The following is a 113,362-nucleotide window of genomic DNA, read 5'->3' on the forward strand; positions in this document are numbered from 1 at the left end:
GTCCAGCCCGGTCAGATCAGGTGATCATCTTTTCCTTTAAAACTTAATTTCTGGGGACAGATTTTCTTACTGTTCCCCACCTATTTCTAGGGCTGCCGTCCACCGCAGAATGACCCTCAAGGCTTCCTCGGACCTGGGTCACTCGCCTCCCTCAGCCTGTTCCCTCCTCCAGGTCAAGCTCAAGCGTAGGTTAGCACCTCGCCCAAAGCTCAGCCAGCGGGGAGGGACTGACCGAGGGGCCGCTGCCGGAAGCGTGGGTGCAGAGGAAAGACTCAGCGATCTGGAATCGGGCCAGCTGGGGTCTGGATCCCACCTCTGCCTCGCGGCAGCAGCCGTGTGGCGGAGAACTGTGTGGCGCGACCTCCCTGCAGCTGCCTCAGGAGAGCGTCGTGAAGACGAGAGGAGAGAAGAGCCTGGAAGACCCGCCCCGGCGGAGTCCCCTCCTCCGCAGGGCCAGGCAGGAACTGGGTCTCTCTGGCCCTGCCTCGTCGGTGCGGGGCGCACCAGAAGACCCTTCGGTAACATGGGAACTGCCAGCAAATTGTTTCGTGAACACAGGACTTGTTTTCTGCCAACCCGATGGTAAAGTTATTTGAGAGGGCCACCAAGTCCCCAACGTCCCACTCTCCACTTAAATAACAGGTCGAATAGTATCCACCACTCCCCCCCGCCCCCCCAAAAAAACAAACCAGTATGTTGATATCGTAATCCCTGGACCCTGTGAATGTGAACTTTTTTAGGAAAAGGGTTTTTGCAGATGTCATTAAGGATCTCAGGATGAGGTCATCTTGGGTCACGTGGCTGGTCCCTAAATCCAACGGCAAGTGTCATACCAGAGAGGAGGAGACACACACAGGGAGGCGAGGAGGCCACGTGAGGACCGAGGCTGGGCTTAGAGCGACGCGGCCCCGAGGCGAGGGTTGCCCGGAGCTATGAGCAGCCGGGAGATGCGAAGGCGCCCTCCGCCCTGGGACCTTCAGCAGGAGCACAGCCCTGCGGACACCTTGACGGGGGACTCCGGCCTTCGGAAAGGGGACGGCATACGTTTCTGTTAAGTCGCCAGGCTTGCGGGAATTCCCTACAGCAGCAATAGGGCACTAATGTGAGACCCTATAGGACTGTTCCCACGGTGAATGGTGACTATTACACCCTCCCTCGTGCAGCTGGACCTACAGTGCTTAACTCAGGGCTGGCTGGTTTGGTGGAGAGTGGCGGAATGAGCCTAGGTATTGTCCCAGAGGTCACCCCCTGACGAAGCGACAGGCTCGAACAGACATTTCTGAAGGTGCCATCCCCCTTTCCTCTCACCCAATGCCCACTCTACCCAGATAGCCACTCTTTCCCTGGAGACAGGGTGTGGCCACACATTTCTAGAATGCACGGTGACCCTGGCCTCTGCCAAGTGTGGAAAAACCTGCCTCCTGGGAACTGAGTTAAAGCCTCGGCCGGAGCCTCTCTTGGCGCAAACTCCGACTGTGCTTTGGCTTTGCAGGCTGAAGGTGCTCCGTGTTCGTCCCGTGGGTTTCCATCCAGGAGCCGAGGCTGCGGGCAGCCTTGCGAGGCACGGCCTCTGGAGGGAGGGGAGGGGGTGCTGTGTGTTCCCTCCTCCCTGTGAGGGTGCGGAGCAGGGCTGGGCAGGAGTGGTTAGACCCTCGGTCTGGTGCACAGCTGGGGAGAAGGGCTTAGAAATGAAATTGCTCAGGCTAATTAGACCTCTGGGTAGCGGCGGGCCAGGGTGGGGTGGCCCGGGGAGTTTTCGATGCGCCCTGTCCAGTCTCCGGCCCCTCAAATGCAACAGCAGCAACAATCCCATTTGACAGAGAAGCAGCGTGCTCGCGCCGCGAAGGCAGCTCGAAGTCCGTTCCTCCATCTCCATCCACACCGCCTTCCGTGCCAACTGCAGCCCCTCGACCCGCGCTAGGAAGAAATTCTGCAACTATCCATGCCCAGCCCCCTCCTTTCTGAGTAGCTGGTGTATTCCTCTTTAGATGTGAAGCTGATCAAACTCTCCTTGTAAGATGCACTCGGTTGTGGAACCCACTAGAGGAATTCTGAACATTCTTACTGTTCCGAAAAGCTGTGAGAGCCTCATCGACCATGAGGTGTGTATGCACACACACTCGCACACACTCACACGTGCAACCACAAATAGCCGCCCGGCCGCTGCCCAGGGCCCCTGCTCAGGTTCTCCGTGGGTCCACAGGTGCCATGGAAATCAGGCCAGGCCGACAATGTGTATCTTTCAAGGGACACCACTTCCATCCTTGGCCTTTCTCTCGCACCCGCCCTGGGCTTTGAAAAGAGTCTAGGCTTTCACCCTGGGGAGCTGCCAGAGCTCGGCTTCCCCAAAGCAGCTACGCACACCCAGGTTTCTTTCCCAGGGGTCCCCTTCAGCTCACATCTTCTGCACTTGACTAAACTCACCTGCTTTCAGGTCAGAAAAATATGGGCTTAGCGCTTGATTTGATTTACACCTCCTTTAGCAGACAAGGGAAAAGCTGAAACCAGATCCAAGCATTCTTATTATCCATCTGTATTACCTGTTCGCATTTATTGCTTATGTAGATTTTTTTTTTTTTCCGGATCCATTTACCTGGGGGAGTTGTATGCTGATTTATGGAGCAAGTGGCTCTGTCATTTCAAGCCTTCAGCGATCTGACCTTTAGAGATGATTTTAACTCCAGTTACTGGGGAGCAAATAGAAGTCATGCTGGGTTAAGCGTCCAGGTGAACTAAGGCAGCAGCTCCAACGAGCTCTGTCCTGGGATTGCCTTTGTGTTCCGAGAAGGGTTTGGACAGGGATGTGTGCCTACCATCTCTTCCATGAAAACCTTCATGCATGCAAGCTCACCGGAGCGATGGAAAATAAAATCCAGCCAATCAGATGGTGAAGAGGGCCACCTTGCCCCTGAACGCGGTGTCCCGGCCCTGCCGAGAAATACGGCGTGGCAGTACAAAGGTGCCCCTCGGCTGGAAGAGATCGGATTTACTTCCTGCCAAACAAGCATCATTCAAAACCGAATGTCAACCTCTCACCTTCCCTCCTTCTGGAAGAACCACAGTGTTTACTTAGCCTTTGGTTTGTGGATCTCTGTGGCAACCTTGTTTGGAAGAGCACAGAGCATGTTGCTACATGGCGTTCCGGGGGAGAAACGGTGCCAGCGAGGCCCGTTTAGACCCATCGGCTTGGCCACTGGCTCCGAGGGATCTTCGAACATCCCACTTGGCCAAAGGTTGTTATTTTTCATGACTTTCATCTCCACCTCCACGCCTCTCTTTCAAGTGGACCCCATTCTTAAAAGCATCACTCAATTTCAGGACCTCATTATCAGCTACTGTCCTTGCCCACAAGTCGCCTGCATGACAGTGTCTGACTGGCCCGTCATTATCTAAACCAGGGGTCGGCAAACATTCCCGCGAAGAGCAGCAGAGGGTAAACACGGGCAGCTTTCTCGAGCCACCTGGTCTGTCGCAACTGCTCCACTCTGCCACTGTGGCCCTGCTCACAACGCGGAACACATAACGGTGCGTGATGAAGGAGCGCACTGTGCTCCCGTGCGGCGACATTCATGGGCACGGAGAGTCGAGTTTTATGTATAATTTTCACATGCCCCAAGAGGCACCTTTCTGAGTTTCTCTCCACTGTTTAAAAATGCCCAAACCTTTCTCGGCTCGCAGGCGGCACAGAAGCGGGCGGTGGGCCAGATTTTGTCCGTGGGCCGTTTGTCCATCCCTGATCCACGTACGCGAGTGCAGGACGAGCTCTCTCACTGACCACACCTCCGGCCCCAGCGCGGTCACTGCCCTTTTTTGTGGTTTAACGTCCTGACTTTGCCTTTTTCGTTCATAGCTCTGGCTGCTACTGGGTGACGGCCAGCAACGAACCAGGACCTTCTGCATTTTGGTTAAATATAAATCCAGTACAAAGCAACCAAAGGGCTAGTCTCACGGGGAATAGAGACGATGCCAGGAAGGGGTCCAGGTTTCTGGTTTCCTCTCCCGCTGTGTGAGTGTACGCAAAGACGCACTCAGCCTTTTTCCAGAAAGGGCACGGAGTCAAGTCACAGAACAACGCGGAAGGGCAGCGGGCGGACCGCGGGAATTCTCCGGCCGTCTCCTCCCGGCTGGACCTCTGCAGTACGCATGGCAGCAATGAGAGGCGCCCAGACGCACCGGGACCCCTCGTGACCCTCCTCACGGAGGGGACAGAGCTCACTTCAACCTCTCCACCTCATTGGGTAACTTGGGCTAATTTCACAGTTTCCAAACCTGTGAACAATTTCGGCCCCCCGAACCACCTGCAACCGGAACCCTTAAAAACTCCGCCTCAGGCCTCCTTAAAGTTTTCCCTGTGATATCCCTTTTGGTCACAGTACCCATTTTGATTTGCTTGGAAAAACGTCACACGCAGAGCCAGAGAGGAGCTTCTTCTGCAAACACCCTCCCGAGCTTCTGCTTCAGGCCTGGTCTGCATTTCTGACCATGGCACGGCGACCATTCACCAGCTGGTCGGTACCAGCCTCACGGTGTGGAAAAGCTCACTTAGGGCAGTGCCTGGCAGTGTTCAGAGAGCAAAGCTTTGTTTAAAAGGGGGAAACATAACAGGTTGAACGTCGTAAACGTATCATGATTTTTAGGCATTTCGATCGTTATTTTCACTGACTTAAAATGTATCGTTTTTGTTTACAACAAAATGTGTTTCATGCCCCTAGAAGAGTTCACAACTGACTAGTAACTTCACAAATAAACTTTAGTAATAATGAGAATTTTAAAGATACACACACTCATATTTTTCTTTATATCTGTCTCTATATCCACATCTATGCATATGTCTATATATCGACACATAGATGACAGATAGATAGAGAAAACAACAGCTAACATTTGAATGCTGTGCACCAGGCATTGCATCCAGGGCTCCCCAGGTAAAAATCTCACTTAATCCAACAATCGTTTGAGACAGCAATCGTTGGTCACCCCATTTACACACCAAGAAAACATTTCCTCGCTTATTCTTAATTTACAAATCTGTAAAGGTTCTCTGCCCCTTTCCAAGTACATCGTGCTGAGTCTTTTGACTTGGGACACAGCCAAGGTCCAGTTAAGTGCCTTCGACTAAGGAGTTAAGAGAAAGAGACTAAAAAGATAACAGCTTCCAAGGAGACAGTGTTCTGAGCCCCAGGAGAAAAAAAAATCACTTATCTGCATACATACTTTATTTAAGCCTAATTCTGTCACTAAACTGCTACCTACTCTAGGAGTCAGCTTTGCAAATAAGAAGACGGCCACCACCTTTTATTTCAAAGGATCCGAGAGGATGGCAAGGCCTCTAAGTGGTCAGCACTGATCATCTCATATCTCCTGTCCTCTGCAGCACCTCGTGCGACCTCTGAGACAGGACCTGGAGGCACATTTTAAGGAGCCCATCGAAATCCCCGAAAACCCTCAGGAAAAGAGGACACCAAACGGGCCCTATTCCAGAAAGTCACTTAAGACTGGAAGGCTCCCACGGTCGCTGCCAGCCAAGTCATCTCAAAGCTTCCTGGGGATAAAACGTGAGAGAAGATAAACTTCGCATTCAACTTTAAAAAACATCAAAAAATAAATAACATCAAAACGCAGTCCGGAGAAGCAGGACTTCGATGCGCATACATAAGCAATGGTGCCTTAACCAGCCGGGTGGATTGCTCGTGCTCACTAGACTTTATTCGGTATAAAGCTGGGGACGTGGGCATCCAAGGATTCCAGCCCGAAAGCTCAAGGATTCTAGCCCCCTGCCTCACGTGGCAAGCGCTTTCTTCTCCTCTCAGCCAAGAGGAAAGAGATGGAACTGATCCATTTCACGGCCCCTGCACTCGATGAGGCCCCACGGAGGTCTCGGAGCTATCTCGGCCGTTTTAAAAGCGCAAAAGCCAGGCCAGCTAATTGAAGTTAAGGATCTCATTCGGGAAAACCCAGTAAGGTATTCAGTATCTTTGATCCATGATCTGAATGGCATCACAGCTATCAAATTCTTAGAAAGACATTTTGCACCCACTAGAATGGCTGTAATGCAAAAACATGGACACGTAACAAAGCATCGGCGAGGACGTGGAGAAACCGGACGCCTCCTACATTGCTACGGGGAGTGAAAAATGGGGCGACTTCTCTGGCCATTTCTCAAAAGGTTAAACACAGAGTTAACACATGACCCAGCCAATTTCGCTGCTAGATATACACCCAAGAGGAATGAAAACAGATGAGCACCCAAAAACTGGTGCACGAATGTTCACAGCAGCACCGATCCTAACAGACAAAAGGTGGACACACCCCAAACGTCCGTCGATGAGAAAAAAAATAAAACGTGCCTATATCCACACGATGAAATACAATGTAGCAATAACAAAGGAATGAGGTACTGGTACATGGTACCACATGAAGAAACCTTGAAAATGACGCTAAGTGAAAGAAGCCAGATGCAAAAGGCCACACGTCGTGCAATTCCATTTATGTGAAATGGCGAGAACAGGCAAATCCATAGACGGGAAGCAGACCGGTGGTGGCCAGGGCTGAGGGAGGGGGAAATGGGGAGTGATGGCTAATTAGTACAGGGCTTCTTCTCGGAGTGATGCAATGTTCCTGAATTAGACGGTGGTGATGGTTGCACCTTATGAATCTATTTTTTTTTTTTTTTTTGAAATTCACAAATGTACGAAAATAAATTCTTAGGACGACGACTGTTTATGGAGTACCATCTGCCAGAGCTGAGCTGAGCTCCCACGGGCAGCCCTTATGGTAAGCCCACGAGGCTGGTGATAACCAGCCACACAGTTAAGGAAACGAAGGTCCGGATAGAATCCAGGACTTGTGCAGCATCACCCAGCTGCAAGACAAAAACAAACCCAATTCTGTCCCACTGAACCATCGTCTTTCTCCTATACCGTGTAAGGCTGCAGATTTATTTATTTAGACCATTACCAAGCCACGCGATCCCCAGGAACCTCAGTGCCAGCTCGCAGATCAACTTCTCGTTTCCAGAATTGGTGGCTGGATCCCCGATCCACAGCTATGCAAGCCTGCCAGATGCTTTACTAATTGCATGTTCCCACTGCCCATATGTGGGATCAAAGACCTTCCCACAGGGTCTGGTGGGAGGATGGAGAGGCTGATAAGGGTACCTGGTCCCCAGGGAATCCGGACTCGCCTGAATGCTCTACTTCTCTGGCCTGCTCCCCATCTTGCCTGAGACCTCCAGCAGGTGAACTTTCTGAGGTGGCCTCTTGAATTACGCCCCTCCCAGCTGGAGACAGCAGGCCAGGCATGAACTACCCCTTCCTCATCAAGATGCCCCCGACTCTTGTGTCCTTCACAGATGAACCGGTCTCCTGTCCTGATGACAATCATACTGCGATTCAGCTAATGCTCCCTTAGCCCTGGTGGTGGAGAGAGGGCCACAAGCTCCAGCATTCCTGTCATGTCCTGCCCATTTCCTGTGGGTCTCAAAAAAATAAGTATTTCCCATCCCGCTCAGGGACCACACTGCCTTCTTTTCCTTGAAGGCAAATCTCTCAATTCTGAAACTAAACTGGCCAACGGCTAGGATACGATTATAATCGACATGGTCTACTAACAAGCCGTAACCTACCCTTCCAGTATCAAAAGCAAATATGTACCATTGACCTGCAGAGAGGAACTGACAGATGTGAAGCCTCGCTTTAAGTGCACCTGCAGGACCAGCCAGGTCCTTCCTCACCCTGACCCAGGAGGTCCGCGGGTGAAAATGCCCAGGGCCTGTAGAACCACCATCCTGTACACAGGCGATTAAAGGCTTTCGCTTCTGTTTTTAAAATCACGTTCTTTGGCGTGGGATTCTAAAAACCCTGCTCCGCTGAAAATTGACGGTAGGCAGCACGGGAGTTTGGCGAACGTGGAACCAGGACTGCAGATGACTTTTCTAATGGCCGGTGACGCCTTCACGCCACTACGAACAGCCTCCAACACAAGACACCAGAGACGGCACGTGTCAAGCGCTGATGACCCCGCCCGGTCCTGAGGCCATGAAGGAAGTTCGGGAGAAGTCGGGTGTTTCTGACTCTCCCGGCGTGGCGGCCGGCAGGCAGACACGATGCTGAGCCACAGACTCGCATTCGACAGGCAAAATGCCGTCTCCCTCCAGATTCTTGGTGCCGTGGAAATAAGTAAAAATTTTTTTACTATTTGTTCAAGTTGTCTTTTTGAAATTTTGAAGCAAATTCTACTCTGCACATCGCACGGAAGCCAGACTAAAAAAATTTTAAGGTCGCCAGTATCTGGACCTTCTGAACAATATCCCCTCAACGCCTCCCCATCTGTAAAGCTCTCCCCACAACCCCATGTCACCCCGCATCTGTTCCTCAGGGAGAAGCTGGGACCCAGAAAGGTACGATGACTCCCCCACGGCCCGGCAAGCAACAGGGCCAGAGCCTGACCCGACCTCCTGTGATTTCCCACGGGAGCCACACGTCCCAGAGACCCCCGACTCGGCCGACCCCTCTCGCAAGTCACCGTCTGAAGCAAACGACGCCCATTCCTGCAATCACGCCAGTCAGCGCCGAATCGCCACCTCCGAGCACGGGAAACCATTCGGTGAGACACGAGCATTACGAAAATAAGCTGCGTGACATTTATTTCGTCTTGTTAACATTAATATCTGTAGAAACATTTTTATTGTCAGTATAAAAATTAACAGGTTTTAATTAAATACTTTCTCCAATTTGGTAACACGTACAATCAGTGTAATCTGCATTCGCGTTGTGTGGCTACAGCAAAGTGAGTAGGTGTTTCGAAAGCAAAACACAATACTTTAATACAGAATGAATAACACGGCAACGTTTTGTCTGACACTGGTATCGGGCCGGACCTGTTGGTGAGGTCCTGCCAGAATCAGACGGAAGCAATCCCTTAAAAAGATGGAAGTAACCCCAAAACCATCAGCAGAACAATTCAGTGTTTCGATTTTCGGTGATGAGACGTTAAGATCCTAAAAAGCTTCTCTAACGCCAATAAACCTGGAAGCCATTATCAAGATTCACTGGCGAACACACAGGCTAATCTGATTAATGTGAAACTGCAGGGCAGGAGGCCAGCTGCCGGACAGAGAACGGCCCATCACTCCGACGAAGGTCCGTCCTGCAGGAACGGGTTAAGGCATCTTTTTAAGCGAACGCTGGTCCCATCTGTCTTGGGAAGTCCAGTTACATGCGCCCAGGTGACAAAGCTGCACATCAAAACACTTCTCATGAACCGGTTCTTTTACTACGGGCATGTAGGTGGTTGAAGAACAATCGTCTGACAGCAGAGTTTAAACACAAATAAATCAAAACCTCATTTTCCCCAAATTAGTCATTTTCTGTAAATATTTCTCTTTTCAAAAGATCTGATAACTAGTTAAGTCTAAGAAATAGATTAACTAGTCTGACGCACTGCCTGCATAGAAATGCCACTTAAATTACAACAACAACAAAAAAAGGTATAAATGATTAATTCTTTTGTATATTACCAATTCGTTAATAAATTAATGTTATACCATTTTCCCTGAAAGCAAAAGTATTTTTCCACCCCTGCTCGGTGAAAATTAAGAAATTCTGTGTAAGAACAGCGTTTAGCAAATAGTTATTTAAAAAAAAAAAAAAAAAAAAAGACCAATTTTCTAGGTGCATTGGGACATCCATTTAAAATCAATACAAAAAATAATTCCTTGTAAATATATAATATATATTTATACATAATTTGAATATATTTACATACATCCAGCACCCCTATACTGCAATTGTGCTCTGTAAGTGTGCGCTGACATATATTTTCTCCAATTATTACAAAATTCACAAGCTAGGCAAAACGCCACGTCTGCCTCGAGTCCGGCTGCTCCACAGCCAGCACCCACAGCGGGCCACGGGCGCGTGGTGGCCCCTGGCAAGTCCACTGCCCAGAAACATTCCTCTTCTCCTGGTGAAGATTACAAGATTCCAACCGTATAAATTCTTTACACCGTGTGCCGATTGCTTTTCCAATTATTTACTCCTCTGATCCATATATACAAGCAGAGACAAGGCCGCCCTGCTCAGCGGAGCCAGGTGTCTGGCGCTGCTCTGTCTGGGGATGGGGAGGCAAGCTCACTCATGTTTTAACACTGCCGTTTATGTGTGGATACTGAGGAAGGCATGGTTCGTAAGGCATAGGGTCCGGAGAGAAAACAGAGTCATCTCCCGAAGAACAAGAGCTCCTTGTGTCGGGGTAACTAGGTGAGTACTGTTCGAGGGGCTGACTGAGGTCCAAGTATTCCTGAAAGAAGGGAGAGAGACGTTTTATTTCATCTCGGGTCAGGATAACAAGGTGAGTACGGTTCGAGAGGCTGACTGAGGTCCAGGTATTCCTGAAGGAAGGGAGAAAAGACTTTTATTTTCGGTGCAGGCCCACGACACGTGGCTGAGGGAGTGGGGGCGGGGCAGGGCAGGGGCACCCCTTGGAGGTTCGGAGACCCGGCCCACCCTGGCTCCCGCGAAGCCCGCCTCGAGACCCCGACCCCATTTCCTCTGGGCTGCCCTTCGCTTTTCTCTGACAACAGCGAACGCCAGAACCTCGCTGGACTGCTAGTGGTCACGCTGCTTTGCAGACCCAAACGACCTGCTGGAGCACAGGGTTCATGTTCGGGCCCCGGCACAATGAAAAAGCATGAGCTGCAGATTCCTGAGGATCCTTCGAATAGTTGAGACCATGAATATTTATTTTGTGAATTACATCTGACTATATTGCAGCTTCTAGGATAATTTAAGGGGAATATGTCTTCATTTGGCGGGTAATTTCGCAGATGTGATTCATTACTCTCAGAAGCTCTCCGAGTTGGAAATGTAAACAGGTTCACAGAAGCCTTGGATGTGCTCATGTATATTAAATCCATAATGGAACGTTAAAGGAACGTTGAGGAAAATGGAGGTTACGTTTCAATTTCAAAGGTTTGAAATTCAAAAAGGGCTCTGGCCCTGACATCATTCCCTGGTGCTGCCCGGGACAATCCCGCCTCTGACTTAACGACAGGGTGAGAGGCCCCAGCCTGTGCCTGATGGCCTGGGAGCTAAGAATGGTGTTTTTTTTTTTGTTTTTTTGTTTGTTTGTTTTTTTTTTTAACATTTTTAAGTGCTTGAGGGGAAAAAAAATCAAAAGAATACCTCATGGCCATTTTTTAAAAATTATATAAAATGACATGAAGTTCACACAAAACATAAACGTTCGGGTCCGTCAAGTTCTCTCGAGGACGCAGACACATTCATTTACGCGCTGTCTGTGGTGGCTCTCTCGGTATGAGGCACAGACCGTTGTTGCGACAGAGACCACGTGGCCCCCAAAGCTGAAAGTAAGCTCTGCCCGGCCCTTCACAGGGAAGGTCTGCAGACCCCGCTCCGAAACGAGGAGATTTCTAAACTGGGGAGCTTCGGGGCCCACTGCCGCACCCGGGCGAGCGCACGGGGGTGGTTCCGCTCGCACCCCCGCAGCCCGTTACTGCGCTGTGACACGCGGCTTTGGCCGGGAGGCGGCGGAAAGTGCAGAGCCAGCCTCCCGCGTTATCAGCGAAGGGCCCGCAGAATGCTGGCAACCAGACACGTCCAAAGACCAAAAAACCCGCTCCAGCTCCTCGCCAGGGCTGGCGGGCGACGGGGGCCCCGTCCGAGAACGGGGGATGTGTCCTTCCAACGTCAGCATTAACCGCACCGCTGGAAGCAAACATGCCCGCCACATCAAAAGGGAACTTTCTGCTTACGATGATAAAAATGAAATTTTGTCCTAAATGGAACCATTTTCCTCGAGCATATGGGAATGATTTTCGGAAGGAAAAGAAACTCCGATTTTTATATCTGTTAGACAATACAGCATTATGCTTTTTTTTTTATTTTAGAATGCTAGATGTAAATTTAAGTATGAACGGGCCCGCTTTAAATGTAAACATGTAAATATATAGCATTGAGCATGGGATAAGATCATTAAGATGGAACCTCAGTGTTTCCCAGTTTCTATATGAGGCCGTATATGCTCAGCTCTGATAGGCAAAAAAGAGGAATATCAGTGGATTCTGAGTCTAGGGTTAAAGGAACTTATATTAAAAACAACAATTTTGGCAGGAGAAGAAAGTTGGGGTTTTTTTTTTTCCCCCTTGAACTGTTCCTTTCAACTTCTGAAGGTCAGCTGTATTCATTTAAATGCAATCTCTCCCTTTATCAGCCACAGTCAGACTCAGAAGATAATGTTGCTGGCTTAAGGCTTCATATCACAACATCTGATTTTTTTTTTTAAATCACTCTACAACTATTAAATGTATTATTTAAAAATAAATTAAATGTATTGTTTTCTAAAACATTTAGGCAAGTTTAGACTGTTTGCTGTTGTTAAGACAACTGTGGGTTTGCTTGTTTTTTTTTTTCCCCATTTGAAGGGACACTGCTCTGCATCCTCATCGAATGCCCCAAATTCATTCTCTGCTGAGACCACAGTCTTTCTGCAGCCACAGAGTCCACTATCTGCACACTGAAGTGGCCGCTGACATGGCTGAGCTCGGAGAGTGAGTGACAGAACAGTGCATTGTTTCGTTGGCACAAAATGTACACTACTTTATAGGAAATATTTTACCAAGAGAGACAATTTCGTATAAGTCACTTGTCACAGGAAACTGGACATCTGCGTACCCTTAGATGGAGACCACGAGCCACAAGCCACTCCCAGACGGGGTCACAGAGGACCGGGCCACGTGTTATAGGAAAGCTGGAGGGAAGGGATCTCCCTGCATCTGAGCTCATTGGTAAGGGGACACTGGCAGCTGTCACACTAATTACCAGGGCACAGAGTCCTGTCCCATTGGCACGCAAGCACCCCCCACAAGCATCTTCCCACACAGACCCAAACGCTGCACTGGGCCATTTCGTTGGCCTTCCCACTAGCCTAGGCGCACGGCCCCCCGGACCTACCGCCCCAAAGCCACAGAGAGGGGCGGCCTCACGTAGGGCCCCTCGGTCTCTGGTTTCGTGATGCAGAACTCTCAAAGTGCAGTTCTGAGAAAAATCAGGATCTGGGAGGAACACGTAGTTTAACTCTGTCTGACCCCGGTGGGAAAATGAGAAGCTACACCCCAGACTGCAACGGAGGAGGCCGCACTCACGGAGTGAGGCTGGTCCCCCGGCGAGGACCGCGCACGGGCCTCCGGAAGGGGCTCCTTACCTCGTTGGCTGTGAGAGTGAGGACCCGATCCAGGTCTTCCACCAGCTGCTTGAACGTCGGTCTCTGCGAGGGCACCGCGTGCCAGCAGTCCCGCATCATCATGTACCTGGGGACAACGGGTGTCCTGGTGAGTGGGCACCGGAAGGGCGAGGTGCACAGCCACGCGCCAGATTCGTTTACCAGGCGAGACGGAGGGAGGCCCGGAGTTACGAAAACGCATCTGAACGTCCCGAGCACCGCGATCGGAGGGTGGGGTTAGTCCCTTTCCCAAAACATGCACTGCTTCGTTCCTCTACAAGGACGCACAGAGCCGTCTCTCCCTGACACGTCTGAGAAGGGGGCCTCTGCCACCAAGAAGAGACATACTATGTTTTCAGTGTCACGGGGATTTCTCACGTCTGTCCCTGATACTTTGGGGTGTTCTTTCAATGATCTGAGTGGACAAAAGTTCCTCAGTTTAAAAAAAAAAAAAATGAAGTTTGAAAACCGCAACTTCAAGGTAAGGTTCTTAAGAATTAATCTGCTGTCACTGGGCTACACTTTAACTTCCTGAGTAAAGCTTGGAGAGGCCCGGGTTCCTAGGCCTTATCTTGGTGATGGGTTTCGACAGGCCTCCTATAATATTAGAAAGAAAGCAATAGGAATAGCAAGGCCCACAATACATGCCTTTATATAACATGCTATAAAACGTGGCCATTCATCAGACGTCCACTGTACACCAAAAAGCACTCACGAGATTACAGACAGAAAATCCCCAGGAAACGATATACAACAGACTGCCGTCCCTGGGACAATCCCTCTTCTTAGTTAATCCTGGGGGGAGGGAGGAGAGACCCCTTTTCAAAGCACTAATTTTGATTGTACTGCACAAGACACGACCACAACGTGATTCCACTTACGGCGTGGGGTAGGTTTTTCTAGAAACCAGCTCGCTGTTTTTAGTCAGCTCTGGTCCTCTAAAGATGGCACCTGGACAAATTTTTAATTCTCTGCACTAAAATGTGAGTCAAAACATAGGTGACCAGACACTAGTTCATTCGCTCTGAGGAAATGTAGTCACTGTCAAACGACGCTGGCGTTCTCGGTGGTCGCAGGGAGCTGCGGCAGCACCCCCTCTCTGCTCGCTGCGCCAGGGCCGGGCCCGGCCAGCGGGGACAGGTGGCGTTGGTTCCTGGACCCCGCGCCCTGAGGTGGCTCTCTAGCCTGCGTGTGAGGGATGGCCTGATGGCTCTTCCTGTCGCTCTGAGGAGAGCCGACAGCAAGGCGCAGCACAGTGGCTCGGCGAGAGCACCCGTCTCGCCCTCTCTGATTTAAAGCTCCCTCCATACACCTCAGAGAGATGCTCTTTCTTCTGCACAGGCCGCCAGTGCAGCTATCTATCTCGGTCCTGGGGTTGAGCCCAGAAAGCTTCAGCAGTTCCTCTTCTTAGAGCAAGTTTAGGAAACAGAAATAAGTCAGGGGTGTTACTGGCATGGCGCATCCACCACGGTTCAGGAGAGACAGTGGCCCTTACAGCTCGTTGGTGCAGTTGGCTGGCTTATCCATCCTGTGTCCTTCCTTAAGCAGCTTAAAAAGTTCCTCCACGGGAATCCCTGGGTAGGGCGAGCCGCCGAGAGTGAAGATCTCCCACATCAACACCCCGAAGGACCAGCTGCAAAGAAGGGGTAAAACAGTGTTACCGCCCGCAGAACGCCAGGCCTGCCCACTCAGGCAGTAACTGCCCGCTCACGTCTTATGTTCGAAGACAAACCACCTGCGCCCTCCTGCCGTTCATCCTATATGCCCCTTCCTGCCCCCAAGGGGGATCCCCAAATGAGGACAACCTGGGATGTCCCAATGAAATTTTCCATCAACGGACAACAGACAAGTGATGGTAAACCATCGCTCTTATTTTTTTTTGGTGGAGACTTAGGCTTATTGGCGTTTTTTTCCTCCCGTCGCTCTAAAATTATTCGTCTTAAATGTGGTGTGGACAATGTGTAGACCTCGACACTTAAGCTGCACAGCTCTTCGTGCCCCTGTCCACCGCCTCTACCGGCCTATGTGCCTGGCCCCAGGGCTGTGACCTCCCAGGATGCGCAGCTGACAGAACAGGGCCAGCAAGTTAATTCTGCAAGTTACAGCTGCCCGAGGTGGCCAGGGGAGAATCTGAGGGCACAGAGGTTCATGACTCGCTCACGTCGTGAAGGACGCTGGCACCAGGCTGGCATTGGTTAGGATGGACGAGCCCTGTGCCCCGGGCGAGTTTCACACGACAGAAACTGAAAACGTCCCTCAGGGCACAATTTGTACGTGACCCGGCAGAGACCTACAGCGGGACGTTCTGAGCCTCGTTCAGAGGCTCAATGTGTGCCAAGACCCCTGCCTCTCCCGACGCGCTGTGGCGCCGGACACAGCCTTCCTGACGCTCTCAGAGCAAGTTTCGGAAATGACCCCGCGCCGTGTGTGCAGGGCCAGAGTGGCAGCGTGACCCAGGTGGGGCTGCAACATGGGAGCTGTCACGCCACCCCGCCAGGCCTGAGGGGGCTGCCCCGCAACGGCCCGGCACCGGCACCCACGCCGGAAACCCTCCCGCGCACTCACAACACAGCTCCGCTGTTTTTTGTTTTTGTTTTTGTTTTGTGACTTTTTATTTTGGAATAATTAAGAGACTCGTGAAAATCTGGAAAAACAGTAGAGATTTTCTGTACTTTTCACCCAATCTTCTTACAACAGTGTAAATTCTTTCAACCAAATCTCCAATTCTAAAATACCAGTTGGAGCCTGACTTTGAGTGTATTTTTAAGTGTTTCATAACAGAGAGAAATAGTATACGGTTTTCACTATATTTCTATAATCATCAAGGGTGCCAAGATCAGAATTTTTTCAGAGGATAAACAGAGTAAGTGGGCCCTGCAGAGATGACCTGAGCAGGACTGTGTCCCACTCAGCCTCACCCCGCTAAGGACGAACCTGAGATGACCAGGAGCAAAGTGTCAGGGCCCCTTCATTAAGACAGTGAAGAACATGCCAACGGCCTGGCAAATTAGACAGCAGCTCTGCTGGGGGAGGGGGTGAGGCTTCTGCCCTGACAAGAGGAGCTGAGCGGACCCATGTCCTGTGACTTTGAAGCCAGGCAGATTAGTAACAGAGCATTGGTTGCCAGCCTACCATAAAATCCGTCCTTTCTAAGGCTAGCTCCTGCACCCTCTACGCATGTGTGAAACGCGGCAGGCGCCAACGAATGAAGAAGGGCGAAGAACGGGCCCTATTTCTGCAATTCGATCCCATGCAGAAGCCAGAGAAAAGGGCGTTACTTACACATCGCTCTGATGGGTGTAGACGCGATCAAAAAGGGCTTCTGGAGCCATCCACTTGACCGGAAGTCGCCCCTGCGCGTGTGAGAGAAATGAAAAAATATACTGAAACCAGTTTACGGGCTCAGCCGGGCTCTGCCCTATTTTAAGAGCTGATGCCCTAATGATTTTCACTGGTCAGGCCCAACTGGGACTACACATATGTGTGAGATGCATAGATTTGGGCACATTAAAAAGGGACATGTGTTTCCTTGGATTCTCGTTATCATCAATCTCCCTAGCACGCAGATGCACGCTGACCAACATCTAGGCAAAACTGACCCAGACATTCCCAAACCCTAATATTTTTGCTAAGAAAGTTCTTGACAAAAAGCCTTATGAAGATCCTAGAGGCAGCAGATTATTCTGTATCTGTGTGTCTCATATATATTAAAAGTTTCTTAAATACGGCCTAAATTTGCTCACTGAGAAGTCTGTGAAGAGTTAGGGCACAAGAACAGACGTGGAGGGCAGAGAAATGAGCCTTCGTCAGGGCTTCCAGCTCTGAACGCCCATCGTCTTTCTTCTGGAACATTCCGCACCACCCTTCCCGCTCCCCGCCATATCCCTGCCATAGACTTACGTTTGTGGTCTTTTTGTAATAGTCTATGTTGTTGATATCTCGGGCCAGTCCAAAGTCTGCTATCTTCATCACATTGTTTTCTGTTACCAAAACATTTCTGGCCGCTAAATCCCGATGAATACACTGAAATCGAGAAAAGAAAAAAAAAAACAAACTCGTTTTAAAATGCTTCGAGAATAAAAAATGCACTCACGTCTTATAACACAGAAAATACATCTTAACTCGAAAACTGGTATCTCTTTTCTAGTTAAAAATAAAAAACCAAGGCCCCAATGTTTTCAAAGAGCACAGCCTAAGTCGCCATCCTCCTTTATTCGCAGCTGACCAACATCCATGGCCTGCCTCCTACGAGATCTGTGGTCGATTTTATCCTAACATCTTTTATCTCAACACCCGATCTTCTGTCCTTTACAGCCAAACTTTCACAAGAGCTGGATAGACTCCAACATCGCACGGTCTTCGCCTCTTGGTCCCTCCTCAAACATTGCAACCTGCTCCCATCTCGTTCCTCCTAACGACTGCGAAGAACTTGTCAGACCCAAATGTCCTCTTCTGCCACCCCGATGTTCCCCTCTCTGCTGTTCCAGACGCCGTTCATTTCTTGCTCGTTTGTGAAAACAGTCCCCCCCACCGGGTTCCAACCCGTGCCTTCTCTTAGCTCACACAGTTCCTCTCTCCCCAACCCGTCTTCTCATTTGCCACGGGCTGTGGGACATTTCCACTTGGATGGCCCTTTGGCACCTCAAATTTGAGGTCCCTACTCCTGCTCTTATCCTCTTGGTCTCTCTCGGTCAGCGAGGCACATGCCAGAATTCTTTACACACTCCTCCCAAGTTCTGCTGATTTCAAGCCCCAAATGCCTCTCTAATTTGTCCACCCCACTCCATTCCCACTGTTACCTGCTAATGCCAGACCGTCATCACCGCCCATCCCCCAAACCCACACACAGCCACACTGCCTACCTGACAGGTCCCCACGCTCCCAAACTCAGCCCTATCTGTGCCTTCTGTGCTTCCTGCACATTGTGTTTCTGAAAGAACTGATCATGTCCTTTCTTGCCTTGTATCATGGCCAATAACTGTCTATCCATATTCTCAGTCCAGTCCTAGCACAACTCCTAGGCCCAAGCCTATGTCTGCCCCGTACATGGGGGCAAAAAACGCTGGTGTGTGGTCCTGATGCCGACTCTTCAGTTTCATAGTTCTAGTGACTATAAGTTCTAGTTTTCCTTTCTACAAACGACACACTTTGTAAGCTGCGGTGTTTTAGCTGTATTTTAGTTAGTATACCAAGATTTCATCACGATTCATGGTGATTAGGGCCCCAAATCATCACCCCGTTTTTGGAAAAGGTATAAAGCAGCCAACAAATATCCCTGTCAAACGCTTTTACACAGGTCCCCAGCATAGGTTAGCAATCGTACGGAGCCTCATCCATCCACGTGACGGGGTGAAGTGGGGCCCATTTCACACGGGCACTCTGCGAAATGAACAAATGAAAACGGAGCAAGCCAAACACTCTGAAGAATAAATGAGGACTTCTTCTGCCTGCGCCCGCCCCCTTCTCGGTCCTCGTTCTCATACACATCTGTGGCCCCCGGATGGGCTAAGATCAGAAAAGAGAAAGCAGGAAACCCCATGACTGTGCCTGAGTCCGGCCAGGGCGGAAGCGGGAACCGTGAGAGCTCCCAGGGCCGGCTGGGGAGCCGGCTGGGGTGCGCAGTGCACTGTGCTCCTGGTTTTGGAGGCCTCTTCAGACTGAACTTCCGAACCCTGGGCCCAACTCCTCCGGCAGCTCCCTGCCGACACCGTCTCTGTGCGTGTGGCCGGCGTGTGGTCAGCAGAACCTGGCTTCCCATGCGCTGGGCTCCAGCCACGCGGGGCTCAACTCAGAGACACCACGACAGCGGCCTCCACCATCTTCTCCGTAAGAGCCGGATCCGGCACCCACCCCCTGCCTCCCAGGGTACCAGGGAACGCCAGAGCCCACCCTCTGGACTAAGCAAGAAGAGACTTGGAACCAAAGCCAAGAAAAAGAAAATTAAGTCAAGCCTAATTCCCATCACGTGCAGAAATCCGAGTGGTTCTCCAGCGCGGAGAGCTGGCCACTCTGCAGAACGAGGCTCCCCTGCCTGGTCCTCCATTTCCTTAATAAGTGAGGGTCGATGAGTCGCTAAGGGAAGGAAGGCTAGCCCCCCCCCCCCCCGTGACCCAGACAGACAGTGCGCTGGGGGCCTCTGCACGCCTAGTCGCATTCGGTCACGTGGCAAGCTATGGGACGGAAAAGCTGGAGTTTGTTTTAGTGCCCTTTCCTCCAGACCCAGGTCCCTCACGAGCTCGTGGCCACCCACTGCGAGGGCAAGGGCGAGACTCCTTCGGCTTCTTCACAGATGAGCCCCCCAGCCCTGGAAGCGGGCTCCAGCGGGGGGGCCACTCTCAAGGTCTTCATCCGCCACTTCGAACCTGCTCTAAATCCTTACTTGCGGGTGCCATGAGCAAGGTGTCCTGGAACCCTGCAAAGCCCCAAGGACACACGACTCTGTCCCGTCTACGCTCTGCCTCCCCCCACCGCCCTCCACCCCACACCCGTCAGTGAACAGAGCCCTGACACGGGCCGTCCTGCTGGTCCTCCCCTCGGTTCGGAGAGGGGCGGGCATTACCTGATAGCAGGGGGTAAGTGGGTGGGTGGAGGACCAAGGGTCAGGGCTGGACCAGCCCCTTTACTCTGTAGACCTACAAGTCCCCATCTCGGAAATGAGGGCAGAGACTCACACACACCTGGCTCAAAGCTTTCCAGTGTTTCCTAGCAGTCCTCAGCATCCTTATCCACAGAATGGGGATTTACTCATACCTATTTCAGAGCTGTTCCGAGGTCATGGACGATGTCGTATGTAACATGCTCGCCCTGTTGCTGGCAGACGTCAAGGTCTCAAAAAGTGGCAGTGATTAATACCAATGCCAGGTTCTATTAGCGTACCACCAGTAACAGGGGATTTTCAGTCTGTCACTCTAGAACGCAATTTATTTGCTGTGTTTCGCAAAGTTCATCCGACTCCTAGCTCTCTCAGCTCTAACAAAGGAGGGACCTCAGAGTCCTCGGGGCCGGGGTGCAACGGGGGGACCGCCCCTGGCTCCGTCAGCCAGATCAACGCCCATTCTTCTCTCATTCTGAGCAGAAGGACCCACAGCTGACCGCCCGCCTTCCCGAAACTCTACCGTGGCCTCTGGGAACCCCGTCCTGGGCTCCTTCCTGCTTCTGAGTCTCCTCAGCCTCCACTGCCATATCCTGCTCTTTTAGACAATCTCCAGATTTGAGCTTTTGGGAGGTTTGACTCCAGCTTCTAGACCCCCTCCTCTCAGCCTCACGCGCACCACTAACCCCCACCCCCAGCAAATGACCTCATCCGTTCCCATGGCTGGAAACTATACCTTCATTTTCTGGCTCCAAATGCACAACCCAACACTCAGAGCCAAGCTTCAGCCTGTAGCTTCCTGGTCAACATCTGCCCTCATGATCCTCAAGACGTATTCTAAACACGCATTGAAACGTCCAACAACACCTATGCCTGCCATCTTCCCCCGACCGCCACCCAGCCATCCCCATCCTGGGACGCTGCGCCAGCTCGCGGCTTCTCATGCTGGAAACCCAGGCGTCCTCTCCCTCCTGTACCTAGTCAACCCAGCCACTATCCCGAGAGCAAAAGACGTCCTAAGTCAATCCACTTCTCCACTGTCTTTGGAGCTAATAACCTTTGTCCAAACCACCATCACCTTTCACGGGACTCAGAGCTTCCAATCAGCTGTGCACACGACCCAAGAAGGAGCTTCCCAGCACAGACCTGCTCACGCCCCTCTCCCCGACCCCCGGTGGCTCCCCACGGCGCCGAGGGCATGGCCCAGGGTCCTTGCCTGGGTCTGCAGACGGGAATGAGCTGGCCTGACTCCAGCCGCATCTCGCCCCCTCCTCTCCCCCCTAGAGTCTCCGACAGCGTGTCCCTCTGCGGGAGTGCTCACCAGCCACCTTCCTCCCTAACCACCCGAGTCCCCACTGTTCCTGACCCCCCGTCGTCTGCTTCCTCCACAGCATTCTTCTCAGCTTCTTACACTTATTTTTATTCCCACATTTACAGGTGATCCCTCCTACTGCCACGCATAGTTCACGCTCCGAGAGGTGAAGGACTATGTCCATTCTGGTGACCTCATGTGAGAGCCCAACCACAGGGCACAAGACATCGGAATCAGGAAGGCGCAGAAATCTTCATTCAGGATCAAAAAAATTGACCAGACCAGCCTTCCTACCCATTTTGTATTAGTAGCAGTGCCCCACTGAGTCCAAAAAAAATGCTTCCGCGGTCCCGCCACGTGGGGAGGGCCCGGGGCAACTGAGAGCAGCGGGCCAGAGTGGGCCGCGGGCTGCCCTCACCAGGGTTTCCTCAGGGACGCTTCTCGGCCACAGGAAAGGCGAAAGAGAGCACTGGATGGCCACGTTTGCCACGCACTGCTTATGCTTACCTGCGCTCTCTCTCCACGCCCAGCCTCCCCACACGCAGGTGTGCAAACACACACATTTTATGGTGAAGCATTGAAAAGTGAGTTGCAGACCTCGCTGTCACTTCACATCTAAACACCTGAGCGTGTGACTCCTACCTTTACAGGAGGCGAAGGCCACCATCGCCACGCCCCGGATTTGACCCTGAGGCAGTCTCACTATCTAACACACAGTCCCTGTACAAGTTCCGACTGCTCGGCCACATCCTTTGTCAAAGCTGTCCCCCGCCCACATCCCACCCCAAACGGGGCCCCGTCTGGATCCCCCATGTACACATAGGAGTCGCACCCCTCAGGCCTCCTTTAACCTGGGACTGTCTCCCCAGCATTTTCTATCTTTCGTGACGCTGACGCTTTGGAGCAGTGTCTTGTCAAATGTCCCACTTTCTCGATCCAATTGTCTCCTCGTGCCAAAGCCTTTTCAGCTGGCAGACTCCCCCTGTGTGTGCGCACGCAAAAGTGTGCTTTTCTAAAATCTATACAGTGGGAGACTTTACAAGGCGGGGAGAAAGTCTGAAAAAGTCTTCAACACTGGACACCCTCGAAAACAAAAAACAAAACAAAACAAACAACACAAACCAGAGGGTGTGGCAGGTCTGGCCCTGCTCCTGGGTGGCCGCTGTGACGCGGCCGCCCCCACCCACCCACGCTGCGTGACCTGACCGGGGAAGCCTCGCTCACCCGTGGAACTGGCACGGCCGTGACCCAGCCCGGCCCCCAGGTGACAGCGGGTCCCTGGCAGCCAGATGCTCTCTCTTCTTTGGGGACCCAAGGAATGAATTCCTGTGGCTGCATCGAGGTCCAGGGCAGGTAGGCTCTGATCCCCAAAACCTCTGCCCAACAAGGTACCTGTGCAAACTCCACCCCAGCCACCACCACCACCCATGTGTGGGAGTCTTGAGTCATCCTAAATGCCCCAGAGGACATCTGGGCACCTATCTGACTGCCTTTGGAATAACTCAAATGTTTAAAGTTCCACTGCAAGTGGCATTCTCGGAATGCAGGGGCTTCACCTCAGGAGACCTGGCCCACGTCTAACTGCAGAAGCTCATCCCGCTAAATGAGACACAATAAACCCAAATAATATCCAGGACTCAGTTAACAAAATACCACCCCCTTGACCTTTATTCTTAGCATATTTCAAAGTCTAAAATGTAAACACACCACCAAAAGTCTATGTCCAAAAACTCAATAACTATCAAACAAATAAAGCCCCCAGATCATCAGAATCGATGGCAGTGTGCCCTAAACCAGCTCTTCTCAACCTGGAGGGCTGCATCCTGGGATGGTCACACTCAAACTTGTCTCAGAGAGGGGACGTCTTTTCTGCTCACCTCTGCAGTGCCACCAAAGGTTTATTAAGGTGCGTCGGTTTTTAACCCTAATGTGAATAATGCGATAAACATTTTCCAGGTTGCGCAAGACAGGCGAGGGCTTGATGTGGCAAATGAACACATCCAATGACCTGTTTTCTTCAAAGACATTTTTAACTGGCATCCACCCAATCGAGAACGTGAAGGACTCACTTTTTGGGAAGCCAGGTACTCCATGCCTCTGGCCAGCTGGTAGGTGCACGACACCAAATCCTTGAAGGTCATCTGCTCTTCGGGAACACGGTTTATGTCGTAGGAGTACTCCATCCCAGGGGGCCTCCGGGCTCGGAGGTACTCACGGAGGTTGCCTTTCGAGGCGTACTCAACTATGACGTAGAGCGGCCCTGTGGGTAGAGGAGACATGCTCCCTAAGGCAGCGAACCCAGGATCTGCCCTGGGTTCTATGATTTAGTGATCACAACCCAGGACTGTTGTTTGATGGTTTTAATTTAAACACACAGAAAAGCACACACAAAACTAGAACGCCTGCTTTCTAATCACCCCAAAATGACAGTCGACACTTGGTCAAGACAGCCTCAACAGTCTTCGAGTCACATGAGCATCCTTCCCCTGTCACCCTGGGTCTCTCGCCTGTACCCTCTTGGGAAGCAATGGATATCACGAATTTGCTTCTTCCAGTTCAACTTTTCCATACACATATGTATCGATAAACAGTGTGTTATTCTTAATCACATAAGTGAATGATAAAGATATACGACTCTGCGACATTTTCCTATTATATGATATCCTTGTGAAATCCACTCAGGTTGATAAAAAATCTAGATGCTTCCTTTCAACAGCTACACACAGGCATACCTCATTATTGAGCTTTACTTTACTGTACTTCACATATATTGTGTGTGTGTGTGTGTGTTTTAACAAATAAAAGATTTGTGTGACCCTGTGTGGATCATGTCGGAGCCATTTTCCAACAGCTCTCGCTCACTTTGTGTCATTCTGGTAATTCTCATATTTCAAACTTTTCATTATTATATTTGTTATGGAAATCTGTGATCTTTGATGCTGCAAATGTAATTGTTTTGGGGTGTTGCAAACCACACCCACATAAGATCACAAAAGTAATCCATAAATGTTGTGTGTGTCCGACTGGCCATCCCTCCCAACTCTCCTCCCTCCTTGGGCCTCTCTATTCCTTAGGACAATATCGAAATTAGGCCAACTAATACCTCTAAAATGGCTCAGAAGTGTTCAAGAGAAAGGAAGACTCAGTTGACAATGGCAAACTTCCTTGTTGTCTTATTTTAAGAATTTGCCATTTGCCCCAACCTTTAGCCACCTCCACCCTGATCAGTCGAAAGCCACCACCATCGAAGTAAGACCCTCCACCAGCAAAAGGATCATGACTCGCTGCAGGCTCAGATGATGGTCAGCATTTTTTAGCAATAAAACGGTTTTTAGTTAGAGTATGTACATTATTTTTTTAGACATAATGTTATTTTACTACACACTTAACAGACTACAGTATAGTGTGAACATAACATTTATATGTACTGGGAAACCAAAAAATTGGTATGATTTGCTTTATTGCAGTGGTCTGAAACCAAACCCACAGTGTCTACAAGGTAAGCCTATATATTCCACCACAGAAATGGACCGCTGTGTTTATCCATTCCTATAGAATGCTTCCAGATTCTGACCATCACAAACAGTGCACAATGAACATTCTTGTGCATTCCTCATACGCATGTGCAATCATTTCTCCACAGATGAGGGGCTGGCAAACTACAGCCCACGGGCTAAATCCTGCCCATGGTCTGTTTTTATGTAAGTAACTTTTTTTTTTTTTTTTTTTTTGGCATGCAGCCAGGCCCATTCGTTTCTGTATTGGCTGTGGCAGAAATTCACACGATGACAGCAGAAGTTAGTAGTCGCCACAAAGCTGAAAGGATTTGCAATCGCCCTTGACAGAAAAAGTCTTCCAACTCGTGGTCTAGACCTACGAGACAACTTGTTGAGACAAAGGCAGGCATTTTCAGTTTATTATTGTCCAGCTGGTTCCCAAAGTGCCAGCTAGCTCTGATGAGAGGGGCAAGGGTCTTTCTCCTCCAAAGGTCAGTACTGTGTCCCTTCACACCTCACTCCTCTCTTAAGCCCATCTTGGAAGCCCAGCCATCTGTTGCCCAGAGTAAGACCTGGCTTCCTCAAACTCCATTTTAAGAGAACTTGTCAACCAAAACACAGAACCTTATTTTGAGAAATTTCTCTCAGCACTCATAAATCAAAAACATGAGGAGACTGCCTTTCCCAAACACCCTCCAAACCAAGTGCCCCACAAACGGCAGGATATTCCGGGCCCTCCTGTCCAAAGTCGCCCAGCACCCACCCTTGCCTTCCCCGGTCCCCCAGCTACAGCCACAGAGTCCCCTTTGTATTCAGGGCCAGCAACAGCTTCCTAGGGGATTTTAAAGAGAACTTGAAACATGCACTTGAGGTGCCCCAGGAGCAAATCCAAAACTCCAACCATTTCCCAAATGACGCTAACGCTGACCCACGGAGAATCTGGATGAAAGCATTTTTCCTCCTACTCACCATCCTGAGTACAGGCTCCGAGGAGATTTATGATGTTTTTGTGTTTTCCAATCATCTTCATCATCTCCATCTCTGACACTAGATCAGACAAGTCCTTCTCCGTGGCATCATCTACGAACGTTAGGCAAAATTAAAAATCCGTTAGTTTCTTCTAACCCGCCGACTGTTGCTGTTAATTGCCAAAAAAAACGTAGGTGAAACAGCATGAAATTAAAGGACCAGAGACGACTTTTTCCAAATCATCTCCCTCATTTTACTGGTGAGGGGGCAAAGGCCCAGACAGGGAACTGCCCTGCTCCATGTCAAATAGTTAATTCGAGGTCAACCGGGTCAAAAGTCAGACCTAGAATGTAAGGCCTCTGACGCTAAAGCCAATTATTTGCCAGCGAACTTCACAAACGTGGGGTGTCTAACTCTTTCGTGAAATCATCTCGTCCTCTGGCAGATCTAAGGCGCCTCAGAAAACCACAATGAATGCCACAGGGACTGCGAGTGATGGTGAGGACATCTGGAGAGGAAAAGGAAGACGGGGCATCTCAAACCACTGCAGACCAAGCGCTGCCACCCCGCGCCCTCGCCGCCCTGAGCGCGCTCACGGATGGGTCCGACGGGCTCCCCATGATTATGCGCAAACGTGTGAGTGTGTGCACACGTATTTTGAATGAGTGGAGACCCAATGTCTTCCACGGACCTCACAAAAGAAGCTGTGATCGCCATCTTGAAAAAAAAAAAAGTAGTTTTCTGAACCTCTGCTCCACCTCCGTAAGCAAGCAAGGATGGCTTAGGTCCTGCACCCGTGGACTCATCATTAGCTCCTAAAAAGTGGCAAGACTTTTTCCATATGCTCCCCTCCCCCTGGCCTTTGAGCTAATTCAATATGGGAAAATCTGGGCTGACGAGGAGCCGTGTTGCAAAAAGCTTTTGAGATTCACAAAAGGAAGTGCAACACAGTCGACTGAAGTGTAAAATCCACACTGACATGTACAAAGGAAGGGGCCACACCTGTGTTCTCTCCTCCAGTCTCTGAGCGCCACTGGCTATAAAAAAAGAAAAGGCCCCATCACAAAGCTCTGAGGCTCATGTCCTCCTCCATCCTAATAGGGAAGGCCTGCCTGGGTGTAACCAGACAAACAGAACCCACTTTCTGCAATATCCCAAGTACTTCTGAGTGACAGAACTGAAATCGAGGTCCTGCAGAGACAGGAAGCCTGGGCCTTTCTCCCCACTCACCCCTGGTTTGTGGCCAGAGGCTGCCAAGGCCAGTTTGTGCGAGGCACACAGCCCACCACACCTGGCATGCAGAAAGGCAAGGGTCCGCAATGCCCAGGCTACACAGGATGCAAGCAGGTGGCAGCCTCCACTGATGGAGCCAACACATGGGGGGTTAGCACACACACCCAAGGTGGGGAGCAGCTCAAAACACCCTGGTCCTCCTTGGAAGCCACCCCGATCAAGAGCTTTAAAAAAATCAACATCTTTTTGACTATTTCCAGCCCGCTATGTATGTGATGACTCGCCCAGGAGAAATCACCAAAAGTCCAAATCCCTACAAGACCTCCGGTACCCCATATCCGGTATCCCAAGAGCAGCCCTCTCTGCCCGGATCCACGAGAAAAACTCAGCTGGGGCTGTGCTTTCTGAGATCCCCACAACGGTATTTATCATGTGACCGTTCCCCTAACTCCTCGTACAAAGGAAGGCCACGGAAGGAAGCACTTAACAGTTATAAGTTCTTCATGCGCCTGCACCCAGGCGCGGTGCAGGGCGGGAAGGTTCACGCAGAAACGTTCAGCTTCTGGGAACATCGCTCGGCGTTTTCATCTCGCTATAACTGTTTACATCTCGCGGTAACTGTTAACACGTCCCGGGAGGTCCCGCACCAGCGCCAATCCTGTTAGGACTCTTCCCGCTTTCCACCTGATGCTCCCAGACCAGTGTCATTTCCCCTTCGTTCCTCTCACAAAAGAAGTGTGGCCTCCTCTCCCTGAGCCCTCTTGCTCCCTCCAACAGTGCCAATTTTCCTTAACTTGTAAATTAAGGTTTGGGTTCAGACACCAGTGTACCAACACTCATCTAAATTAACCAAGTATGTGTCACTTGGTACTTTCAAAGCACTGGCCTCTACGAGGAGTCGAAGAATAACTTAGGAGGCTACCAGTTTCTGACAAAACTGGCTCTTTCTTTTTTATAAGTGCACACAGCTCAAGATAAATAGTCTGTCCAAGATGCTGATTTATACTGAAAACTCCTCAACCCCCTAGGTCAACTATGTGCTCTCTGACCCCCTGCCACGATAGAGTTCACATGCCACAAAAGGAACATTCTTGATAAGCCTTTGCCCTTGCCCCACCCCCACCTACCCCCACCCCCGACCAACCCCCTCCCCACTCACCTTTCAACATCTTCACTGCCACAGTGACCGCTTCCTTGGGCTTCTCTTTGTCGATTCCCACTGCTTCAGCCATGACCACTTGCCCAAAGCAACCTTCCCCCAGGGGTTTGCCCAGCGTCAGCCTAAATGTGTAAATAGGGGATTAGCACACGGCATCTGGTGAAGGGGTGCAGCGAGGGAAATTCCAGAACTAAATATAAAAATCTTTCAGCAGCTTGCAAAAGCGTAGGGCGTTTATCATATGGAACTAATGAGACACGGGGTACACACGCGCTTAAGTATTTTCTTAGTGACGTTTTGGAGAATGTCAATTACTGCGGAACAGCTATTCAATTTCACATTTGTATTCTGGATTTATTTTCTTTACGGAGGGTATCCATGCTAGTGAGGTGGTCAGCTTTCCTAAGTGCTAACAAGGTGGGACTTCTGATCCTGAGCCAAGAGAATATTCATAATTCAGAATGTCTCAAAGAAAACCTTAAAGCTGTTCTTATGTTATTTTTTTTGTCTCAGTGAAGTGATGTCTTTAAAATCCTTGTACATCATTCAAATACCAGTGGATTTTACGGTCACATTCTAGGGCCAAGTTACATGATATGAAACTTAAACGCATTTCAAGGGATCTCTCCTTTTTCACTAAAGGCAAAAAAAAGTTTTTTAAAAATTAGGGGGGATTTTTTTTGGACGTGACAATTTAAAAACCCTTACGAATACCCAAAATTAATAATGAAGAAAATCCAAAGTGAACACAATAAACTACATTCTAAGGTCAGAAGCTCTATACACACATTACTAATAGACATATATTATCCTTGGGCATTCCAGAAAACAACAGAATGAAGTCGTCTTTGGAATATGTGTGAATGTGATTTTTTCACGTAAGCATAACACAGCAAAGTACTGAGCTGACCTCAGTAAACAGTATTTCTGGTAAGCACACAAGGTTTGCAAAAGCTAAGCAAAGACTGAGGGCAACGTTTGCTATGCTGAGGTCACTCCATTTCTATGCTGAACTAAAATTAAATTTAATATCTTGGTAGAAAATAAACATTTGCATTGGAAAAATGGCTAATTTATGTCCTATCGCCCAGCTACGACAAGCATAACAATCCTTCCTTTGTGTAACTTCTGCCTCCCATCTAATAAACGGCTTCTAAATAGCCTTCATTCATTGGAAATCTGCTCCACCTACGTTTGTGCAAAATGCTGTTTTGAAACGCTCAGCACTCAGATTTTCCACACTGGGGGTGTCCCGGGGTGGGAGCTAACCGGCCAGCACAGACAGACTCCCACGGTTGGCTGCGGAGTCACGAATGGCAAAAACTATGGACTGAACCTAAGGGCTGCCATTGCTTACAATACGATTGCAGCTCCCCAACTCAGCCCTATATACACAGGACGGTGCACACCCATCCGCCCACTTGTATAATCGAACTGTGGAGCTGAAAGGGCTCTCACTAGAAGCACCCTCTCCACTTTCCACAGGTAAAGAACCCATTCTTTGTGTTTTCTCTGGTGCCTCACCAGTAAACAAGCCCTGAATGAATAAATGAATGAGTAAATGAATGAATGAATGGTCTCACTATAGTACACAAATAAACTGGAAACTACTTTTCCTTGACACTAACAGGATAATATCTGTACAATTATTTGCTTCTAACTTATGGTGCATGGTAATCTCTCTAAACTGGCCGCTAGGAAACGAAACGTGAAAGCTACCTCTCCTCCCAAACAGCTCATCACATTGTCTCTGGAAAAGCTCACCACTGTAGAACTTCCAAATTTGCATATGAGCTCCTTCTAGAGTAATGAAACACTTCTCTGACAATCTCAGGGTGACGCTGCAAATGCCGAGACAAACAGGGAGGCAAGTCAAGGGCTCCTTCCGACTGATCGGATGCAGATATGGGATCAGCGCCCTTCACCTTCCTCTACTCTCAGGTTCTTTGGACTCTATCACAAGAGATACCCAGGAGAGAGGCGACGGCCTTTCAATGACCATCATACTTCATTCAAAAGGTGGGTCTGGGAGTTGGTTCCTGCCTGGCAGACTGAGGGCTGGTGGCCCAAGATCTGTCCCACGTACTCTATGGCCAGCGCCACCATCTCGCTGTGGTTTGTGGTTGGGACCTCCCGGATCACCAGCACGCAAAGGGAAATGACAGGAGGTAAGCGCGCATGAGCCGGCAACTGCGCTCGGTCAGTCTTAGGAGGTCTGACCTTCGTTTTACAGGCGGGACGTTCAGAGCATTAGGTAACTCACACGAGGGGGCCCAGCCACTGGCTGACAGAGCAAGGATTCAAACCCAGCCCAACACAGCCCCAAGTACATGGACTTGAAGCCCAAGCAAGAAACACAGCTCCCAACAATGCCTCCCAATAGAGCCCTGTGATCCTGGCCACACTTTGACTCAATATCCGAATGGAACATATCTATGACATCTAATAAGGAAAATAATATGGACCACAGGAAATTTGAGGTCAGGTGCCATATCTGAAGTGCTTCAGCCGATATTTATTACATTAATAATGACTAAAAACAGCAACACTGAGTAGAAATTCTTAAGACGACTTATATCCTATACCTAATTTCTCAAAAGAAATAAATAACAGAACAGTCATATTCCAGTAACCAGAGTATGAAATGTCAGTTCTGTTTTATAAATGGGATGATTCCACTTTTATTCCATTTGACTGTGTTTGAATTGTCTGGAAAGTTTTTTTAAAATGCTAACAAGGTTCCATCTTATTTGGGGACCAGCCATGGATGGCTTAGTAGCTGTTTTAAAAGAACTATATTTTTTTAGAGAGAAAGAATCCCTTCCTTTATTTTCCAGGAGTTAGATATCTAGAAATGCCATGTCGCTCACTCCCGCTGACATCATCAAAGCAAGACCTTTGCAGTTAAGGGTCATAACAAGAAAATGTCTCTCCAAGATCCCCATTCATACCTAAGTCTCCATTCGGGGCCATGCCCGACAGAAGTACTCACTTATCTCTTGGAAACTCCCATTTGGGGTCTTCCGGTAGTTCATACTCAGACACCCCTGCCAGCATGGGGGTGTCTGCTGTTGAGGACAGGCGTGTTGTTATCCGCACCAGTGGTGTGTTGGAGTTCATGGAAGAGCTGGACTCAGCAGAAACCTGGATACAAAATGCAAAGACACAGATGTGATCCTGGCTCCACCTGAAAAGGCTGGAAGCCGGCCAGAGCCCAGCCAGATGGTCAGCTCTCAGGAAGGAAAAAAAGTGGGGGTTGGCTGAAGTCGCGACTTAAGTACCCAAACCACCCGGTTCCACGTCCTCTGTCTTCCTGTCTATGCAGTACTAGACTTCGCCCAAATTACCTGTTCCTGAGACCAGGTTTTCATACATTTGTAGACAGTGCCTGGTCAAACTATGAGTCTTCTTTCTGTCCTAACTCCTCACCACAGTTACTTGCGGACAGAGAGACAGATTCCACGGGCTTCTCTGCTGCCTAAGGTATTACCTGTTCTGGATCCCCAAATAATCAATCTCTGTGCAAACCAGCTCAGATCACGAAACAATGTGCTTATTATGACATGAAGACTTTGGGACAATCAGCTCTTCGACAGTTTTTGTCTTCTGAAATGGAAAGATTATATCTCCAGGAACCGGCTCTAGGGTTTGAGTGTGAGAAGCATTCCAACAGCGACGAGCGCCTTTCGCCCGAGACCCAGGCACGGGGGGCCACGCCTGCTTCTCCCCAGTCCTGCTGGGAACCGGTCAATGCCCAGGCCATGCGGTGAAAATCGACTGCCTCTTGTCAAGTTCAGTTTCAGAAGCCAGGGGATTGAATACGTGGGACAAAGAGTCAAGGGAAAGAAAAATACACCTTTCTTCATTGTCACACGGGCAGGGAGGGCAGCACATTGGGGCTTTGCTGACGCTTCCCACTGACCCCGACCCGCTTCGGCCTGTGTCTGACACCATGGTCGTTTCTTAAATAGAACATCTTCCTCGTGCTGAACTCTACGAAGGAAAGCACATGCAGAGCCCACCTGAAGGCCACCTTGAGATTACTGCACAACCCGGTCCACACACGGCATGGCCGACCACCGCCTCACCTGTGAGCCACGAACAAGACTCTGGCCTAAGGCAGTTGGAACAGGGGTTCGACGTGACCCAGCAAAGCAGCCCGCCAGCCCACCTCGGTCCTGTTCCCTGTGTGACTGCACAAGTCAACCCGCATCCCCCGCTGCAATTACAAAGACTGGGTACAGACGAACCATCAGGATGAACTTTCAGAAGGCGGAGGCTGGCCCCTCCCCACGGGGACCTGCAGACCTGCGCTTCCTCGAAACCATCCTAGTCAGAAATCCTTGGTTCTCTCCTTCATAAGCCCAGGCTGCCCTTCCCTGAAAACCTTGAGAAGGTGACCGAGAACGGATGGGAGGAAAATTGCTTTACAAATAGGAAACTGGTTCTGGTATTAAAATCAAGAAGTAGGCAATTTTGAAGGCAAAATGTCTACTATCTTTTAAAATGAATACATTTCTGAGCCTCTGAGAAGCCTTTTTGGCAGAGTGAGTTACTCTTATATTTTATTTATGTAGAAAATATGAGCAATGTTCACCATGAGTAACATAATTAAAAAAAAAAAAAAAAAAACTGAAGAATCTAATTTTGGAGCTGAGAGAGGCCTCATGGAGAGGTTAGGCTCCAAGAAGCTGGGGTCTCACACCAAACTGTCTGGGCCACACAGACAAATGGCGGCAGCAAGGACGAAAAGACAAAAAGGTGACTGTGGTCCCCTGCCTCCCCACTAGTGACATGGACTAGGCAGGGACCCCGCCCTCCACAGACCCCAACGGGCCTGCTCTCACTGGGGTCGCTGACCTCGGCTGCCAGGCCCACCAGAGGCCTGCAGTCTCCACCGACCACACAAGTGCCCAAAGGTCCAGACACAGAGAAGCGCTCAGAGTCAGGAACAGGTTGGGCTGAAGATACTTCCCCAAACCCTAATGCCCAGTGTCAGGGCCATGCGCTATATGCATGCAAAAGGAGTCTGGTGTTCTCAAAGGCCAAAAAATCTTCTGGAAAGTTCTCCCACGTGAAGAGGCAAAAATCCCCGCTCATTGCTTTGGGACCGTAGTGCTTGACGATCACAGGCAAGAAGATCTAGAAAGTCAGCAATGAGACAAGGCAGGCCCCATGAGACTGAGGTCTGGCAGGTTCCAAAGCCAGGACATCCTCAAGGCCAGCAGCGTGGCCGCCAGCACTGGGCCCGCAGAATTCCCAGAACATCAGGGCATGGTGCACAGTGGTCAACGGAGAGGAAAAACCCCGTGGGGAAAAAAACGGGGGTCACGGTTCTTCCTGAAGAGCCGTGTCTGGCTTTCGAGCCTTGTCCTCAAAAAACGCCCTCCCCTCAGCAAGGCGTGCAGGATACACCGGAGGACAGCAGCCTCCCACGGCGCGGCGGGAGAACACGGGCCCTTCAGAGTTTTTCAGGAAGGATGCACAGGAGACTGAACGCTTTTGGATAGAGAGATTAGGAGTTGAAGGAGGGGGTAGACTATGCCCCTTACTTCAGAACTTTCCAGACCATCTGAATTTTATAACCAATGCTTACGTATCTCTTTCACATTAAGAAAAAAAAAAAAGTGAATTCTTTAACATTAAAAATATTTTTTTAGAAGAATGAGGATCTGAACGGAGGCACGTCTTGGGGAAAAGGAAATGAAGAGCACGTGCCTGAAATACACTGACTTCTCAACAAGTTAAAAAAACACGAGACCCCGGCTTCTGCCCCTCCCCGCCGCTGCCAGGCGGAGCTTTGTGGCATCTCTGCTAATCATTTATGGGGTGGGACCCCATAAATGTGTCGGTGGCAGCATCCTGACCAACTGCACCCGTGCCACGGTCTGACTGTCGGGGTCCCCACCCCGGTTCCAACACTCACTGACTGTGGGAAACTGAATCGGTTCCCACTGCACAGTCACCTTACTATGAGGATGAAATGAGGTCACACACCCGCACAGCGTTTAGTGCTGAGTCTGGCACTTGCCAAGCGTTCATTTGCTACCAACACCACGATCGTTTTTCTTAGCACCTTTTTAGAATGATTTGCTGCCCAGGTCCAAGGGAGCTTAAGACGGCACCTCCCTCTGCAGAACCTGGAGCACGTGGAGCCTAGGGGTTGTTTTATATGTGAGATGCTGTCATACTGTGCGCCATGGGAAAGGAAAAACACCCGCCGGCCCTAAAGCCTGACTGCAGAACAGGATCTGCCTTCCTGGCTTGGATGATGAGACCTGCTCACAGCCAGAATGGCCTGAGGCTCCAGCGAACAAAAGAACAAACCCAAGAAATAAAGCATCCAAAGATCAGGGGACAGAGGACCTGGGGACTATGACAAATATGGCTCAGAGGCAGCTTAAGAACAGAAAAACTAAAGAGTCAGAAGTTAAGTGCTCTGCAGCTAACCTATGACCCAAAAGAAATCTTCACCCACAAACCTGTGCAAAAGTTCACACACACATACATCTTCTGCCAGTGTCTAAGACTCTCATGTGAAAGCTTTTAAAATGGAAAACCTTTACCAGCTTTGTTCTGTCATTATTATTAAAATTTTTAAATCGTGTTTACAAAAAGGATCACTTATGGAAATTTGGTTCAGATTACGTGTAAAGGCTTTAGATTCAATATAAAAAAAAATCTGGAAAATATTTTTGTGAAAAACAAGAAAGGGGAAAAAAAGGTAAGAAAATGTCAAAAGTGTAAGAAACTACAGAATTCGATTGCTCTGTCTACGGAGGTATATCTTAATTTTACCTACATGCATTTTTACTATGCTTTTAAAATCCCCTCTGGGACTGTAAAGTATGACTGGCTTTCTCTTCACTCCATTTTGCTCTGAGAGCTCACACGTTTCCAGGGCTTGGCTGGACATCTTGCAGGCGATTCTTGCATGTTTCGAATGCCATGTGCCGCTGGGACATCCTTCCTCCAGACCACGCCCATGGAGGGAGCCCACTGCCCACCTTCAAACTCGGGGACGTACTCAGCACTCTCAGATGATCACTTAATTCTTTTTTTTTTTTTTTTTTTTTTTTTTGCACAAAATCATCATCTTCTCTATCAGCTACGTTTTTTCAATTCCAGGGTTTCCTGTTTACCTAATTTAAAAATATTCCGTGGATGGTGATAATTAAGTTATTTATAAACAATAAATGCTTGCACACTCGTAAGCCGTCCTCCCGCCCCAGGGCGGTGGCAGGGGCACTTCCTTAGTGTGTATTTTCAGTCTCGATTCGGCTTCCTCACCTTCCAGAATCGATTTACCATGCGCCGTAAACCAAACTTTTAACTAACTGTGCTTTTTGTCTATGTCCACAGTACCTGTGGGAGATGAAGCAAAGGAAGTGTTCCCCCCCCCCCATTTCTTTTAAAGGGCCACCATGACATCGTGTTCTCTCTTTCTACTAGATTAGACTGAACAACGGCCAGGGACTTCGCAGAGAACGGAGCAGGCAAAAGCAAAGGTGCCACGCCAGGGGCGACGAATGTTGTGTGTTGACTCCTGAGCACGGACAAACACCCCTAGACCACAGCTAGACTCTGAGAGACTGTGACTCCACGTTCCCAACCCCGAAGAGAAGGCTCTGGACCTGCCCGCCACTGCCCTCCAGCCAAACGAAATGTTCTCACCACCTCAAGCCGTGGCTGAGATAAAGGTCTAAGGGCTTGCTCGGGTTTCCCCTCAATAATGCAATGTAGGTAGGTAATGAGGTAGTTTACCAGACCCTCACTTGTCTCCGTTAGCAACGGTCTGCCTCCCCCAAACATCCTCCCAAGGCTTGGAGAAAACCCATCAGAACGATGGCTCGCCAGTCCTGGAGGGGCTGGTTCTTCTTAGAAAATCACATCAGCCAAAAGCCAAGTCGGACCACAGTCAAACTGTCGTATCTCTCGAAGGCTGAGAACCACCAGATGGGGACCAGGGAGGACGAGGTGCCCCCACAAAGGGCCCGGCTCCAATTAAGCCATCCATGACCGTTCTAATTACCCGAATGTTTTCTGGAACCGGTGAGCTTTCATTAGGCCATGTGACTGACCGACCAAACTACGGAAAATGTTCCCAGATCATGACGTTCAGCTGCCAGGCGGCAGAGGAGCGTCTAGCTGTGGCCTGAGGCTCCAGCGAACAGAATTCAGTGTGTTTAATCTCCATGAACGCACGGACCCCAGACCTGGCTCCTGAATTGCACACGCCCCCACGCCCCCCTCATCTTGTTCCTGTGAATGACATCCTTGGGGACGTGCCGCTTGCCTCGAAGATATTGTCATGAAACGTGACCTTGACTGGCCTTGATTTTCCTCTGGTTTTCCATCTACCTGTACCGGCAACCAGGAGGGTGAAACTAAAGTGAGCAAAAGAATCCCTGCAGCCCCCTCTGAGACGCCGGCGGCGGCGGGAGGGTGTGCACTGCACACGTGTGTGTCTGCCCACCTGGGAGACGGGCACGCCCTTCTGTGGAGCTGTGCCACCTCGTGGATGTGCTTCCGGCCCCAGAAAGAACCATCCGGATGTACGCACTGAAAAACTGATTCGACGAGCCCAGCAATGATGCATGCCTCCTGAACCAAATCCCTCTGCAGCCCCTCCTCCGCCCTGCTGATCCGTGCAAAACACAGAGACCGAAGCCCTCTCTGTAACTCACGGATGTGCAAAGGCTGCTTCGCAACGGCCACTCTGTCCACTCACAGCCCCAGAGATGCATGCGAGAGCCGACGAGCTCGCAAAGATGCCCCACCCTGGCAAAGGAGTGCGAGCAGATGGGCAAGCGGCCAGCACAGGGTCTGAGCCCCGGCCCTGAATGGGGTGCACTCCTGCCAAGGGACAGAGGGAGGCGCCACCAAGCACCACCCACCTCCCCACCAAGAGTGGCTCCCTACCCTCCAAGTCTCAAAGCCCATCGAGGGTCTCAAAAAACCTCAGGGTTCCTGGGAAAAGATCACAAGGAGCTTCTTCCTAGGCACCGAAGAAAAAATTTTTCAGCCAAAATAAATAAATAAACAAACTGAAATGTCTGTCTTGCACCGGTAAGTCCAGCACAGATTAATAAATGTCAAGAAGGAAAAACTCACAATGGGATCAAGGGAAAAAAAAAAAAAAACAACAACTTCTCTTGTTCTGAAAACGAGAATCGACTAAGCTGCGTGAAATGCTGTATGATGCGTGTCGGGGGAAGGTCAGGGCCAACGAGGTCACATTCAGACTCCGCCACGAAGCTGCTGAGGGCCACCTGTGCCCTGGAGGACGCTGTGTAAGTGCAGCATGAGGAGCGGCCTCACAAACGCCTAGGGACAAGCCAACCTCAAGGCATCTGATTACAGGCTCACCTGTCCCCCAGTCAAGGCATCCCTGGCATCCCTGAGGAATTTTCTCTTTCGTCGGCATGCCTGCCGGCCTTTCTGGCGATGTCATTCCAGCGACAGCCCAATAACCCACTCTCATCCAGACACCTGATAGGCATCTCCTCCGCCAAAGGGACGGGGCTTTCTGGCCCGGTGCTCCTCGTGCAGAAGCGCACACCCCGTTGTGACACACGCGAGGGGCTGGGGTGTACCGGCGCTCCCCTGAACGAGTCACTCTCTCAGATTCATTTCTGCAGGGGGCCGGTTGGTTATTTGCCCGCTTGCCTCTGTGTCGCTCTCAAACTACCTGACCCTACAGAAACACAAAGCGGCTACACGTCGCGCGAGGCCTCCCACTCAGTAACACCGGTCACGGTGACAGGCCGCGCCTTACCTGGAGCCTAGGTGAGACCGAGCGCTCGGAAGATCACCACGAACAAAGGAAGGGAGGAGGGAGAACGCGGGAGGAGGAATCCTAACGTCCTTTTCCGCTGCACTTGGCAGTGTGGGAAAAGTGACCGACCTAGGTGGAGATGAGAAAGGCCGGTCGGCCGACGGCAAACAAGAACGAGATGACGAGGGTTGAGTCGAGAGGATTTTGAAGGCATCTGCCTCCTTTATAGTGAGTAAAAAGAAGAGCATTGTAACAGCTACAGAAAAAAAAAAGATGGAGAAATAATTACGGACAATGATCTAGCTAGACCAAATTACAGGTTTCCTCCAGAAGGTAGCATTTTTCCCCTATTAGAGAAAAGGAAAAAAAAAAAAAAGAAATGGTAGCACTACCCTCTCTCTCAGTTCCCTAAGGCCAGGTTTGTCAAGATGGTGGCTATAAGAAGCACCCAGAGGTTACTGGAAAGGAGGGGACTGGGGGGTGTCTAGACCAACCAGAGGTCACTGGCTAGGTCAGAGAGTCGACCTTAGGACTGGCGGGCCCATCGTTGCCTCTACAACAGAATTCCTGGTGGTGGGAGCAACCCAGTAGACATCTTTACTCGCTCACTCCAAATACAATGTGAGCATTCACCTGCCCGCGACGCGCATGCCAAACGCTGGCCCTCGCCCCCCACGGAGAAAGCCCCGCTTGGAACGTGGCTTCAAAGAAATCAGCGAGGATCTCCTCAGCCCAGAGTTTGGAGCTGGGCTGGAAACAGCCAGATCCGTGCCAAAACGGCTGCTGACCGGCTGGTTCCCAACCCTCCCTAGCGCCTCGTGCGGAGAATGCTACGGCCGCCTCACGTCACAGGAGGGGCGAGGCTGGGATCAACCCAGCGTTTCTCAAAGTGCACTTCGAATCACCCGAGGGCTTGTTTGAAAAGCAGACTCCCGGCCCCACTCAAGACCTACCGAACCACAGCCTCTGGGACTGAGATGAAGAAATCTGCCATTTTAACGAGTGTCCTGTAAGTTCTACAAGTTCCAAATAGCCTTGTAAACATCTTGCATTCACATCTGCCTTCTCCTTCCATCTTCATGATCAGAAAATAAAAAGAGACAACAACACATTTCCTGTCCCATTCAACTTTGCAGGGCTTTGATTTAAGGCAGAGGTGTAGGCCCTGTCTCGCCCCATACCCCCCAAAGCAAAATTAAGCCAATCAGGAGGCGCAGACAAACCACAAGGAACCACCGAAGACCAAGTGCAAGGTTAACAAAAATCTGTTGCCTGTTCAATAGAGAAATCATTCTAGGACCGGCCCCATGGCCACACTTGAGAATGACTAACAATAACATGATGTGTGCATGTAATTCTATTTTAAGAATCAAGAGAGGTCGAGCCAAAATCCAGCTTGGAAAGACATCCTGGGCCAGTTTAAATCAAGTCATAGCTCAGATTTACCTCCAGGGCATAGGTTTTTGAGCTTGATTTTGAAAAATAAATCAAAGAGAACTAGAGTCCCTTTCCAACTAGTGGCAAAAGCCTGCCTCGAAAAAAAAGCTTTAAATCACAGGGGACAAAAGTGGCCTGTGCTTCAAAGAGACCGCTGCGCCTGAGTCTCATGAAAACCACCAGGGCTCCGCCTCCCTGCGTTACATCCGTCATGCTGATTGGCTGAGCCTCACACCCTTGTGCTTTCTTGACCTGGAACTTGACTTGATTGACCCCATCAATGCACCAGGACTTGACTCTCCAAGCCCCAAACACTAGCTGGACGGCCACTAAGAGGCACGTCGGTACTGCCAGCCCCGTGACAGTCACAGAAGTAGCATCGGAGCAGAGGGAGAGAGACCCGAGAGCTGGCTGGGGCACGAGCGACGAGTAAGTTTCTTCAAACTCTTTATCTACTTTCTGTTACCTGTCTCCGCAAAGGGATGCGCTTGGTCAGCTTGTGCACGGCCGGCTGGCTGCTGAAGTCTGGCTTCTTGGTCGTGGTCTTCATTCTGCACACGATGACTGTCACCACCATGCAGGCAATTAAGAAGACCCCTATGCAGTAAATGGCTATCTCCAGGTAGTCTGGGGAAGTCGTAATCTCCTTTTCTCTTACGGGAGCTGGGTTGTAGATCACAGGGGAGGAACAGATAAGCAGGCCACAGAGTTAGGACACGAGACTGAGGAATCAAAAGGCGATAACCATTCACAAGGATGGGCTTCCCGATGACTCAAAGCAGCAGGGTGGCGTGGGCCACGGGCCTGCCATGCCCCTCTCCCAAAGGAAGGGGAAGGCCCGAGGGCTCCTCGCTTTACTGCCAGGGCCCAGGCGGTCCCTATCGCTAGCCTCAGTGGACCTCTGCAAGCCGGTGACCGTGATGGATCGGCTGCCGCCGAGTCACAGAGGGCAGGCTCCGAGTCCACATTCTGTTAGCCATGGGGGCAGAATAGGACAGGCAACCATACCCGTGACAAAAGGGCTGTCTTCCTATATGGTCTTTTGTTTCTGAAGGGACGGTGCCTCAGTCTTATCTGAGTAAGCTCTTCCAAAGGAAGATACGACAGGGTGATTTACCCCAGAGGAACACAGTTCCCACATGACAGGAAATAAATATTCATCGAGTAGGCTGGCCCGAAAAAGGGTCACATTTCTTAATATGGTCCAGCATATCATCCAACTAAATAAACGAATGCTTTTACTATAAAGACTGAGTTGTTTGTCATATAGGATCATTATGTCCATACCACAAAACATTTATAATATTCTTTAATCAATATCCATTTAAATTGGTATGCATCTGGTTATACTGATACATCATTACGACTTTTAAAGAAAAAATAGAAGTGGTATGGCATGTGAGGATACATAAAATTACTTAAGTTAGCACGTTCTTGCATCAACTTCCAATAATGTCTGCTTTAGTCCTCAACAGTCAATCTATAGGCAGTGTATTTCCAAATCGTATTTTTCTCAAAACGCATTCTTAGTTAATGGGCTAGTACTGTCAGGCAAATCGGTTACGAAGTGCCAGTTAGGCACTTGCAGAAGGCAGTACCGCAGGTAAAAGCAAGCTCAACGTAACAAGCATCTCATCATTTCAAAGCAAATACTCGTAGAGCAGACTCGCAACAAAAGGAAAATGGATGCAATGCTGGTATTTAAGGCTTAGACATTTTCATCGGAAAAATACTTGCAAGACAGTCAAAACTCTCAGCAGCACAGCACAAAATGAAATGATCCATTTATTTTTACTAGAGAATAAAATAAGCATGCAGGTAGGCACCATCGTCTAAAAATAAGGAATTAATGACTGGCGTGGAACATCATGAGCTAGCAAACCACAGTCTACGCAGTTTCCAAGGACATGGCACAGCGGCAGATACATCAAGGCAGACAGTGATTTTCAAGAAAGTGTGAGCAGGATAGAGAGACCGGTTAAAGATGCAGACGGCGGCCATCTTTAAGCAACAGGGCTTCCCTGATGTTGATTTCTCTGCAGAGCAGAAAGAACATCAAGGCCACGATGGCGAGAGCATGCATTGCAGGAAAAGTCAACGGACAGTCCATTCTACCGCCACATGCAGCAAGCCACCGATTCCCAAGGGAGGTGCCACACGGCTTCTGTACACGCTGCATGCAGAGGTATCCTCCCCGGGCACCTCGATGCACGGTGATCTATTTACCCCTCGGTAAAAACAGAGCCTTGGAGACGAGAACGTGTGGGACTTTGGCAAAATGGAATTTGGAAGGAGCAAAAATTACTTTGAATTTTACAAAGTAATTTCGGCTTCGAGAGAAATAGGAGTGGGTGAACTGATACACTGACTCCATGACTCGCTAAAAACGTTAAGATCTGTTTGGGTTTTAAGGATGACATTCCACTTGATCGTAAATGCGAGTGGGCGAATCTCATTGTAAGCGAATTTCCAATGCAACTTTCTTACCCCCTCGGGGATGATTTTAAACATGTTTTAAAATCTCTATGCAAGGATAAAAGGGGCCATTTCTGAGAACAGAAGCTGTGTTAATTTTATAGCAATCAACCACGAAAAGGGAAAAAAAAAAAAAAAAAAACCACGGAGAGAAAGAGCAGTATATACCTGGCAGCACTGTCAACCATGCAGAGTGAAAGGATATCCCAATAGAATTACCCGCCAAGCACGTATATTCCCCAGCATCCTCAAAAGTTACATTCCGAATATAGAGAACCTCAATCTCTTTGTCCGTGGTGTTAACACCGGCGGCCTAGAAAACAAGGGAAGCAAGAGAAAAGGCTAGACGACACAGGATGGTTGTGGAGGGGGCCACGGAACCACGAGGCGTCCGCCGGGGGCCCCGGCGGGTGCCGGCCACCGGGAGATTCCGACGGCGGCCCATCCACGAAAGCCCACAACCGAGACACTGAATGACACCGAGCAGCTCACCTCCACAGGCCCGCCACCACACCAGCTTCACCACCTAGACATGCATGCGATCGAACACATGGAAAAATCAGCCCACAGAGGTCCGGTCTCTCGGCCGTGGCGGGGCTAGGCTCTGGGTTTGGGGTGCTCTTCCGAAAGCAGAGCACCCAAAAGTCCAAGCCGGCTTCTGGCTCTGTTGGCTGCAGACCCCCACCTTGAGGAAAGCTAAGTTCTGTCTCAATGACTGTGCTGCACACCACAACACTGCAGATGAGCCCAAGCGGACATCTCGCACATCCTTCTGGCCCTGTGGGAACCAGCTCGGAGGGAGGGCCAGCTTGGTCGCCGGGCTCTGGTGATTGTCACTCCCGCATGACCATCCTGACTTACATTGGACGAAACAAAATGGAAGAAAGCATGATCTTGGGAGCAAAGAAACTGGGCTTTTTTTCTTTTTTCTTTTTTTAATACAAACATTTGAATGTGAACCATGACAAACTAAGAAAGTCAACCGGCTGCCTTCGATAGCTTCCGGCAGTACATTCGTTAAATAGACTACCCCCAAATTCGGGATAGCGAGGTCAAGGGCAGTATCGCGTAAGTTGCAGTTACACAACCAAGGAAATGATGCTTTGTTGGACAAATTAATGCCATGCCAACATCTCTCTAGATATTTGGGGCAGAAGGAGGTGTGAGTTCTGCCGATGTGCAATGCCCCAAATTCAACAGGCATGCACACGTGTGTTTAAGATGGTGTTTATGTGCCATAAGGATGGGAAATGTGCAGCCCAAACAAGATAAACCAGAAGGAATGACTTAAAAACTAGGTTGGGGGGCGAGGGGGGTGGATAATCTCTAGAAGAAATTAGAGCAAGCGCTCTGAACATTGTGGGCATTTTTCCATGGCTGCTGGCATCGCACCAGCTGCATCACCAAAGAAAGATCATTATGAATATACCGAGGCCACAGAGTCACCCTATAAAGCTGCCTGCAGTCTCCCAAAGCACCAAGTTTTTTCAGCTTCTATATCCAGCCTTCTTTAAAAAAACAAAACAAAACAAAACAAAACAAAAAAACGAAAACAAAAAAAAAAACAAAACAAAAAACAAAAACATTGTTACCTTGCTGTTTTGGCAGAACTGTGAGCCAGGCAGACTGGTTGGCCTGCCCTATATAATTGGAGACCTTACATATATACTCCCCAGCATCCGCCTCAGTCACATTGAATAGAGCCAGCACTTCTGCATTGGAACTATTTATCCCCGAGTGCTGGAACAGACACAGGAGAACAATATAACGGCCAACCAGGAAGGACTTTGCACTGTCGAGGGTCCCACCACCAACACGCCGCAAGAGAACCACCTCCGTTACGTGTACACAGCACTGCTAAGGGGCTACGGGTTTAGGAAGAACACAGTAAGACAACTGGTGGACAGTGGACGTGACCTGGTGGACGGGCTGAAAGGGTCCGATCGATACCTAACAGGATGGTTAGTAGTTCCCCAGGTTAGGCACCTTCCTCCAGCTTCTCCGAGCCTTGGTGTCAGCTGGAGAGGACGCCTCACGGGTTGAGAGTTCTTAGTTCAGCTACCTATGGCTCTACCGGAAGGCTGTTCTTTTTAAGGACACTCTCTATCAGCAACTCGATATGGGAGATACGGCAGGGGGTAGGCTAACGAGTCGTATGGATTTAGCTTCCGCTTGCTAGCACCATCTCGAACAGCAAGTGAGATCTAAAAGATAAAGAGGCTGATGCTGTTAAAACGGGGACTCGCAAGGACCCAGGTGAAAAATCCAAGGAGAAAGTAGGTTTCCTTGTTCAACATTTCACCAGCAGAGCCCATTTTCTAAAGTTTATTGTCTAAATTACATGTGAATGAATGTCAACTGGTTAAGGGCTTTCTTTTAAAAGGAAAATCTAAATTGTTTCTAAAAGGTGGCTACTCAATTTGATCCTAATGTCACATTCAGAGAAAACATTGGCATGACAGTAAACATTGGTACAACGCCTAGAGTTTACAAAATTCTTCCTGTCTGTTCCATCCTGCTAACTGGCCTGTTGGGGAGATGGTATCATGGTCCCCACTTCTACAGATGTGCAGCTAAGCCCGGACATGTCGCTTGAGGTCTCAGGGTGGATAAACGGCTGAACTATTGTGACTCCAACTCTAATAGCCTCGTTACCACCCCAAAGTTCCCTTCGGAAATTTTACTAACAAGCTTCATATTCTAATTCCCGAACACGCTCTGTACTGGCCAATCAAATAAGAGAATCATCTTCTCCCAAATTCAACAGGACCTGTGGCCAAACCCATTAAGGAGACCAGAGTCGGGGGTGCCTTCAGATCCAGAAAGTCCTCACCTTCAGAACCTTGAGATAGGGCAGCCCGTCGGGCCCATATTTACTGCCATTCTTCTCCACGTGTTTGATCCACTGGATGTGGGGCTGAGCATCGCTGTAAACTTTGCAGACAAACTCCACGTCGCCCCCGACCACGGTGGAGGCGTTGGCGGGCAGTCCAGCTTGGAGGATAGGCCGGTGTGGCGACCTCTCTGGTGGAGAGAAGGATAGAACGGGGCAGTGGGGGTGGGAGGGGGAGAGACAGATACATAAGTTGTGTCGTCCAGAAGGCTGTTTGTGAACTCTAGCCAAAAAGGTCTCGAGTCTGCTGGCTGACTTCTTTGAAATAACACGCCACCCAATGGAGAACAAAAACGACTTCAAAGCAGACTGTTGGTGCACGGCCCTCATAAAAAGGATACTGATTTAGAAAACTGGAAACAAAACTTATCGTATCTCAAGTTATTGGTCGTCCATGGCCACCTAATGAGCAAGGGAAAAGATTTTATTTTGACGAACTGCAAGACAAATGGCAGGGAGATGGGCAACTCTTCACTTAATTCCACTTGGGGTGATACTGAAATTCACCTTGACCATAAGCTCGACATCATAGGCAAGTGACAAGACCAACTTTATGGTCACCCCGAATACCAAAAATGACTCCTACACACAGTGTCTCCCAATACGTTTCTTAGATGCTCTGAAAAGACTTTCATTCCTTGTTTTTAAAAGAAAATAAACTAAAAGCTTCAAAGACCAAAGTTATCAACGGACTGAATGAACAATGGTTTTATCTCTTTACCGTGGAATTCACTCCATTCGCTCATTTTTAATCCGCCCATTTGTTTCCTTGATAAATATTAACTGCCACTGTGTGCTCGCTGCACAAGTAAACATCCCTTGGCTTGTTCAGATGTGACAGTGAAAGAAACATAAAGAGACACCAGTTCCCAAATCCTGATGACATTTCAGACAGCCTTAAAGGAGGCCCTGTACCAGGCAGGCTACCAATGACTTCCCGCCGCCATTTGCCTTGCCTCTCTCTCTAGGGAAAAAGTTCTCGACAAAGGATACCCTCTCCTGCCTCGTGCCTGAAAGGTTCCTCTCCAGTTTAGAGGTGGTCTCTGCAGAAATCTCGAAGGGGCGACCGCATCAAGGTGTGTTAAGTAACTACGCACGAGGGTCCTCAGGGATCAAGTGACAGAGCAGCCTGCTGTGCGACCTTGTCCACATGGCGCTATAATGACAAGCTAACTGGAACCTTCCTACATGGCAGCTCGGTCAAGATCCACACACATCCAATCATCCTTCCATTCACCAATAGCACGGCGTCCCCACAGGCCTGCATGTACCAGACCGTCCTCCCTGTCACCCTCCCCACACAGTGGGTCCTGCCGCCTTTAACCTCCAGCTTAAAATACGGCCGAGGGAAATGAGGAAATCCCAAACGGCCCACACACAGATGACGTCTCCCACAGCTCCGCGGCAACCCCACGCACTGGGGCTGGGACCGCCACATTCGAGGGATAGATATCCAAGCCTTTCTACATGTGAGCCTTTCAGATTAAAATATCGTTGAGTGGAATTTGCTGGACAAGAGCCAGCCCATGTGCAAATTGATTTTACTGCATAAGCCTGTTGCTGGTCTTTAAAAACTTTAAAAAAAAAAAAAGAGTCAGAAAAAGTGCTAGTGGTTACTCTGAGCCCATTTCATTCCAGAATCTCCCATCATATCACAGACACCCACATTTTCACATTAAAAAGATAAGCATTCTAGAGCCTCCAAAGAAGTCATTCATTTGCCCCAATATATTATACCCAGATAGGCTGAGCAAAGGACGCAGAAGTGAAGCCTTCTGGTTTCTGTGGGCAGAAAAATCTCAAAGCTGGGGTCAGCTCCTTCAAATATCATCAAGAAACCCTCACGCTGTGGCTGACCTCCTGGTCAGACCTGACAGCCAGCTGGACGCCACAGGGACCTGCTTAACGCTGGCAGGGGTGGTCCCGGCTAGAACCATCCATGTGAGAACACAGTTAAGTCCTCACACACTCTCCCGCTCCCGAGAGACGTAACAGTGCCAGGGAAGCCGTCCTCTGGGCTGGATACTGACAGCCGTGCTCACTAAATACGCCTCTTTGAACCTATCAAACCTTGAGGTGGTTTAGTCCATCCCCTAGAAAAGCGAATTTTTGGTGTCAATTCGTCCCCTGGCTCGCTTTTCAAGTTTTGCACGCCCGTTTGTGTGCTCGAAGATAAATATTTACAGTGGGCCTAAATATTTATTCTTAGAAACAAAGGTACTCTAAAATCTGAAATGTCACGAGCCAGATCGACTGAGTTTCGAACCACGTTCTCTTTCTTAAACGTACTTGTTTCCAATAAATCTTTCCACAAGCAAACATTGTGCACATGATACCAAATCACAATGCCCCTCACACAATGGGCACTTTCAGACGGCCTCCAGCGGGGAATTTAGACACTGGGCAACCCTGGCAGGGCCCACTGCAGGACTGCAGTCTTGTTCTACTTGTGGTCAATGGGCTGCTGGAGCCCCAGTTAGTTATTAAGTTATTCCATTGTGATCAGACTATTAAAAAACAAACAAACAAACAAACAAAACTTCGCAATAGGTCACAATGTTACTGCATTGGCAAATTACGGCCCACCAAATGTCACCTGCTCGCAGTCTCGAATTCATCCTTTCAAATTTTCTCACCTTATACAAAATAACCTCTTAACCACTCCATTCCCCCTCGGCCCTTTCTCACGTTTGGTACAGAAACTGCAGGCGGATCGCTCCGTAATCGAAACCTTACACCATCTTCCAAAACTTATTACAGCTGCCTTCGGTATAAAATGAAACCTTAGAGAATGTTATTTAAAATGTTTTTAAAAAGTCAGTAGGCCTCATGTTTCGTTTCTCCACATCAGGCTTTGATTTCCTTCCCAACCCTACTCTCTGCCCTGAAACGAGTCAGCAAACGAAGCCTGAAACATCCTGGAAAGGGTCCCGGATGCCGGCACCTGCAAAGCGTGGCCCTCCTCTCCTCAAATCCTCCAGTGGTCACTCTTCCTGGGTGTCCACCAGGCCCCCGAGAACGGGGATCAGTTGTAGGGGATGACAGCGCCTGAGCTCCCGTGCTGACTTCTGAAAACCTGGGGTGAAAGCGGGGTGCGGCCGGGGGAGGAGGCTGGGTGGCAGGTCCTGCAAAGACGGGAAGAGCCGGTGGCCCCTGAGGCGGGGCCCAGGGGGAACGGGGCCGTGATGGTGGGCACGAAGACCCTGGCAACGGCTCACGTGCTCCCCAAGAACCTCACCGGGCCCTGGGCAGAGCGAACCCCTCGGGTTTGCCACGCTTTGGGCAGCAAGCTAATAGAAAAAGAATCAGTCAGAGAATTATCTCCGGATGAGAATAAAGCCCAGAGCTTGCTCATCTCCTATTCTCCTACGCGATAACAGAAATCACATCTTCTCCACCAGAAAGGACTTGAGTTTTAGGCAAGATTCTCTTGCAACATGTTGAACGCTCTGACATTACACAAAACAGATTTTTTCTTTTTAAAGGAGATAAATACATGGGGAACGGCAAAGCTGATGAGCATCTCACCTGTGCGTTCACTGCAATTTTAAAAGTACACACTCTGAGTTCAGCAGGCTGCAGATGTACAGTGTGCGTGGGCCTCGAAGGGGCTGGGAACCTTTAAAATCAGCACTCGAAGGTCCCAGTGTGAATTCCAAATTAAGACAGAATGGGAAGCCGCCCAAAGGGCGCGGTCGCTGCCGACGGGACAGCTGGCTGCACTGCTGGAATGAGGTTCCACCGAATAAATGCGTAGGGAACACAGACTGAAGTGCTGTAAAAAATATTCTCTCCCGGCTTTCTCTCTCTCTCTCCCCCCCTTGTCAAGTGCTCCAGATGAGTCTACTTTACCGAGGCAGAAGGCCCAGCTGCCCAGAGTCTGACTACCGAGACCGACTTTCTCCCCGAAGCTGGAAGCCATGCAGGACGGTGGGAAGAAAAGAGTCTGCTTCATTCCAAGAAGTTAATTGGAGAGAGAGAGAGAGAATACCTGAGTGACAAACAATAACTCTTTCTTAATTGACCACTGAAACTTTATCGCATGCCAGTCCTCCTCTGGACGTAATGATATGTTTGCTCATGAGAGATCTACGACTTCTGCGAAGGCCATAAAAAACGTCCGCGGAGCAGAGAGGCCCCACATCTGCTGGCTCGGTAACTACACGTCCCCAGGATCAGCAGGAGAACCAGGTTCTTAAGTGACACCTATAAATCACTCAAGCCCGGAGCGGCCGCCTGCCCAGCACACACAGGTCCTTCTATGGATTTCTCCCCCAAAAGCGAAGCAGTGCTCGCCACAAGGCACCATGTCAAAGCTACTGCCTCTGGCAGCAAACACCAAGAGGCTCACATCACACCGAGCGGCCAGTACTGCCCTGGTCACAGCCAGTGTCCCGCCCTCGAGCACCTCAGTCACATAAGGAGCACAGAGAACCCTGCCTGCCCTGTCTTTAAATTAAAATCAAATTTTAACTACCCTTCCTCTAAAATGGCAGTTTCTTAGCAACTCTAAAGGGGCTGAATAGAGAAAGAACACTGAGATGTGGAGAAGTGAGAACGACCGAGAATTCTTTTTTTTTCTTAAAAGCCCATCCACGCTTTTTTTTCTCTTTCTCTCTCTCTCAAGAGTAGGCGGTGGCTGCTTTTGTTGCGCTAAACCAGTTAGCATGAGGCACAGTCATTAGGGGCAGGCCGATTAAAGCCCTCTGAAGTTTGAGGAGCCCAAGAACCTGCTAAAGACCTCACGCTAATGACAATTAGTAGAATGAGTTCATTGCCTTGTCAAGCGAGACTCTGCCTAATGCACTCAAGCCAGATGGGCTCGGTCTAGCCGGGCTCTGGGTCGTGCTTTCCCTTAAGCTCTCTCCGGCCTCTTGGAGGCTGGCACAAAAGGAGGTCAGACCCAAAAATCATAGGCAGAAAAAGGTACGGTTAGGATGCAGAAGAAGGAGGAGTGGACACACACTTTCCGAGAGTGTCAAAGCGCCCACCATCGATACGTTGGTTTGTCATCTTCTAGAACAGACAAATGGACTGGGATGCTGGGACCCTGGATCGATTGATCGATCTATCGATCTATCGATCTATCTATCTAATCTATCTATCTATCTATCTATCTAATCAATCAATCTATCTATCTAATCTATCTATCTATCTATCTATCTTTTAGGGAGAAAACACATTTTTGTTGAAGGTGACTAGTCTGCTGCTCTTTCACCGTCCGAGGCTTAGCCTTCTTTTCCCCCTGCCTGGACCTATGATTCTGGAAAGTCTCGTGGAACTGAGCTGGGAACCCGGCTTTTTCCAAAACATATCTGTTTCTCGGCAGAGAGCGCAAAGTCTGCGGAACGAGCTTGTTTGGGGCGAGCCAAAGGGCCTCCCCTCCAGCGCGGAAGTCCCTCAGTGACTTTCGGAGGCTGCGCCATGTGAAATGCTAGAAGCAAAACACGACTAACTCCTTTGTGCTTGCTCGATGAGGTGGAGAAGCAGAGTTAAGGGCCGGCCGAGGCCGGGCGGCCCAGGAAGACCAAGGCAGGTGGAAGCAAAGTGCCTTCCCTAATTAATGTCGCAGACTATTACTCGGCTGGGGGTTGAGTGGCTTCCACTGGCTGCGTGTCAATTTAGGTCTCCTTGGGCGAATTACAGGAGCAGGGCTGTGTGCTATTTACACCCCGACTGTTGGCGATACCCTGAGCTCTGCGCCCTCAAAAAGTTGAACCGGAACTGAAGACTCTTTGGTGACCACAACGTTATGCTAAACTTAGGTTCGAAAAAAGCCTCTCCTTTTGTGAAAAGGAGACATGGATGGCTTCAGGACGATGCAAACTTCATCTGGGATGGACAGTAGTGACAGTCACGCAACCATGTGACTAGACTGTACCGAATGCCACTGAACCAGCACACTCGAAAATGGCTAAAATGCTACATTTCATAATATGTATATTTTTTTATGTAGTACGTATTAAAAAAAGGGAGCCATGGCAAAGGTGACAATATCACAGAGTAAATGAGATGTATAACTAGGGTCACGGAAGCCCTGCCTTCCCAGTTAGTTAAGTATATTTATCTTGCCCAAGTTTAGTAAGTGAGAGCTCTTCTCTCTCCCGACATAAAGGCTCTGCACAAGGTCCCTCCCTACGCTGTGCTTGGTTTTCACTGATGTAAAACTCAGACGTCAGTCTCCCCGCCAGGCTCCCCACCCCAGGCGATGGGGTAAACACAGCTGAGGGCGGTCATGCTGGGGAGCTCCGTCCCAGGGCTCAGCACGGGGGGCGCGACATCTTCCAGGAATGCAAGGCTATCAGCTGGTGTCTGCATAAATGAGTGTCCTTCATGGAAAGAATATACTGGAAAGGTTAAAAAAAAAAAAAAAAAGGTCCAGGAATCAAACACACCCTTTTGTTACAAAGGCTGAACTCCGAATTAGGAGTATCTTCTCTCAAACGATTTGCAAAAAAGGCTAAAAACCAAACTACTGGGGTGTCCCTAAAGACAGTAGCCTCGGAAAGAAACTCTTTAGATTGAAAATGTTTCGCTGACATCTATAGAAAATGGGACCCGGTTAGTCCCCCTCTAGAAATTTATCCTAGAAATATATTCACCTAGATGCCCAGCAAATAGGTATGTATTAAGCTTGTCACTGTAGCCTCTTTGTAATTGGAAAATGAAAGCTGTACAACAGAGGAATGACTAAATTATACTATATCCATGACGGACGGGCACAGGGGCCACTAACAAGAATGAAGTAGATCGCGATGGAGAGATGGCCACGTAGAAACGCTGACAGGTTCCATCAACTTTCGCTGTTAAACAGCCTCACTTCTGGAGGCAGTCTAGAAAAATCTATCACGCTAATCTCGCAGATGTTTTATTTTGCTGCTGGGGTGGTTCACGCAGAAGCAAAAGCATTCAGCCCATCTGAGCAAACAACAACAACAAAAAATGCCTCCCTTTGGTTCCAACCACATGAGAAGCTGTAACAATAAAAGCTCATTTGTTTTCTCAGAGGCAAACTCAGACGCTGCAACTAAGTGAATCTAGATATTCCCAGCTAGAAGCATCATCTAAAGAGAAGATTCAGAATCGTCGCCCACCTCACAAAAGGCTCCAATCTGCAATCTACGTCTCTTCTCACTGTCCAAGTTGATAGAATGCCACAAGCCAGCCCATAGCCAAGCTCATGCCCTGCTAAACATTCAGTGATGTTTTCATACACGGAGGGGTTCTATTTCTTTTGACCGAAATGTAAAATTTAAAGGGCTGAATCCTTCACCTTTCGGTCTCAGGCCAGAATATATATTGAACCCAGTAAATGAGGACTTTTCCAAATAAAGGAAAACTTCCAGAATAACACTGTCTCCAGGATGCCTGTCTGGCAGAGGACACTTTCATCCTGCTATGATGGGGATGGTGTCTGGGGCCTGATCTGACCTGTCGATCTGGGCCCTTGTTGGGCATGGCTGGAATTCCTACAGGCCTTGTTTGAGGGAATCCTATTAAAGGGGAGGGAGGGAGGGATGGAGAGAGGGAGGGAGAGACGGAGGGAGGGAAAGGGGGAGAGGGGAAGGGAGGGAGGGGAGGGGAAGGGAAAGAAAGAGTAGGTCTATCAAGTTCCGGGCACCTTCCTTCTCACTGTGGTAGTTTGGGGTCTCTTGTGCTGTGACATGAGAGCTCCAAGAAGGCGAAGCCCCTGTCTGATTCAAGTAACTGTCACATACGTCATCGTCAAGGCCAAGTACAGGCTGCTCCACAGATAGAGAATTAATCATCACAATACAATAAACAGAGATAATTCCTACCACAGGGCTCTGCTCTGTTTTCTCCCCTCGTCTCTCCCTTCTCAGGAGAAACGGAAAAATTTCCCCATAGCAACACCAAGACCCCTCCCGCCTCTGAGTCTTCCCCGCCTCCCACCGGCATTTCTCCTCACTATGGGGAAGATGACAGAGGCCACCTTCCCGACCCGCGTGCCCTCTAAGTTGGCGCTATATCCCTACGACAGCATTAGGATATTTCTGCCCTGCCGTCTCCCTGACTACGAAATTAAACCAGATATAAAGGCTGTGACTACAGCAGTGGATGTTCTAACAGGGGCGGGGTGGGGGGAGACTCCATCGAAGTGCTCCGGGGGATGAATCATTCCGACAGGGAAGCCGATGACGGTGTTCGCGCACTCACGTCTTAACAGGAGTGAGCATGATACATCCCACGTGGGGTCTTTTGCTTTGCAAAGGTGACCGTTAACCGAAGCTGCAGAAATGAGTTTAGAGGGAAACGCCGAAGAAGTCTCGCTTTGGAATTGGCAATAATGTTAAGAACCACAAAACTCCGAACCTAAGTAACTCGTTAAACTATTTTCCTATTAATTCCGTTCAGCACACACTGACAGAAAGCTCGCTGAGCTGTGGCTCGTTACGGGGCACCGTGACTGCCATCGGGCATTCATTTCTATCTTCGCACTGAGTTTACTTGCCCACGCTCCGACGGCAGCGGCTTTCTCCGTCCCCTGTCCCCCGCATTATCTCCGGGTACCGCGAATCGCCCCTCTACATACAAGACACTCTAAGACATTAACTTGCCTATTAACACTTCCGCATCCTCTTTGCCCACACCGTAGACTCAATGTCAAAGATCAGACAAGCGATCAAATGTTAGCCTCTGCCCCGCCACCTCAGCCGGGCCCCCTGCCGGAACCTAAAGCAATCAATAAGGCTTCATTCCTCAACCATGGGGCAGAGGGCAACGGACGGCTCGCAAAGAACAGGGCCGAAGTGCTGATACTGCAGACTTCTGACATGCCCCCTCCACGCTGGCGTGTGCCTGCGCCAGCCCGGGGGCTGGCGGTCCCACGAGAGAGCATGTACGTCTGGCCAGCGCATTGGGGGTGACGCAGCCGCCCGATGACCAGCGTCTGCCCCCCTGGAATCCCTGTGGTGAACAGGTATGAAAAGCCGCCCTGTAGCAACCGAAAGCTCATTAAACGGTAGCCGCCCACGAAGTTTTGAAACCTGTGGAAGGAAGGAGAGGACCGGCCCCCTCCGTTGACCAGGGCTGGGCGGAGCGGACGCGTCTCAGCCTGGGGACAAGGCCTCGAGGACGTCTGGGGCCGGCTAACGAGAGCAGCGACAACCACACGGTGCCACTGTTTCCTCGCCCTCCAGAACGCGCTCCGACGAGTCGCCCCTGCTTTCCAGACGAGAGCCCGGGGTCTCGGAGCTTCCCCGATGTGCGAGACCACGGAGCTGGCAGAGGACGGGGCCAGAATTGGAACCGTCTCCCACGTGACCCCCGCCAGAGCCCCCGGCACTGCTCACACATGGAGGGGAGACCCCGGAGGGCGGAGGAGGGGGTGGTGGCTCAGAGGAAAAGGGAGACGTGGGTGCTGGAGCACGAACACAGCGACGAGACCTCGCTCCCCACTCAGCCCCGGCTCCAGGTCCACGGTTCCACGCTGGCCAAACACGCCCGTTGACAAAGGCTTCCGCGGTGACCCGTGACCCGGCATGGCGCCTCGACCTGCTTTCCGCGGAGGGGCTTTCTGCCTCCCTGCGGCCGGATTTCACGACCCTGGAGCCCGCGCACAGGACCAGCACCAGGAGAAACACCCGTTCTGGCACTTAGGAGCAAGAAACGGAAAGGAGCTATTCGACCGCGAGACTGCGAAGACGGAAAATCAAACGAGGCCTGGCCAGGAGCCCCTCGGTCAGGACGCTTCGAGGTCAGAACCCCACGGGGCTCTGTGCCGCCGAGGCACAGCACTCGGATTGTGAGCCAGGTGTTCAGCGTGTTAAAATCTCCGGACACACGGCAGTGCGTAGTGGAACGCTACCTACCGGTCACCCCTCATCATGCAGAGAAACCAAGGCTTTGTCCAGAAGCCACCGTGTGACACAAACCAGCACAGAGAGGGGTCTTCTGTAAGGGGAAGTGAGCGAGAATGACCCCAATTTTGACAGCTTCGGAAATAAACCAACCGACTCTTTAATTAAGGCCACCTTCTTCATTTGCTTAAACGCTACTTTGTTCCAAAGTCCAAAATTCACCCTGGAGGGGCTCCAACTTGCCTCCGTCCCCTTCCTTCTGCTCCGGGACCACACAGGAGACTATCTCCCCAGGATGGAGGCTGCCCCAAGCAGTAAGCAAAATTCATGCAATTTCTCCTTCTCTCGCTGGGGACAGGCGGCCAAAAGCTCAGTGCCAGGTATCAACCCCGCAGTCGGCCTTATCAGTCAGCGACTGGCATGAAAGGCTTCATTCCTGCCGACACACACCTGGGGCGGGGAGTCAGCAGCCAGACGAATTCCTTCGTGCTTTCGGGCCACGTCCTGTCATGCCCGGGGCCAGTTACAGCAGATCGATGTCAAGGGCTATTCGACAGCACCAATCCGGTCTGTGCCGAGCAAGTCGGGGCTGCTGAGGAGGCCTGAGCGATCTCCACACAGCCCGAGGGATGCCTGGCCCCTAACAGACACGTCTGCCACTTACAGTTCTTGTCCCAGGGGAGAACAAATTCCTGGAAAGTCAGATTGGTAGAGGAGTAGGCACCGTTTCCACCTCCACTGAACTGTGGCCCCCGAAATAACCCATGCCAGGTAAAAAGACCCAAGGTTCTCTGGGAATGCAGAACTGGACGCCCCCGAGAGAGAAAAAGTTCGTAATTCAAAGCCGAAGATTCTAGATACATAAAAAGGAGCAACTAGCCTTTCGAATACTTTTCTCTCTCCCACATCTGTCTCACGTTCTTGGTTTTTTTGTTTGTTTGTCTGTTTGTTTTTTGCAACAAAGGGCTGAACACGCGGTGGGGTAACAGCAGACCCCTTTGGCGCCTCGCTGCAGCCGCCATGCCGGTCCATACCCGTCATCGGGACGCAGAGACAGCGGCCTGGGGCGCACCGTGTGAATCTAGGATTTGGGAAGCCCCCGATGAAGGCCCCAGCTCTGGAGTTCCTTTAAGTCCTTAGCAAATCACGTACATCCCCACCTCCACCCTACCCCGGAACCCGGATGTCCCCAACTGTAAATGGGGTGAGAGGTGGAGACAGAGGCCAACTCCATGACCTTGGGGCCCTCAAGGTCCTCGATCCTCTTCTGCAGGTCCAGCAACCGAGTCACTACCGGGACGGCCTTGACGGCAGCATCAACCAAAGGCGGCAACCTCGGCAGGGCACGTGGACGGCAGCCGCTGGCCACTTCCGCTGGTCCCCACGTGACATCCGGTTTGCTTAATAAACTTCAGATTGAGTCTAAGAAGATGCCCTCTAACTCTCAGAAGCACCCAGGTTTGGAAGGAAGGACGTCAGCTTTTTTTGCTGGTCACCCATGTGCCAGGTGGGTGTTTTCATCATTCACCCAAGTGATTACTCGTAACCCTGGCCGTGGGGTGAACTGTGGCCCCCCGAACAAATACGCCTGTATCCTAACCTGAGAAAGTGATTGTAATTAAGGACCTCGAGATCTGTTCATTCTAAATTTAGGGGGTGCCCCAAATCCGATGCAGGTAATCCTTGTAAGAGAAAGATGGAGGCGGATTTGAGGCGTATGCAGGGAGGAAGGCCACGGGAAGACGGAAGCAGACGCCGGAGTGAGGCGTCTCCAAGCCAAGGACTGAGGACAGCCGGCAGAAGCTGGGAGAGAGGCGTCAAATGGACTCTCCCTCGGGGTCTCCAGGAGGGGCCAACCCTGCTTCCACCTTGACTTCAGACTCCTGGCTTCCAGAACGGAGACAGAAAACATTCCCGTTGTTAGCGGCCACCCCGCTTGTGATCATTCGTTACAGCAGCCCCAGGGAACGTGACTTGCTCATCGTAGGAACGAGTACGTATCCACGTTCCAGTTGTACTGATGAGAAAACAGAGGCTCAGAGAAGCCAGCAACCGTCCCAGTTCGCTCAGTGACCCGGCATGTGGGCTGACAAACCTGCCTGCTCTCTCCACAATGCTAGGCTCCCCCTTTTTCTAACACAAGTGAGTTTCAATTCCTTCCTTTTCAGACGCGAAAATCGTGAAACCACCGTTAAATGACTTATCCTGCGTTGCAGCTTCTTAATCCAGTCCTTCGGCCTCATTCACTGAGGAACTGGGGCCAAAACCTACCACCTCCCAGGGCCAGCACTCAACTACTAAAACATGGAGCTGCACGCTCATTTCCCCTCGCGAGTGAACGACTGAAAAATAACGGTGTCGATTTTAATGAGGCTCAAGCAAGGCTCCTTTAAGGGCTGCCGTCCACGAAAGCATGCCCCTCGCACGCGACAATGACATTTGATTCCGGAACACAAGGCTGTCACTTAAATGGCACGGCGCTGACGTTAAAGTGCTCACGGGAAAGCCTGCCCAGGCAAGACTTTCGATGAAACGATCTCGCCTGTGTGGATGCTTCGTAATATCTGGACCACAGATCTACGTATCGTAGCAACAAAGATAGAACCTCGGAGAAGGCAAACGAGGACAGGGCTCTGCGTTCACTGGTACACTCTGATTTTCTGTGATGAAACTGGGAAGCTGGGATCATGCGGCGATAGATTAAACTTGAACGTGTGGGCCACCAGAAATTCATTGTTCGAGCCCGAATCCCTTTGGCCTCCACTCGCTGAGATGTTCGGAATGACTGTCTGCCAGCCCTGTAAGTCAGTCTACACAGGACTCTTTAACTGACTCGATTCTTATTTTATTAGTGCTGCTCAAAGCAATTACCAGGGTTTTGAGCAAAGATGAGAGTATTTCACACCTCCATCTTTCCTGAAAATGTCTTATACTTCGCTGACTTCTGGCTTCTATTTATAAAGAAGGTCCAAGACTTGGAAAATTATTAGGGCTGAGCTTTAACGGATATTCCCAACCAGCATTGTGTCATTATTGGCCCACGCTTAGCTGGGCAAGCTCCCAGATTTGTGACATAATCAGGCCTTTCTCTGCATTACTCCATACACTCGACGCTCCCTCTACATTACACCAGTGAATCATATGCTCTTTTCAACAAGACCGACTGCCAGGGGGATTAACATTAGACAGCAGAATCCCATTATTCAGCAGCCCAGCTCAAATCCGAGCCTAAACTCTAAGGGATTTCAGGGCTTCGCAGAGAGGAGCTGCCAGACAGCTCAAAGGGGAGAAGGGGTGAGGGGCTTTTGAATGCTTTACATAACAACCCAACCTCAAACCTGCCATGAGCAAGAGCCCCTGGCCGCAGTGGCCAAGATGTGTCTTCTGATCCCTGGAATCGCCCCAACCGACCTTAATGGATGACTGGTGGACCTACGCGAAGCCATGTTCCCCCCAAACTGCTATAAGCCCAGTTACTTTATTCCCACAATAAATGACTTATTTTCAGAATTAGGTATTTAGAACTTTTGGCCTCCAATTTCTTCTTTCCTCAAATAGAAACGCTTTCATGTCAAATTCGGGATACATGAGGCCCGAAGTCCAAGTCGTGTGCTCTTTGATCAATGGATTTATAGCACACTGATGCCAAAATAAATGTTAACCATTTTCTTCTCATATTTGAGGGTTACTTATCTTCGTGTTCGTCTTGTAAAATATCTGTACACAGTAATTCCCACTAAGAAACATTCCATAAATATCTGTAAGAAAAGAGGACTCTAAAACTCAGTCTCTTATGAACATCCATAGGACCTACATTACACAAAAACCCATCAAATTTCACCTGAAGACTTCTAAATAACAGAAACAAAATGTTACAAATACTTACTTATTCCACTGAATATTTACGCACAAATGGAAATAAAGACTATATCATGCTTTCTCAGGCAGAGTTTCTTATGGATTTAATTTACTTCCACTTGGTAGAAAATCAAAATGGGTTTCTGTTTAATTTTCAGTTAACCTAAAACTTCAATTAAACAAGTCTATGTAATCTGGTTAATCCAGCCCTTGGAAAGTTTTTTTAATGGCGCTCTGAGCCATTCGAATACCTTGGGGTCTCTCTCTCTAAAGAGTTTATATTCTATTGAAGGAGAAGAAATGTCCACATGTGAACTAATAATACTAGGGACACATGCATCAGAAGAAATGGAGGAAAGCCTTGTTTATAGACACCCAGTGGGTAGGCGGAAATACAAAGGGTCACACTAGGGCAAAACGAATCCAGGTGCGCTGAGTTGAGACCTTAGGAGGAGTCAGGGAGTTGCAGGTGCAGAAGGGCAGACGGGGTAACCCACAGCAAGGACTCAAAGACAGGTGGCAATATTGAGAGTCCAGACAGAGGACAACACAGAGAAAAAATGGCTTCTACAAAAAAAGGTCTTAGTCCAGCATCCCTGTTACAATGAGACATATCCTCCATGGAGTTCCCATATGTTATCAATCCTCCAACGAGATGGAGAAACACTGTTTATCAGTTACGATGAAACCCATCATAATAGGCAAGGCAGGAAGGTATGTCTGTTTCTAAAAAAACAAGCTACGCGGTCTTGAGATAATTAAAATAGCACTTTGATTAAAAGGTACTTATAAGCCCATATACACGGCTCTCTTTTCAAAGGAATAGCTTCTGTGGACAGACATCGAACTTGCGATTTCAAGCGAGTCCCGCTGCAGCAGGCTGATGGGCAGCTGCCACTCCGGGAGAAGCAAACTTACCGACGACATCCAGGTGGTACGTGTGATTGATGGAGCCGTAGTCATTCTCTACCACGCAGGTGTAATTTCCTTTGTCGGATGGGACCACGCTTTCCATGATAAGGCTCCAGTGCTGGTTCCGTACCTGAAAAGATCAAAGTGGAGGTGGTTACTTCACGATCATGGCACAGACTACCAGGTACCTTGCCTTCTTGATTTAAAAAGGAGTTGCGTGAGCTAAGGAAGGTAGAAAAGAGAAGAATCAGCTGAATTCTAAATTTTCCTCATAGTAAGTACTCAGAATGATGGCAGAAACAACTTGTCTTCACAGTGAATGTTCAGCCAATAGATACTGCCATGTTCCGATACCGAAGAGTATGTGGAGTGAGTCTATTACTGTCACAGGTTTGAGGGTTCATCCCAGAGCGGCCGAGTGGCCAGGGAACTTGAACCCTGGCACAGCATCGGCACTTAGGGAAGGTGAGCCACCAGGCTGCTCATCCAGGGTGAACCCTCAGCCCCCACGGCGCCAAGGAGCCATCCAGGGCCAACGCTCACGAGCACTTACTGTATGCCCAGCACTTCTCTGAGCAGCCCTTCCTGCCTCAGCTACGCTCCTTCTCCCAAGGAGCCCACGAGGCAGGTGCTGATACTGTTCTGGAAGCTTTCAGGTTTAGAAGCCTCTCCTCTCTCTCCCCACGGCCCTCAGAGGCTGGCTGGAAGTCCGAGAAGTTTCAGCTGGAGATGTAGGTACACGCTTCCCACCTCTCGCCAGCTGAACAGATGCTGCACGTTTCTGAGAGAGATGCTCAGAACTCCAAACATGGCCTTTGGGTGGCCATCCACCTGCTTACCAACTCCTCGAGACTTTCCAAAGGTAAGCGGCACGTGTGGATATAAGTTATTATGAGTCCCACCCACGTTCTGTCAACATGCAAACAGGCCAGACTCTAATGATCCCACCTTGCTTTTAAAATATTTTAATAGACTCGAATTGTCAAGCAAGCATGGCTTTTCCTTACTAGGACCAAATGCGGATTTCACCTTCTGCATTTGGGGTCAAGGCTTTAGTATTTCGATCATTCTTTAGGGGTATTTTGGACAAGGCGCTCTGGGAGAAATGGTAAGAAAAAAAAACAAAGCCAGGGACTACTCATTTTAACTATCATTTCAGGAATTTCAACTGACCTTCTGAATGACCGCCCCCCCCCCCCGAGCACTCCAAGGGTGTTTGCCTTAATCACGTAAAAACCGATAATACCGGCAGAGCCTTTGCAAGCACACGAGTGAGTCAAGGAACTAAACTAGAGCAGGAGAGAGTCATCTTCTGAGTGCCGCACGATGAAAAGGCGAGGACAGCGCAGCTGTCCCCTCTGAAGAGCGGTGGCGGCAGGGGTGGGAGACCGGAAGGGCAGGCCACAGCACGGCACTTCACGTCGGGCATTCGGCCCCCCGCGAGCCACTGCGGCCAACTGCACTGACTGACGCCAGGCTCAGGAACGGGATCGCGTGCTCGTCACTGACAGCCTCGCGGAGGATCGCGGGGGTGAGGGCTGGACTCCTCTTAGCGAGAGGACAAGCAGTGAATCAAGACCGAGTTCTGGGCAGACGGTCGCCGTACTTTAGCTGCTGCCTGCCACCGACGCCCCCTGTATAACCATGGAGGTTGCTCCGGGGTCTCCTGTCATGGAGCTGATGACAGCTGTTCATTCTGTCACAGGTGGAATGCCCAGAAGTGAAATGAATCTGAAGGCATCAGACCTATAATGGAGAAAGTCTATACTCCACATTGCAGGAGACTCACTCCCTGCCCTTGGCAGGGCCACAGACTTATAGGAGAACCCGAAACAAGAGGTTAGGTCTCCTCTCAGGAGGGAGAATGTGTAGAAGAGTATAGAAGGAGTATTCTGTGCAGAACATACAGAAGGAGTATTCTGAAGGAGAAGATTGATGTGGGTGCCAATTTTTCTAGTGCAATTAAAATTCTCTGAATCCCGGGTACTGCCCTGGAGTTGTACTAGCTCCCTGATTTAACTGGAGGCAAGTGGGCCCGCGATGAGAGCCTCTCTATCCCCACGCTCTCTCTGGGGCGGGGGGAGTATCAGGAATGGGACTCTCCTGGCCCCTGAGGAATCAGTCACGTGGAGGGTGACTTAGGGATGAAGCCACGGGTCTCTAACATCATCGAGCCCTGTAATCCAGCATTTAGCCCTGCTGTAAATATTCAGTTCTTTGAGCCCCTACTCAGATGTCATGCCCATAAGCCCTTAATCACGGCTAGTGCCTGTCTCTGGACCCCATCCCAACTGTCAATGTCTTTCTCGTGCCTGCATCCAGATCTGACACACGGAGTACTCCAAACGGAGCTGAAGCTAAGTGACAGGGAAGGCACCCTCCGCTGTGCCCACGACGCTGACGAAATCTTGGCAGAGGCGGCTCGGCCTACCACTGCCATGTTCGACCGTAGGGCCTACGGTCAGTCAAGGCCCTCGCTGGCCCTGTGGCGATCCACGTTCGATCCCTCTGCAGGGGCACGTGCTCCCGGACAGCCACTTCCCGGAGATGCACTACAAATATCAGTAAGTCCACATTTATAAAACGCTTTCACAATGAGAAACACATTTACCAAACAAGCTGTTTCTGCCCTGCCAGAGACCTTGGAACGCAATCGATCCTGCCCCGTGCGGGGCTGCTCATATTTATTCTCTCATATCAAGGCTCTCGCATTCGATTCCTTGACATACCCACCACCAAATTTTATGAGCTGTGGCACTTTTCAAACGGATGCCCTCAGAAGCCACCGACAGTGGGACGGTGTGACACTTCTGTGTCCTGTCATGAACAGTGGTTGCTCGATGACAAGCTAAGAGACTACAAACAGTAACTCTGTAAAGGTTGGGAAGACAGGCACGAAGATTTTGGTGTTGATTTTTTTTTTTTTTTTAAACATTCTGTTTCCATACCACGATTTAGTGTAAACGAAAAGAAACCACGCTTCCAAAAAAAATGTAAGATGTCCTCTTCGACATGTTTTTCTAAATTCCTCAGCTTTCTAGCGCTAGTTTTTCTACCAGTTAGGTCGAATGCAAATAAACCACCTATGCTTTCACAGAAAAAGCGATGTAAAGACCCAATAAACATATGAAAAGACGTTTAACCTCATTAAGGATCAGGGAAATGCCAATCAAAACAATAATGAGACAGTGTTATTCACCAGCTGATTAACAAAAATTAGAAAGACAGATGTCACCGAGTATGTGGTGAGGGTAGTGGGAAAGAGAAACTCAAGTAGAGAATAGGAACATAGAATAATTCCACAGTGACTATTAAAATTAGCAAAGCGTATTTCTTTTTTTTTTTGGCCCAGTTAATTCCACTTCTAGAAATCAAGCCTACACAGAAAAGAGCAGGATGAGTTCAAGGCAAGCAAACAAGATTGTTGCCTCAAGCACTATTTGTAACAGCAGAAAAACAGCAACCCATTGAGAGAGTCGTTGATAACGTACAGCTTATCTTATATAAACTGATGTGTGCAATTCATTCCAGCAGAATAGCATACAGTCATCAAAAAGAATGCGGTATTCCTATGTTCGGACCTGGCGAGGTATCACTAATCGTTACTGATAAAAGGAGGCTGAATACCAATATGTATATTCATAATGTCAATTTGTAAAAAAAAATACACACACACACACGCGCGCGCGCGCGCCACCCTACAGATGCATACAGGCCTGAATCCGTAAGCATATCTGTATAAACACTGCTAAAATCAGAAAGAAAATGTACTAGGTTGTTCGCAATATATTTCCTATAATGGAGTGATGGGATTATAAATGTTTACTTTTTGCTCATTTTCACTTTTCAGACTTAAACAGAAATCGCACGCGCGCGCACACACACACACACACACACACAAGAAAGATGTGAAATAAACCAGCTCCCTGGGCCTCCCCTCGGCACCGGCTGATCTGCTGCAGAACCAAGGCACTCGTCACTGACGGGCCGACCGCGAGAGCCAGGGGGAGAGAGCCCTGCACCGACGGACGCACGAGCGATTCCCTTTTCACTCCCGCCCATCGCCAAATCTTTGTGGAATTCATCATTATTTTTCATCTGCCAAGAAGCAGAATGAGAGCATGAGCCTTCAAAACTATGCTCACTGAAGACTTAAAAATAACACTTCTGGACTGAAACAAAACAGAGAGAAGCTAATGGCCCAAACACTCTTACTTGTGATACAAACACTGGATTCCACAAACATTCCACACTCTGTCATCACAAAGGCAAAAGGTGGCCCAAACAGGTTTTTGTGGAATTCCTCTGTTACCTAAATCTTCCAAGGTGCACGTTAAACCCCTAGCTACCTTCAGGTGACAACCTGGCATGTAGATTTCCTTTGGGACATCAAAACAGCTATGTGAAAGGTAAAAAAGGTCAAAGACCGAGGCTATAACCTGGATGTTTGGTTTCCCCATTGCAAAAAAAAATCCAGACATTTCCAAATACCCAGGTGTTCGATAACCAGTGAAATAAACATGCAGAAGCTGGACGGAAAGTTTCACTCTGTGCCAAGTTGATGAATGCTGTGTCCACGTGTGAATAAATCCTGCCAAGTCTTCCTTGCACCGGCACCACGGCCCGATTTACCCAGAAAGACAGCAACGCCTTTAACCCTGGTCTTCGTCAAGGTGCCGCGGGAACTGCGATTCAACAGAGACCAGCTGTCGTTCGGATGCATAAAATCTTATCATCCCACGCCAGACCCCAACCTTCGGCAGGCTCCTGGCGGACGCCAAGCCGTCCCCCTCGTGGATGTGTGTGCACGGCCTGAACTCGCAGGTGTCAAGGGCTCGGACGCTTACTGCTGCTCATGCCCACACAGATGCAGAGGCAACACCTGTTTCATGCTTAAACGCCACATGGTCCGTTTCTCCGGAGGTGCAGAGAGAACGGGGCCGGGCGAGGTTCTCTAGGCAGGGGCGGGAACTCTTCCCTCCACCTGGTTAACAGTGGAGGGATCTCTCCAGAGGAGGCAGGAAGTGAACTCCAAATGCAAGGCTGCCCTCCTAGATGCCTGTTCTCAGGTGCTCGGAAAGGGCCAGCAGGGCGTCCGTTGCCTTTTGAATTTAACTCTTCAAAAATCAAGACCTTCCTCAGAAAGCTTGCCACAGAATTACCGTATGACCCAGCAATCCCACTCCTAGGTACAAACGCAAAGGGACTGAAAGCAGGGACTCAGGACGGATGCTTGTGAATCGAGGTTCACAGCTGCGTCATTCACCAGGGCCCAAAGGTGGAAACAACCCAAGTGTCCATCAGCAGATGAATGGATCACACGACGTGGTCTAGCCATAGGGTGGAATATTACTCAGCCATAAAAAGGAATGGAGCTCTGATTCACACGACAACCTGGATGAACCCTGAACCTATTACATGAAATAAGCCAGATACGAGAGGACAAACATCCAATGATTCCCTGTAAGATACCCAGAACGGAGACAGAACTTAGAGAGACAGAAAGCAGGTTGGTGGTTTTCAGGGCCGGGGGGAGAAAGAATGAGGAGTTATGGCTTAACGGAGACGGTTTACGTCTGGGGTGATGATCAAGTTTTAAAAACATATGACACATTTTAAGCTATGTGTATTCTCCCATAATTAAAAATATCCTCAACTTTGCTCTCAACAGCACACCTTGGGCCACCTGAAGCCATGACTATCTGTGTTTCTCATTTATCATAATAGTGTCCTCATAAAACACAGACCCGCATTTGAAGAAAACAGCTTAATGAGAGCATGAATATGGAGCAAAACCACCTGAGTCCAAATGGCAGCTCCACCACCTAGGAGCCACGTGACTCACCTCATCTCAAAAAGAGGCAAAATAACAGTGGGACCGAGGGCAAGGTACACAGGAGGCACCTGACGCAGTCAAGACACAGGTGAGCAGCCAAGACACATTGGCTGATACCAGCACACACCTGCTTCCTCATCGCAGGCTGCTTGATCTGGGATTAAAGCTGAAATGTCTTGGCTGAGAAAAAGCCCAACGAAACACAAAAATATGCACGAGGACCTTACTAGTGATATTTCCAAATAAGCATACTTTGCAGTTAAGCATAACATCGAATCAAGTCTTTAAAATGACACAAGTGACCTAGCGAATGTAAATCTAACTAACCTACCCATCCAAACCTGTTTTGTTATGATTATAAAAGAACAGTTTTTTTATGCGGTCATTTCTTAAATCTAAAATATACTTGGAAACCAACGGTCCCGGTGCTATGACGCTTCGCTCTGCTGAGCTGTTTGCTTCACGGGAACCAGGATGCCTGGAGCTGTGGGCTCGTCGGCCAGTTCCACAGGACGCTCCATCCTGTGATCTCTACCGGTTCTTATGCAGTTAGCGAGCGGCATGAAAGATGGTTTTGGAGAACACGCTTCCCCTGCATGCCTAAGTCATGACCTAAGAATGAGCTGGGAATCGAGGGAGTCCATTAATTATCCCAGCCATCCTCTTGCCTTTCTGTATTAAATCGTAATAACTGTTCGGAGCCCTATGAAATATCTAGCTATAAAGGCAACCTCTTTTATAAGATCTGCGCTGTTGCTTAGGACGAGAAATGGTTGATGCTGCCTTATGGTTACGCCACGAAATCAGTTTTTGGAGCTGGAAGGAACTGGACATTCAAGATGATCTATCCAATCGGCTCATTTTAAGGTGACCTGACCCACAGAGAACAAGAACGACCCGCCCACTGTCGAGCCCAGGCACCAGCACAATTAGGGAGATATAGTTATGCTTCAAGCTTTATCATTCTAAATAAATTAATACTGTTCAACGAGCCTTTGCCCACATGCTAAGAAAAACAATAATTTGACTCTTAATCACCGAAGGATGGCTCAGCGTGAGTTCTTTGATAAATGAGCCTGAACTGCAGAATCCCAAACAGCTCTATTGGTCATTTTAATTAAAATGAGCTTTCTGTCCCATTCCATAATTCTCTTTGATTTTGTTTGGGTTTTCCGTGTTCCCTTCTCCCTTCACTGGCCACATGTGCGCACCACTTCAAAACAGGCTGCAACGCGATGGATGAAGGCCAAGGTGCCCGACGCGTAAACAGGTAGAAAGGGCCAGACAGACCACTGGGCCACAGGAGTCCCGCCACGGTTTACAGAATGAGATGTACGGAAGGGGGGAAAAAAAGCAAAGAAATAACACGTCTGTCTGCAGAAACTCTCGGGTCTTGCTTTCTGGAAAAATACATCTTGGAAAACTTGACACTTGGCTTCTGTGTTAAAAAAAAAAAAAAAAAAGGTGTCATAGTCGGGGAAGTGGTCATTTAGATGACAGGCCCTCTGCATGTCCATTAGGTCTCCCTCATTTTGAGGGAGCGCTGAGGAATAGAATCACAGATCGTACAGTATAGTTCCCTCAGGTTGAATGTGCAGAAGCGTGGTTCTTTAAAAGTTTATGTAGGAAAGAAGCTTATGTAGATAATAAAGAAGTGTCAGAGGGAAAATGCACCACCGGGGACCAGGCCGAGGCCCCGGGAGGTGGCCCCGGCCAGGGAGCGTGGGCCAGCGCAGGAGGCCTGCGGGAGGGTGCCAGTCCCTTTGACCCCCACTGACTTCATGACCTGGGCACCTGCCGTGGGTCTTATGCATCATTAGAGTGGCTTATACTCTGGGTAACTACAACTGCCCAGAAGAAGAGAGGTCTCCGTCTTGCCCTTTCAAGTTCCAGAAGCCTCTAGGGCTCAATGAAATTTCCAAGAGTGTCCGGTATGTCCCCACACTGAACATCTAATGCCACCGCTGCTGTGGAAACCCCTTACTGCATCCAGCCTGAGACCTTTGCATTGGACGGGATGACTCGCCACCGCCCGGGCCACTCAGGCCCATGGCCACAGCCTCATCTCCACAGAAAAAGCCCCGCCAGGCAAGAAACAGACCCTCGTCACTGCCAGCTAGCACGCCACGTCCCCAAAGTACAGTACTCTCCCCTCTTGGCCCTTCTGTCTTAAGCAAAATATGCTTTAGATGTGTGTCTCCTGCACTCAAATTCCATTCCTCCTGCATTCCAGACACGGCTCAAACGCGAAACCACAGGAACACTGTGGTCTTCGGTGCGCCCACGAGGACAGGCTGACGGTATGCGTGACAGGTCCTCGCAATGCTTTCGGAGCACCGGCGCCCTTCATTTAGCAGAACGCAGCCCTCAGTAATTAGAACCGAACTGCACCTGTTAAAAATCAAGCAGCATCTTCTCATTAGGCACCCTCCGTCTTCTGGCTTATTCGCAATCACTAATTCAGATTTGCAAAAAGCTCCTTACCCATAATCATGAGGCTGGTCCTATGTATTTTGAGACCAGGAGTTTCTGGAGGCTCATCGGCCCTTTGTACTTATTTCCAGGGCTGTCTTAAGGGAGGAAATGAGTTAACCACCAGGATTTTGAACCCTCGTTCTCCTACTTAAGATGTATTTCAATAAATCATCGGGGCTGCATTCATTATCTGTTCCGAGAGCATGCGGTGGTGAGGATGCTCGTAGGGGCCACCGTTCCTGCACTTTAATTCCTCCTTCGGCTAGTCATTCTTTGGGGGCGGGGCGAGGGGAGGAGCCAACCTTCCGACCTCATTGCACCTGGTCTGTCTAAGGACTGAGCGAAGAACAGAAAGACAAGTCCCCCTCCTGCTTCCACCGACGGGGAGCCGCGGGGCGGCAGCTGCACTGTGCCAACCCCCCCGGCTTGAAAGCGCCCCGCCTTCCAGCAGATGTGCCTCCCACCTGCTTCACGCATAAACTACCTGACGCTGCTCTCAGAAATTCGCTCACAGGCTTTCCCTCACCATCCTCTGGGTTTCGGCTTCTAGATACTAACTTTCTAATGTTGGAAACAAAAGTCGAAAATATTTTTTCAGAAGAAAACGATTCTTTCAAGATGAGCAGCTATCTGCGTGTGGTGTTTCAGGAAAGGGCCCCGGGGCACCTGGATGGGGAGAAGGCCCACTGAGGCACTACAGTGATGGGGCAGGGGCTGGCGTGCCGCCTGAAGTGATGTCAGCTGAGTTAAACCCAGGTGAGAGGCACGCCAAAGGAGTCCCTCTGGGTCTCTCCCCGCTGCCACCAAGAAAGCTTCTCCTGCCTGGTTTGCGAAGACCTGTGGTCGGGGCTGAAGCATCCTCTAGCTGCCCACTGCACCTGCTCCATTCCTCAGGGGGCTCCTTGTGGTCCCCATGTCTCCTAACGGTCATGCCCGTGGGTCACCTCCTCCCCTTGTGACCTGCTTCATAACGGAAAACAGCAAAAGCGGTGGGAGGCACTTCCAGGATTAGGTCACAAAAGGCTGTGGCTTCTGTCTTCCTCACACTCTCTCCCCGGCTCTTGTCTGCTCACGCTCAGGAAGCCAGATGCCATAGGGAGAGGCCCACGCGGCAAGGAACCGGGGGTGGCTTCCAGCCACCGGCCGGTGAGCAACTGAGGCCCTCAGTCCAACAACCTGAGAGGTGAGTCTGGAGGCAAACCTGACCTGATCCTGCAGATGAGAACCCCGCCTTTGCTGAAACCCCAGTCACGGTCCTGACCACGGAAAGTGAGATAATAAACATTGTTTAATGCTACCTCGTCCTGGAGTAATTTGCCACACAGCAATAGGAAACTAATATGCCCGTTCATGTTCCAAATGCACCAAAGAATTTCATGATGAGGTAGGTCCCCAAAGTCTTCCTCGTACCTAAATCCTTCAAGTTCTCCTTTTCCACACTAAACCATTTGGAGATTCCATCTCTGTCTCCGAGACGCCCTTCCTTCAAACTCAGCCCAGAATCCTCTCCTGATCCTTTATCCTTAGTCTCCCAAGGAACCAACCACATCCCCTCTCCCTGCTCATCTACGGAACACCACGCGCCTCTGATTTCTTCCACGTCGGCCTCCCCTGCTGGATGAGGAGCCCCTGTGAGCCGGACCTGTGCTTTGCTCAGAGCCTGGGATGGTGCCTGCCACAGAGGATGCTCAATCCACATGGGCTGAATGTTAGAGCCCAGGCCTGGATGGGCATCGACAGGCGTCTTCGGGGAGATGGCTGTCAGTTTCGGCCGCCCACGAGCGGTGAGACTGCGCTTCATTCAGCACAGTCAGCAATGGGCTCCACGGAATCCTTGAAGGTGAAGGTCGGAGAGGCCGCCTCTGCCATCTGCACAGCGCCCCCTCTCCGGGCGAAGTGCTCCCTTCTCCTGTCCCTAGCCCATGTCCACCCGCCATTCAGACGATCCCTCTCAAATAAAGCAACTGTGCTTACGCCTCTTGAATTCGGCTCCAGTTCTCGTTTTACAGACTATAAAGCATATAGAAAACAGACTCTCAACTTTCGACCCCTTCTGTTATTAAACTCGCTTCATATAAAAAAAAAAAAAAAAAAAAAATGCAAATGGGGATTGTACTTTAAAATGACACACAAAAGTCCGGAGTAGCTTTTCTTAAAATAGCAAACAGGGAAATGATCCCTTATCCTAATTACTGATTTTTTTTTCTTTTAATTCCTTCTAGTCCCTGCTAACTTCTGACGACTTACGAAACAAATCAATAAAAAAAAAAACGTTAAGACCACAGACTGTTTCAAAAGCATTCATTCTACCTTGTACCCTCCGATGCGATGCTCCTGTTTAAATTCCTTGCCGTTTTTCAGCCACCTCATGGTGGGCGTTGGATGGCCCCCGGCCGGGCAGCGGAACTTGACGGTGTTGGCTGCAGGCACGGCGTGCAAACGCTTCTCCATCTTCTCTGTGTTGGTCCAGTACGGCGCCCCTGTTTTGGAAAAGGACATTGGGCCGTGGTTAGAGAGCTTTGCCTCCGTCATTAAACTCCTCGCAGGTAAGCGCGTTTTATGTTGCACGTGAACGACGTGACGGCTTCAAAACCTCCGGGTGATATTTACATCACGAAAACCTGTTCCAAAGTCTAAGCCAGCTGGCCCAGCAGAAGGTCCCTGGAGATGAAGTGCTTGTTAGTTTGTGTCTATTAACGGGGGGCGGGGAGTGTTTGTGGGCGTTCCCTCCCTTGTTCTTAGTGCCAGAATTTAAATTTATGTTGCGTCGTGTTTTAAAATGCCACTTTACACACACCGAGACGACACATTTGACAACAGCAGCTGGGTTGCCCCAAAATGTATCATTTGAGATCACCGTGCCTATGAAACGATCACACACACACACACACTAGTAAGAACAAGCCATACTAACTTATCCATCGGAGCTTTACGTTAAAGGATCATCAATAGTATAACTTATCATCCTGGGAGGAGGCATCGTTTACCTTCCCGGCACCTTTTATGGCAATCAACAAACCATATCGCGGAATGTATATTAATTTTTTAAATGGAAAAAGGTTTCTCCTCTCCAGTGGTGGTTGTAAATGCCGTATTCTACCATTCCCAAGCACCTAACAGAAGGCTACCAATAAAATGTTATGAAAAGTTGTGCCCTCTAAACGGCCCTCAAAGTCACAGGTACAAGTGATTTTTTTAAACTCAAGAAAAGAGGTTTTCAAAGTTGCCACATGACGGACGTTTCATCTAAATCAGGGCCGCCCCATCCATCTGGAAGACCGCCGTGAATTCTCCACGCCCGCTCGTAACGCTAATGACCGTTGCTGGGGGAGTGCTCCTTCTTTGACAAACACGGCCCTAAAAGCACTTACATGTTTAACTCATTAATCCTGACAACGATCCCACAAGAAAGGCTCTGTGAGAAGCCCTGGTTACACGTGGGAAAACTGAGGAGTAACTGCCCAGTACAACGGAGCTAGGAAGAGGGGCAGCCAGGGCCAGAGCAGAGGCAGTTTGATGGCAGAGCCACTGTCTTCGCCCTGCTCCGGGTCCTGCTGGTAAGAGCCAGCTTCTCCAAGGCGCTGGCCTCCATGCTGTTATCCACTGGCGTGTGAGACGGGAGCCCGGCAGCCAGCCTGGGCCAAAGGCACACGGCCTCTCGTATGACTCCTGGAGCTTACACACACTCATATTCACACACTCCCTAAGCTCACACACACACCCCTCTGTCTTAGCACACAGGTAACCAAAACTCCCAGGATTCCCCTAAAAGAATGTTCTTGAACATTCTAGAACACTGAACTTCTAGAAGACCCATCAGAACTGCTCATTTCTGATCAGGGTTGGACTGAGCGACAACATACATACCCCACAAACCAGAGGCAAAAGGGGCCTGGGCAGGGGCTCGGACTCTGACTGGGATTCAGATGCCTCGTCCTCCAGGCTGTGGACGGCACCGCTCCTGGGGGCCAATGAGCCCCTTCGCTTAGCAGCCAGGCTTTCATGGTAGAGTTAGGAATTAGAATAAGTGCATCCGAAACTCCGACCCCTATCTGCCTCACCCCTGCTCTTGAACCTGCTGTGTGAGCTGAGGTTTCTTAACAAGGGGATGCTCTTTATCCTTCCGCTTACCTACATGTCACGGTGGTGGGGTATAGGGGGTGTCTACATAACCCGAGGCAGAGAAAAGTAAGGCAGAACTGGTCAGTCTCGCACGCCAGACAGAAAGGCCGCAGGTGAGGGAGGGGGAGCAGAGGGGAAGGAACGGGATGCATTCTTTCCTCTGAACCCAGCTGCACCTGCAATGAGAAGGCAACTCGGCAGCCGCTTGGCTTCGGGGGTCAAATGCCCGGAAACACACTATTCTTTTGAGAGGTTCACCGAGGAGGACTAGATTCCTATTTATCACCAGACTCCTGGGGCCTGAAACAATGTCAGTCATCTTTCACGTTAAAAGGTTCTACTTAGAAAAATCCATCCACGGCCACTAAAAAGAGACCATTAACAGCACAAAATAAATAATGAGCTTTGTCACTACATAAAGACATTGACAAACCTGACCCGAATGGAAAGAAGGCACATCTCATACTGTCAGGTGTCTGTGCCCGAGTCATTTGTTTAAGTAAATACAACAATAGCCTATTCACATGAATTAGCTAGATATTAACGTGATGGTGTATCTGTTACAGCTGAGCTGATTCTGAGGAATGACTTCTTTTTTGCATAAAAGAAATCAACAGATATGCGCTTATGTGCCATTTAAATGGCCCCTAAAATGGTAACAAGTAGGGTTCAGCTGAAGGCGCTAGGCAGTCGCTCTGTTCGCCGCTCGCTGGGCTGAGCCGTGGGTGACGCTGCAGCCCACACAGGGATCGTGCGGACCCGGCCTGCGGCGACGGCGCAATGGCGGCCAGCGCTTTCGTCTTGGCACCTGAGGAATGACTTCGGGACAAGGGTGAAAGAATTTTGCTGGAATTTCTGGCAGGTGGCCACTTCCCTGGGGGAAAATTTCAGTCGTCAACGATTGTACCCATGAGATCTGCTTGTGCAAGACAGACGCACGGCCATGCGGCAGGGTATGGGCACCATGCTTCTCATCTAATGCCTCGGAGGCCCGAGGTGGGCGGGGCGCCGTAAAACTGAGTCAACACAGTAGAAGCAGTTGACCTACACCTTGAAACCTGAATTCACAACATTCTCTTTCCCTGAATAACCAAGTCGTGACTCAGCAGAAAGGGCCACCGAGCCAAACTGTCAAGGTTCCCTGCGTGGCAGTGATGAGCCACCCCCTCCCTGCCTTCTGCCCACCCCCACGCCGGCTGAGTGCTCACATCGGACAAACAAGAGGTGCTTGTGCGGCTGGGCCTTCCTTTAAAATGTCAAGTGCACGAATTTTTTTAATGAGCAGGATGCTGGGGGGCGGGGGGCGGGGAGGAATTATTCTAATGTTTTATCATGAATGGCTCTTTCTTAAGTAAATCAGTTTTATGTGAAGCCTGAAGAACCTGGAGGGTCTAGAAAAAGAATCACCCTGCAGGAACAGCCAGTCCCACTGTGCTTCCTCCATCAGTGGCCTCAAGTCCTCTGCAAACTCTTCGTGTCCTCAGTATTTCCTGCCATTTCTGCAGCCTGGACCCATCTGGAAACGCCCGGGCCCAACAAAACCGCAATGCGGTGGGTGAAAGGCAGGGGCCAGGATGCTGACAAGCTCATCTACCTAAGGAGGCCTCGTCCATCCCATTAATGACTTTCGTTTGGACAAGGAGTCTAGTTAACGAGTTAATAATCTACAAAAGCAAGGGTGACCCTTGCACACAGTAGGTGCTCAGTACAGATGTTTACTGAGCAGCTTTATTTAAAATGAATCCGCAAGGCAAGGCCACACCATGTTGCCTGAAAGACACGGATAAGCATCCACTTTGCATAACCTCAGGGATGGATGAAGAGTGGGTTTAGGAGAAACTGTGATGTAAACCTCCAATGGCATCCAACGTGAATTACACTAAATCAGGAGCAAACACGTTGACCTCGATGATAAGTACGGCCCCCTCTGCTCTGACATTCTCGGATCTTCCGATGTAATACGCAGAAGATGCTCCCTTAGTCATTAAATACTAATAAATGACCAGGTTAAAGGAACAGTAAGACCTGCTGAAATAAACTGTGAAATCCCATTACATTCACTATACTCATTTACTATACGGAAACAGTTAACTGTATATTAGTAATAATGTTAAATAAGCAGAATCTTCCTTTAATACAGAAGTCTCTTACGATGTGGCTGGTTAAACAAAAATTTATAACTCTACAGACCCTTCCCTCAACACAGCCTTTCTTAACCAATCCATCCCACAGTGAAGATTAACCATTCCTTCCCTGGGCCCCCTCTGTTATTTACGTGTATTCCCGTAACTGAAAAATACGCCTTTCAATTTCTGCTGGCCAACAAGAGTGGAGCATCTGGAGGGTATAGTTTGAGTCTTCTTCAGCCTAAGGAATAGGTACTCAAGCGTTTATTGGATGGATGGATAGATGGATGGATGGATGGACGGACGGACGGACGGACAGACTGACAGACCAGATGGACAACTGTTAAAAGCTTAAGCTATAAAATGAGGGAGTTGAACTGAATGTTCTGATAAGGTCTCTCCAAGTCCTAACATTCTTTCCAGGTATCTATATTCTAGACAGATATTGATTCTGTGAACAAATGGTAGGATTAGAAGATTTATACTGACCTTGCAATTTAAACTCAATGAGAAAACATGGGCTGCTGAGCCTGTCCCCAACATAATCCCTTACGTATCCCAACGCTGACTGACACCTAAGGTTTATGGTCTCCTCTCCCTCTGAAACCAAAAAGAGAGAATCTAACCCAGCAGTTTAAAGGAAAACATGGAATCATATTACCACTGTACCCAAAATGACCTTGGGGACCATCTGGCCCAATGGCTAATGTGATCAATGTCACCCAGAAAGGTTAAGTGATTTGATCAAGGTCACACGGCCAGAGGCCGAGCTGAGGCTAGACCAAGTCTCTGGCTCCCTGAGCAGTGCTCTTTCAACCACTCCAGGCTGCCCTTTGAACTCTCCCATGGTAATTAAGTCAAAAGTCCAAGATTTATGGGAGCTGTGGACGCTGGTGACTGTCAACTGTATTTTTATTGATGCAAAAATAAAAAAAAAATAGAAAACACAGCCTGTTTCAGCCCCTAGATTAAGTCTCACAAACTCCCTAAAGTCCCACTAAGGCCTCTGTCTTAAGTCTATAATTAGGACCTTTAAAAATATCACTAATCAGGGCATTTGAATGCTTTGACCCCTGGGTGTGGGTTGTCTCTGAGAGCTCTACCCCACCCCCATCCCTTCAGAAGACTACAGTTCGTCTACTTTTGGTTTTTCATAAGCTAAGAGAAAACAAACCTAACAAAACATGGAGATGTGAGTGAGGGTGTGATGAGGATGAAGGGTTGCTCTATTTGAGACATCATCTCATTAAAATAACTTGCTGACCGACGAGGCGTTCGATAAGAAATACATTAAACCAGGCAAGTTACCCACACATGAAATGCCTGAGTCCACTGAGAGACCAGCTGACCCGTGGGAGTTCCCAGCCTTCAAAAGAAACCCCTCTAGTGGTTGGTGCCGCTGGTTGGTGAGGCTGTTTGACCGGAAGAGAGGCTAAGAAGGAAGAGATAGTCGGTCCAGGACGGAACCCTAGCTGGCCTCTGTGATAAAACACCCAAACCGATTTATGATGAGGTTTTCATCACAAAGGAATGTCAAAACACTTTTCGGAAGCTTGTGCACAATTTTTTTTTTTTTCTAATTCTTGGAAACTTTCACACAACTAAGAAACCAACATTTACCAACTTAGATATAATCTACCAAGTAAAACTCCCAATTAGAGCAAAGATGACTGCAAACTGTTATCAGCAGATTAATCAATGAAAGGAGTTTGGAAACTCAGGCCAAAAATGTTCACTTACCGTACTTACTTCCAAAAAAAAAAAAATTGCCTTTCTCCCTGACACAGGCATCTGCCACAGGTCTCAACAGGAATGAAACCAAAATAGAAAATTACCTTGTCTCGCTCTTCATGTAATAGAAAGAACCACTCCATCTTGCAGCAAAAGAATCTTGATACAGCTGTCTCGCTGTCAATTACCTCTAGTTAAGCAGCCAGCCTGAACCTTTTGTCAATCATGATCTTCCCAAGAACTAAGTCTCAAGCTCTTCAGAAACATTAATCACTTAAACACAAGTTGGAGGTATAATAAAAGTCACTCCAAAAAAATGGACATACGTGTCTACTTATTTGCTGCCAGATAACCCATTAAGATACCTAGTACAAAGACTAGTTAAAGTTATGCTTTCTTAGCTAACGTATAAAATCGGAACCTTTGAAAATCCTCAACCTGGATGCATTTCAAAAATCAGCATTTGAAATGGCAACTTTCTGTCTGCAGAAAGTCCGTCTCACTAAAGGGCATATGTAGCAGCATTATTTCCTGGCAGCCAGGCCTATAATGACATCACATGATTGTTCTCAGGAAAACGTCTAGTGTTGGTTAGGTGTGAGGTCATCAGCTAGTCAGCTGCTAAAATATGACCTAAGAATGCCCTTCACACCTGTGATGGAAGAGGCTGACTTAAGAGGGTGCGGAAAGTCAGATCAATCAAATCAGCCCATTAGAGGATTTTTCAAAGCATGTGCAATAAATAGGTGCTGTATTTTGAAACAGCTCTCAGGGTCAATCAGTTTGGAAAACCCTGAAAAAGGATGGAATTAAACGTTTTACTACAGAACGTTTCAGAGCACGTATTATGCTGATGGCCACTGTAAGTATCCAAGAAAAGGTCACGATATAAGGTTATTTTCCAAATTCATCTCAAAACGCAATTCGTTTTTGGCAGAGAATTAGTATGGACTAGGGTTCCAAGGGGTGTTCTTTGGGAAACACCAACTTATTCCCTTGATGTAGAGACCAGACCTGCATGCTGCTGTCTTTAATGAGACCCATGAACCCTGGGCGTGAGGGCTGTAACTCCACAACCTAATCATTCACCATCCAGGCTGGTCCCCGCCCTCCAGAAGCCGTCTGCTGGGAAAGGCGGGGCTGGGGTATCGCACGATCCCGAGTGCGAAGCGAGAGGGCAGAAGGCGGACACTCAGAACAGAGCCACTCGGTCTGCCGTGCAGACAGGGAGCCCGTGTTTGAGCCGGGCCTCGCGTGCTCAGGCAGGACTTAAGATCCACCTGAAGGTTGTCAAACATTCCTACAAAAATTGAAATCAGACCCTAATGTTAATGGATACCAGCTTCATGGCCATAATTCCACACTTCTGCCTTAATTTTTGACTGATTTTGGCCAGTGTAGTTGACTACCACGCTTTCCGTGCTCTGTACGGAATTAGACAAACAACAATCTAGACTGCCGGCAGAGAGAATAACCTGCAGTATATTGTTCAAGAACATACAGAACCAACATCCACCAACCCCCCCAAAGAGAAGCAACTTCAGAAAAGCCCAGCAACGTCACTGTCAGCACAGACAGGGTCACGGGAGCATCATTTGTTAACTTCACTGAAGAGGAACTTCTGCGCACACCCAGCGGCATTTCCGGACGATCAGAAGGCACCAAAGGAATCAATTCGGACACCAGGGCGTTTTCCAGGTGGCTGGAAATGCAAAGAATTTGGTGCTTCTACAATTTTCCCTCTTAATCAGGTCAGGCATTTGACACTTGAGGTGGCAAAAATTTGTTTTAAAGGCAACATCCCCTTCCCCGCCTTGCCAATTACCCTGGCCATGGCATTCCTCTGTCCACACAGGCCACAGCTGCTTAATCTCAGCCGCCCCAGGCTGCACCTGTGAATCAGACCAGCCTGATCACACGAGCAGATGGCACAGGCCGAGGAGCCAGCTAAGAACTGCTATCGCTTTAAATCACGTCTAATGTTTCAGAGGCACCAGACAGGGGCAGTTCCTGACAGCAGTATCTCCCCGGTACAGCTAACACCAGCCCTTAATCACTGACAAGCACCCATTTCGGGGCAGAGTTGGTGTCATTTGAGAGCTAATTACAAAGAACCCTGCTTGCAAGGTGAAGACACGGAAATTCATTCAACGGAGCACTCTGCTACCTGGCCTTTCTACGTGGGCACTAGGCTGGAGGGGACTGTGGCAAGGTAAGCCTTCCGAGTCAGGAGAGAGATCCAGGTCACTCGGCCTACTTGTTATGTAACCTCTCTACTTTGCTGTTACATCTTATCATTTCCCAAGGATTCGCGGTAACATGCTATCAGGCCACCAGGATGACAAGATCCCGGCATGCCAACATGACGGAGCCGATGGCGTCCGAGGTCCCAATCAACAGCACGACACCCACGTCTCCGTGCAAGCATCCTCGCTCACCCCCCCATCACCACCCTGGGTACCGGCACAGGGGCGCTGTGAATCAGCATGCGACAGGCCCACAACTGAATCGCAGGTTTGCCTTTTGCTCGCTGCTTTGTGAATTCCCACCCAATAAAAGAGCAAAAACTGGAAGGAAAAAAAAAAAAAAAACTGGGGAAAAAAAAAACAGGAACAACTCCTCTCTCCACCTTATCGGGTTGATGGGAGGCTCCGGCTGGGCCAGCGGGCAGCAGAGCTGGCCCAAAGCTGGCCCTCATCACCACCTCCTCCCCTGCCAGAGCCAAAGAACCAAGAAGGAGTGAATGATGTCCTCTGATGTCCCAGGCTTCTATTATGAAAACATAATAAGCTCATTAGAAGGCCAGCACGAATCGCAGTGGAAAACACTTTCCCCCACCTCATTACCCACCGTTTTATGAGCAAGGTCTCCGACAGCAAACTCGTCTTTGAAGCGGATCCGGGCATGTGAACCCCTAAGCCAACGGTTCCCACACTTCAGTGTGCGTGAGAATCACCCCCAGAGTTTCTAATTCAGTGGGTCACGGGGTGGGGCCTGAGAATTTTCATTTCTCATAAGTTCTCAGGTGATGCTGATATAAGCGATCCAGGCCCCGAGCTTTCTCTTGCCAAAAAAGTGAACACTGTATAAACCAAAATATCTCCCTTTTGTCCCAGCTGTAGATTCGGAGACACACCCGGTTCCCCACCTAAGAAACACATTATCCCAGACACGTGACCAGATCACCTTTCTCTTCTTCCTTTAAAAAAGCCCTGGGCCTATCTGAAAAATTAACGGTCTCATTATTCAAGCCTTGTTTAAATTTACTAAACTGACCAATGTCCTTTTAAGAAACTGCAGAGTCTAAATCTGAGCCACCGATGCCAGTGACCAACGGAGACGTGCCTCAGGAACATTCCGGCGTGTTCCTGGAAAATGCACCTAACGCTGCATTTTATCTTCTATCGAATGAACACTCACGAGTACTTTTCTGAGCAAATACGAACGCGTCCAATCCGCACCACGATCGCATCAGGTGTTGTCGTTAGTCCCATTTTACGGTTGTCGAAACTGAGACGAGTTAAAATCCTTGCTCGCGGTCACCCAACTCAGTCGTGGTGGAGCAGGATTCGAACCCGGGCCGCCAGCTCCTGGCAGCCATGTTCTTACGCACAAAGGAAAGGCCTTCGACGTGTCAACGTTCAGTGTTTACTGCTTCTCGATAAGCAAACGACGCTCCCTGGCCCCCTTTTCCATCTGCAAAGTAAGGGACACTTTCCTTATCTCTGCTCACCATGCAACAATGTTTTAAAAGCCAAGGTTTGTCAACCTCAGCAATACGGACACTTTGGACCGGATCACTCCTCGTTATGGGGCCGTCCCCTATAGCAGGGGTCCCCAAACCCTTGGCCTCGGATGGGTACACATCCGTGGCCTGTTAGGAACCGGGCTGCACCACAGGGAGTGAGTGGCAGGTGAGCAAACGAAGCTTCCTCTGTGTCCGCGGCCGCTCCCCGGCGCCGGCGTCACCGCCTCAGCTCCGCCTCAGCTCACCATCAGGCGTCAGATTCTCGCGGGCGCTCACAAAGCTGTTCCACACGGCAGGACGTTTTAGCAGCACCGCTGGCTCCACCCACATGATGCTGCCACCCTCCACCCCCCGCGGGGACCACCACCATCTGGCTGAGGGGGAGAATCGCAGCGAAGCGCCCCCGACGGTTCCAGAGCAACCCCGATGCCACGCGGATCTCCCGGCTTTATGGCTCCGAAGAGTGAGAAATCACAGGGAGAGAGGAAACCAGGAGAAGAAAGGCCGCAACTGCTTTCAGAACAGGGTGGCTACGGACACGACAAGAAAGGACAAGCAGTAGAGGAGGGCGCACAGCAACGCTGGTTTATTCTCTCAGGGGGGAAAGTCAGGAAAGGAGACCCAGCGGGGGACGGCAAGGGCCACAGCGCCGCGGGGGGCCGGCAGACGACGGGCGAGGGCCGGGGCTCCCCGCGAGCTCGCCTCTCTCGGGAGCCTTCGGAGACGGCTGTTACTTACTCTTGTTGTCACTGTTCTCACTGACAAAATCCTCGGAGCCATCTGTGTCGTCCTCGTCATCTCCGGATGAGATGGCATCTGTATTCAAAAGAACACATCCACGGTTGTGTTTTCTGCCGGGCCACGGGCCATCGCCTCCCCCTGTCTTCTTGGACAGGGCAGCCGACGCCCAGGAGCCCGCGGGGAGAGTCCGAGCCCGGGTTTAGTGACGACAGTCGTAAAGGCTCACGTCTCGACTCGATGACGACGGCTGGCCTACGTTAGGATTCCCAGCATTTCCTGCTGTCACATTATTTAAACGTTCTATAAAACTGAACGTACAGAATTTAGATTTTAAGCTTTAAACAGCGTTCAAATACCCAGCAAATTGACTGAATGCATAATAGCCAAAGATTTTTTTTTTTGTCCCCCAACGCAACCGTTCAGCGCTCAGGGTCCCCCAGAAAAACGTAGCCCCTGTGCAGTCTTCCAACCATTTATTAATATTCTGAAAGCAAAACTTTAAACTCAGCCACCGGGAGGGGTGGGGGGAGGGCTGTGCAGACCTCACCCCCGTCACGGCATGGAAGAAACTCAAATTTTAATCAAAGGAATCAGAAATCTTCAGCATCCACGTTTTAATCCTAGGCTCTGAATACCAAGGATGCCGGTGGTACAGAGAGGAAAAGATGGGTTTTAACTCAAAAAAAAAAAAAAAGCATGCTGTTCTAAAAGAAAAATGTCACTTCGTCCATGAGAATCCTGTCACATTTAACGACCGGCCTCTTCTGACACACCAGGCCCCGTGGAAGAACTTCGAACACAGACCGGTAACAAACTGAAGCTCCGTGCCTGGCGTGCGATTAGTCATTCATTCCCACCACGATGTCACCTGTCCAATAAAGCTGTACCCGGAAAGCAGCAGCAGGGAAGAGAGGGCGGAGGGCTCGCGGGCCGACTCACCTGTGACATTCACCATGAAGTAGACAGTCTCACTGTCTACAGTCCTAGCGGCGGTACAAGCATAGAGGCCGGAGTCTCTAGGCGTGGCACCTTCTATCTGCAAGTACTCCCCAATAAGCACTGTCCTATTGCTGGGTCCCAACTGTCCCCCATCCTTAGTCCAACTGATCACGGCGGCATCTCTCAACCGGCAACGCAACTCTAGCGAGTCCCCGGGCGCGGCCACGTAAACGTCCGGCTGGGAGATTTGGTATTTGGTCGGTGGCTCTGCAGAAAGGTGGGAGAGAGAAGGCGGAGGTGGGGGTGGGGGGGGGGGAGAGAACGTCCGACACAGGTCAGCGGGGGCCCCTTCATCCCGGGAGCGCACTTCTTGCTCTGCCGACGGCCCCCGGCGGGCACGGGCCTCGCCCCGCAGAGCCGGAGGACGCACCCGGCAGAGGCGGCCCGCCTAGTGACCACGAGCCGTCGGCCTTTAAACGCAAACCCGAGACCCAGCAGGGAGGGACGTGGTACAAGGAAACCTTCAAGTCGGCTGCCAGGCCGGAGCCTGCCTGCAGTGTGAGCCCCGAGATCCCATTATCGCCACCTCTTTATGTGTTAAGGACCTATGTTTTACAAAACGTTTTATTCGACGTGGCTGCATGTCTGTGTGTCCACACACACACACAGACACACACACACACTTCTTGATTTGTGCTGGACTTTGCCTGTTGTCACAACACCAAGCTTCTTGAAATGCCTCACGTTTAAGGGGAGCTGATGTGCCCTTCCACAAAACCGCCCTCGGAGATTTCACGAGCTCTCAGATCAGAACTGTGCTGGTCTGGAGATTTGAGTCTGTGCTGGGTGAGCTGAGGCAGGCTGTTTTACTTAACACAAAAGCCTTAACACCAAAAGCAAAGAGCTAAATGCCCCAGACGGCCGAGGGGTGGTCTCTGGGGCATGTAAATAGGTCCTGAAATGAAACCACTGCACACTGCCCGGCAGCCCCCGCCACACGTCCTGGGTCCTGGCCTCCCCAGGCCTCTGCCCTCGTCCCCTCAGGACTGCTCCTTCCTGCCTCCCCTCCCTGCTACACCCCATTCATCCTCCGGGGCCCACATTCCGCAGGGCGCTCCGGGTGAGAGCCATCATCACGCTGACGCAGAGCCAAGCAGATGCCACCTTCCTCCCACGTCCGCCCACTACACCGGCTCCTTGGGACATGCCACCTTCCTGACGAACATGTCCTGAGGAGACACCAAGATCCTACAGGTCCTGTGGCTCCTTGTTCATCCCTCCCTGCCCCCCACCCCAGGGCCATGCCTGGCATGCACGTGGAAGGCGGCCCGTGTGAAACATGGTCACAGTCCCAAAATATCCAGGGCAGGAGGGGACCCAACTCGTGCAGCCTCTGTGAGCAGAAGTGAGAAGAAACCATGAGCCTTTAACAGCCAGAGCCACTGTCTGGGACCCACGAGGGTCCGTGAAGCCACTTGCATACCTCACAAAGAGAACTGTGAATGGTACCCAGAGTCCCGGGTCCAGGACACACAAAGCTCCCCACCTCTGGGACGGCTCCAAATCTGGGCAACATCACAAGGCAATTGTTTTGCCTCTTGAGTGTGCTCTGTATAAATCTCCCCAAATAAGACTGAAATAAAGTCACCTCGTGTTTCGATTCGACTGCCGAAGGGACAGCGGGGGCTGCAGGCAGTAGTGATGGCCACCACCACCCAAGGCCGACAGGGGAAGGCCAGGGCCCCCACGGCACACCGGCCGAGAGGGCTGCTGACCAGGACGCGAACACAGAGATAGCCCCACCGGAAGGAAGAAAACGGAAGTCGGATTTAACATGAACAAACACAGCCCCAAACAAGGAGAGAAAGCCCCGAACGACAGGCCAGTTACATTTCAAACGTTTGTTTCTCCCCTTCAACAAGTATTTACTGAGCACCTACTATGAGCCACGCTTTATTCTGGATGCTCAGGGAACAAAAATAGTCCCCACACTTAACAGTCTCTGCAATGAAAGTTGGGGAGCTGTAATTACAGTGGGGGTGACAGACAATAAATACAAAAATCTACAAAAAAGTATTAAGTATGTGAGGTGCTCTTAAATGTCAAGAAAAAACACAGCAAAATGGAACACACAGAGATGGGGGGTTAGGGCGCCAGGCTGGCAAGCTTCTGCAGCCAGGGCCAACCCCGGCCATGGCCTGTTTTTGTAAACAAAGGTTTACTGGCACACGGCCATGCTCATTTGTTTGCATAATGAAAACTGCTGTCATTGTCTGGGGCTGTTAACAATGGCAGAGTTGAACAATTGCTTGCATGAGACCCTATAGCCTGTGATGCCTAAAATATTCAGTCTTGACCTTTACAGAAAGTTCCCCAACCCCGCTGCACAGGATGGTCAGGGAAAGCATCTCTACAGAGAAGGGCAAAGTAACGTTTCCTAGATGCCGGGAACTCAGTTCCTCGGGCCACACCTCAGTCCTAATGCAGCGGAGCTGAGTGACTAACAGAGATATGCTGAACTCTGACTCCTGAGCAGAAAAGGGTGAGAAAGAGAAATACAGGACAGAGGGGGAGAAAGAGGAATTTGGTTTGACCCCAAATCTCAGGCCAGCTTCCTCTCCCAGCATCCTAGAGTCACAGATTCATAGGACATCAGAACAGACGAGGCCCCAAAAGGCCACCTGGTCCAACCCTCCTTACAGCTGGTGAAAACAAAGATCAGATGTCATTTGGGTCCCCTGTTTCTGACAACTACTTACTGAAACAGCACCTTCAATGTGAGAATAAATTTACGTTGATTAGCCTGGGTCATAAAGCAATATTTATTAAGGCCACACACATCCTGTGATCAGCAAGTCACCGAGAATGTCATGGAATCTGCTCTCCTTTGAGCCAGAGTTGGTCATCGAAAGATTGCTGAGCAGAGAGGCAGCCGGACGTGAGCAGCGATGCCCGCCTCCCCCCCTCCGAGGAGCGACTGGGACTCGTGTGGCCACCCTGCCTCAGCCCCGGCTGCCCCAGGAGGAGACGCGATGCCCCTATCTCATGGAGGCGGTGGAATGCTCTGAAACTGTTTTAAAAAAGAAAGAAAGAAAGATAAGCAAGACCCTTGTAAGTATGATGCAGAAAAATCTCTCCCAGACAAGGGAGAGTTGTGATTTCTCCATTTTTAAAGGAAAGCATTGCGCGGAAAATCCTTCCCTCCACCTTTAGCAGGTAAACCACAAAGTCATGCTGAAACCAGGGGTGCCTGAGATGCCAGACCAGTGTCACCGAAAGGGCAGCACCCCTGCGGGCTGGAGGAGGAGGGGCACGGGACGGCGAGGCCTCGAAGGCAGGGACCGCGTCCTGCTGGAGGCTGGACTCAGGGGCTGCCTGACGAGCAGGTGCTGCCCTGTCTGAGATAGAGAGGGAGCTGTAAGTTCCCACTCAACGCCACTCCTGCCTAATCGCCCAGCCTCTGGTTCCTCAAAAAAACAGACTATTATCTCTCTAAGGACTCAACTAGCCAACTCATAGGAACCTGATCTTCCAAACTATAACCTGCTGAGCCCATGAATGTCACTGTCATTTTTCAAGGCTGAAGACACCCGCTATGACTGCAAGGATAATAGAATATTTGGATTTCTACCTCCATAGATGGAAAACGGTTTTACTAACGGGCTCCCATCTCAACAGACCGGTAAGATGACTGACTCCCTGTACTAAAAGAGGTCTTGATTTCCAGTAAAATCAGGTCAAAACTGTCACCCAGTTTTCCAATTACATGGTAAGTATCAATGACAGTACAATAACTCCCCAAAGTACATCAATACATAACAACGTCCATCCACGAAATGGAGCCGTCCACCTCTGAAGTCTGAAACCAGGACATGCTGCCATGGTACCTTCAGAAAGCTTACAGCCACTGCCCCCTCCCGAGTGATCATCGCACCAAAGGCTTATCCCAGGTCAGCGGCATCCTTGGCAAACCCCGGCAGAACCCAGAGATGTCCCTGCCCGTGACAGGAGAATTTCAGGTGCGTCCTAGGTGGGAAGGGCGAATGGGCCATTGAAAGCAAGAGAAATTGGGAAAAATCGAGACTTACTGGGGGAATCACTTGATAAATTATAGCAGTGTCTAACCACTAAACTGGACACCTGAAACTAATAAAAACTAATATCGAAGGTCAACTATAACTGAAAATAAACAGGCAAATAAATAAGTAATAAAAGAAATAGGAGAAAGAGAGAAGGGGTTGGGGAGAAACCACGAAGGGAGAGAGTCGGGGGCGGGCAACGGGGACACACGGGAGGGCGGGGCCCGGTGCCACGGTGATCCCGTCCGGCGCCCACCGCGAGGCTGTCGTGCGTCCCCTCCGTGCGTGAGCCCCGGCAACAACGCACAGCGGTGTCTGCCTCCCGCTGCCCTCCGGGAGGCCAGGACCGTGTGCCGGACCCCTTGATGCCGGCGACGTGGAGTCCGCGACACCCTGTCGGCCTCGCTGACTTCGACCGTCTTCCGCCGACACGGGGACTCGCCTGAGTCCACCACGGTGCACGACCTGCTCTGTGACGTGGTGGCTGACACCGGGCGAAGAGCTAGCTCCCTGGGAGAGTCGAACGACACCTGTTCGGAGCAACACTACCATTTCCCGGGCGCCCTGCACGCTTCTCCCCTTTCCGATGCAGGGCCGGGGGATAAACCCGCACGAAGCTCCCAGCCCGGCATGGCCCGCATCCCTTCTTGCTGGACCGGGAAGGTTCCGGAAGCCACTGTGCCACCCGCCAAATAAATGCTCTCTCAGGGGCTTCTGCAGACAGACAGACGGAAGACACGTTTCCGCCCATCTTTCAGGGCACGAATGAAAACCTGAGACGCGCGAAGGCTGGAACGCAGGCACGCGCTCGTGCTGGCCGGCCTCTGTCACGGACACCTCAGAGCCGCTCGGCGGACAAGGCCACGAGTTCACCTTCCGGGCGGGCTCGACGCACTTGTTTCTGCTCGCTGCAGACAGCTCGCTGTGTGCACGTCTGGCTGCGTCCCTGCGAACGCGCTGGGAGGAGAAGGCTCCTCTGGGCAGATCGGGGCACCCGGGAGAGGTCCCGACCTCAGGTCCTGGTGTGACATCACGAAGCTGTCACCAGCCACGAGCTGCACGCACGTACTTCCCGGTTAACGGACACGGGGAAGCGCATCCTGCCTGCGTGTGAGGGGAGCCCAAGCTCCCAGGCAGGGGCGCGTGGCGTGACACCCGAAGAGGCCGCGGGTTCCGTGACTTCCTCGTCCACGTAACGCGGGATTGTCCACCCAGGTCCTCGCGAGCCACCCGTGGCGCCGGGGAGAGGTGGAACAGGAAGCTCTTTCAGGTAACACTTTCTGTTGCCAAACCAGCGATAGCAGCACTTCAGACTGTCACTTTTTATAATGTTTGCCCATAAACTTTTGCCGTGTGGTTTTTGAAATGGCGCCCAAACGCAAACAGAGAACAGATGGGAGACCGGCACCTCGCCCCGTCCGATCGTTTCGTGGGGGGACAGACGACATTGAAACGGCCGAGGAGAGGAAAGCAGGTTATGCCAACGGGACGACTGACTAGACCACATTTCACGGACTGAGCCTCGTCTGGGGTTTCTTTGGGACGGTGTCTTTTCAAATGTCAAGACTAATCACAGCTGAGAAACAGGCACCCCAGCTTCGAGGATGCAGTAGGGTCACCCCTGGGACAGACACAGGCCCCGGAGGTCTGTCCCTCTCAGAAAGCCAGGGGTGTTCACGCCTTCAACGCATTCCTCCGGAAAGGGGAGGCATGGAAGAGAGAGAGAGAGAAATCCAGAAACGGATTCCTCTCGGGGGTGGGGGGTGGCAGGAGTGGGGGAGACTAGCAGAGGAGAGACAGGCAGGTGTGCATACCCCCGGCGGACGCCCGCTCGGTTCGGGGTGGGGCTGCGGGGCGAAGCCTGCCCCTCCTGGCACAGCTCGGGGCTCCCACGGAACTGTGATCGCGCACGTGGGGCGACAGCGGCAAGCAAGGTGGCCTCGCGCTCCTGGTGCCCTCGCAGACATCCTGGGGATAAACGTCGCTGCTGCGGGGCGGCCAGCGCCGTGAGAGAAGAAACGCACGGGACGAGGCGGCGAACGTCACGGCACCGTCACGTTCTGTGACACACGCGGCCCGTGGGCGGTGGCTGACCCGGCAAACCTCGCCCGCCCGGGCTCTGTGAGGGCCTGCAGCGGACGCGCCACGGTCCCGGGAAGAGGGTCCAAATGGCCGGTGCCCAGTTTTCTGTCCTGGGCACGGAACGCAGAACCTGCGCACACGCCGCACTCCCGGGGCGTCTTTGCAAGCTCGCGCGGAAGGGGTCCGGACAGACACCCGGCATTTCGGCAGCTCTTCCATGGCTTACCAGCACCGGGGCCCTGGAGGAGAGGAACCCCCACTTTTCCAGGGCACGGTTTCGGTCTAGCTGCCATCAAAACGCACCAAGAGAAAAAGATACAGGTACTGAGGCACCCACGATCGAGGCGGAAAGGGCTGCCCTTGCGCGCCCCGGCAGGGGGACTCCGCAGACGCACAGACAACAAAGACGGCCCGTGGCGCAGCTGGCTTCTGAGCCCAGACATCCTGAGAGCGTCCCCTTCACGAGAACAGACTTGCAGGAGAGGAGGAGGAAAAAAAAGAAAGAAAACCCTGACATCAAACGGAGGCCTTATAAGGCAGAGGTGCGACTTGTTCTTAAGGGCGAGGAGGAGCCAAACGCGCCGCATGATGTGACAGATGGAGTCCTGTCCCTCAAGAGGCTCCGCCAGCACTAAAGATGGCGGACGAGAAGAGGTCAGGGTCACGAAACCCGGAGAAGTAAAGGAGGGGAGAGGCCACGGCTTTCTCCGTGCCAACGGCTGCCGGTCGGGATGTCTTGTGGCCATAACCACCACTCACAACGGCCTCCGCCGCGGCCGCCGCACGGCCCAGCCGGGCCCACGTTCCCCGTGGTCGGAGGAGACAACGGCTCATGTTCCCAACAGGGTAACCGTTGCCGATGACGCCGCTAGGCACACCCCTCCCGTAATCTGTTTAGGTCTGTCTTTGAGGAACATGATGAACAGCTCTTCGAGTTTGAAAAGAGAAAATAAAAGTGTGGAAATGGCGCCGTGTTTAAGAAGAGGGAGGCGCCCGACGGTCGAGCCCTGTTTTGGCGGCATCTCGTCCTTTTGACTCTGACGTTTGAGGCCATAACTACCCTGTTCTCCCAAAGGGAGAGAGAGAGCGGAGCACCAAAGGGGGTGGGGGGGCGTCCCCGGTCAGAATACCTGCCTCGGAGTCCCACATTCGCGAGAGCGAGCTTGCCATGCGGTCCCCTAGACACCGGGAGTCATCCGCGTAACATCCCCAGATGCCGGCAGCTTTCTTGAGCGACGGCTTCAAACGTGAGCCCTCGTTCGCGGGGCGTCTCCCAAAGGGGCGGGCCACTGGGTGACCTCGTGCCCAGGAAGCAGAAACGGGCACTGCGGGTGATGTCGAAGGGGCCCGCGCCCCCCGGCCAGATGCACGATGAGGAGCCTATGGGCTCGGCCACCTGCGCATCCGCACCCAGGCCCCAAGCCTCCCGCCTCCCGGACGCTCGCTCGCCAGACGTGGAGGGGGACGTGAGCTCGTCCCAGATCTTCAGGGCTTGCTAGGGCACACTGTTCGGGGGGACACGTCCTCAACAAGTCGGGCCTGCCGACCTACGGGAGAGGCCACAGCGAGACCTACAGGAGAGGCCACAGCGAGACCTACGGGAGCCACAGCGAGACCTACGGGAGAGGCCACAGCGAGACCTACAGGAGAGGCCACAGCGAGACCTACGGGAGCCACAGCGAGACCTCTCTCAGTGGGAAGGTTCTGTACTCCCAATGGGCAAGGGGAGTCGGGGTGGGGTGAGGGAGGGGGACAAAGTGCCGGGCCTCACAAGGAGTTGAAGGAACGGACGGGATCTGCCTGACCGTTCTCAACACCACCTTTTAGGTCAAGAGTGGCCTTGCAGAGTTGTGTCGCCTTTAAAATGAACACACATCGTCTCTGGTTCTGAAAACTTAACCCCCGACCTTCTGAGCCCCGATGACAGCACCCCCCTCCCCCGCCCCGGCCAGCCCTCGTCCACGGATACAGTGGCGAGCCACCTCATACAGATGCTCCTTCAGCTCCCACAGCTGTCCCCCGAGTCCTTCACGGTCCGTGAGCGTCAAGGCTCCAAATCTCGTTTCTGTCCCCTCCCTGGTGACTCTTCGGAAAGGCAAGGACAGGCTGGGGATGTCAGAAGTACAGACTCGGAACAGACCAGAGCCCCAACTCTGCCCCTTAAAGATCGTGTGACCCAGGACGAGTCCCCGGGCTTTCTCGTCACTTCCGGCTTCTTCCCCTGCACACCAGGAGCAGCACTCCATGGGGCAGCGCCCGGAGGTCCCCAGCATCGCCCCCGCCCCCAGGAGGCCTTCCGGGGGAAAGGGTTACTGCTCCTCAGCTGCAGGAGGCTCAGCACAGAAGGAAGACAAGCCCCCCGACCAGGTCTTCAAAACCTGGGAAAAGGGGATGTGAGAAAGAGGAAGCTTCTACTCCATTTCTAGAGCTCCGACACGTGGCTTACTGCTCACGACCTACGTTGCCACCCTGCCTCGTGCGTGTGTACACGCGTGCGTGCACGTGTATGTGTGGGGCCCTCCCCACCCCCGGAGACCTTCAGGAGCCCACCCGCTCCTCTGGGCCTTCCCCTACGATCGCTCCTCCTCCGTCTCTGCAGCCTCCCCACCCCGTCAATGCCCCTCACGTCCCTGCTTGCAGGTTCACATTTCTACGTGCCAGAGGGAACGCGTTACCTGGATGTCTACAGAGGCCCTCATCCAAAACAAGCAAGTGACCTTCCACCCCCTTCTCCTCTGCTGCCCTCTCGCTGAGCGGAGTCAGCACATAACACGAGCCCAAGCTCAGCCGACTGAGGCCCCTCTCCCCCTCCTCGCCAATCGCCCCGTCCGTCCCCGAATCCCCTCTGCCATGAATTCTCTCTGTGAAGCGGCTCTGAAAAGCAGGCAAGGGCAGGATCTCATCGCCGCAGGCCCACTCCGAGCCTCTGCCACCTCTCCGAAAACCTCTGCAAGCCCGACAACCCATCACCCACGATCCGCCCCGGGAACCCACCATGGACCGCCGCAGTGGCCTTCTGAAAAGCGGACCCAACTCCACTTAAAAAAAAAACAAAAAAAAGGTGCAGACCACTCAACACTCTGACAGAGGAAAACGCAAGGACCATCAGCCGGCCTGAGGCCTCGGTGGCTCCCAGCCCCAGATCCGTCTCTACCCTCCCCCCATGCCCGAGGCTCGCCTGTCCACACAGGCACCATGCCCTTGCCCTGCCCACCTGGCTCGCTACTCTGCCTGGCAAGCTCCTGTTCAACCTCCAGAGCCCAGCCTGAATATCTGCCTGTGAAAGTCTTCCCGGTTCCCACTCAGTGACTGACTACACCACTCCCACCTCCGACCCAGTACACTCACGGCTGGTGTTGGGGTGGTGCGTGTACTTCTCCTACCCGCCCCCCTCCCCGCCCCATTCCAACAGAGAGCTTGCTACGGACGGGGTCAGCCCAGCTCTCTGACTCCATTCTGGGCAGACCCCCCTGGGCAGTCTGTGAAAACGCAGCTTCCCGGCACCACTGTCGAAGTTTCTGGGTCAGCAGGAACGGGGCAGGGGCTCAGGTTCTGGATTTCCCAGAAGTTCCCAGGTAACGCTGATGGTGCGGATCCAAGAGCCACACGGTGAGCTCCGGTGTCCAAGGACGAGAGTTTGTGACGGACCGTGCCAACACGGGCAGCTACGTCACGACACTGAGCCTCGGAGCCCTGGTTCATAGAACAGGGAAACCCTACAGGCTGGCCTGTGGCCGGTCAAGGTCACCTCAAGAACAAAACCAGAGGCTGCTGGGAAGGCCTCTGCAAACCCTAACGCGGGGATACATCTGGGGGAGAGCGGCCCTCGCCTCGGCTGGCCCCCCACCTGTGGCCCAGCGCTGGCCAGGGCAGGCCTGGGTCCCCGTTTGACGGCTGTAAGTTAATACTAACTGATCAGCAGACTGGTTTTTTTTTTTTTTTTTTTGCCCCAACTACATGGGAACCTCAATTTGCATTCCTCTGACTTTAAAGCAGGGTTTTCTTTCAAATCAACAAACCTGTCACATCAAATATATGGAAGTTGACTGAGGTGGGGATTTCGAGAATGTTCCCAAACGGAACCAAACACCCAAGGATTTCGTGAGCCGTCGTCATCCACACCACTTACAAACCCTGTTTGTTTTCCTCAGTAAGGGAAGGCGCCTAACTTGCTAACACACGGTCGACTACTACTCACCCATCCAACCAGCTGCAGACACCTGATGTGTGCATGTGGGGGGACAGGAGCCCCCTCAGAACTCCCCTGCGAACAGGATCCCAGTCAGCCTCGGGGTGGCTTATCACAGCCCCACAGCATGCTGGGAAGAACCTCGCACATCAAAGGGGAGAGCCCTCCAGCTCAGAAGCTGGAGGACCTGGGTTCCAGGGACTGGGGTTCTCAGCCCGAGCTCCAGACGGCGTGCCCCAAAGCCGGCAGTGCGACTACACTCCAGGAACAAGTTCTCGGGGACAGTCACCTTTTCACATGCGGTGCTGCTACCTGTGGCTCCTAGAAGCTGCCACTGGGCCCACCTCACCCCCCCCCCAAACCCCTCCGCCAATAATGACATAAATAGTCCACAACTGATGCACACTCTGCAGACACATTTGCCCTGTGAGTCGCTTGAAGGTCAGATCGATGTCCCCAAGCCCATGGAACAGGCCCCTTTTCAGTAAGAACTTTCTGAATAAATGAATACTTTTAAGTGTCCCCAGGGACAAAAGAAAAAGAAAAAAAAAAAAGACAGTTGGGGGGTGGGGTGGGGGAGGTAAGAGTTATTCCAGGAGGGCAGGGCTACCTCCTGCTTTCTCACTGAGAACGTGGGGGTGCATTGTTCAGCGAGTTTACTTACAGGGCTCGGCCTTTCTTCTCTCAGCAGGACCCCAGTTCCAACACTCCTTCGGAGCCTGCAGATGTGTCCCCGACTGGCTCCCCCCAGCAGCATCCCAGCCATTTGCAAATGAAGGGACAGCAGCTGGACGCGGAGAAGCAGATGGCCCCCCTCATTTGAATGGGTTTGATCTGGCAGCTCAGGCCTCAGTGAGCTCCGTGAGGCGCTGGTGCTCAGGCTTAAGGCGCAGATTTGTAACCCGAGGGGTCTTTAGCAAGCAGCTGGGATGACCTCTAGGACAGGCTGAGGGGGGCACAGTCCCCCGCTGCCTTTGCCCTGCAGGACCCAGAAAGGCGGGTCAAAATCACAGGGATCAATACCACAGGGATCGCTTTACTCCCTGTGATTTGCAGAGAAAAGTTCCGCCTGGGGGAATCCCACGCCAGAGGACTGGAACCACATTAATTCAGGAAATTCCAAATTAAGATAGGCGCCTGTGGTTAACCTTTCTCCCCTGCCCCGAGCCACACATTAGCATAGAGGTACATCTCTGAAGGGTCCCTACCTCTCAGAGGCCCTTTCAAAACCCTGCAGGGCATGTGACCAGGAAGAGCCATGCAAGGCCACCGCCCCCCCCACACACACACATCTCTGGCTTCCAGTGGACAGGGCGTGCCTGGCCTTTCTTAAACCGAGACTGTGTACGCGTCTCCAGGGAGAAGCGTGTCCCCAGGAGAGGCCTCTAAGAGGGGGGGCTGAATCAGTGTCTGCTACCCAGCCCAGGTGCACCTGGCCTCCCCGGCCACCCTGCCCTGGGGTCACTTCCCCGCCTCGGCGCTGGCCTGGCATGTAACTGCAGCCCCAGCAGAGAGACGGTCAAGGAGCAGGCTGAAATGACCCGTGGGTGTGTGGCCTGGGGCTGCCCATGACCACCTCCCCACCTGCCCTGCCTTTAAGGCGGACGCCTCTCAGTAACTAGTGACAGCGGGCAGCAGAGGCCAGGCCCTGGACAACTTCCAGCCTGGGAACGGAGCAACTGCGTTGGCACGTCCGCTGGCGCCCACGAGGACCCATGCGGTGTGTGTGCTGAGGAGTCCGGGCGGGTGCCCGTCCCCTGGGAGACCAGCCTCAGGACACCGCACAGCTGGGGTTCCCAGAAGAATCTCGCCATGGCGCAAAGGCCCACCAGCGTGGCCTGGCCCACTCCTCCGGTCTTCTCTGACGCCCCTCACGGGGTCACTCCAGCACACTGCCCTCCTTGGGTCCCCCGAGTCCCTCTGAGACACACCGGACTCTTCCTTCATTGTCCCTTCACCTTGGATTGGAAGTGGCCCTCACTTTTTGCAGTTATGTGACAAATACCTATCTCCCCTACTCAGCTTGGGACTTGGGATTGTTTCCCGCTCGCCATTCTTTCCCTCCAGAACCTGGCACGTAGTAGGGCCTCAACATACTTACTTGGGGGCGCGAACCCCAAGAAGCCACAGCAGTTATCCTGCAACCGGAAACGCACCTTGGCCAAGCTCTGGACGGTCTCGTGACACCAGGCTTTCGAGGCACAGAGGCAAAGCTGCCCGAGCCTCCTGCCGGCCACACCTGCTGCCACCTCCCAGAGAACCTTCTTCCCCAACGCTGGTGACCCCCGGGCGTGCTGAGTCCACCGTGCCGGCGACTGGCACGGAGTTCAGGGACACGCCCGCCTCCGCTCGCCCCCGCATGCAGCTACAACCACTCAGAGCTGACTTTTTTTAACCACCACATTAACTCTGCTTCAAAAATGGGCTCTCGTCCCCAGCCTCTTTCCTCCTGGGGACACCTTTCCTAAGGCCGCTGCTGCCCTTTCATTGCTGGGAGGTTTTCCCTTGTTTTTCTTTCCCAGTCTCTGACATTAGAAGGGCCAGACAGGGCTTGACATTTGTCACTTCCCTGACCACGGACTGCAGAAACAACAGGTACGTGAGTCTGTGCCGATGGCCCTTGACCCGATCATAAACCAGAAATGCTGGGAAGAAAAGCTTGGCATAGCATGAAAAGTCACAACCGGAGAGACGAACATTTAATAGGATCCAGGGCAAACCGCCAGATGCATTTGGAACTAGGAAAAACTGGGAATGGCTCGTCCCTGCTCCACTGAGGTGGCTTATGAGCTGAACGGACAAATACCAGGCTTCCCCATCCCGAACCCCCGCCGTGTGACTTAGCCTGGGTCACCAACTGGCACTCGGAACGGTCTCCCTTCCTGCCTCTCACAGCAGAGAGGATTAGCTTCTTACCAATAAGGCACATTCCACTCAGAGGCCTTTCTAGAAGAATCACAAAATGGTAATTATTGAAATGATTTTATTGCCCATGATTTTTCTTCAAATAGGCTTAGGTGAGTCCCGTGGCTACGCGGGGAAGAATGAGAGACTTGGGGAGAGAATGAGAGGGCCAGCGCAGTACTCCACAGAAGACCCCCTGCTCGGGCAAGAGGTGGAGTCAACTGGGAAAGTGTCGTTGTGCCAAGAAATTCACCCAAAGGCCTGGGCCCACCCTCACCCACAGGGGGGTCTCCGAGGAATCATTTCACCTGCAAAAGTCCCAGCTACCTCATCCATAAAATGCGACAAGTCGGCTGGTTAGAGGTAACACATGCCGGCACCGGGTCCGACACGGGGCACGCACTGAGGACTTACTGTGGCATCGTCCTCACCCTCTCAAAGGATGGGTAAAAGAACATGACCCCATCTACACTGACCACCCCTCTGCCATCCCTCCCCCGCACCCTAGTCTGTCTGTCCTATCACGTAGCCCCAGCCCTTCCCCCTTGGGTAACTGGGTCCCGGAGCAATTTCCTTCCATGCAGACTGGAAGCCCCAGCTCCCTGCGCACCCAGGAAAGCCTGGCAGGCTGACCAGGAGAAGTCACCACAAGCCAAAGTGATGATCGTGACGTGCTGTAGGGCCCCCCGCCGTCATGGGCTGAGACAAAAGTGGCACCCGCTACACCCCACCTCGCCCCCAACCAATCCCACGACCTTCTCTCCAACGGTCCTCACAGGGCCCAATGACAATCCGAACACTGGAAGCCTCAAAAAGAAAACCTTTCCCTTGCCAAAATATATTGCTCCTCAAAGCAGTACATGTCCCGCTATTATTACATTAGCTGCAACTGCCTTTCTTCGAGAAGGAAAAAAAATAAATAAGCCAACCCTGAACCATTTGGACTGCAATCGGTGAGATGATCACATTTCCAAAGTCCAGACATGCAAATGCCCAAGAGGATAAAAAGGGTCACAATCATCATCGCAAGGTCTAGAGCCCCTTTCTATTTTAATTCATGTAAATGTTGCTCCTCGAATTTATCAGTGTGTACTGTAGGGTAAACATCCTTGAAATGTCGGTTTTAATTCCTGTATCTGGTGTCTACCTAGACAAGCAGGTAGGGGGGGGAGGGGGTTGTGGATGATCATTTACATTTAATCTCACCATTCCCCCTTCCAGATAGATATTATCAGCCCCATTTTAGATTTAAAAAGGAAGGCTCACAGAGGCTATCTAACTTGCCCAAGGTCACAGCACCAGTAGATAGTGGAGAGATTCAAACCCGACTTGCCTCGCTCCAAAGGCCAAGTTCCTTCTGTGAGTTTACATCCACAGAAAGCACATCACATGCCATTCGAAATGACTGTATTCATTTATATTTTTCATGTACAATTTAGGCTCATTTTTAAAGGGATTCTCAGTCTTTTTAAGAGTTGAGTGATTTTAAATTTGAGACATTTATAACATTTAGGATGTATATTCAATTGTGCATCCACCTGAGTCAGCTAAGAATGCAACACATTTTGGTGGAAATCCGGGAGATTTAATGGACAGGAAGGAGGTGCTTAAAGGGATCCACACTCCTTTGGGGCAATCTCACAGTCCACTAACAATATGGGTTTTCAAAAAGTTTAAATCCTAGACTTGTCACTACAAAGATCTTCATTTCTTGGCACCTCCCCATCCCCAAAACACAAAATTGGCCTTTTCTACATTACAACAGTCACGTATGGAAAACCTTAACAGTAAACAGTTATTTGTAAAAAGAGGCCACATACAGAAACCTAGAAGTTCTAGTGTTAGAAAACGTATCGTGACAATTTATGCAGTTTATGAATATCAGAACTCAGAAGTGAGTTCTTTCTTTTAAGGAAAGGTGCTATGTAAGTCACACAAATAAATATGTCCCTTTTCCTCATTCCTGGATCTATCAGTATTTCTTTATAAGCTGTTTTTTGACTTCTTCATAAAACACGTTCACCATAACCTGAGATTCTGTGTATGTCTGCACCCCGGTCAGACACGACTTCGAACGTACCATTCTTCAGTTGGACAAGGGGTTAAAGGAAAGAGTGTGCCACAGCCTGGCTCCCTGACTCAGCGCCATCAAAAAGAATCTGAAATTTTTAATATTCAGTTCACGCGAAGTGGCACAAGGCCAGAACGGGGTGTAGTCGCTTATGGTATTCCAAAGTGGAATAAATGACAACGGCTCACGCCCAACACGTTAAAACTCAGTCATGGTGCAAGTTTCCCAAAACCAAAACTACTGAGCACCTAAAGTGTGCCTGTTACTGACAGGCACTCTTCCAGGATGACCGTGATCTGCCCCAATAATTAAATATCCTTTTCCATAAATGGTAAAAGCTTGAAGTTATATAATGGAAGCCAGTGAACGCCTGCAACCACCATATCCTGCGGATGGCGGCTACCATTTTGGGTTTTCTAGCATGCCCTAAAAAGGGATAGCAACAGATCAGAGCAAGGAAAAACAGAAAACCGTGGGGAAAGTGTGACCTTTGTTAATTTCAGGAGCCATCTCCCAGACACGCTGAAGCATCACAAGGAAGAGGCCAGCAGCTGGCTCGACCAGACTTCTTTAAAGAACTTGGCCTCGGGCTCCCTCCTCTACCTCCTCCTCACATTCCCTAACCCAAAAAGGCCAGAGCTGTACCTGGCTGGGTCTACCTGGGTAAGCAGGAGGAAGTGGCCAGTGTTTAGACACTCTACGGCTACCAGAGAGTCTTAAGGCCTCCCACAAAGATAAACATTTCCCCCAAAATGGAACACAAAATTATACATAGCCTTAAAAACTCAAGTTTAAGAACCGCTGTCAAGTTGAAGCTGAGTCCTTAGAGGTTTGCCCATTTTGGATAGAATGATCAGAAACCCACTTCTTTGGCTAAGGCCAAACTTTCAGCCCTTATGTATCAATCAGACTCAATGTTCAGCCACATAGAGCCTTCCACAACTGTCACCATTAGTTAAAAGAAATGACACTGAGAAGGGAAGACAGAGAGACAAGGACTCAGGGTAAGGGTGTACGTTAGCAACACCAAGCATTTCAGCGCTAGGAAAGCTGGAAAAGCTGAGCCATCTCAACACCTCACCTGGACATAAGGCAAAAGGATAAAAAGAAGGCAACCCTAAGTCTAAAGTCACCTCTCAAGGAGGACGCAATAGTAAAGACCATGGACGGCTCAGCGCAGCCACGTAAAACCCGCCGGATCGGAGCCCTTTGTGGGGCAGCCTGCGAAACTCTCGGAACCTAAGTTCTGAATCACCTACCATGACAAATCGCCTTGCCAAGATCAGACCAGCGCAGCTGGAGGCGCACACCAGATGCATTTCCTACCTAGTCTAACAGGCTGGCACCCCAAAATCGATTTCCCACATTTTCCTTTAAAGGCTAAAATTAGACGGCTTAAACGGAAATGTAAAATTAAGCCAGGCTCTGATGAAAGAGGGTGGTAGCCCATCCCCAATTACCCTGGATAAGTAAACACCCAAACAACAGACTACAAGCTGGAAGGCTACTAGATACATTTTACTGAGAATGTGAACATTAAACAAAACTCTTCCTGTTTAAACACCACTCCGGTTATTTCATAACCATGTAATTATTCATTAAGTCTAAGATTGGAAACATTTTATATTGGATTTCTCTGCTTATCTGAATTCTCACCCTTGACTGGGTCAGAGAGACTTGAACAAATCTTCAGTTATGGCCCGTTGGGCGGCTGGTCATACAGGAGGTACTCAATGTTTTAACTGGTTTTAAAAAAAAAAACAGGCAACGCATGTACGCATGCACACACGCACACCCCGCCCCCCCAAATTCAGGTCAGAAGGAGCCAGTATAGACATTATACAAATACTGATTCTCTGGGCTTGCCAAATTTTTGCTCTAGAAGTAATATTAAACACAGCTCTTTGTCTATGAATTGTGAAATACTTTATATACTAATAAAGAATGTGTACTTCATTGTGTATTTAACTGCATAAGCCTGCATTTGGTTTAATTGACCAAGAATAAGTCCTTGTTCCTCGGCTAACTATCAAGTTACAGTCAACTCTTAAATATTAACACTCATACTGAGGAACAAAGATGCAGATAATACAAAACAGAAGATTATTTTAAATCATTCACTCTTGGTATGCGGATATATTCTTTTTTCTTTTCTTTTAACTTGCAATTAAATGCGTATGGCTGATATTATGGCATTTACAGTGCTTCTAAGAAAGCCGTAAACCATACTGCAGTGATCTTAGGGAGGACTCCGAGTGGACCCCTCACTCAACCTCTCTGCTGTTGAACTTTGGACCAATTCACATTGGTCCAGGCAGGAAAGCTTAGAAGGTTGTGAAAATATTGGTTTAAAAAAAGAAGAAGAAGAAGAAGAAAGAGAGAGAGAGAGATCATGCAAACTACTTTCTTCCCAGGTTGCTGCTTTTTCAGAATCACACTTTGTGGAGGGTGGGAAAGTAATTAAGGGTTTGGGGTTAGAAAAGCCCTTTTATTTTAGCTCCTACTGGGCTGGTGTAAACAAAGATGTGGGTTAGTGTCAACAATGACTTAATTAACCAGAGTAGGTGACAAAGTCAGGAAGAACTTGAAAGTAAAAGTTGCCTCCTCCCCAGTGTAATCGAGCTTGACTATACTTTAAATAATTAGGATATTAATCAACAGACCAGTACTTGGCAGGGAGGACTGCCCTCCATTGAGTCAATAACTGAGTTTACACCCTTCTGCTAGTCCCCTACGATAATGAATGACCAACTGAAAATATCCATTTTTAATCTGGAAAATTAACAGTTAAAATCTTCTAGACACTGTTTTCTTAAGTCAGTTGAGTAGACCCAACCCTACTGTTTCCACTTCCCAAAGTGTCCGGAAGAGGAATGATGATGGATGATTGACAGATGCTATGATGACATATGATATGACACTGTACAAAGCCGAGATGACTGGAAAAGGATCCTCCAGCATTAGAGCTCATGCTCCTTCCCGAAACTCAGTCGCATTTTTCTCTGGACACGTTTTCCTCTGGTCCAGCCCAAGAGACATTATCTAAACTGAGCTTCCGAATTAGCAAACCACAAAGGCCTTGTACAAGAGAAGGTCAAGGTTGAACTTATTGCTAATCAAAGCTATAGTACCAGTACCCAAGGAGGACGGACAGGTCTTGAGAGACACACGACTGACAGGGTCGGTCGCCTCTCTCTCCCCGTCCTCCCCACCCATCGTACCCCCATTCGGCAAGGCGACAGCCTACACCGGAGCTGCCTTCGTCAGTCTGCTCCCAGCCGTTAAACACGCCTTTCTCATCTATAATTAGATTTCCTTCCTAATAACCTCTGACACCAAAGCAAAACTCCCGCGATGGAGGAACTCACCTTGGGGCTCCGAAGGGCTGCTGACACTGGGCTACGAGACAAGCCAAGCGCGGACCCCGTGGAGGGCAAGCATGCCTGCCTGGGCACACAGGGCGCCTCCTCCACCAGACGGCGACTTTCTTCTCAACGGTCTCCAAAAGCCTAGACGTTCCCTGACACCGTGGCAACTGACAGGGCCGGCCCACCGGACCGGGCGAACACACAGGCCCCGCTCTCCGGGAGTAATGATAATGTGTCCTGGTGCATGATCTGATGCCAGGCCCCAAGCTACCTGCTCTTTATGCCCGGGCAATGGTTTGGGGCAGGTCATAGGAAGGCTTCTGAGGACATTAATGTTCCTTTAACATTACTAAAGATCACTTCATCAAATACAACGGATAGACGATAACGTCGCAGAAGATAACAGAAAGCGAACCTGAGGTCCAGGAGTTCGTATGCTTTTATTTATTTATTTATTTTAACCTCTCACAACCCTGGACACCGAACCTCAGAAAAACTAAACCCAGAAAAATGCACAGAAGGACATTTGCAAAATGTTACCTGCAAGTTCAGAGAGTTCATGGACCTCCCTTTGCCGCGTCCTCAGATGGCAGGGTGGGAAGACCCCGCTTTCAACACCACTCACTTCGTCGGGAACAAATTTTCACCCACAGAACCGCTGGGCGGGACTCCACCCCTGCCCACTTCTCCCTCACCTCCTCCTCCCTGCGTGTACGCACATATTTTAAACTTTCTTCAACGATTAAACACGATAAAAGAAGTCCTCCAGGACCATTTCACACTTTATGTTGAAATAAACTCCCAATAATGCTGCCCCGAAAGTCTAAATGAAACATGACAGCGTTTCCCCACCCTGGGCCAGAGCTGGGCTCACGCCGCTGAAGACACACTCCCGGGAAAAGCGGCAATTAGAGAAACATCCACTGTAATTATTAGTGAAATTAAAGAAGTACAGGCACGACTTTCAGAAACCGGGAACCCGTCCCCACCCGTTAAGCCCTCTAAACATGCGTCACCACTGCAAATGACCTTTGTGCCTGTGTCACACACAGCACAGGCCACGAGGAGGACGTCCCATAAGCATCTCAGCGAGAGCCTGACACCAACGCTTACCAGATTCGCTTCCCGGAGACATGGAAGCCACTGTGAACGTCACCACAACTGTTCATTATAAAACCTCCACCCCTCTGAGTTAGAAAAAGGGCACCGGTCTCTCTCTCTCGCGTCAGGTGATAAACGCCTCCACTGGAGAACGGCTCACCCCTCCTTATCCTTTCGTGACTCAGGCACAGGGGGGTCTTGCGGGAAGCCCCTCTCTCGGCACGCTCATCTCCCACGGGAACACAGCCCTCCCTCCCCATATTGTCCCGAATGGGCTTTCTTGTCCCCTTCGAGAACAGCTAAGCTGACCCCAGACCACTCGGGACCGCGGCAGACCCCCAAAGTTAAGCGGGGACCAGCTGGGCTCCCAGCAAACAGATTCATTAAGTGGCGATGAGTGCTGGGATCTGCCGTTTTATTCTCAGATTACCACTCAAAAAATAAGTCAGCCACCAATATTCCTGACTGATGACAGACTCCAATGCTGCGTCAGGGAGGGTCCTGGCCACTGTCATCACAGAAGGACCTGGGAAAAAAAAGATTCCAAATCTGCCCGGCTGAGTAATTCGGCCTCCTCATTTAATGCTCACAACTGGCCTCGGCCCTTTAAAATTAAATTCCCAGAGCTGAAACACCCTATTAGATCTGGAAGTTCTCACAGGTGTGGAGACGTCGCCCAGGTACATTTGCTTTCAAATTTAAAATAGAATTTGCCACTGTGACCTAATGCTTAAGTATTATGAATTACGATGCTTAAAAAAAAAAAAAGTAAATAAGTCAAGCTTCTCTGTGAACTTCAGAAGCTTCTTTTTCTCCTTAGACAATGAAAATAAAATGTCAGCATTTCAGATGTTGGCAATTTCCCTTAGTGGCTCCTTTTGTCAAGAAATAGCGAATTCTTTGCACTGTAAGCCAGACAGACGCTCTCTCCAGTGTGACTCCTACTGGGGAAGCTCGTGGCATTCATCCCATGCTTCCCCTTCCAGCCTCCCTCACCCAGCACAGAGAAACGCTCACGCCAAGAGCCCACCGAACTACACCGCTCTGCCCGCAGTCCTGACGGCAAGGAACCTGCTCGTACTCTCTGACTTGTGGGGAGAAGACAGACCACTCCCCCTCACTCCAGAGACTCATCTCCAAGGCCAGGGCAGCTGATTCTAAAACAGGCCTCGATGTGCATGCCGCTTCCCCCAGACAAGTCCCCAAATAGACTCGGTACCCTGAAAGTGAAATTCAACAGCTTACCTTCCGGCTCTAACGTGGTATCCTTCACTAAATTGGAGGGTCGGGCCAGGGACGAGGTTGCCATGGTGACCACAACCAGGCAGACGAAGCGGCCCCAGCTGACCATGGTTACGGTGCCAAGGCCCCGTCCTCTTCCATATCTCCATGTGGATGTTAATCCCATCTGCACACTTCCTCTACACGCATCGGCTGCCGGCAACGCCTTCAGCCTGCGGTGGGCTCACGAGCCACGGGGACGCTGCAGCCGCTGCAGCCTCTAGAGGAAAGAGAGTCAGCCGGTCAGTGAAATCCTCCCCAGCGCCAGTTCCGTGAGCCCAAGTGGGCTCAAACCGCTGTCCGCTTCCCGACCATTCGCAGGCTGTTCTTTTTCATGATCCGCAAATGCCTTTCTCGCCTCACCTCAGAGCCCCAGGTGTTTCCACCAGACAGGTCCACAAGACAGGTGAGGCTGATCTTTGAAAAAGCATACTTTTAAGAAGCAGACAAAAGGGGAGCTACAGGACACGGATCGCCGCGGCCACTTCGGTTAGGCAAAGCATACTCCCTTCCATCCAACGTCACCTTTACCGCCCTCAAAGAGAAAAAGCCACGTGACCTTAAGTTTCAAGGGCAACTAGAAAAGCAAGTTAACAACGCTCAGGTTGGCAGAGCCAGCCTCGTTAACTCCTCTTAGGCCAGGGGGGCTTTAGAAAGCTGAACCCTGGAGACGGCTGCGTACAGACTAATTTCTGCGGGGGGGGGGGGCTGGGTGGAGGGGTGCTCCGCCCTCCCCGGAGTGCTCAGGAAGACGGGAGAGCCGCAAAATAAAAAGAAGCCCAGGAAAGCTACCAAAAAATTCCCACCAGTTCACACTTGTCAAGATTCATTTTCAAATGCAGAAACGGACTGCAGTCTTTCAGCGGGCCCCCACTTACGAAGAATGAACAGACTGCAATGCATTCAAAGGAGCTGATCCAAAGAGATTTGAACCAAGCCTGAATTCCCTTCCACGGTGACTGACGGCAGCCCAGGCCTGGTAAATGTCTTCAACTCAGGCAGAGTGGGTTAAGAAACGGAGCCGACTAGAACTCTGATGAATAACGCAGGACTTTATTAGTGATGATGCTATGTAAATGACTGTCATGCTGTGTGATTGGGCCAATAACTTTCAGTATGCTAATCTATTGGCTAAAACTTCAGAGTAGAAATTGTATAAGGGGGCGCTCAACTTACTATTCTGTTCACCCATTTGATCTGAAGGCAAAGAGAATTTTCCAAGCTCAAAATACTCAAAGAACTACATTTGTTCAGTACCCTCAATCACCACGAGTACAAGCCAAAATGCACAAACTTGATGGAGAATTTGATTAAAACAATCAGATTCTGTGAACGACACAAACAAACCACATTTTATAAGACTGGGGATGGGGAGTGAGATCTTTAACATAAAAATCTCTTAAACCCTGTGTTGTGCTTGCCGACTTGATGTTTCAAATTATGATGCTGGATTTCAATACTTTCTGTGCCTCCCCGAAACTACATCCGAGAAACTGCTCCTTTTAGCCTTGACTGAGGCTAAAACGGGTAAGGGAAAAGAGGGCGCACCATTTCCAAAGGAATTTTAAAAATATATATATCTGCTTCAAAGACACTACATGTGAAATCGTGTAATTCACAGCAAAAGCAAACACACCCTGTGTTTTCAGAGAGCTTGAAGGATTTTTTCCCCTCTTCTTTCCTCTTAAAGTTAAAAGCTTTAAAAGATAATTCTGTATCTATTTCTACATACACGTGGGAGGAAAGTACACAAACATTCTCACAGATTTACTAAGCATTTCCAGAATGCATGGGAATTTTCTGCCTCTAACACAACTTCATGAACGATCTTAAGTCCCAGCAGCCTGCACCCCAAGCTGTGTCCCCGGCCACCTCACCCTCCTGTCTCAGCCCAGAGGAGCCTCGTTTGCTCTAAGCAGAGGAAGGTAGAGGGGCAGTGACTTCAGTTCAATCTCATCCCGTAGGACTGCACCAAAAACGTGAATTACAGCCATTTCCAGGTCCAGGCCCCACGGCAGCCCCCTCCCCACGTCTCTTGGAAGGCAGAGGCGTAAGGTGGCCGCTCTGCACAACTCCTCAGCAGAGTGGACAAAAGCATGGAGCGACCTCCTAGGCAGGATAATTAGGTCCCAAGGCTTGGTGTTGGGAACACAGGCCCAGCGTGCTGCTGGCGGCCACAATCCCAGCTTCCTGCCTTCAATACCATAATCCTTCCTGGAGTCTGAGCCTCAGTGAAAGCCCCGGCGTGTTTATTTTTCCCCTTGAAAGGGAACTCTCTTCTCTGCCTGGCCGTGGGAGGAGCTGTCACCCTCACTGTGATGGATGGCTCTTCATGACCACCCGCTCCCCTGGACCATTTTCACCTGACACAAGCCTGGCCCCCAAGACAGTCAAAGTGACAAGGGAGGGAGCCTGGCTGGAGAGTGGTCCCCATGCCAGATCTATGCTAGACTCCTCGATTTTCCAGAATATTCCCAAACTCCCCAGGCTCCAAAATGGCAAGCGGCACAGTGCCCCCCGCCCCCTCCCCCTTAACTGAGCTTCCACCTCTAAGTGGCTGTCTGTCCACGCTGGCTCGTCCACGCTGGGCACCCCAGCGCTCTGTTCTTCACAGACTCCACGTCGGGAAAGTCAACAGCACCCGAGAAGTGGGGGGATGCCCGGGGAGGGGGGGGTTGGTGCAGACCTATCTCCTGTCTCCAAGTCTCCCTGCTGCTCCCCTCTTCCCCAGAACTGGATAAAGGCCCGAGCTAACAAGGGGTCAACTCTGGGGAGGAGGGGGAATTCCTCGCCATACTGAAATCTCAAAAAATGCAAAATGCAGGCTGACGGAGGACCACAACCCCAGCCCTGCAAAGCCTTGCAAGTTGATGCGAACTTGCAGCCAGTCGGGGAGACTCTTCGCCACCACCAACCCGGTTTCATTGTAGCATTTCTTTCATTTGTTTGCCTGGAATATCCTGTTTTTCTTCCCCCCGTCTCGGGGCGCTAAAGAGCTCAAATAAATCTGCATTTTAATTGACATTCCAGGGAAAGGGAGAGGGGCGCCTGATTGCTTTTCTATTCAAACTAAACAGGCTTTTCAGATGAAAATGAGTCGAGGCCAGAGGAAGATTTACAGGGATTTGGGACCTAGCGGACAATGGGGTTTTAAATGTTGATAGCGTTTCACACCAAACACATAATGGGTGCCCCGAGTGTGAAAGCAGGGTTCCCTTTAAGGGCAGGTTTTATTGAATTGGCGGAGAAGGGAGGCCGGGAGAAGAGTTTGCAGAGGAGCGGGCTGCGAGAGGAGCGGCGGAGGCTCGTCGCCCCCCGACGGGACCCCAGAGCCCGGCCCTCTGGCCGCGTGGGTCGGAGCCAGCGCCGCGCGGGGCCCTCGGCGGATCCCCGGCGCAGCCCGGCCGCCGAAAGAATGAGCGCGCAAGTCGGCACTCGCCTGCGTTTTCGACATCGCGGAACGGCGGCAGGCGGCGAACGAGAAAAAAGTCGGTCCAGCTCGCCCCCTAGCCCCAGGTGCGCTGCGCGCCCTGCAGCGCCGACCGCGGCTCTGGGCGCGGGCGCCCGGCACTGCGACCTTAGAACCCAAGCAGCCCCCTCCGCAAAAGTGCCACCGCCCCAGATCGCGAACCCCGCGGCGATGTCGCCCGCCCCCCCCCCCAGCGGCTCCCTCCCGGGGAAGGGTCCTGCACCGGGGCCTGGAAGGGGCAAGGCGGGCGGTCCCCGGGCCCTGGGACGAGGGACCCCGAAGATGACCCTCTGAGCCCCAGTCCTGCGGGGCTGTGCCACCCGCGGGGCCCGCCTGCCGGCTCTGGGCTCCGGGGATCGCGCCCGCCGCCCGCCGGAGTTTGACAGGGAGGGGGCGACAGCGCCAGAGCCAGATGTCAGCATCTGGATGGGGGTGCGAGAGGCAAACTTCCCGAACACCCGCCGCCGGCACGCAGCCTGCTCCCCCATCACCTACACAGCCCAAGACGCAGGGCAGGGGGCAGCTCGGGCGCCGGCCCCCGCTCCTTCCGCCGGGGGACCGCGCGCCCGGCGTCCCGAGCTCTCAGGGCGCCCACTTTCCCCGCGGGCGAGGCTCCCCGAGGCGCCCGACACGGCGATTACCTTGAATGGCAACGCTCCGCGGCGATCGGTTGTCCCCGCGCCCGGCGTGGGTCGGGACGAGCCAGGGACGAGCTCCGGGGAAACTCCAAGGAAACCCAGACGTGGTCCCGGGGTGCCCGCCGGCGGGAGGCTCCGAGGCTTCACGCGCGCGCCAGGCTGCGGGGGAGCGCGGGCATGACGCCCGCAGGCTGCCCTCGGACTTGGGGAGCGAGAGGAAGAAAGGACTCAGGCTCGGCGTTTCCTCCACCCAACTTTGCTCGCAACTTGCGAACGCTCCGAGCGCGCAGGGCAGCTGCGGCCTCGGGGCGCCCGGGCGCCGCCAGCCTGCGGAGGAGTCGCCGCGCCGGGCCAGCTACGCCGCGCGCACACCCCGCGGCGCCCCAGCTTTGTGGCGGCCGCGATCGCTCGCTCGCCCGCTCGCTCGGCTCTCCGCGGGGCTCTCCGCTGCCACCGCCCGCGCCGCCGCCGCCGCCGCCGCCCCCTCGCGGCGGGTCACGCCCCCGCTGAAACCCGAGCCGTTTCCTGGACGGCGGCGCCCGCTCTGCCAATCAGCGCCGCGCGCCGGGCCGCCCCGACTGCGCTCGGCTCCGCGCGCCTGCGAGAGGCCCGGCCACCATCGGCACGGAGAGATGCGGCAGCATCCCCCGCGGGAGCCGCCCCCCGCCACCCTGGGGGAGTCAGAATGACCAACGGTGCGCCCGGCGATGGCGTTACGTTGAGTTCGAGTCAGAAAACAAATGACAGAATGGCTGCCCTACCCCTAAAGAGACTTGAAAATGAATCTAAATGGCATTGGAGGGAGAAATTTAATGCAACTGAAAACTTTGGGAGGAGAAGCAGCCACTCGGAAATGTTGGCAGGACGTTGCACTCCACTGTTCAAAATAATAGCAATGAGAGAAGAAACGAATATTTATGGGGACCCCGCTTTGGGCAGAGCGCACTGATGAGGTGATTCTTTTTAATTGGCACAACCACCTGCAGACTAACAGTCCCAGTTTCTGATGAGGAAACTGAGGCTGAGAGAGGTTGAGTAATTTGTCTAAGGCCACACAGCTGGTTACCCGCAGAGCTTGACTTTGAATCCGACTTAGAAAAAGTAAAAAACTGCAACGACAACAAAAATTGTTTAGTACGATGTATTTGGGTTAATAAAAGCAAATTCGAGAGATTCTAAAAACTCGACTCTGCTATAAAGAGCCATATGACCTTGAGCAAATCAATTTCCCTCTCAGAATCGGATTCTTCAACTGCAAAATCAGATTCTTCAACTGAACTCCAAGCTGTAACCAGTTAAATCTCATATTTTCCATTTACGTTTTCACTAGGCTGTATCCATGGGATAATTGATTTTTTAATATACTTTCTATTCCTCTTCACTCACCCAGCTCCTAAGGAGTCCTGCTTAGGGTCCAAGACGGCATAGATAAAAACCTTAATTATTTTTCCTTAGAAAAGGCCATTGAACCCAGAAGTGCTGTAAAATATTTTTGAGGCCTGAAGCTAGGTGGAGCAGTGAGAACAAAACTGACCTGGGAAACCGCCTTTTCCCGCATCCAGAAATGCACTTGCTCGTGGGTCACTGACGTCACACACTCCGTGCCATTTACGAAAACGTTTTCTCAAGGTGCCGCATCATTAGAAAGTCATTTTTTCATAATACACCGTAGAAAACGTTTATGTAAATTATATAAAAGCCAAGAATAACAAATCCATTGAAACACTTCACATGGCTAGAAAAGTATGCTTTTGAAATTTGACAGCAAAAATGATGGTCTGCTTTTCAAGCAGAAATATCAGTCTACATGCTTGGGGGAGGGATATGCTTTTGGTCATGTCTTCTAATCTGCGTCAGCCTTTCAATTAACTGACACCTCAGCCCGATGACCCTCGGCCATCCACTCCCCGCGGGGCTGTACTGAACATACCAATACCTTCTCCAGTTCTCAGACGTGGGGTCGCAAAAAGAGATGTGAATGTCCGCCTGCTCGGAGCGGAGGTGGCACTTACATCTTTATGTTCCCCGCCAATGGGAAACTCAAGTGGCTCAGGACAGCTTCCTTTCCCATCCTGCGACGTATCCATCAGCCATTGAAAACACTGTTAACACATTCTCACATAAATTACTGGTGCAGGAAGCTGTTGTCCCGAGCCCCAGTCATCAGGAGCTTTATGTGCGCCGAGCAGAAAGGAAGCCTTCCACTGAAAATGACAAATAAGGACATCTACTTTAATGTCTGGTCGCCGTTTGCAGAATTTATTCTTTATAGGGATGAAAAGACACCAATCCATCAAAAGCCCTGTTCCCTTCACAGTGTTCATTTTTAAATGCTCAAAGCCCTCAGGCCCGCAGCAGCAAAGTCTTCAGTTTTGAGAAAAGCAAAACCATGTTTGGAATTTTATATATATATACCAATTCTGTCATCATATTTAGGCCTCAAGTGATCTAAGAAGGTCTAGAAAAGCTTTCACACCAAATGAGGCTTCTGAATGAGAAAATAATCTCTTCACAGTTTCTTTCTCTCCCCTCTTCAAGTGGCTGGAACCCCTTTGTCAATGGCCTCCCGTGAATGGTGTTGCTAATAAGCGTATTAATGAGCTTGCACGGCCGAGTGTGAATAGGTAAATAAGCCCCAATCTGTTGAGGTTCAGGGCCGAGGGCAGAAAAGCCAGCGAGAACTAAAGGTGACAGTTTGAACTGAACTCCGAGTGCCAGCGCCAGGTCTCCGCTGAAAGCACCGCCGGACAAGGCCACGTTCACAAACTCCTCCACCCCCACTGGGGGCCTTTTCTTTACAATTTCCCCCCTTGACAAAATGTCGTGAGTAGTCATTCTTTTTTTTTTTTTTTTTTTTTTTAAAAAAGCCCTCGAGACACCCTTTTTTTTCCCTCTAGTAATGATCCATCAATGGATGAAAGAAAAATGAGGGCACCAGAACGCCAGCGGCCCAGAAGTTTCCAGGAGCAAGTTGTGCCGCTAGCCCGTTCGTTACGGGAGGAGAAAAGCGAAGGGGGTGGGCGCCCTCACTACCGTGGCCCCCCCTTTAAAGATTTAGAATTTCTCTTTTAATATCTTGCTTTGTTTTAATGGGTGGCTGGCTGTTCCTTCGTCGCACAGAGAAGTTAAATGAATAAAGGCAATAAAGTGCCAATGAGCACTTCTCATGGGGTTCTAAGCTCTCCGTGAAGCCGTGTTTCGCTCTTTAAGGCACGTCTCGATAATGTCCGAAGCATAAAAGCAGCATTCAGAAGGAGAAACACAGAACTCGCCAAGGACTTCTGGGACGAGGGGCGGGGTCTGGTCCCCTGAGAGCTGGGTCCCATCTTCAGGTTGCTTATGGCATTAAACTGAAGCAAAATCATGGATCCCAGCACTGAACATCATCAATGACTCTAACACAGAACGGAATCCCAAAGCCAAGAGCTCCCTGGAGACACAAAGGGACTTAATTCCAACAGGCACAGTGTGGCAATCTGCACCCGAGGGCTGTGTGACCTTGGGAAAGTTACTTAGGCTCTCTGGGTCTTCTATTTTCTCCAGCATAAAATGAAGAAAGTACTAGCAGCTATCGTGTAGATGTTTAATAGGATCACTAAGAGGACTGAGTGAATTAAGGTGTGACGGGACCTTTTTCATTCAGATGCTCCTCATGGTTCTAGAGAAACTGGCGCATGGGAAATGCAACGTGTTTCCTCTGATCATTACCAGCTGTTACTACTCCCACCTCCTGGGACTGTTGAAAGGCTTGAAGTGTTTCAGCGAATAGCCTAGAACCCACTAACGCACCTGGACGTTATAGTGGACTTGGTTTTAACAGAGTCCGGGGCATTCTGATTTCCCTGTCTGCCCGCCCCTCTGCCCCAGCTGAATGGCCACCCTGTGCCTCCACAAGACCCACCTGAGCTGAAATGTGGCCTGGGCAGTGAGCCTGAGTCGTGCAAATGCCCACAAATGGAAGGCAAGGCAGTTCTCACTGGTACTCACCACTCCCCAGCCGTAGTCCCTGGGGGCAGCAAAGGAGACAGGGTGATGCTGGGCAGAAGGCGCTCTTAACACTGGTCAACAATTCAGCCCCAAAGAAAGAGCTTCTTTTAAAACACGAGGAGCACCTGAAGAAAAATCGCCACTCTGCTCCGCTCTTTACAGGTGATTGGGTTTCCAAGTGGCTCAACGGATGGAGAGAAGTCTCCCCAAGGAGACTGGACCCACAGGTAAGGAAGTGTGTGTTACACCATCACTCTGAAACCCGCGTTTTACAAGGAAGTGGGGTGCACAGAGGAGAACTGATGGGCTCAAGGCCACCCCCGCCCGGTGGATGGCGGGCAAATCGGAAGCTCGGCCTCCCGATCAGGCTGGGGCTCATGCCAGTGGTCACCAGAGTCACCCCTCTGTGCCAGGTGATGGCTCACGCTAGGTGACTCGACTCAGTGTAGAACTGAAATAGTTTGAATAGAATTCACTGCCTCCCAAAATGCTAATATTTCCAGTGAACGGTTATCCACTTACCATGGGTTCGGCCCACTTCTTTCTCCAACTGCCCCAAACAGAATTTGTGATTTCAAGAACCTTCAAGCTCAGGTACATAAGACTGGTAGCCACCTCTTTCAAGCACCTGCAGTTTCATTGGCTAAATTTGCATCGTCTTCAAAATAGGGGAAGACTTAAAGGCTGACATTTGTGGTTTATAAAGTGATCTAAAAAAACAAATGGAAATGAAAAATTCTGAAGAATTGCTAAAACCTGAGAAATAAAGGCTGAAAACTCTGCCGCACATTTGCTGTTTACAACTGGGTAACCGGGTCTGGACAACAGAGCGGACGGGCAGCTGGGAACCTCGCCCGCATTCTGGTGCTAGAAAAGCGAAACTCGTGATAAAAGATAGTGTGTGTGTGTGTGGGGGGGGGGAGTATTTGGGGAAATCCTACTCTGACCTCAACACTGCCCCACTGTCGCCTGCAGCCCCTTCCCCAACGCTGCAAGCTCCTGCCTAGCATCTGCCAATCTTAACATGTGAACTGGTCAATCCACCGGGTGCCCAAACCAGCCAGATGTGATGTCACAGGGCATTGACGAGCGACACTGTGCGGTGGAAACGGGGCCAGGACAGGGCACCGGAGCTCTAGGCTTTCATCCCGACACGGTTAAGGACTCGCAATGAGATTCCGGGGAAGTCGCTGAACGTGCCCCTCCGCCCACCTCGGCCGCACCCTCTTTTGCATAATTGGGGGCTCCCGCGTCCAGCTTAAAATACAAATTTATCTATGATCTCCAGCCCCTCTGAACATTCCCTGAGTCCAGGGAAACAGAGAAGTTGTCACTTATCCATCACCCAAGAGTGACCGGCTTACAGGAAGTCCACTTTAAAGTATTTTGAAACCACAGTCAAGGAACTCTGCTGTTGACCCCTGTCCACCGGAAAAGTCCTCTAATCCCTGGCCCATTGCTGCTTAAGGGTAATTTATGGCATGTCATTGCTTGGCTGCAAGGCTCCGTGCCTCCCACCAGCTCCCAGCCTGCACTCGACCATGGTCCCCGCCACAGCAATGCCTCCTAGCGGACTGCAGACAGAACACGCAGGTGGCTTCGGCCCGTGTGCGGCAAGTCAGGGCGAGGTTAACGATGCCGCCCCCACTGCCCACCTTCTGTCTCCCCCCACCCCGCACACACGCACCCACCACAGTCTGGCAGCCACTCGCCAATGGGATTACTTCAAATTAAATTAATTAAAATTAAATAAAGCAAGCTCCAGCTCTCGGCAACACCTGCCGTGGTCTTTCACGTGATCGGTGCCACATGTGGCTCAGACCAGCAAATCGGGCCGCACGAGTGTCACAGCCGATTGTCACTGCGCCAGAGGGCAGTATCGGGCTTCACTGGAGCTAAGACTCCTCCACGAATCATAGCCAGGGGAGTCCCCAGGAACTGCTCCTGCCTTTCCACCCCCAGACACCCACACACTCTCTGTGTTTAGGGTTTAGGGACGGAATTCTGCTCCGCGGCATGAGAAGCGTGCCGGAGATGCCCCGGACGGGTCTGTGTCAGACAAGCACAGTGCTGCTGACCGCAGGAAGGCGGCGTGGTGCCTGCAGCATCACCTCCTGCTTCCGGGGCCTGTGTGGATCAGCCCTGGTCCCGGCAGAACCCGTGGGCCCGAAGTTCCTCCCGGCGAGGACAGCAGCTCCCTCGAGTCCCCCGGAACCCACAGCTGTACACACACAACCCTGAAACAGAGGAAGAAAGGCCGGATGAACCTAAGAAGCGATGCCTTTGGAGAAAGCCCTGTTGAAACTGCCCTTGGACAACAACTTTGGGGGAGAAGGGTTAATTGGGGACCACTAAATTATAACCACCAGAGAAGCTCTGCCAGTCTCTCCCAGCTCTGGACCTCAGGGCCTGGCACGCTGCCTGGCTCGTCCTGGGCAGTTTACTGAGCTGCCTTTGTGGCTAACAGGCCCTCAGTAGATACTTGTTGATTGACGGTGACTGTAATTTAGCCTCTTTGGGGGTTTCCTAATTAAGGCTCCTGAGTATGTTTGCATAGGGTTTTGCACCTAGTCAATGAGGTAGGTATATTTCGACTTAGAGAATAAAAGCCATTTTACGGCAAGGCCAACAACCTGGCCATTACCTTCTCTTACAATGACCTATCTCCACGGTGCATTCCTTCCTCGTTTAGCTTGATTTCTGCGTTTGATTGGTTACACTATTTCCCAAGGGTGCGTGTCTGCTTTGTCCAAACGTGAAAAGACGTTCACTTTAATAAGCCAACGGGGAGAAAAACGATGCTTCCGGGATTCCGGTAAACTCAGGCAAGGAGACGGAGAATCCAGAGCAGGACGCTTCATAAAACCACAAACCCAGTAACCCGTTTAGAGTCCCAGAGTTCCCGTATCTTGTCCCCAGGCTGGGGGGAAAGTCCATCGAAGGGGAAGCAATTTCTTTAACAGATTTCTAAGAGCTCCGTTGGGCAAAAAGTAACTTTTTCGCGGGGTTTAGATGGCGGCATGGCGCCCGGACCCGCCGCCCAGGGAGCAGGTGGCTCCAGGTGAGGGAGGTCCCCAAGGGCTCCCTTTGTTCTCCGGGCTGCGCGCGGCGGGCGCCAGCGCCCCCGTGTGGCCGCAGGCGCCCGGTGCGCGCACAGGGGGGATGGGTAGGCGGCCGGCGCAGGCGTGGGGAGGCCGGGCCGAATCAATGAGCGAGGCGACTCCTGGAGGAGGGGGCGGTCTCACCTGCGCCCGGCCTCAGCCTGAAGTTACTCGAGCTGCACAGGTGATGAGCCATGGG

General features: G+C 50.8%; 1 protein-coding gene across 15 annotated transcripts; it reads right to left on the bottom strand.

Moving 5' to 3' along the window:
• Positions 1-8,618: 8,618 nt before the first annotated feature.
• Positions 8,619-106,523, bottom strand: FGFR2 (fibroblast growth factor receptor 2). 15 transcript variants are annotated; one of them, XM_016149100.2, is made up of 18 exons: positions 106,079-106,523; positions 101,933-102,188; positions 80,894-81,160; positions 79,952-80,029; positions 69,797-69,966; positions 59,182-59,305; positions 44,525-44,715; positions 43,284-43,431; positions 39,683-39,879; positions 30,994-31,145; positions 28,002-28,123; positions 25,610-25,720; positions 23,213-23,403; positions 17,140-17,262; positions 16,522-16,592; positions 14,735-14,872; positions 13,222-13,327; positions 8,619-10,299 (listed from the first exon to the last, which is right to left on the bottom strand). In XM_016149100.2, the coding sequence occupies exons 2-18, from the start codon at positions 102,093-102,095 to the stop codon at positions 10,135-10,137; spliced, it is 2,517 nt and encodes an 838-aa protein (XP_016004586.2). In that variant the 5' UTR covers positions 102,096-102,188; positions 106,079-106,523; the 3' UTR covers positions 8,619-10,134. The 15 variants fall into 15 exon arrangements, with proteins under 15 accessions (XP_016004586.2, XP_016004588.2, XP_016004581.2 ...); XM_016149102.2 differs by having other exon boundaries at positions 8,619-10,390; positions 39,677-39,879; XM_016149095.2 differs by having other exon boundaries at positions 39,677-39,879; positions 106,079-106,522.
• Between the last annotated feature and the right edge of the window lie 6,839 nt (positions 106,524-113,362).

This window comes from Rousettus aegyptiacus, unplaced genomic scaffold (assembly GCF_014176215.1).
Source record: "Rousettus aegyptiacus isolate mRouAeg1 unplaced genomic scaffold, mRouAeg1.p scaffold_m13_p_6, whole genome shotgun sequence".
In the NCBI taxonomy this organism is placed as follows: domain Eukaryota; kingdom Metazoa; phylum Chordata; class Mammalia; order Chiroptera; family Pteropodidae; genus Rousettus; species Rousettus aegyptiacus.

Excerpts from the sequence above, each read along its gene's own strand:
- FGFR2 (XM_016149095.2), bottom strand. The coding sequence starts at position 102,095 with ATGGGATTAACATCCACATGGAGATATGGAAGAGGACGGGGCCTTGGC. Across the intron at positions 23,404-25,609 it reads CGGAGCCTGTACTCAGGATG|GGCCGCTCTACGTCATAGTT; the intron begins GTGAGTAGGAGG and ends CTCTACCCACAG. Across the intron at positions 17,263-23,212 it reads AGTACCTGGCTTCCCAAAAA|TGTATTCATCGGGATTTAGC; the intron begins GTGAGTCCTTCA and ends TCTCGATTTCAG.